Below are 120,616 nucleotides of genomic sequence, written 5' to 3' on the forward strand. Positions count from 1 at the left end.
TATGAGGAAAGAAGCATTACAAATGTGTATGTATTGACTCAAATTATATAATAAAGTTTAAAGATTTTTTAACTCACTAAAATTAAGTGTACGAACTAAAACATGATTTATTTTATATCTAAATCTTGTTGGTATTTTTAAACTTTTAGATGGTTCAATTTTGGTCCTTTTAACTTCAAAATGTTCTATTGCTATTGAATTATAATAAAATCTCTTGAGTTTTATATTCTTATGAGAAATTTTAAGTCATATCCATCTCCATATATTACTTTGGTACTTTTCTAATTTTAAAAAATATTATGACAAATCAGATATTTGATCGAATACATACAACCTAAACCAAAATATAATTCAAGTTCACATAGTGTCGTATAAGATTTTCATCAAATATCCACAGAAATTAAACGACAAACAAGAATGTACGTAACATAATTTTAACAACACTCGTCCACCAAAATCAAACCAATACACAAAAGTTACAAGGATCAAAATTTCAAAACACTTCCAAAATCCATCATAATTTCCACAATCACCATTTGATCTTTAAGACTCTGAAAATGGAAATCCATCGACTCACACTCCAATTCTAATGTGCTCCTTCCATATTAAGCACTAAACTAAGGGCCAAAACAAACCAATATATCTAAACCCTACACAAGAGATCAGAGAGCTCAGCCAGAAATTAGAGACACCAAAATGCGGCGGTGCTCCGAGCCCTGGATGTTGGTCGCGGTGGTGGTCGTAACCTTTGCTGCCGTGCTCGGTCCGATGCTGTTAGTCACGGCGCATCATCAATCGACCGTGTCCGAGAGAATCACGTCCTTGCCGAGGCAGCCGATGGTGGCGAGTTTCGGGCAGTTCGGCGGGTATGTAACGGTGGATGAGAAGGAGGGGAGAGCTTTGTTTTATTACTTTGTTGAAGCAGAGTCTCAAGCTGCTTCCAAGCCCCTTGTTCTTTGGTTGAATGGAGGTATTTTGAGGACTCAGTTTTTGTTCTCCCTAAAACACATGCATAGTTTTGCATGGCAGTTATATTTTGATTTTTTTCCAAGTCTTTTTTCTTTATTTTTAAATTCAACACCTGATATCAAAGAGAGTCTCAGTCTAGTCAATCAACTAATCCACTCGTGGAGTTCCCGTGGTATAGTAGTAGTGTGGTAGTTTAGACTCCGCCCCTATCTCTTAAAGCTACGACATCCTACCGATCCTCGCATCGGCTCTGCTAGTTGGCTTTGCTATCAAGGCATAGCATTCTATGGACTCTTTCACCACGTCCAGAAATGGTATGCCAACACCTTTTCTCCTTAACCAACCAAAGTATGATGATGGCAATAACCGCGTTTGCCGTAAAAAGTCAACCGGTGTTCTCCGTACGCAGGTAACACCTTACTCCTCGTATTACCATGGTCTTTCGAGTAGGATATGTAATACGTTCGACGTCACACCAGACGTCCGACTTGAACTTCCCCAGCTCCAGGGGCACCTTCTCAGCGCGGGAAGGATTTAAACATTTTGATTTAAAATATATGTCTCGTGGTTAGAGTGGTAAGTTGACAGATTCTTTTAAAATTAAATTATACCTAATGACTTTGATTGTTGACACATTTGTGATATGAATGTGGTAAAGTTCATTCACGAAACGATGATGTGACATTTTATTTTCGAAGAAAAATAGTATATATTCTATTAGGAACCTCACATTACCTAACACATAATAATTTACTCGATCCAAAATTAATGGACTGATTAGAAATATTATTATACTACCAATATCGACTTCATTATATATCTACATACATACTTTTTAGTTATTATTTTTTAATGTTTGGTGACAATAATGATTAGATTGTTGATTTTTTTTTAATTTTAAAATATTAAGGAATAAATTAAAAGAATTGTCACAAATATTACTGTTGATTTTCTAATTTATTTGAATGTAATTAATTTTAGATACTTTGGCTGGATGTTCATCTGTTGGAGGTGGAGCTTTCATAGAACATGGGCCCTTTAAAGTTGATGGTGAAACTTTGGTCAAAAATGAATATAGTTGGAATACAGGTCATCTCTCCACTTCCTCTTCTTTTTTATTTTATTTAATATTACTCCCAATCATTTTAATTTTTTCTTTACCAATTGGTTAAATATTAATATATAATAATTTTCTAATCTTATTTACTCCATACATATAAAAATTAGGATTTATCTAATGAATTTCGTGGATCTAAACCTAACTCAAATAGTCAGATACTAATATCTCTCTTTACATGTTATAGATTTGAATTTCTTGTTCGCATTTATACTGTAATATCATTTTCAAAAAAAATGACGGATAAACATTAATATTATTGTGTATATATCGAATCTTCATCTTGTATTAGAAAAATGAAGAAAAGAATAACATTATTTGTTATGTCGGCTTGACATAACCTGAGTAGTTAAGCACCAATGTATGGATCGTAGATTCGAATAATTTTTCTTATATTTATATTATTGTGATTTTTTTAAAATCACACTACAAATCAAGGTACGACAATTATAAATTGCTCCAAGAAGTTGTGCAATAATTTAAAAACTGTTGGTAGAAGCTGAGTTGAGATTGATTTTTGTAAATGTGTTTCTATTGCAATTGTTAGGTGTCTATAACTATTGAGTTATGTTCTATGTTTGTGTTTCTATTGCAGTTTTGTTAACTTATTTTGCAACGATTTTATCGACCTCTAATATTTTGCAACAATTTGTATAACGACCATAAACTCTATACTTTTAAAATTTTTATCACGAAAAGTAGAGATGTATAATTTTTAGAAACGGAAAACTAAAATAAAATATTCAGACAGAAATATTAAAATTTTGTCATTTTTTTTCAGAAGCAAATATGTTATACGTAGAGTCACCTGCGGGAGTTGGCTTCTCTTACTCTACTAATAAATCATTCTACTTGAACATAAACGACGTCATTTCAGGTTTGTGATATGTCATTTTCGACTTTTATTTTTTATTTTAAAAATCATTTTTCGACTAAAATTCATGCTTAATTCATTAATAAACTTGAACTTCAATTTATGAATTTTATTTGATGTGGAATCGAATTGGGTTTTAATAGCTCGGGATAATCTCGTCTTTCTGCAACATTGGTTCGAGAAGTTTCCTCAATATAAAAAGAGAGCTTTCTATATTGTCGGAGAGGCTTATGCAGGTACTTTCAAACATGTTCGTTTAATGAGATAAATTTAAATAAATAAATAAATAATAGGTTTAAATACTATATATTCAATCTCTGTAATTTGCTTCATTTTGGTTTTTGTACTTCCAGATCTACTCAATTTGGTCCTATACTTTGAAAAAGTGATTATTTTGGTCACTTCATTTGTTAATCACAATTTTACATCGCACCCCATTGTGTTTAGATTTTGTGTTGAAATCTCACTGACAGTGGCCAAAATAGACGTTCTTATAAAAAATAAGAACTAAAATAGAGACAAAAGTTAAAAAATGAAGGGACGACGACCAAAATGGATGTTTTAAAAATATAGAGATCGAAATGAATTAGAGAAGTAATTTAACCAAAATATTATTATGTTATTTTCTAAGCTTGTGTGGCCTTGGTTTGCAATAGGAGGACACTATGTGCCACAACTTGCACAACTCATTGTTAGTTCAAAATTGAAGATCAACCTCAAGGGGATAGCTGTAAGTGTTCATTCAATATAGTCTTTATTTTTTTCTTTCATTTAAATTTAATGATTTTGAGCTTCTAAAATATATATATTATTATGTAAGCTTTTAAATTTGTTTATATTTTTTTTATTGAACTTTTAAATATCAATTTTAGTGCCTGAATTAAAAAACTCATATCATTATTATTTTTCAAATATATTATAACGGTATAAATCTGTACTTCTTTAACTTAAACTCAAATTTATTAAAACAGACTTATCAAAACAGTCAAAATATACCAAAAAAAAAAAAACCAATAATGAAAAGAAAGATGTATTTATACATAAATATTTGAGTTATATTCAACTTTGATTTATTGATAAGGGCCAAATTAATTTTGTTAAAAGCTAAAATAAAATTTGGCCTAAATATATAATTTAGTCTTTAATGTTTTAATTTTTATTTAAAATTCAGTCTTTTGATCTTTAAATGTTAAAATTGATTTATAATAATTAGACAAAAAAAATTAAAAGATAATTGTAAAAAATTTTGCAAAAATAACTTTCTTATTAATTTCTATGGACTCATTAAGTATCATCATACTTCCATAAAAAAAATATAATTGAAAAAATGTTAAAATATACGAAATTGAATTGAAAGAAACTAAATTATAAAACCGTCTCATTAAGCATTAGGTTTAAGATTATCTAATTCAACTAATTAAAAAAATATATTCGAGTTCTTAGGAAGAACGAAAAAGAAAAAAAAAAAAAAAAAGAAGAAATCGGAATTAACGTTTTGTTTGCAGATAGGGAATCCTCTTCTGGACATTCAGATCGACGCGAATGCCCTAGACGACTACTGGTGGTCTCACGGCGTAATCTCCGACGCCGGCTACAACCTTCTCACCGCCGTCTGCAACGCCTCTCGTCTCGTCACCGAAGGAATCACCAAATCCCTCTCTCCCGCCTGCATCTCCGTCGCCACTCACCTCTCCAAAGAGCTCTCTCCCGCCATCGATTACTTCAATGTCGCCGCCGGCGACGCCTGTCCCTCCGCCAACGCCTCACGCTCGGGCGATTTCGATCGCGATGATCCTCTGCGCTCCAGTTTGTACCAAGCCTTGTTCTTCGGCCTTCCGCAGTCGGACACTGACCGCAATTCCGGCCAGGTAATTTTCTATTGCGATTTAGGGCTTTTGCTGTTTCTTTGAGAGTGATTTGTAAATTTTTAGGGCTTTTGCGATTTTTAGGATTTTTGCTCTTTCTTCTGAGAGCGATTTGGAAAATTTCTTCCGTTTGATTCGGTTTTTAGGCAGGACGAGGAGATCGAGACGCGTGTGCAGGAGAATACGTAACGGAATACTTGAACAGACAGGATGTGCAGAAAGCGCTCCATGCGAAGCTGGTTGGATTTCCGAGATGGAGTCTCTGCAGATCGATGAAGTAATGCTGCAAAACTCTTCTTCTTTGTTCTTCTTTGATTTTTGATTCTGAGATCTCGACGAGTTCGATTTAATTTTCATTTTCTGATTCTTTCGTTAGAGAATGGAAATATGATCTGAGGAACAGATTGGTGCCTACTACTGATTTCGTTCGCGCGCTTGTGAAGTCGAAAATTCGAGTACTGGTGTACAGGTACCCTCGATTATTTTTAATATGAATCATTTTCAAACTTAAAAATTAAGACTTCATCCGATTTTAGTTTTTTATTTTTGAAAATTATGTTTGATTTTCAAGATCCTTTTACGATGATTTTTTTTTAATTTTTAAATTCTGGCTTAGATTTGAAAAAAAACAAAAAAAATTAGAAAAGATAGATAAATAGTACTTATAAGCATTAACTTTCTAAAAATAGAAAATAAAATACAAAATATTATCAAATGTGAGCTAGAAATGAAAGATTTGATTTGTTTATTGTTTAGAAATAAAAAGAAAAAAGTATAGAATTAAAAAAAATAGCATAAAAGGCATATGTATATTTATTAGGCTTAAAATTTTACAAAAATGACATAAATTACAAACTTATACCATTACATTGACCAACTAAAATCGATAACATTTAAAAAAGAAAAACAAAAAACAATGATATATTTATAAATATATATTTATTACACATGCCATTTAGTATAATGTTCCTGAAAATATTAAACGTGGCAGTGGAGATCAAGATTCAGCTTTACCATTTATTGGGAGTCGGAAACTGCTGGATTCATTGGCTAAGTCGTTGGATCTACACCCAACTGCGCCTTACAGAGCCTGGTTTGCTGATAAAAAGGTACTCGCTCACTCTCTCACCATATTACACTAAATTCTCATCCAATCCAACATTTTGTTTTTCAATTTTCTGTTTTCAGATAGTACTTTTCTTTTTAACCGTTGTGAGTTGGACTAGTGGTCAATAAGGATCAATAAAGATATTAAATGACTTGGAGAGAATATGTTCAAACCGTGGTGGCGTTGGTCACTTACTTAGATTTAAAATCCTACAAGTACTTAAGGGTCAGACACTAGATAAAAAGAATATGATTTCTTTTTTTATTTTCCATGCTTCTCAAAAATATTTATGAACTCTTCGTTGACAATAAAAATAAATCTTGATAATTACATTTTCTAGTTTTAAAAAATTTGATACTTGGATGTTAAAAATGTTTTTGAAAAGTAATGGTTAAATATTATGAGTTTCGTTTTTTAATTTTTCCTGTATTTTTTAAAATTATTAGATTTGTGAACTTTTAAGGTTTGTATCTATTTAGTCTCCATGCTTAAAAATGATTTTAATCGAACGGATTTTTTTGAATTAGGTCGGCGGGTGGACTCAAGAGTATGGTAATTTTCTATCTTTTGCCATAGTGAGAGGTGCTTCTCAAAGAACATCACAAACACAGCCCAAGAGATCTCTAATACTTTTAAAGTCATTTTTAGCTGCAAAATCACTGCCACAGTCCTGATCTCTGCTTCATCATTCCACTCTCAGTTGAAATCTATCCATCTTCTATTGTTCAGAAAACTGTATCAGGTTGGATATTTGGAGCTAATAAATGATCAGTTGCTTTCCTGGAGATGTCCATGAAGATTTTCATTTTGTCTTTGGTTTTTGGTTTGGAACTTGTGAAAGCTGAAAATTAAGATTGTTTCACAACTGATTTTTGATTTTGTGAAATGTTTTTAAAAGGAGAATTCAGTTTCTGATTCTTCAGAACGCCAATTACCACTTATACTCATTTTGACTATGATTTCTTTCTTTCTAAAACTTTTCTAAGCGATTTCATAACTTGAGAGAAAGACTTCTCTTACTTCCTATTTATAAGTTGTAGTTTATTTTGACGATTCCAATTTTTGGACTTTTCTAGCAAGTCTCGTTTCGGTGTTAATATTTTTTTGTTTGACCTTATATAAAATACTAATAAAATTGAGGTGGGCTTAGCTATTACCAACATCCACTAATTGTTGTTCCAAATATAGTCGTTAGTTCACATCTCTTCTAATTTGTCGATACGAGAAGCAAAAATTTTTTTTACGTGCTTAACTAGTATTTCTTTGGTTCCAATAGATCTCTCGATCCCATAAAGTGGAGATCATAATAGACATATATAAAAATTTTTCTTTCAAGCTTTTATAGTGAACTTTCTTTCCTCTTTCTAACTTATCTTCCTTCTTTCTAACTCTTCAAATTTCTTTCCCCACTGTCTATACATCTCTCTAAAGTTTCTCTTTCTATAACTTTTCTTTTATTCTCTCACTTATTTTTGTTTCTAACTCATTCTATCTAAAATTTTACTCTTAGCTCTAATATTTTATAAACATTAATACAATGAATAAATTTGAAAATTACACTGATTGAATAAAAGAAATTATATATAAATAGAAAAGCTACCAATAGGCCGTTCGTTTTGTATTTTAGTTTTTAGTTTTTCATTTTGAAAGCAAAATTACGGCCAAAAATATATTCGTAAATTACGTAATTGAATTTGAAAAAAAAAACAAAATAAACTTATTATTAAAAATAATTTAATATTTAAAAAATCCAAAAGCATGTCGTCTCTTTTTATTTAAAAAGAAAAATTAAAACATTTGTATGTCGTCCCTACGTCTCTAATTAAATCAATGCCACCCACCACTGCCCTTTGCTTTTGATACTGAGATATAAGATTAAGAAAAGAAACTATTAGAAATTATTAAAAAGATAAAAGAAAAATCAAGGTTACTGTAATCTGCATGCAGACTGCAGCAGCATGCTGTGTCTGCACGGTATTTATATATATTTTTATTAAAATATTAAACTTTTTTTTTAAAAATAAATCTTGGAAGACTGAAATTTTTATGAACTGACCGACGTCGATTTAGTTGATTTTAGGGGGTCGAATCGGTATTTTGAGGTGATTTGCTTACTCTTAGTAGACATGAAAATTGTATATAGTCTATTGGCCTTCATTCCCCAAATTCTTGTTGGAAATTCTATGATTTAATTGTGTATGATAAAAAAAATATGAAAAATTATTTCTTTGTTTTTGCTTATATTATTTTTCTATCTCTAATTTAATATTACTTTTGCTTTTGAAAAAGTTACCAAGGCCATGCGTCTCAAATTACGTCTCTAATTAAATTTATATTTGGTAACACAATTTTTAGTTATTAAATTCCTACAACCATAACTTATATCTCAAAATTTATTTACCTCTTTCCTTTCTTTAACATACATCTCTCTAATTAGATCTCTTTAACTTTTTTCTATATCCAACTTTTCACTCTCCAAAACTTAAATTTTAAGTAGAGCAAACTAGGGATTTGCATAAATGCTTATTGCTCCACTTTCAAAAGCAAGTTCAAAAGGCTCCCTAAACCACAACCAATTAAATGGAAAGAGCTCAAATAAAACTTTCATTTTGCTTAATTTTTATGTTTCTAACTTTGTTGTGATATGTTACTTATGCTTCATCTATAGTTGATTCATAGCATAGTTTTAACACTGGAAGATGAGAATTCTACAAAAGAAAAAAAAAAGATTCAGTAATTCCACATAAGATTTATTGATCTATAAACCACATGGAAAGAATCAAAGAACTCAAATACAATTTTATTTCATACAAACAGAGAATCAGAGTTCTTGAGAAATTAATTGGTAAGATTTTATTAAGAAAACACATGGAATCTAAGCCTCAATTATTAACAGCTTTACTTGTTTCACAATTTAAGTTTTAGATCTATATTTTAAAATTAGCTATCGAAATAAAATTAAAGCTAATCTAAAACTTACATTACAACACCAAATAACATCAATAATTCTATTATGTTCTACAAAAAGAGAGAAAAATAATCAAGCATCAGATGAGCCAAGAAGAGTGAGAAACAGTTTATTTTAAATAAAAGTTCTCTACTGAAAAACAGAAAAACCATGGCACTGCTGTATCTACTTGTAATTTTTCATGGCCTCACTAAGTTATATTACAGACCAGTATTATCCTGTTCTTTCTATCCAAATAAGTCTACTTGGCCAACTCTATCCATCCAGACATTAAGGAAACAATGTCTTGAAAGCTGAATCTAACATACTAAAAATCTGCTAAGCAGTACTCTACCCAGCTTCCAAACACATAGGAGAAACCTTATCTGGCTGAAGTAAATTTCGAGGTAGCCGAGAATTATACGATATCGAGCTTTTTCCAATTTTTGGTAGCATTACATAGGAAAAGCCTCAGTGTAGTCATTTAATTTTTCCATTGACATGGATGAACCTCGGCTGCAACACACTTTAGGTTGTTGGCAGGAGATGACATATGCTAAAACTTCTACAGAACCAAAAAATTCTACTAATTTACATGATAATACAAATTCTGAAATGGACTCTCAATTGACAAGTAGAGATGTGAGTGACTTGCTTATAAACCATTTAAAGCTATTAATCCTTTTAAGTGAACATTTGCCCCGAGTGAATTCTTCCAGGAACTTACTGCCTAGGGACGGGAGGTGGTGTCGACTGCTGGCTTTGTCCATAAAAACCTATACCTGGTGGCCGATAAAATCCTCCTGAAGTTGGCTGTGACTGCTGTGGCTGCTGCGGCTGTTGCTGAGGTGGCTGCGACGTCGGCCTAGTCAAACCCATTGCAATATGTGGAGGCAGAGGAGGCGGAGGTGGTAGAGAATATGCACCAAAACCATAAGGTAATACTCCCATTAATGCACCAGACTGCGGATATGGATTTACTGGAGTTGTGGAGGATAGAGATGGTGGTGCTGGTGGAGGTGGTGGAGTAAATGATGCTTGACTCGGGTTAGCCTGGGATACAGGTTGGACATTTGCTGATTGTGCAAGTGCCACACTTGTCAATTGTTGCTGTTGCATAGATGTAACAAACGATCCAATACTATCTGAGCTGTTTACATCAGAAATGGGCATTGGCTTCTCGAGTTTCTGTCGTTTTTCGGGAGAGAATATGGGTAGTGAAGCAAACCCAGATGATTTTAGGCTACCATTCATGGAAGCAGCTTCTTCTGCAACAAGGGATGAAAGAACAGAGGTAAGCATCTGTGCCGAAGATGTAGAAGCAGCCAATTTTGCAGCAACGGCAGCAGCAGCAGCTCTTTTGTTTTCCTCTTCACTGGTTTTAGGACCAGCAAAAGAAACCATAGCCTGGACAAGAGGGGACTGAGAAGAGATTGTGTTTGATTGAACTGAAGTTAACTTAGTATCAGCCACATGGGTCATTTCTGTCAGTAAATCAATGGTAGCAGCCAGAGGACCAGGAACCGGAGTCGTTAATCTCTTCCGAACATTACTTGCTAGCTCAATTTGAGATCGAGCAATCTGCAGATTCACAAGCAGTAAGTTGCAGGCTACATGAGCAAACTCAAATTACAAAATACCAAACTCTAGCTAATTGCCTTTTGGTCCTCAACATATGAGATATATTTAGTATGGGATGCCCATGTTAATGGCAGAGAACAATCGAGTTGATCTGTATCTAAAATAGGAATCTCATTCATAAACATAAAGAGAAAACGAAATCCAGTCGGGTGTGTTAACTAGATAATAAACAGGTTAATGCATCATGTTTAAACAATTAAAGAGAGACTTGGGACTATGAAGCAAAAATACTTTAGTTTGGGTGACATGTCCATGTCTAATAAGTACCCAACCTCTCAACACTTCGACACTTGTTGGGGCCATGTCTGAAACTTGTTAAGCACAAAAATGTGTCAAATATTTGTTCTACATTTAAAGTGTTCAAACTTTTAACTTTTCATTTATTTACTTTTAATTTTAAAATAAAAGTAAATAAATAAAAACACTTTACTGCAACGTCGACTCCAATCATGTTCCAACTCAAAACTTTCCAGCATCCAGCCTTGGTCGAATATGGCAGTGCACGAAATCTTAGTCAAAATAAAAAAACAAGATTTTTGCACGTGGTTTTGACAAAGAGAAACGTGGAAGATTCATCAAAAGTACTGGAAAACACATCATACGTTTATTTTGCTCTTTTGATGGAAGAAATAATTGGGGTCTAGATCGCAGACTCCCTAGAAGACCACCTAGGCTCCCACAGCCACCACAAATACAAAAATTATTTAGGAAAACAGACTGTGTAGATGACGACTTCATTTGGATACAAAAAGTAATGAATCGAAGAGGGAACTTTGTCGTGATCACAAAGGTCCAAAGCTTGAGGGGAAAAGAACCTGGTAATACACTCCGACAAAGGCTTCACAGGATGGGCCGCCTTCAAAGGAATGCTAATCGACTTCGTAAATGGGAAAACAAATTCTCCCAGGTTCGAGTCTTGGGTTGGGCACGGGTGTCCCTGGGTAAAGGGGAGCAAAGCTTTGACTCCAAGTTATAAAAATAAAAAATAAATAAATAAATGGAAAAACGAATAACCACACAATTCTAAAGGACTAGGGGCAAAGGAAAGGGACAGGGACCTATGCAGATATTGATAAAAACAAATGGGCCATCATCTCTCCCCCTCCTCTCCCAGAGTGCACAGAAAATGATGAAGAGGTTTAAATTGGTTAAAGACCATCGTGGAACTGGAACAAGGAGAGGTTTTCATAACAACAGGAAAGATTCTTGAGATTCTTCAAAAGCAACTTAAAATAAGAGTTCATCGTCAAATTCAACCCATTCCAACCAGATAAAGCCCAATTAAAATGCAATTCCAAAGGCGCGCTACTAGTGTCAATATGGGTTGGGTAACCTTTGGTCCCCTCACCCTTGAATTGGAATGCTAGAATGCTAAGAAACATGGAAGAATCAACATGGTCCCATCTTACCGGGGATGGGTGAGGCTTAGAAATATTCTCCTGCATATGGAGTTTGGCTATCTTTAAAACGATTGGAAATGCTTTTGGGGTTTTATGGATTATTCAAGCAACAACTCAAGGATTATAGAATGTGTGGAAGTTGAAAACAGAATTAAGGGGCATCGCTGTGGCTTTATTCCATCCCAGATTAGATTATTGGCAGGCACAACAACTCTGTGTAGCCCAGGTTTGTTCTGATCAAGACACAAACTTCATAATCGGAAAAGAAGCCACAGTCCATGGAAAGCTTCATGCTGGAAGCAGCTTTCATATTGTACAATGGACCTGACAGTTCAGCCTCAAACGCAGAAGATTATTAGAGGATTCAAGATGGATCAGTTTTTCCTACAGTAAATATCCTTTACCTGCCTCGAGATTATCATTACCCAACTGTGAGGAGGAATAAAGGGTGTCAGAAAAGTCAACCAAACTTGCATGAAAATGAAGGGGTTCCTTTGAACACTGTTAGCTCTCGAGCTCCACTCGTCCTCTTTGTTAATGACAGAAGCAGACACCAATACCCATGTTAAAAAAAAAAAAAAAAGCAGATATAACCTCTCCATCCACAAAATAATACTTACGACGAGGAAAGGCTTGTTACCCTTCATGAAGCAATAACCTTTGAAGCTTCAACACACCTTGAAGAATTAACGAAAACAAACCTCGACAAAGGACCAACTACAAACTTGAAAATGCAAGAAAGGGCCTCAATAATATCTAAAAAGTTCTTTGAAGCTTCCTAAATGTTATGCTCATCGTCAATGGTAGAAGAAATTCCTCTTGAAGAAGGATTAAAAATCCCCTACTTTGCTTGGCTCTTCGAAGAAACCATCAAGGTATTCTTTAAAATCTGAACAAGACAACCAAAACCCCATTCTCCAAGCTTGTTGAATGAATTAAAATCCTTCAAATGAGCGATACGCCGATACGCTTTCCTCCTTTGAACCAGAATGAAAATTGTGACAACAATCAGAAAGCAAACAGATTCTAGAATAGGTATGCAACAAGTATCTTCCCCACTCCAAAAAAATATGAATTTCAAAGAAGTTTTCTGAAACACGTGCCTTAAATTCCTTTAAAACAGCTCTTAACAACCCCACCTGCCTCGTTTTGAATGTCAAAATCCTTGACTGCATGATTCCCCTTGTTTGAAACATCTTCAACAGTAGACAAAACGAAAAGGCTCCATTAAGAACACCCCACCAGAATATCAGCAACCCAAGAAGCAATCTGATGTCCACAAAATTGAGACTTCAAATCATAAGCTAAAAACACCAAGATACTTAGCCCATCTCTTGAAGGACTTTGATCTCCCAATCCTCTTGTATTCTATGAATTGAACTTCATGAACAAAAGAGGAGAATTTTAATTTTTCAAAGCAATGCTTGGGAGATGGAGAGCTGTAAACCTTGAAGTCTTTCTTTCCATCGGGGATAACCTCCTCTTCTTGGAATAATGAACATAGGATTTCTTCGAAGAAATTTTCATTTAAAGATTCATTATTTTATTATTATCAATTTTTTTTATAAGAAACAGGAGATATATATTAGAGCCAAAAAAGAGGGGAACAACCTACGGGCGAGGGCCGAGGAGGACCTCCCCAAAAGAAAACTACCACATTACAGCTTGCCAACCTCGAGAAAGAGAAGCTAGGTTGTAATTACAAAAGAATCTCCTACAATCAAAGGCACCGAGATGCCGTAGTAATTTGTACATTTTTAAAAAATATCGAACGGTTGGGAAGTGTCATTGGAAACTCTTTGGTTTCTTTCGTTCCATATGCTCCATAAACAAGCTCTCCCAGCACAACTTCAAAGGACCCTCGCTCTCTCTTTTAGAGTGCCACCGTGAACATTTCAATCAGCCAGTCTTTGACCTTCCTAGGAAGACAACTCAAAATGCCACATTCTCTCATTATAAAAAGTTTCTCGTGGGTATTTAGGCTTCTGTAAGCTACACTCCAAAAAAAGAATTTATCTTTTTTGGACAGGAGAACTTCCATATCAAAGTAATGAGTGGGGACTTTAGCAAGGGAGTCACTTCTGTAAGCTTTAGAAACATAGATTTGGTGGTAAAACGTTTCTCCCCTCTCAGAGCCCATTCCACTTTGTCTTCACCCGCCTCCCATCTAAAGGAGTTTAGCATCTCCATCAATCACATCGAGCTGTCCACCTCTCTGTCGGAAAGACCTCTTCTTAGACCCAAACTCCAACTACATTGCTCGTTGTTCCAACATTCAGCCACTGTACAATCTTTCTTGGTTGTTATTCTAAATAAAAATGGAAATCTAGCTTCTAAAAGGAGTGTCTCCCAGCCATGAATCCTTCCAAAATTTAATTTTTTGCCCATTCTTCACCTTGAACGAGATAAAATTCAGAAAACCATTGCTCATCTTCGCAATTTCCATCCAAGGCCTCCCCTTTAGTAGCCCCTCTAGATGGTGGAGGCAGCCAACTATTTCCTTCTCTATTGTATATACTCGAAATAATGCGTTTCCACAAGGGGTTTTCTTCTTGGATGAATCTCCATAGTCATTTATGAAGCAAGGCAATATTTCTCTGCTTGTACGCTCCAATTCCCAACCCACCGTAAGCCTTGGTCAAGGAAGTACGCTCCCAACTTACTAGATGTCTTTGAGGATGTTGACCATAACCACTCCAAAAGAAGTTTCTGACAATTTTCTCCATTTTCAAGATCACTTTTTTAGGGGCCTTGAAAACAGAGAAGGCATACAAAGGTATACTATTAAAAACTGAAGGAGCCATAGTAAGCCAAACTCCCTTTGAGAGCATAAGATTTTTCCATTTTTCGAGTTTAACCCTGAACTTCTCAACAATGTTATCCCTAAAGGAAGCTTTTTTGAAATTTCCTCCAAAAGGCACACCAAATAATTAATAGGAAGAACCTCTGTTTTACAACCAAAAACTGAAGCTTGATGAAGAACAATCTCCTTTTCCACATCAATTCCCACCAAAGCCGTCTTCTCGAAATTGAGAGAAAAACCAGCTCCCATCATGAAGAGCTCTAGGAAAGTCCACCACCTTTCTAAGTTGTCATCACCCTCCTGACAAAAAATAATAGTATCATCAGCATACCGTAGGTGTGTGAGCGTAACCCCGTTGTGGCCTATCCTCGAGCTACTCAGAAATCTTTTTTCGCAACAAAAATGGATGGAACGACTTGGTGAATCCCCAATAATAGTGAAGAGGAAAGGGGAAAGGGGGTCTCCTCCCCTAATCCCCCTTCTCGCTTTAAATTTCCCCCGCGGTTTCCCATTGATAATAATGGAGAAATTGGTTGATGTAAGACAGCCTCTAATCCACATTCTCCCCCTATTGCCAAAGCCCTTGTTCTTCAATATCGCGTCGAGATAATCCCAATCAACCTTGTCATAAGCTTTTTCTAGATCAACCTTTAGCAAGAAGCCTCTCTTTCTCTTATCTTTCCATTCTCCAACAACCTCCGAAGCAACCATAATAGCATCAAGAATCTGTCTTCCCTCCATGAAAGCCGCCTGAGAGTCATCAATAATTAAAGGGGGGACCTTTTTAAGTCTATCAGCAAACACCTTTGAGATGATTTTATACAAGGAGGTAACCAAACTGATAGGTCTGTACTCACAAACTCTCTTAACCTTTAGTTTCTTTGGTATAAGGCATATATAGTTCTCGTTGGTCCTATTGTTTATAATTCCCTTTTCAAAAAAATCTTGGAACACCTCTACTATATTTGTCTCCAAGATGTTCCAAGTTTTTTTAAAAAATTCATTCGTCATACCATCGAGACTTGGAGATTTCAAATTTCCAAGACTCTGAATTGCTTTCCGAATCTCTTTTTCTTTAAAGGGTTCCTCCAACCATCTACTCCACTGCCCACTAAGGGGAGCCCAATGAATACCCTCCAAAGTGAATCTCGAGCCCTCCGTAGTAGCATACAACCTTTCAAAAAATTGTACAAATTTCTGCACTATATCCTCGACGGTAGTGAGCAAATTCCCATGTCGATCCTCTATCGATGAAATATAGTTTCTGTTCTTTCTTTCCGAAGCCCACTGATGGAAGAAGTGAGTATTTTCATCTCCTTGCAATAGCCATTGCTGTTTACATTTCTGAGACCATAACTTAAACTCCTTAAAAACCATCTCTGAAAGCTGAATTCTCAAAGCTCTTCTTTTGAGTTTTGTCGTTCAAGTCAGCATTTAGGTGACCCCTCTCCTCAACCTTGTCTATCTCATCAATTTGCTTATGGCACTGTTTTTTCTCACACTCCACTCTGCCAAAAACTTCTCTATTCCACTTGATAAACTGTCCCTTGAGAAATTTTAAATGTCCCATGAACGCATAACCTGGCCACCCCCTAGGAGAAACCTCCATCCACCACTGTTTAATATTTTCTACAAAATCTGGATGTTTCATCCACATGTTCTCAAATCGAAAAGGGGTTGGCCCCATTTGTGAGAACCAAAACTGAGTAAAAGGAGAAATGATCGAATGTAGGTCTAGAGAGCCTATTTAACAGAACATCTTTAAAGGCCATTTTCCACCCTTAAGGGATGAGGAATCTATCAATTTTGCTGGCACACGGGGAGTCCCTACACACGACCAAGTAAATTGGTCGTTCTTCATTGGAATATCTATCAGATCAAGCTCAGCAATTAATTCATTGAAGAACCTCATACTTTTAGTTATCCGGCCTCCTCCTAGCTTCTCCGAAGTCCATCTTGTAACATTAAAGTCACCTCCTAAACACCAGCAACCAGCACAAATTTATGAAAGAGCAACAATTTCACTCCAAAAGTTTTCTCTACCGTGAGGGGTAGCTGGGCCATACACACCTGAGATCCACCCCTTAAAAATGTTATTATAACAAAAATCAATAGTTACAGAGAACTCACTTACCAAGGAATCAGCCACTGTAATTTTGTTTTCTTTCCACATAATCAAAATTCCACCTGCCGTCCCCTCTACATCCAAAGAAGTCCACCCAATCCGACTAGAGCTCCACACCGATTTAATAAGCCTTCTGTCTATAAAGGGGAGTTTCGACTCCTGAATGATAACTAAATCCGAGTCATTTCTCTTGAAAACCTTTTTATCCAGGGCCCTTTTGGGGAGAGCACCGAGCCTCCAAATGTTCCAGGAAATAATCTTCATAAACAAACTTCATTCTCCTGGGTACTACCATCTTCTTCTAATTCAGCTTCCTTCTCCTATGTTATAAGGAGATTTGTAACTTCTCTAGACACTCTTTTAGTCTGTGAGTTCCCTTTGTAGGCCGAATTAACCTTTAAAGGAATGGGTCCTATGCACATATTATGTTTTTTAAAATACAGAACCTACTGCTTAGAGAGGAAAATGGCAATCTTCTACTTCCTCAGAATCGTTTCTAATTTCTTTTCTTCTTCCCCTTTTTGAGCCTTCCCTTACTTCCAAAATCTGTGGCTCTTCCATTTGCTGCACATCTAACGAAGGTGCCATAAGAGAGTCTGCCCCCACCTCTTTCCTGATCATTTCCATACCATTTTGCCTAATTTCTTCCTCTGGTTGCTCTGACACTTCCTCTTCTAGAAATACCTTATTTAATTCCTCTGAAAAGGCTGTCTCCAACGAAACTTTCCCTTCATTGCCTTCATCTACACCTCCATCCTCATAAAATGAGCTCGCCGGGCTATAGCAAGAAAAGTCAGAAGCTGCCTCAGTTTCCTTACCTTTTCCATCTAACCCATTTTCGAGATCCACAGCTGGGCTTCCATTTTCAGTTGTGCAGATGAGACCTTTTCTTGTAAGGATTCTGACCTCATTTTTTTTTTGTTAAAAGAGACACCCTTTCCTCTATTCTCACACCCTTGAACAGAGAAGGAGGAACTTTCAACTTTTGATTTGACTTTGGGTAACTTCTGGGTATTATATAATAATCTCTGGGCAATTCCAACCATGAACTCCGGCAACTTTGCCAATCAACAAATCTGGATCTTGAAGTGCTACAAAAATCGATCTTTGTCAATGAGTTTGACTTCAGCAGGAATAAAACCACAGTAGTTACCTTTTATCTTGATGACCACCTCAACACAATCAATAAGCATAGCATTTTTACTTGCGTATTCAATGAAGCCACCTAAACAGTCTCCCACTACTTTGAAGGTCGCTAGGCTCCATAAATGGAGAGGAATGTTCCTGATTTTGACCCATCCACCATAAGAAGGGACTACATTAATGCGACCATGTTTTTTAGCGTCCAATCTCTCCATTTTCAAAGTAAGAGGTCCAAAAGTGACCCAACCTTTATTCAGGGCTAGAAGTCTCGCCAGGTCACTTGATTTGCACTTTAAGAGGGCTTTGTTTGGTTGAAAAGCATTGGTGATAAATTTTTCTTCCATTTGTTTCTGTAGAATTTCTAGAATCCGACCCCAATCATCATGAAAATCTCGTCATGTCACTACTAAGGACCTTCCCAGTTTAAAGCTCTAGCTTCTCCCTCTTCACCTTTTTCTGTTGTCTCATCTCAACCTTTCCCGAGCTTTTATCAATCAAAGTCGGTTCTCTATCTCTAATAACCTCTGCATAAGATTTCACTTTCTTAACGTTTTGTATCTGCTTATCTTCATCTACCGGGTTCATAAAACTTATAAGCATCTCCCTAAAAGCCACCCAGCCTTTGAAATCTTCATCTTATGGAACAACTAGATTTCTTTTGCCTCCATTTACTTGCACTTTTGTTATCTCCATAAAACAACCTCTTCTATTTGAGATCTTTTGGAGCCAGATGAAGCCTCCATTGCAGTCCAACTTCCTAAAGAACTTTTGAGTTTGCAGAGCAAAGAGCAAGTCCTGAAAGTTATCCACAATCCACACAGCTACTACTTCTTCAACTGAGATGGAGAAGAATCTCTTACTACGTTTTTCCGCTATCTTGAGGAAGCGCCCTCTTTTCTCAGGGTCAAGACTGCACCCAAAGGTCTTATTTTCAATTCTGACTGGCCTACCCCTCGATCCCATTTCTGAGAATAGACGTTAGCATGGGTCTAAGCACTAGCATGATTAGAGGACAAGGATCGGGGAGATGGGGGAAGGTACCGAGGTTGGGGTGAGAGAGGAGCGAGAGCCATCCTTTTCCATTTAAAGATTCATTATCAACTTCAAAAATCTGATGTAAGCATCACCAGCCTTGATTAGAGAAAAAAAAAATTATTCTTCAAAATCTGAAGTTGATAATGAATCAAGGATGGTGATGATGCTTACATCAGATTTGAAGTATGAATCGATTCTGACATTTGAGGAAGATTGCTCATTGATGATTTTTTTTGATAAATTAATTTTCCCAAGAGATGAGCTCTTTTCTGTGACCAAAGTCAACTCTTCATTCAATTATAAGACCAAAGTCAACTCTTCATTCAATTATTTGGATGGATGGTACTGCTGTTGTAATAAATGATCTTCTACTAGGATTTTATTTGAAAATAAGTTCACAAATCAAGGAAACCCATGAGTTTCGTGCATCTCTCTTCCAGTAAGTCAGATTGGATTTTATCTTCTCAAAACTCTCTTGAAGATGGATCCACGCTTATAAAAGGCCCTTTTTTTTCTCATATAGTAGAAAGGATAAGCTTCTCAAAACTCTCTTGAAGGAGTTTATGATCTTTTACGCTTTTGGGCAGAGGAGAATCCTTTTCCAAATGAATTTCACCATGGGCACTAAATGACTTTTCACTTTCTTCATTTGAATTTGGATGGTTTGAGAATGCGGTGCTTCATGCATGTCTTGGACATTAAATTCTCTATTTTTAATCAATGGATCATTAGTTATATCTTCCTTCGAGAATGCCTCAATTTGAGAAGGCTCATGCATGTCATAAGCATTTAATTCTTTTTCATCTGCCAACATCTTCGAAAATTCCATCTTTTCATCCTCATTATGCTATTCTTTGATAAGTTCTCTTGGAACGTTGCCACCAGCAACATTAAATAAGTCTTACTATGTTTTTTCAAGCTTAGCAATATAAGAGACAATGTCAGATGTGCAGTCTATTATCTCTCAGCTACTGGGTTGACCGGTTTTAAAGCCCAAAGCCTCTTTTATTTGGGTCAATGCTATTAAAGCCCTGTATTGAAAAGTTGTGGTTTGAATGAAATCAAAGGATTTTTAGGGGAAGAGCAAATCTTTGACTGAATCCCCAGCTTAGCTAAGTTTAAAGCTTCTCATGGTGTTCTCTCTCGGATTTCTCTCCTAGTCTCATTTCCTCTAATTGGGGAGCCTTTATTTTTCCTTTCTAATTTGTTGTTATTACTTTTTGCTTGTTCTTGTCTTTTATTTTTCCTTGCCCTCTCTGGAGTTTGTATCTTTGAACATTTTTGTCATTTTTTATTAATGAATGAAAAGTTTGTTTCTTGTTAAAAAAAACATAAATAAATAGACAATGTTGAATGTAAGAGACTCTTCATCTTCAAATACTTACTGTTGTACTCGATGAATGTCAATCTTGTTGCTAATAGAACTTGTATCCAGAGTTACACCATGGGCTTTGCATGAGAAATTCTGGAAATAGGAAGACCTAGGACTTGTGGAGATTTGAACCAAAAAAACTTCCAAAAAAAAATTCCTTTTTCTAGAAATTGACGTGTCGCCGTGTTCCCGTCGTGTCATATCCATGTCGCGTGCCTATGCTTCCTAGGAAAGAAAAAACCATTTAAAGCTGTCTTAAAATTAAAGAAACCTTCAAAAATCAGAACATGTCCTTTCAAATTGTCAAGAACTTTAAGATTTCCCCAGAAACCTTAAAAATAAAAGCCTAATAAAAAAATATACCCAATAACCAAAATCCAGCCAAGTGGAAGTTGAAAAGCCATCTTCGAATGCTGATTTCCAATGGAAATTAGAGATGACCCTGCTAGCTTTTTTGGAACTGCCATAATCAGTGTCATTTTCCTTTTTCTAAATCTATTAAGGCTCGATCAAAACACCCCAAATGAAGATTTCTTTTTTTTATAATCTGAATCGATGTCGTGTGGCTTCGCCAGTTGGATATCTATAACTGGGGGTGTCGATGGCCACCGAACACTGTAATTGACGTTGCGGAAATCATCCCCGAATGGGGGGAAGCCCCGGTTATGCGTCCCGGGGGCTCAAACCGGGGAGGGGTATCCCCATTCGGCCACAAACCAATACGTCACTATGGTGCCAAATGAAGATTTCTAATGCACCCAACTATAAACTTTAATCTTCATCTTTAATGATGAACATTTGTATACAGTATCCCCTTACGTTTGTGGTATTCAAAAGGAAGCAAAAAGCCCTAATTATAAGCAAACACCAGCCTATTCGGGAGGGCTGGAAAACTGTCCTAACCTATCCAAGTAATACACAAAAATAAACGTACCCAAATCCCAAGGACCACAACTTTCTTGTAATCAAGCATTAATTGGCGCTCTTGATTTGATTTCATAAGCTACGAGACCACAATCTTTAAAAGAATTTAGAATATTTATGGTCATTTTGGTCTGAATTGAATCCAACTTGAAATCAAACTTGAAATCCAACTTGATGACTTGATGTTGACTACTGGTGCAGAAGAAATTTGGAGAGGGAAGAGGAGAGCATTTTCCTTCCTGAATCACCAACCACATGCACTTGAACCTACCCACGGAGTGGACCCCATTTAGTTCTTTGTTCTCCCTAGCACAGTGCTTCCACAACATGTTTTCAACCTTCTAAACCGTATTCACCCCTGACGACCAAAAACCCAGACCCAATTCACTCCATGCGTTCAAGTTCAATATGAAATCCATATTACATGACAATTAAATGCAGATCAAAGCTGAGATCAAAGCCCCATGTCCAAACATCTCTCAAAAGAGTCGATAGTTTCTTCCTCTGAGGGCCCAAAAGCATAGATCGGGTTCCTGAATCGTACAAGGGACGAGGGTTTGAAACTCCAAGGGGAATGAAAAATGAAGTGAGGATTTATGATCTGGCAAATCCTCATGAAACTGAGGATTGTGTGGGGAGAGATCTGAAATAAATTGATAGTTTGAGACTGTAGTCAGCTATGGAAAGCATGGGAAGAAGAGAACCGCACGTATGAGTTAACCTACTAATTGGAACTCTAACAATTAAAATTGGCAGTAACGAAATGGAGTACAATACAGTGCATAACCTTGTTGATATGGATATGATATGACATAACTTATGTCACATAAGAACACCTCCCCAAAAGATACTTTATAGAGACATAAAAGTTTGGACAAAAACATTCTAGTTTTCAGTTATATACTCCGGGAGAAATGGGAAAATGGAAAGAAATTAAAATAGTTGATAAGCATAACAATATTGGTCAATCTGTATTTATCTAAATGAGACAGAAACAGAGATACCAGTCTAGGCCAACTTAATCTATCATGAATCACTATTATCTAAATGATTACCATACGAAAATTCAAGGCCAAAAACCAGGTTTCTAAATTATCATGTCTTATATCAAACTTATAAAGAATGCCAAAATTAAATATGGCAACAGTATCATACACTTCAAACAAGTTTATTCAGTCTGATTTTTCCAGTTTATGTATTTTTCACAGTAAAAGTTTTATTGTGTTCACTAGTGCTTGAGGGTGTATATGTCCACCATGTGTCTGAAAGAAAGAATTATATAGGCCTGGTACTCTGATTTCAGCACCTACCAAAATTCAACGTTTCAGGGTATACAGCACATATCAGACCCAACTTCAAAACTATTCCAAGTCAACAGGTGATCCCAAACCCAAGCTCTTGCAACCAATTATAGTAAAGAAAATATATGAAGTGAGAGATATCTTACTTGCAACTGATTGCGAACTAGTTCCAGCTTTGATTCCTGTAATTTTTTACAAGGAATTCAACTTTACAATCAAGGTATTTCAACCATATAAAGGAGGCTCGCGATCTTGAGAAATTATATAAAGTAGAAATAAAAAGATGAAGGAAAGTTACTTGGTCCTGAAGTGCTTCTACAAGCAAGGAAACCAAAGAACCCCTAGTTGCCTCAACACTTTCGAGTTGCCCAATACATTGTTGAATTACACTTTCCTGCTCTTGGAGGTCATCCAACAATGCAGACCTTGGTTGAGTCCCTAGTTTGAAAGGAAAATACAAAGAGAAATTGTCTTACAATATTTTTTCAAGGAATAAGGTTTCATAACACAACCATACAAATATAGCAAGGAGAATTCTATATAATGAACAAAATAAGGCAGAGAATGGAATGATCACTGACTGCATTGCAAACTATTGAAAGGAAACTAGGCATTGAAGAATAAAATATTCATGCAATAAAATGGGGTTTGGCGTGACAAGGAAAGATGCCCCTTTGACTTGGCCAATGGTCCAACACTCAAGTTGGATTGAAGATTTGAATCATTCTTAGCTCGTTCACTAAGGCTACAAAGGTTGAATCTTTGCAATCCTTGCATGAAGGTATCCCCCACCTGGTTGATAGAATAGCTGGGTACATGACTCCACTATGAAGCCTTCCCTTAAAAAAGTGCCTATCCACTTCTACTCAGTTGATCCATATCTCAAATCTTTTTCTTAGGATTTCATATCTCTAAATTTGGTATATCAGTTGATCCATCGAAAATTGCAGCTATACAACAGTGACCAACCCCTACTAATATTAGAGATGTTCAATGCTTCTTAGGCTTAGCATCCTTTTACAGAAAGTTCATTCGCCACTTTAGCACTCTAGCTAGTCCTCTCACTTAATGTCTTAAGAAAGGGAAGTTTAAATGGGATACGGCACAAATCACAAGCTTCCAAAACCTTAAAGACAAACTCAGTACAACCCCTGTCTTAGGCCTCCCACATTTCACTCAACCATTTGAGGTGGCTGTGGATGCCTCCGAAATCGATACAGGAGCAGTGTTATCCCAAAGAAACCACCCAATAGAATATTTTAGTGAAAAACTCACACCTCCAAGACAAAAATGGTGCACTTATGAGCAAGAACTTTATGCCTTAATTCGAGTGTTAAAACAATGGGAACATTATCTCATCGGCAAAGAATTTATCCTATTCACCGATCATTTCTCACTAAAGTACATCCAGACACAAAAAACAATTAACCGAATGCATGCCCGTTGGATTGCCTTTATCCAAAAATTTGACTTTGTTATCAAACATAAACCAAGTACTTCCAATAAAGTAGCTGATGCACTTAGTAGAAAGGCTAGCCTACTAACTTTATTGTCTGGCCAGATTATAGCATTTGACCACCTGCCTACATCTTACCAACATGACATTGACTTCTCTCATATATGGTTAAAATGTCAGCAACATGTTAATTAAGATGATTACCACATTATGGATGGATTTTTATTCAAAGGCGATAGATTATGCATTCCACATCCTTCTCTAAGGGAAAGTTTGATCCAAGATTTACATTCGGGAGGTTTGGCGGGCCACTTTGGCAAAGACAAGACATTCGATCTTGTGGCTGCAAATTCGAAAGGATGTTCATAACTTTGTTAGCCGTTGTTTCACTTACCAAAAAGCCAAAGGATAGACTCAAAACTCAGGCCTATATACTCCCTTGCCAATACCAGAATCTATTTGGGAAAACCTTTCTATGGACTTCATACTTGGTCTCCCAAAGACACAACGAGGCTATGATTCAATCCTTGTAGGAGTCGACCAATTCAACAAAATGGCTCATTTCCTTCTTTGCAAGAAAACATCAGATGCCATCTATATTGCAAACTTGTTTTTCCGCGAGATAGTACGCTTACATGGTATCCCAAAAACTATTGTTTCAGATAGAGATGAAAAGTTCTTAAGCTATTTCTGGAAAACTCTATGGAAAAAATTCAATACCTGATCAAAATTCAGCACAATTAGCCACCCACAAACCGATGGGCAAACCGAAGTGACTAACAGAACTTTAGGGAACTTAATCCGCTGTCTAGGTAGAAATAAACCCAAGCAATGGGATCTCACACTCGCACAAGCTGAGTTCACGTATAACCACATGAAGAACCGGTCCACAGGGAAGTCCCCCTTTGATATAGTTTACACTAAATTGCCTAGACTAACGGTGGTTCTTACTAATCTCCCTACTACTGTTGATTTTAGTGCAGAAGCAGAACAAATGGTAGAACGGATCGTGGAATTGCATAAGGAAGTGGTGGACAACCTAAACCAAGCTACAGCACAATATAAAGCAGCAGTAGATAGTCATCGCCGCCACAAAACATTGATGTAGGCGATCTGGTTATGGTCCATTTGAAGAAAACCCAATTTCCGAAAGGGACTTCCAACAAATTACAAGACAAAAAAAAATGGACCGTTCGAAATCCTACAAAAATACGGGGACAACGCCTAGAGTTAACTTACCAGACTCTATGCGGATGCATCCCATGTTCAATGTAGCAGATATCTACGAATACAAGGCTCCAGATTCCTTTGTGTTAGCTTCTTAACTCGAGGTCGAGTTGTCCTTTTAGAGGGAGGGAATTTGATGTATTATCATTGAGGTCCTTCGTATTTCTTGGTCAGCTGGGTTATTCCTTCAAGTTGTTAGTTAGTTATATTAGTTAGAAGCTTTTAAATAGCAGCTATTATTTTAGTAGCCGTTATTAGCAGTTGGCCTTCCTCTTTATAAAAGGCCATCCATTCGTGTTAAAAGGCTGATTTTTTGGAATAATAAGATTTTCCTAATTGGTTTCACACCAGTAAGTCTTTTAGCTCACTCTTCCTTTTGTGCAGGTCATCTAAAATCTAGTCACTCAAGTCAAGAATTTGCCTTTCCCCTATTCACATCCCGTTGGGGCAAATCCAGACCACTCGATTTAATTGGCCTCCCCAAATTACATTTTAACCGTTAGCATCGTCTGTGGGGAATCAAATTTAGGTCATCCGCGCAACGGTGTGCACGGGAGGCCAGCCGAGGCATTTCGAATTGTTTGTTGACACGGACAAAGTCAAGAAAAACCTCTAAAATTATTTTAATGTTTGACCTTGGACATATAACAGATCTGAATCGAATCTCTTTAGAAAGAAGATCTTTTATTTGTCTCGTGGTAGCCTGCTCCAGTTCCCTTACAAAACTTTCATTATTTTTGGGGTTGCTAACTCAATGGTAGAGTACCCGACTATTCTATTTTTGACAATTGGAATGAAGCTACTCTTCCACGAAAAATTGAGACTCAAAGAAACTTGAAGGTGAAGAATTTATTGTTCTTTTGTCTATAATTAGTTTGGTGTCTTTAAATGTTGAAGAAGATTAAAGCTGCTGGAATATTGATTCCTAGTGTTTTCTCGGTAAAATCATCATCCAAACCTCAAGTTTCATATTTAAATTTAAATCATAACACATAAATAATTTCTATATAATAAAATAATAATAATAATAATAATAATAATAATGTATCCCAGCATGTCATCTCCTACAAATCGACATGTCGCTGTATCCATCTGGCATGTCCATATCTATGCTTCTCAGATGCCAAAGGTGGCTGGAGAGGGATAGAAGCAAGGGACTGCTATAAGCTACACGTAAGTGAATCTTTGAATGTTAGGGTTAGGATTTTGGAGTGGGTTGGGGACTAAAAAGAAGCTGACTATTGGGTTTTAATGAGATTGGATTCGGAATGCTAAATGGAAGTTGACTGGTTCGGCTTAATGAGATTAGACCGGAAGCTGGGGCTGACTGTTGGGCTGATAGTTAGGGTCAGGGAGAGCTTTCTAAAAATAATAATAATAATAATACACAGTTTGGTTCGGTTATTTTTTGATTTAACAAACTTTAAACTAAATTGAACCGCTATAATCAGTTCTAAAATAATTTGAAACCGAAAACCAAGTTCGGTTTGGTTTGGTTGGTTTTCTCGATTTTAATGCTCACTCAGTATCTACCTACACATGCCATAAATCATTGATATTTAGTGAGGCACATACACATGCATCTTGAAACACTGATATTTAATAAACAAATGCCTTGGTACAAATTATCGATATAATAATCATAACAAAAGAAAATTCCCTTTGGCACAGTATCCTTTGTAACAGAGTGATCCCAATAGAAGTAAAAATAATAAAATATAAATAAAAAAAAGGCCCGTCATGAAAATATTCTCATAGCAATAAAGTGGGAAAAAAACTTTTATCTTTCATAAATAAACGAGATCTTCGAACTAATCATTAGTATTCTTCAGTAGCACATCATTTACGAGTAAAAATAATTAACCTTTAAAGTATATGAGATCCCTTCAATAACATTCTCAATGAGAATACACATGATTTCCAAAAGCAGATAGGTTAAGTTTGCCAAGGATGCCGGGGCTTTGGATCTATCAAAAGTCTATATTGCATAACTAGCACTTCATACAATAGACCACTCTAATTAATCCAAGCTTGGGGTTACACTTAATACAATGTCTTGGTGTAAAGCATCTTCACTTTTTTACTCATATCGTATGGATACACTTTTGACCCATTGGAGAAGTTTCATGTAACTTCATTGGCTATTGGGGTTTTCTTTACCTCCCCTTCTTTTTTGTAATTTCATACATGAATGAAATTGTTTTCTATCAAAAATAAATAAATAAATAAATTAAGCCGAGCTTGGTTTACATGGCAATATCATCTTAGGCTAAATTTGCATGAGATGACTATAGTATATGAGTTTATACCTTGAGCTAAGGTAGCATTTAAATCTTCCTCAATTTGATTCAGATGATGAGTGGCAGAACTACAATTGTTCAGAGCAGTATCCTCATTCAGATGTTCATCAAGTACAGATTGAAACGCAGTAAGAATCTTTTCTGGAACACCTCCAACAGCCAGTTTCTAGAGTTAAGCAATAAAGACATATAGGTCATAAAACAAGAAATAAAATGGCAAACTGCAATAGTCAGCTGCTAACACAGCCAAGCTCTTACAATTCTCACAGAGTGGGCATCCCTCTTCACTATTTTTATAGGATTTGAACTCTTCCCATTGCTGCTCGGTAAAGGAGGTGGATTTTTACCAAGCATTTCGTCCTTAAGACTCTGACCCCGAGAACCAAAAACTTTTCTTTCCTCCCATATGTCAACCTTAACAAACCAACTCCCATTGAGGGAAACAAAAGGAGAAAAAAAATGAGTGAGTCAAATGAAACTCCATCTAAAGAAAACACTAGGGATACTGTCACAAGGAAAAAAAATGGAAAAATAAAAGAGGGAGGGGGGACTTGTGAATCCATCTTTTTCAATTGTAATCAACATTACAGGGCCAAGCACGCTCATGATTATGGATTTCAAACAATAATGTTTTTTAAAAAAAATGCATGAGGAGGTTAATTTAAAAGAAATGTCAATCAATTGGTGACACGTCCAAAGTCACAGTAATGTGCTACTAGTATTTAACAAATTAAATGGAAACAATCAATGCCAGGTCTATGAGGATGCAACAGTACTCCAGGTACACATGCATTCATATGTGCTAAGCTACGAAACACATGGCGTACTTTGACAATTGTAGTGTCACTAGTTATGTTACAAATAGAATAAGCAAAGTCGTTAATAATAACTTACAGTAATAAGAGAATGAGTACAAGACATGGCGAACGCTTATCCTAGAATATTAAGAGTGTGTTTGGTTGGTAGAATGAGTTCAAGACATGACTCTTTTAGCCGTTCCATCCACTTTTGCTGTGAGAAAAGATTCTGCAAGAGCTATTTTGTAGGACACCAAAAGGTAGAGTTCTCTCATCTCCAATTTTTGGATGATACTCTTGTCTTTTGTAAGAATGGAGAAGACAATCTTCATAAATGGTGGTTTTTCCTAAAGTTGTTTCTGAAGGGGGCTGGTCTTTCCTTAAATTTGGACAAAACTTCTCTTATTGGAATTTGGAATTAATATTGACAGCCAACAGGTGCTGTCCTTGGCTAGGAAATTGTGTTTTCATGCTGAATTTTGGCCAATCAAATATTTAGGTGTTCCTCTGAAAAATCACCGTAGGGTGTTTTTCTGGACTGCCTTGGTAGATAAATTTGCAGAGAAACTCGAGAAATGGAAGAACACCTTAATTTCGAAAGGGGGGAGATTGACTCTAGCACATTCTGTTTTAAATAGCTTGCCTGTGTATACGTTTTCATTTTTCATTCTTTTTTTTGGGGACCGGAACTGAACTTTTCATTAAATATATGAAAAAAAAAAAAGAAAAATGTTCAAGGATACAAACTTCGCAAAGGAAGTGGAGAGAAAAGAAAAAGTATCCACCAAGTAACAGAGAACCAAGGACAAAGACCACAAATAACAAACTATCAAACAACATCGAAAAGACAAAAGCCAAAGGAATAACAAAGAAACTCAGAACAGAGGCTTCAAAAAGAAGAAGCCCGGCTGAAAAAAACCCGAAAAAACACCAAGCTGCAGATTGAGAAGCTGAAGTGAACTCAACCACAAGAAACGAGCAAGAATCTCTTAAAAATGAAAAAACTTGGCTAAAGCCTCCACCTTCAAGCCATCGGAAACAACAAACACCAAAGGCCAAGCCTCTCATAAACCAAGATCAAATAAAGCTTGAGGACCATTGCACCAAACAAAAATCGACAGAACAAGCTCAAACGAAGCTCGAAACATCACCTCTTGAATATCTCGGGGGCTCTTCGAAAAAACCTTCCATCTAGGGCCATGGGAACTCTATGCAAATCTAATGAGCGTTAATAAAAAAGGTATCTGAAAAAAAAAGAACTTTAGAACAAGAAATCCAAATCTCTCCTAAATCAGAACAAAAGATCTTCAAAGATTTGGTAAAATTGGAAAGATTTGGTAAAATTGGAACTAAAGTGATTCCAACAACTTCAAAATAAGACAACCTTTTGATCTTCAGAGTATCCTTTTTGTCAAACAAACAATCTTCTTTGCCAGCCATATTCATTTTGATTTCGCAATCAAGAACATTTAAAGAGGGGGATGGGCCTTCCTTAAAGAGAAAATTAAAATCCTCTGCAAAAGAAAATTCCAAAAAATCCTCTTGGATAGAGCCTAATTTGGAAAAAAAAATGGGGAATTTTGACTACTTATGCTGGTTAAATCTTCCTCATCATCCGAAATTGTAAGACCCATGAATCTTTTCTTTTCCACATCATTGGTTGAGTTAATAATTCCAAGAATAAGGGAAGGCTGGTTTCGAAGAGATTCCTTTGCAGAAATCGAATTGCCATCCGAAGAAGCTGCAGATTGCATTCCGTAGCCTCTCTTTCTTCATTAAAGTCGATTTCCAAACTGGTTTTAAGGGATGACTGGGTTTGAAGGGGCATCTTTGGAGACTTTAATAACTTCTCATCCGAAGGGGATGCATTTGGCATTAGACTTTTCCAACTGATTCTTTTCTATTTCTTTATTAAAGACATTTTCCAAATTGGTTGTAACTCGGCCGGCTGTCTTTAAAGATTCAAATTCCAAAGGAAATTTCAAATTATATTTCCTTCTTCAATAGAAGAGAGGTAAAGGAGGAATAAAGTTTCTACGCGACAACTTATCAGGATCAAAAGTAGGGCTACATTCCCGCTGATTAGGGTTACAATCCGCCGCCACAATAACTCCTAAAGCTGCCGTTGGTTCTTCCAAGAACTTTTCCATAATTGCACTGTTTCCCTGCTCTCTTTATCAATAAAAAAGGCCTCATTCTCAAACAAAGACTCTTCATCTGCCAAAACACTTTGGTATCTTTGATTGTTTAAAAGATTCGAAGGTAGAAACCCACAAAAGTTGCTTCAACTTGAATCCAAGCTCCTAAGCAATCCAATAAATTAAGGGTTTTTGACGCAGTACTCTTCAAACGTCCAAGATGAGTTCCAATAGCCTTGAAACACTACTTGTTCCAGAATTCTAAAGTTATGTCACAAACTCTCACCCAGCCTCCATACCCTAGAATCACCTCCTTCTTGATGTGTTTGCTAAAGCACCACTCCTCAATTTTCACGTGAGAAGCCCCCAACTTACACCATTTCTCATTGACAAAGTATTTCTTCAGCATTCGACCATTCTCAAACCTTAACAAGGCTTTGTCTGCCATAAAAAAGTTAATATTTTTTTTTTTTGAACAAAATACGAACTTTTCATTGATGAAATGAAAAGGAACAATAATTGTTCAAGATACAAACTCTCGTTTGAGTGAAAAAGAAACATAAAAACAAAAATACAGAATCTAAACAACAAAATTAGAAGGCCAAATAAAGACATCCCAATTTTTTTTTTCTTGATATCCGTAAGTGTCCGGGCCAGTTTTCGCGGACCTCGACTAATCTCACGAGCAACCGCCTGACCCTAAAACATCTCAATTATTAACAATAAAAGAAAGGGAATAATGTGAGAATGGTTAATAAAGAGAACACCAATGAGATGCTTTGAGCTTGGCGGATGAGAGACAATCGAGCAAAGATCTTCTTTTGTTCTTAAAGATCCTCGAATTCCTTTCAAACCAGATTTTTGAGAGAAAACTCTTCACCACATTAATCCATAGAAGTCTTGCCATAGGTGACAAGTGTGAGACTCCACTTAACAATTGAGTCAAATTTGCTTCGGCCCTCAAATCAAAAACCCAACTGATCTTGAACAGATCAAAGAGAGAAAACCAGCCTTGATTGCCATAAGAGCAACGAAAGAACAAATGATCAATATCTTCCCCACTCGATCCACAAAGAACACAAAAAGAAGGAAGCAATGAAACTGTGGGAAGCTTCTTTTGAATCAAATCAGCAGTGTTTAACTTCCTTTGAAGCATAATCCAAGAAAAGATATTAACTTTCCTTGGACTTTTAGACTTCCATAATGCTATAAATAATTCCTTAGGCATCGAGGAGGCATTATACAATCTGCAAACTGAATTTACAGTAAACACCCGTGTAGGATCAATATTCCATTCTCTTTGGTCCTCCTCATTAGTAATCGAAAAGGAGCTAATCACCTGTAGGAGGCCAGCAAACTCATGTAGCTCATCTTCCTTCAAAGGTCTTCTCAGAATAATGTTCCATGAACCAGTAGCATTGTCCCAAAAATCAGCAACAGAGCCATGAGGTAATAAAGAAAGTTTGAACAATCTGGAAAAGCTTTCTTTTAAAGGACTATGAGTAGTCCAACGAGAATTCCAAAAGCAGACCCTACTGCCACAACCAACTTTGTAGGAGACAAAGTCCTCAACACTCCTCCACTGTGCAGAAATTTTTCTCCATGGACCACGGGAACCGCCAATTCTCCTTGAATTCGTAAAGCACCTGTGAGGCTCAACTCCATAAATGCTTGCCACCACTTGTCTCCAAATTGACATGGATTCACAACCAAAACGCCAGCCCCATTTGGCTAGAATAACATCATTCTTCCTTGAAATACCACCAATGCCCAGACCGTGGGTGGATATAGCAAATCTCAACTTAACCTTCTTCAAAAAAAACTCATTAATTTCAAGACAAGAAGTAGCCAAAATATCAAATTTTGGAAGGATCCTTGGCTGGGGTCCTCGCTTTCTTTGGAGCTTTTATATCCAGACCTGTTTAATTTAACAGTTAAAAAGGATGCCACAATTGCTCAATCCTAGAAGGAGGATCTTTGCACTTGGGACTTGGGCTTTAGAAGAGGAATTCTTGACAAAGAGTGGAATATTTGGGTGGGACTAGCGAACAAGCTTGATACTTTTCGTCCGCGTACAGGGGATGATTCGGTGGAGGGGACCCTTGAGAAGTCAAAAGCCTTCACTACAAGATTCATCTTCATAAAACTGACTCAAGGTCCACCAAAGCTACAAATCCCTTTATAAAGAACATTTGATCCTTCTACAGCCCAAAGAAAGTTAACTTTTTCTTTGGAGCCTTGCTCATAGAAGCATAAACATTCATGAAAGCTCCAAAGAAAAATTATTAATTAGACCATTTCCCCTTCAGTGTGCAGCCTATGTTTGAGGCATGAAGAAAGTTTAGACCATCTTTTCCTCCACTGTAATTAAGCGTACAGAAGCTGGGTATCTTTGGCGAACCAATTAGGTCTTTGTCCTTGAGAGAAAATAGATGGATGGCTCACAGAAGCTTTAAATGGCTGGTCTCTGAAGGATAAAGCTAGAATCGTGTGGGGGTGTGCAACAAGGGCTCTTTTGTGGAGTATTTGGAAGGAAAGAAACAAAAAAGTATTTAACAAAAACCCTTCTCCATTTCATTATTTTTACCGTAGTATACAACTTAATGCTTCGTTTCAATCACAGGAATTAATTTTGTAATTCTGGCTTACCTATGATTATCCAAGATTGGAAGGCTACTCTTCATTAGTCTTTTGTTGGGGAGGGGTTTAAATCCCTGGCCCTTGGTTGTAACTCTTTTGATTTTAATACATCCTCGTTTCTTATAAAAAAAAAGTTCCTTCTGGAGCCTCTTTTCCACATGATTCTTCTCTCTCTTTCTCTCACCCCTTCAGAAGTTTATATCCTTGAACTTCTCCTTTTCATATATCAACGAAAAAGTTGTTCCTTGTTAAAACAAAAAAAATTAATAATCCATAGAAGGATATTCGCTCATATTTACCGTGTGAGAGGAAGCAAAATAATGGGTTAATCTATGAGAAACACAGTTAAAAATATAATCTCTGAACCACCTACATTTTTTTTTAGATAAGAAACATATTTGTATTGATAAAAAAAAAAGAGAAACAAACTAGAGGCTGGGGTAGAGGGAACCCCACCAAACGAACTAAACAACCGCTTCCCAATTGTTCATAAAGACGGAAAGATTGTAGTTACAAAAGAATTTACTATAAGTGATGCACCACCGAGAGGTCGTGTGATGTACATTTCTACAAAAAAAACCAAAAGTAGTCGTCTTATCTTCAAACATGCGAGAATTCCTTTCCAGCCATAGACTCCATAGGAGAGCCCTTGAAGCACACTTCCAAATAAACTTAGCCGTTTTAGGAAGAGTCCACCCGTGAAGCACTTCAACCATCCAATCATCTATCATTTTTGGGAAGCAAATAGAAATTTCAAAGGTGTTTAAGAGGAGGAGACACCAGTTCTTTTCCGCAAAAGAACAATGCAGAAAAATGTGATCTATGTTCTCACTGTGATTCAAACAAAAGGTGTGATTCAAACAAAAGGAGCAGACCGAAGGGGATAACACCCAATTCTTGCACTTTTTCTGTAGATTCTCACGAGTATTAAGGCTTCTATGAGCAAGAGACCAAAGGAAGACTTTGATCTTTTTTGGGACCTTGAAGTTCCAAATTGCCAAGATGAGGGGTGATCTCATAGAAGGGCTACGATCCAACAGCTTCAAACGGGCCGAGCGAGTACTAGTAGAGAACTGACCATTTTTTCCAGGAGGCCATAAAACCCGATCCTCCCCCTCACCCAATCGCACCACATCTATAACTTGGATAAGATTTATCCAGTTTTCAAGCTCCCAATCAAAAAGACTTCTACGCAGACCTAAATCCCAATCGTTCTCATTTGCATTCCAACACTCCATGACTGTGGCTTCCTTTTTTGTAGAGAGATTGAAAATGTCAGGGAACCTCTTCTGGAGAGAGTCATTCCCAATCCAACTGTCCGACCAGAATTTAATACGATTCCCTTTCCTCGTCTTGAACTTAAGGAATTTGGAAAAAAACGAGTTGTTCTTGAAAATATCGAACCACGGTCTTCCTTTGGCACAACCTTTAGGAGGAAGGGTATTCCACCCGTGAGGTTCTTTACCGTAGATGCTAGCTATCACCTTCCTCCAAAGCAAAATATCGAACCACGGTCTTCCTTTGGCACAACCTTTAGGAGGAAGGGTATTCCACCCATGAGGTTCTTTACCGTAGGTACTAGCTATCACCTTCCTCCAAAGCGCATTGTCTTCTTGGGTGAATCTCCAAAGCCATTTAAGTAGTAAACTATTGTTCTTTTGTTGTAAAGCCCCTATACCAAGACCTCCATATTGCAACGGAAGAGTGGTCTTCCCCCAATTCACCAGGTGAGTAATAGAGCCATTATTGCTATTTCCTTTACAGAAGAAATCTCGAGACAGCTTCTCAATTTCCTTTATAACCTTCGTAGGAGCCTTTAAAACCGAGAAGTAGTATAGGGGAAGACTTGTGATCACCGATTGCGCAAGAGTGAGTCTACCTCCTTTTGAAATGAAGAGGTTCTTCCATTTGTCTATCTCTTGCATTATTTTATCAATCAGAGGATCCCAAAAAGTTTTTTTCTTATAATTGCCACCCAAAGGAATTCCCAGATACGAAAAAGGAAGCCTTTCCACTTTACAGCCAAACATTCTAGCTTTGTCTTGAAGAACATTTTCTTCTACATGAATTCCTATAATAGTTGTTTTCGAAAGATTCAAAGACAGCCCCAAAGCCCGTAGGAAAGTGTCTAAGATCATCCACCATTTTTCCAACATGCCTATCTCATTTGGACAGAAAATCATCGTATCATCGACGTATTGCAAGTGAGAGACTTCCACCTCCTCCTTACCAATGCCAAAGCCTTTGATCAACCTTCTTTGACTACAAAAATGGACCATTCTACTGAAAGAATCACCAACTAAGGTGAAAAGGAAGGGGGAGAGAGGGTCCCCTTGCCTCAACCCTCTTTTGGCAAGAATTTTACCCTGGGGCCGACCATTAATAAGAATAGAAAATTAGTGGAAGTTAAACAACCCATAATCCATTTTCTCCATCTGGACCCAAAGCCCTTCTGTTCCATGACTGCTTCCAAATAAAGCCAATCTACCTTGTCGTAAGCCTTCTCATAATCTAGCTTAAGAACAAAGCCTGACTTGTTTCTCACCTCCCAATCCCCAACTGCCTCTGAAGCAATAAGGATAGCATCAATTATTTGACGACCTTCGATGAAAGCAGACTGTGCATCGTGAATCATCATTGGTAAAACTTTCTTAAGTCTTTCCGCGAGCACTTTTGAGATGATCTTATACAAAGATGTTACCAAACTAATCGGTCTGTACTCACCAACCTTCATAGCCTTCTTCTTCTTAGGAATTAAACAAATATAAGTCTCATTTGTGCACCTGTTGATAACCCCATTTCTGAAAAAATCCTGGAACACCCCCAATAAATCTTGCTTGATAATGTTCCAGGACTTTTTGAAGAATTCATTTGAGAAGCCATCCGGCCCCGGGGACTTCAAATTTCCGAGGCTAAAAACAGCTTGCTGAATTTCCTCTATATCGAAGGGTCTCTCCAGCCAAGTTGTCCAACGATCTTCAAGGCCTTCCCATTGAACGTCTTCAATCAGAAAACCAGGTCCCGAGGAATCCCCATATAATCGCTCGTAGAACCCAACAATTTCCTGAACAATCTCGTTTTCAGAGGAAAGTACCTCCCCATTGTCTTTTTCTAACATGGAAATGATGGTTTTAGATTTCCTAGCCGAAGACCATCTATGAAAAAAATTAGAATTTTCGTCCCCCTCCTTGAGCCAATTTAGCTTACATTTTTGGCCCATTTCCTCTGCTCTCTGATGGACAAAATAAGGAAATTCTTTTTGTGCTCCTCTCTTTCAACCTTCTCTGTCTCAGAAAGAAGTCTAACTTCTTCAAGTTTGTCAAGCCCATCTATTCTTCGTTCACAGTCTCTAAGGTCGTTTTCAACAACCCCAAAAGTCTCTTTGTTCCACTTTCTCGGCCGAATCTTGATTTCTTTCAGCTTATTCATAAAAACATAGTCGGGCCACCCGAAAGTGGGGAGAGAATTCCACCAAGACTCAATGTTATCCTTGAAACAAGGATGATCCAACCACATATTTTCAAAGCGGAAATGGGAGGGACCCCATTTCTGGTTGCCTAAACGCAATAAGAGAGGGAAATGGTCCGAGGTTGTACAAGGGAGTCTGAGCAGTTCGACTTCCTTAAAATCTTCCACCCACCCCTTAGAAAGGAAGAATTTGTCAATACGAGTAGCCACTGGGTTAATTCTGCCATCAGACCATGTGTACAAGCCATTCTTCATGGGGACGTCAACTAGATTCAAATTATCTATCAACAAGTTAAAATTCCGCATACTCCTCGTCACTCTGCCTCCACTAGATTTATCTTCCAGCCGTCTAACCACGTTAAAATCGCCCCCCACACACCAGCAGTCCGCACAAAGACCATTTAGGTCCAAGATTTCTTGCCAAAAATCATCTCTAGCTTTGTAAGTTGAGGGCCCATAGACAACTGTAATCCAACCAACAAAGCTATTTTTGAAAATAACCCGAATAGAGACAGAGAACGTACCTAAAACCGTCTCTTCCACCTGAACTGAATTCTGGTTCCACATAATGATCACGCCCCCCGCCGATCCTTCTGCTTTCAGCTCGGACCAGCCAATGTGTCTCAAGCTCCAGATGGATTTCACTAAACTTCTGTCTATCGTATTGAGCTTCGTTTCTTGAAGAATCACCACGTCGGGGCTATTTTTGACTAAAAGGGACTTCACCAGCACTCTTTTGGAGGGAGCGCCGAGGCCTCTAACGTTCCAGGAGATAACTTTCATTCAGAAACCATCAGTCCCTCAGAATCATCTACTTCCTTTGCCTCTAATTCTCTCTCCATGGCCCTAAGAAGGTTCGTGATCTCTCTGGATTTTTTCTTGGTGGACACGCTACCTTTGGCAGAAATCGGTCTAATGCACATCTTACACTCCCATAGAGATCGAACCAACTTTCTAGAGAAAGGAAACTTGTCTGAAACTTCCTCATCATCCTCAGAAACTTCCTCCTCCGAGGCCTGAATAGACTGACCCGAACCATTCTGTTCTATAATTTTAAATGGCAACGGAGAGCTGCCCTCCCCTTCCTTTTCCATTGTCCTGTTCATTTCTACATCATCTACCCTTCCATTCTGATTTTCCTCTTCTTGAAAACAAACAAAGTAGCCCTCTGGGAAATTTTCTTGGGATTCAGCAAGAGGGGTTGCCTCCACAAAAGCTTCCTCTTCACTGCTTATGCTGAAAACAGACATGTCCAACCCATCTTCTTTCCGTTCAGCCTCCTTCTTTTGTCATTTCCTTTGCTTTGTAAAAGGTCCGTAGAATGGATTTTGCCATTTTTGTGAAAGAGGCCGGTTTGATTTCTTTTAGAAAAGGACACTGCCTTATCTTTTCCTTTTGCTCCTTTCAAATCGCCTTGGGAAGCGGGAAAAGTCTGATTGTTGGACTTTGTGCTATCTTTACACGGTACCACAATGTCCTTTTGTTTGTCTTCCTCCAAAGTGGGGCCCACTACCTCTTTATCCTTATTTTGAAAGGACATACTAGCTTCTGGATGCTGCAAAAAGGAACCTACTTCTAGGTGTTCCTCCGGCGGGAAAGGGTACCTTATAGTAACCACTGGGTAATGGCAACCATCTTCTATTCTCCAGCGGTCTGCGGCATTGAAATCTGGACTCTCAAAACCTTGGTAGAACGCCCTCGCTGCCTCCGGCAAAAAACCTCCATGAATGGCGACATCTTTTCCGGCGAGCCACTTACTTTCTTCATAAGGAACTACTTTGGCCTGAAAGCAATGAGGGCCGTCGACCAAGCTTTGGCCTGAACCACCTACATTAAACCTCTTCATTCCAAGATATTTCTCCTTTTCCAGACGCCATAATTCCAACTCTTTTTTTTTAGATTTTTATTGGATCTCAAAATGCTGAGCACAAATTGAACTCCATGAATATCATAAAACAAAGTCATTTTCTTTCCTAATTTCTCCAAATTATGTTTAACCCAAAGAATTGCAAGTTCTTGGATGACACAAGTTTTTCAATAATTGGTTCTTACCGATTCGGTTTTCCAAGACACTTTCCCTCCTATTTTTCAAGACGATGAAAAGACTTCTTGCTTCTCTTATTTAAAGATCGAGGGGCTTTTGGTTTTGAAGAAGTCTTATTTCTCTTACTTTTCAAGGGGACCCTCTGGGTGTTTGTGTTTAAGGATGATGCTGCCCCAATTGTCCTTAACGTACTCCTCAATACAATGTTTCCTCTCCACCCTTACTTCTTCTTCTTTGGGATTTTCTTCTATTGTTCAGTGGCTTGATCTTCTAAAGTTGGAGCTAGAATCAGCGCTGAATTCTATGTTTTTTTGGGAAGAGGTTCATTTGTGAAGAAAGTTGGAGCTACTTTCTGAATGGCAGTTGGAGTTCGATTCACTTTTTTGCGAAGTTCAGAATATTTCGACTTGTTTCTCCGATTATCGCACATGATGGTTGTTTGGTCTCTTGGGTCTCAATGCTCTTGAAGTTTTTGGCAGCTTTCTTCCCAGTTTGAAGGATCTGGCTAAGCCTTTTATTGCTTGTTTACCCTGTATTCTTGGTTTCCTCCGGTTGATTTTGCTTCTTTTTCTTTTGGCTACTTTCACTCCCATTGGGAGTTTGTTTCTTGAAACATTGTATTCATGTTCATTAATCCAATGAGAAATTTGTAAATTGTTCGAAAAAAGAAAGGAAAAATCCACAAGTTATCAAGTAGGAAGGGAATGGGATATCTTCAAATGTTCCAAGTAAAAAAATAATGCCCTCAATTGGATAAAGTTCTAGCTGAAGCTTCTTGTCTCAAAAAGGAAAACGATCCTCCCATTGACAGGTGAATAGAAGAAATCCATACAACCCAACAAATAACATTCTCCCTGAATTCTAAGATTAGAAGACTCACTTCAATAACGTGCAACCTTCTATACCTAAACTATAAGTAGCTTGTGAATTCAAAAAATATTTCATACCAAGGGATTCTCTTATGTCATATATGAATTTTGTAAATACAGAATCTCCCAAAGACAACACATACCAACTAAAATTTCCAATATAAACAGGTGTGACAAGATATATAATTTACTTAGAACGTCCACCAGCATAGGAAAGAGAAATAGAAATCAAACCCTGTGTAAACATCTAGTAAAACAAAATTTTCCTTCATCTCACATTAACAAGAATTTAAGATCGGAAATGGAAAGAAAAACGAAGGTTTACTTACTATGGTGAATAGAATCAAGAAAAATATAGGGAACCCACTAAATGATAAGTCTTTTTAATGACAATTTTTGGCATAAACCCTTCCCATTTTCCTTTCTTCTTTCATTCATAACTTTATTCACAATAAGATCAAAATTGAAGATTCTTCTATCCATTAGAACATTAAGAGTTCCTGTATTCTTCTTTTTTAATAAGAAACTAAACTTACAACAAGGGGAATGGGAGTACAAAAGGGGAGGGAAAAGCGACCACATATTATGCTTCAAACTGAAGTTGTAACCCCACATAATGAGAATCTATAAGATTACTCCTGAATAATATACAAGCTTTAGGAATTAGCATCAATTGAGCACCCCCCTCAGCACTCATGAAACACCATAATCAAAAGACTGCCAAGTAAAAATGAGGTTTTTGTTACCAATGCCACTAATAAGGCAGTTCAATTTTATAGAAGTCTTTAAAGAAATATTTATGATACAAACTTGTCAAGCTGAATGAATGGAATCCTTGCTCCCTCTTTTCGTTTTTCTTCTTTTTCTTTTTCCTTTTCTTTTTTTTTTCCTTTTTGGTAGGAGAGGGAAAGGCCACAAATGCAAAATGTTTTTTCTACTATTGAGCAACATGTTCCCAGGGTCAATTTAACATGCTTCCAGGAATAAGAACACAAAAAATAAAAATAATATTTATTGCCATCATTTTATTTACACAAGTATTAAGAGGACATACAAGTCTGGCAACTGCTTTCTTTCCACTATCATCCCCATGGTCATACACGTACTTGAGAGCCCCAGGAAGAACTTTCCAGAATTCATTCACAAATTCACTTCCCTTGCGCCTACTGTTTTGCAGAATATCATTTGCCAAATACAGAAAGGAAACACGCTGCTCTTTTTGAGAAGAATTGAACAATTTATCCCATGTTTCAACAATCTGCTTGGCCTTTTTCCGGTGGGAAATACACCATCTTGATAAAGCTGAGTTGATATCAAAGATAAACAGATTCATAACAATTGCACCCACCAATAGAAATTTCTTAAGAAAAAGTATAAATTTGAGGATAACATATTCTCCCAAGAGTCAAGAGTATAAGAAAGGCTCTTTAAATAGCATGTCCGAACAAAAAAAATCACAAATTAAAGGAAAAAGAGCTCCATCTAAACACGAAATATCACATCAACTTGTGAATTTATCTTCAAGGAAAAAGGGAAAGAAAATAATAAGGCAACGATTGTTCTCAATCAGATGCTCCCAAAAAAGAGCAAAGAAAATGTTTGAGCATGAGAGACTTTCCCCTTCTCCCTTCAAACCGTACCTGAATAAAACCAGACAAGGCAGAGGTACATTAGTCCTGGGGCACGTGCCCCCTGCCCTCGTTTCCTTTCTTCTAATTTTTTAAAGAAATTATTTTTTACTTTTTTAATTATTATAATTGTTTCGAAACAATTATATATATATATATATATATATATATATATACACATTGTGGAGGAAACAAAATCTTCCATTGATGTAATGAAAAGAAACCAGAGTAAAACAATACAAACTTGAAACAATTATATATAAAAACTCATTTCTCATCCAAATAAATAATTTATTTATTTTGGAACTATATTTCATTTCATGAATTTAAATTGTATCATAAAGTACGTAAGAATATGAAATAATAATAAATATATTTATTTAATTATCTAATTTGTAGATAATACTTATTAGTTTTTTTCCTTCATCTTCTATGCAGGCCTTCAATTTGGTATTTATGGTTGAATGTTGTTAAAGCTTTATAATCAAAGCTATGGTTTGAACAGAATTTGCAGTTATTTGAGGGCAAATAAAGGTCCTATGATGAGAGTTTCTCTTCAGCTAAGTTCAAGACCTCACATTCATGTGCTCTCTTGTTGATTCATTTCGCATTACTCCCCCTCTCTTACCAATGCTAATTGGGGAGTTTTTATTGACTCTTTTTAATTCTATTTTTACCTTTTTTGTCACTCTCTTGAGAGTTTGTTTCCTTGAACACTTGTATTATCTTTTCATTATTTCAATGAGAAGTTGTATCTTTTGTTCCAAAAAATAAAATAAAATAAATAAAATAGTTATAGTTTTTCCTTTAAATTTGGAATATTTTGTGTTTCTTGATACCAAATATAGATGGAAATTGAAAAAATATATGTTAAAAAAACTCCACATGTTGTTCCTATTCTTCAAGGGTTTTCATCTGATAAAACTGAATTCTTCAATGAAAATTCAGAGGGGAGACCAAAAGTTGTTCCTATTTTGGAAAACATTTCACCGAGTCATGGAAATGAACAAAGTAAAGAATCTCAACCTTTGGAAGGTGATAAGGCAACTAATAAGACAACTGACGCTTTGCTTGATAGCAGCCCAAAATTTAACCCTGATCTACTACCACCAAGGAATTTTAATCCTCCCCTTCCATTTGTTTATTCAAAGAGAAAGAAGCACGACTCACCGAGGTTGGTGATCGAAAGAGGAAGGGGTAATTCATCTCTTAGTCATGGTATCATTAATTCAACAAGTAAACAGTCAAATAAACACTTCAAGGATAACAATTGATGATGAAGATTTTAATGTTAGTGTCAGTAGTCAGGATTCAGCAGGACTTGGGAGGATGAAGCGATTGTTAATGAAGATTTACTAGAGGTTTCCCTTACAGAGGATTTTAAATTACTTTTTGCAGAAGATCAAGACACTTTACGCTCTGTTGGGAAAATAAATAATCCTCCTCGGGAACAACCTTTGATAGTTGAAAACGCTTCTTGCGCTTATAATCAAAGTCTTCTTAAATTTTTTGAAGATGTAGGTCTTACCCTAGTTCCAATCACTGATTAGATAGGCTTTATTTAAGGGCATCAGATTTTTTGTTCATTCTGCTTTGCAGCAAGTTTTGAGGGCTCAAATCTTTTGGTTCTCTGGTCTTTTCTTGGTGAAGGGAGATTTCAGTTTCTTTGCTTCTTCATTCTGGCGGTCAGTTTGTGTTACGTGGTTGTTCTGGTTTCCTTCTCAGCCGGCAGTCTTTTTAGTTTGACAAGCTTTGTTGTTGAAAGTTTTCTCTGCATATGTACTTTTAGCTTTTTGATATATCTTGAGCTTCAGATATCGTCTAATTTCTTGTATTTTGGTTCTTAGGTTTGGTCGCTTTTCTTCTTTCTTTTTCGCTTCGTTTGGAAGCTTGTATCCTTGAACTTTTTCTTCCTGTTCATATTATCAATGAAAAGTTTGTTTCTTGTTAAAAAAATAAAATAATAAAAAAAAACTCCACATGTTCCAAATTAAGATAACTTTCCTTTGCATATACATAATGGTTTAAATATAGTTTGTTAATCAAAATTACTTGATTTGAGTGTTACATCAATGCATTTAAAATTATATTTATATAAATTTGTATCACCCCACCGCAAAATTATGGATTTGCCTCTAAAACTAAATATAAGAAGACTTCAAAAGTATTCAACCAACATTAGTGTTGACCACCCTCTCCTCCTCCCTCACAGTACCATATCCCACCTCAACCCCTATGGCCACCACCCCCTCTAACGTGCCTCAACAGCCATTTACAAGAAGACCTTCACAATTGGTGTCAATGACCATTTCAGAGGTGGTAGGGCCAGAATCTCTGAAATTTGACGAAACTATATTTTCTTGTTGTCCTTAACATGGTGCTCCCTAACTTGAATGGTGGACACATTCAAGATCCTCCAAGAGTTTCCGTTGACCCACAAATTTTTTCAAATAACACAGAAATTATGACTATGTCATTTGGGTTGAGAAACTAAATGACAAATGAGGATATGCAAAGATCGACAAACAAGATCAATGGTGGAAAACCCGTCTTATGCTACCTTCTGGAACTGGCAAGGCTAGATAGACATCCTACCTTTCACTAATTAAGAGGTATCTAGATGCAGCGGAAAAGGAAAAGATGGCACAGATCAACAAGCGGGATACTAATGGTGGGAAAACCCCATCTTATGCTACCCTCTAGAAATGCCAAGCTGGATAGAATGCAAACTACAGGAATAAGTCATTTTGGCTTCCCAAAAGTTCACCAAACACAATCACTTATTCATATTCAAGGGAGGTAGACTCACCATTATCCAATTAGTTCTCTCTAATCTTCCAACATACTACCTATCCTTATTCCAAATCCCAAGTACGGCAACAAATCTTCTAGAGAAGCTTATTCAAAATTTCCTTGGGAAAGGCTCAAACAACAACGAAAAAGCTCATCATTGTCAAAAGGTACAATCCCCACTCCTATATGGAGCACTTGGCATCAATAATATCAAGTTGAGGAACAAAGCCTTGTTATCTAAATGGATATGAAGGTATCTTATGGAGAAAGACAAACTATGGACAATGTTTGTTATTGCTAAATATGGAAAATCAAAAGTGAATGCTTGGCCATCTACCAAAACCAAAAACCATAAGGAGAGCACTAGGATTAAGAGAGATCCATTTCCCTGCAAGAACACTAGGGAATTCTAAAGACCAATCTTCCACCTCACAAAAATAAGTTTGATACCATCCTAGAATTATACTCAAGAGAGGAACACATATTGACCACTAAACTCTGCCAATTAACTTCCAAGGCTTACATATTATTTAATGAGATTTTTAGCGAGAAACATAACTTGATTAAAAGAATGGAAAGGACAGGATGGGAAGTGTTCTTTTCTCCCTCATCTTAGGTTCTTCATTTTTTGTTAAGCCTTGAATATTCAAAAAAAAAATCCAGTCAAACTAACTAATCACGTTATATCTCTTCTCAATTTCTTCTGTTATTAAGTTTTTTGAAATATGGATAACAATAGTTGTGTTGCAAATAAGTCTTTTGCCAACCCCGATCAATGTCGAATGGATTCTTCAAGCTGGAAGAAAAGATAGGTAGTCGTCTTCATCAAATCTCTGCTCATAAGAAATAGCTCACAATTATTTTGAAGATACTTTAATTGATTTGATGCAATATCCATTCGAAGCTCACTTCTTTAAAACAAGCTAAGGGAGATTTTGGTATTTGCAGATTATTGAAAAAGTATAACCTGTATCTCAATTTCTTAGTCAAGTATGAAAGGTGGGGTTGTGTGCCTTCCTAGTGTCACCTCGCCTCACTGGAGTTGCGCCTAGCGCCCCTCGGAGGGCTTTTTAAAACACTACTTCCGTTGACAAGCTTAGAAGTTAACAAGCTCATCGGAAAGACCCCATCTTTACTCACACTCCACTCCCTTTCATCCCAACATTCAGCTTTAGTGACTCAATTTGGTGATGAAGACTAATCCACTCTCCAATTTCTCAATCCGTTAGGTTTCTTCTAGCTATTAACCTCAACGAGTTCGATATACCAGCCCACACCTGCTGCACCATTGCATCTTTGAAGCTCGCCACTCAATAAAGATCCTTGGATAGATCATGTAGAAAGGAGCGTCTATTGGCCAAGGATCTTTCCAAAATGGTATATTTTTTAATCATTACCTACCCTAGCTTGTACCATTTGTCAACCTTAGATCAAACTTTAGCAATACTGACCCGCAACTCTTTGAATATGTGAAGGGGGTTTGGGCATAGCAGTTAATGAACACAGATTTAGGCATATTTGCAAAGTCCATTAACCTCCTCGTTTGGCCTAAGTATTTGTGAACTACGGACTTCAAACGTAACTCCCCCCACAACTCCCTCCTTAATTCACGCATCTCTCTCCTTCCACGCTGTAGAGACTAAGGTTGGAGAGAATCCAATGTTCTGTATTCTCATTATTAAAGTCTATATATATAAACAAATATACAAGGTTGACCTCATCCTATAAGGAGAAGGTAAAGGACAAATTAATATTAATACAATAATATAAAATATACTAATATCTATACTCTAACACTACCCCTCAAGTTGGTGTATACCCAACTTGTTAGACAAATAATCTATTCGTGCTCCATTCAACTTGTGTTCTGTGATTTTTGATATCATTGGGATCACCTCAGAAGTTACGATTGATTTCTTCTCAGCCGTAACAAACAAACGAACTTATTGAAACAAAACGATAGAACCAGACCAAATCACCCGAACCAAACAAAACAGATGAATCAAATTGCTGGAACCAAACCGGATTAGGTGTTTCCCAGAAATCCTAAGTGCTACCCCACGAGAACCAGAGGGGCGAAGGCGACGGCGATTAGCGGCGAGACGAAACCCATGAACAACAATCGGAAAACAGCAGTGCTGGCGAATCAGCAAACGGCGGCGGCGACGATCGACGGCAGAGGCGGTGATCGACAGCGGTCGGCGGTGAGTTGTGTTGGATAGCAATGAACAAAACCCTAATGGGCATCAAAACCCTAATGGGCACAAAACCCTAATAGGCATCAAAACCCCAATGGGCATCAAAATTTTAGAAGAAACCTAGAAACCTAGAGCTCTGATACCATGTAGAGACTAAGGTTGGAGAGAATCCAATGTTCTGTATTCTCATTATTAAAGTCTATATATATAAACAAATATACAAGGTTGACCTAATCCTATAAGGAGAAGGTAAAGGACAAATTAATTTAATACAAGAATATAAAATATACTAATATCTATACTTTAACACACCGTTTTCTTTTCCCTTTCTTTCTCTCTCGCACTTCTTCTTCTTTGTCTCTCTTCCTCTCTTCATTCACGCTGGATTTTCTCTAAAGCCATGGTAGTGGCTCTCTCCATTGTTGATGGTATTATTGAAACACAGAGGTTCCATTTGAGTGGGATTGAAGAAGTCGGAAGGGAAATCCAGGGGATTCTTCATTTTTTACCTCACAATGGTAGAAATTCTGAAACCCTTTGAAGAATAATGGGAAAAGAGATAGAAGAGGTTTTTTTTCTTATGGGGAATGATTGGAAGAAAGAGATGGATTCATTTGGGAGGGTTTATTTTGGTAAATTGCATAAACCACCCCTGAAATATGGGTGTTATTGCAATTACACTCTTAAACTTTTAAATGTAAAAATTAACCTCTAGAATTTTGATAAGTGAAGAAATTAGACCCGTAAACAAATAAACCCTCCAGATAAAAAGATCCACTCAAATCCATTTCTCATCCCCCTCCATTAACTCTTACTCTTAGCATTCTCCCTCTTATCTTTTCAATTCCCCTTCTCCTCTTGGAAGATTTGCACAATACCTAGTTACAGAATCCCTCACAGCTAGCTTCTTCTCTCGCTCTGGTATTGCTTCACTCCCAACTAGCTTCTTTCGCTCTAATTCTGAGTCTGAACTTGAAGCACCACCTACCGCGAATGCGACCACCACAATCGGCCGCCAATGCTCCAATCCACAAAACCTGAAGTATGGGTTCGCAACAATGCCATCATCGACCCACTTTGACTCTACCAATCCTCCAACTGCCCCATCATCAACTCGAAGTTAAACAGCCGTCCCGATTCTAATTACCGATGGAAACCCCTTGATTGCAAAATCTCAACGTCAGAAATCCTTGGAAACCTCTCAATTGCGTCCTTAATAAAATTGAATTGAACCTCGTAAATTTTCAATCTTCAACAGAGAGAGGAGGGAATGTTGATTGAATTATCTAATTTTTTTTAGCATTGAAACCCCTCAACCACCTCATTTTTTTTAAGTTGAAGGGTTTATTTTTAAAATAGTAAAAATTTATGGGTGCAATTTTATAACTAATAAAAAGTCTGAGGGTTTAATTTTTACTATTAGAGGTTTAGGGGTTTAACTTTTTCATTTAAAAGTTCAGGGGTGTCATTGCAACAACACTCGTACTTGAGGGGTGGTTTGTGCAATTTAGCCCATTTATTTTTTACTGTGAAGACCCATAAAAAATAGCTTGGAGAATATCAATTGGACAAATTGGAGGAATATAAATTTAACAAATCTTGGAGCTATGCACCAGAAAGAACACCGCTAATCCAAGTTTGAGCAACAGAGAAGAAGATGATGAAGAAGAGATTAGAAGTAGATATGGAAATGTTGAAAAAATTAAAATAAGGAATAAAAATCTTTTTTTTTAATAGAACAGAACTCATAAGAAAACAATCATAGAAGCCATGGAAAAAAAAATTGTAAAAAAAGATTAGATAATGTATTGGTGCTTCAACCTTTTTGATTTTGGTTCCTGGTTTTCTTTTTCTTTTTTTTTATATAAAAATTGATTAAATTTTTTTCTCAGTGTAACGTTTTTATTATTATGCATACAAATCATTATGTCTAACTTAATCAAGATAGCTATTTAAATAAAATTTTGAAATATTCATAAAATAATATAATTTAAAATCTTAGAATTTACGGGACAATTTTTTTTCTTATGTTAAAGTTTCAAAAAATCATTGAAATCTAACTTCAATTTGTACTATACATTAAAACTGTAATGAAAAGAAGAAGAAAAAAACTCATCTTACATAACTCAGATTTAACAACTCTTTGCCCCAAACACAGATTTCAAAACTCCAGCTTAAATAACTCTACACTCCAAACACAGACTACTCCCCAGATTAAACAACTCCAAGTTTAATAACTCCGCTCCTTGCCCCCAACACCCCAAAGTGGTTTTTGAAAAAGGAATCCAATCTTTATTGGACAACTTGTATTTGCAAGCTATTAGAGATCTTTTAAGAGCATCTTTTCCTGTTATGAAGCGCCAACCCCACTTTGTTATGAGGGTTGTGTACTTAGCAAGGAGCCCCCTATTCCAACACCTCTCATGTTATTGGGCAAAGAGGTAGCACTCCATCTAATGAGATTAGGCCTCCTTCCTATTTTCTCCCTATAGAAGAGAAGTCCCTGAGCATTTTTTCAAACCTCTTTATAATTTGATTATGATATTTGAAGAGGGATAAGTAATACAAAGGAATATTAAAAAGAACAACATCAGCAACATCAACCAAAGTCAACCTTCCTCCTCTAAATATGGGCAAATTCTCTATGACGAGCCCAAGAAATTCCAAATATCTCAAAGAACCGACCCCAAATGTTCTGGAAAACTGGCACTGCCATAAAATATGATCAAGGTCCTCGGAATTCCGCTTACAAAGAACGCACCAATGCGACCCCAAGTAAGAAGAAGAGCTTTTGAATACGATCCATGGTGTTGACCTTCCCAAGTAAGACCTGCCAATGAAAATTTTAATCTTCTTCGGGATCTTCACTTTCCACAGTGAGGTAAACACATGGGCCGCAGGGAGAAATAGCTTAACATAATAGTTTAAAGAAGGAACTAGAAAGAATTCTCCTTTACCTCCACTTTCCAAGAAAGAATTCTTCAGGCTTTTGTGGAAAACAACCCTTCACAACAACCCAAACGACTTCCTCAACATTCTACTGGCTGGTCATCCTTTTAAAAATGAGGGAGCTACTCTATGGGTTCAAATTATCAGGGCTTTTCTTTAAATGTTTATGGTTGGAAAGGAACAATTGGATCTTCAAAGCCTCTTCTCTCCCTTTTGAGACCTTTTTTGATAGAGTTATTGTTTTACTTTTAGCTCTAGGGTGGTGTAAATATTTCTACTCTCCTTTCAACAGTTACAATCTAACTAAATGACATAGCCTCTAATTGGAGGGTTTTTTGTAACTTGCCCTTGTGGACTTTTGTATATTTCATATCATCAATGAAATGATCTTTTCTTACCCAAAAAATAATAAAAATAATGCATCCAAGGTGACTGATAAATGTAAAAGATTAAAAGAAAGGAATGCAAATCAAAACAATAGCAAGAAAAGAAATGAATAAAACCCAATGCTTTTATTGAAGGAAGTGCCAATGAAATGATCTTTTCTATGAACCAGAGTGCTTTTATTGAAGGAAGACAGATCCTTGATCCGGTGTTAATTGCAAATGAACTTGTAAATTTCTATAAAGTCAAGAAGAAGAGTGGTTGGATGTTAAAACTTGACTTAGAAAAAGCCTTTGATAGAGTGGATTGGGATTTTCTTGGTGCTGTCCTGCAAAAGAAAGGGTTTGGAGAGAAATGGATTAGCTGGATTAATGGTTGCATCAGAGGGACAAAATTTTCAGTATTCATCAATGGCCGACCGAGAGGAAGAATCTCAGCTTCTAGAGGTTTAAGGCAAGGAGACCCTCTCTCTCCTTTCCTTTTTCTCTTAATCAGTGATGTGCTTAGTAGTTTGTTGGATCGCCTACATGAAAAGGGTATTTTTGAAGGTTTTATTGTCGGCAAAAATCATGTTCATGTTTCTCATCTACAGTTTGCAGATGATACTTTGTTGTTTTGTAAGGATGATGATGATATGTTGGAGATTCTTTTCGATACTATTAAGGCATTTGAATGGTTGTCTGGCCTAAAAATAAATTGGGATAAATCATCATTATGTGGAATTAATATTGATACCCAAAAAGTAGCGTTGTTTGCTGCAAAGTGGAATTGTAAAATTGAACATCTGCCCATTATGTACTTGGGGCTTCCTTTAGGTGGAAATCCAAAGCTTGAAGCCTTTTGGTTCCCTATTAAGGACAAGATCCTAAAGAAACTCGATAGATGGAAGCGATATCAATTATCTAGAGGAGGTAGACTGACTTTGTGCCAAGCGGTGTTGGGTAGCATCCCTTTGTATTACTTATCGCTTTTTCAAATGCCTGGACATATCAGCAAGCAATTTGAAAAGTATATCAGAAAATTTTTTTGGGGAGATGGTTCAAATGGGTCTTTAAAGCATTTGGCTCGATGGGATTTAGCTTCTCGCCCTAGTGCAAATGGTGGCTTGGGCATTGGTATGTTATTGAATAAGAACCATGCTCTTCTTGCGAAATGGGGTTGGAGGTTTAGTTTGGAAACTTCTGCGCTATGGCGCCGGGTTGTGGCCAGCATTTATGAAACAGATTGTTTTGATTGGAACACTCTGGAAAAGAAGAATTTGGGGTGTCGTTGCCCTTGGAACAACATTCAAAAACAGTGGAAAAAGGTACAGAAATTCTCTTTATTATCAGTAAAAAATGGCAAACGTACTTTGTTTTGGCATCACTTGTGGTTGGGCGAGTCTTTTTTAAAGGACAAGTTTCCACTTATGTTTCGGGTTTCCTCGAACCCCTACCTTTCGATTCATGAAGCTTGGGATTCAACCACCTCCTCTTGGAGGATTGAAGTTAGAAGGTCGCTAAAAGATGGAGAATTTGCTGAATATATTGAATTATTGGACAATCTGAATTTGGTTTTGTTAAATGATGATGAAGACAAACTTTCTTGGAATCTGAATAAAAATGGGACTTTTTCTGTCAGCTCCTTATGTAACTCTAAGGCTCCCTTTGCTGCATTACCACGAGATTTTTGCTCAAAGATTTGGAATTCTGGTAGCCCCAAGAAGGTTAATGTCCTTACATTGATTCTTATGTTTGGCAAGGTCAATACAGCTGAAATTATGCAGAAAAAGATACCATATATGTTTCTCCAGCCATCTGCTTGTGTTTTTTGTGTAAACTCAAGCGAAAATCAGCTGCACACTTTCTTTTTCTGCCCATTTGCAGCAACCTGTTGGTCTGCCTTTCTTGGTATCTTCAATCTACCTTGGGTTATGGACAAGTCAGTCTCGAACTTGGTTTTTCAGTTGCTGTTTGGTCTACACATGAATCCTAAAGCTACATTACTTTGGGTCAACGGTCTTAAAGCCCTTATTTATGAATTATGGTTCGAGCGCAATCAAAGGACCTTCGAAGGGTTAAAAAGGCATCCGTTGGAATGTTTTCACATTGCCAAATTCAAAGCTTCTCAATGGTGTGCTCTTTCCAATCTTTTTGTCAATTACTCACCTAGCATGATTGATTCTAATTGGGATGCTTTTAGCTCTCCTTTGTAATTTTATTTATTTTCTTTCAACTTTATGTTTTATCTTTCTCACTCCTTTGGAGTTTGTATCCTTGAACATTTTATGTTCCTTTTCATTTATCAATGAAAAGTTCGTTTCCTGTTCAAAAAAAAATCAAAAAAAAAAAAAAACCCAATGGTTATAAATTCTTTTAAATGCATCCTTTGTGAGAGAACATTACAAAGACAACTACCTCGAGAGCAACACAACATTTTTTGGGTTGACATCCAAATATAAGAATATGTTCAAGATGACCGATAATAAAAAGAATTAATGGTGTAGACTAAAGATCAAAATCTGATTAATGAATGAATTGCCTCTCAAAGATACAAGGGCCTCTTATTTATAGGAAGAAGGCCATGGTAAAAGGATAGTAATCCAACAGTAAAAGCCTAACTGCCCCAAATAACTAAACTAAACTAACTTAAGTAGAGTTAGTTACATCAATTTCCCTCCTCCTTAAAAATGAACTCGTCCTCGAGTTAATGTGCTAAGCTAAAAGCATAATGGTAGATATCGGATACATTGAAGATTGGGTTGATGTTATATTCTTGGGGTAGCTTGATTTTGTATGCATTTGGACCATATTTCTTCAAAACTTCAAATGGTCCGAATTTCTTCTTCAGTAGTTTATGAGCAGATCCAGTAGGCAAGCGACCTTTAGTTAAATGGATCATAACAAGGTCGCCTTCTTTGAATTCTTGAATCCGTCTCTTAGCATCAGCAGCCTTCTTATACTTAGTGTTGGCGGCTTCATTGTGGTCATGCACTTCTTTATGTAGTTGAGTAATTCTTTCCGCCATCTGAGCAGCCTCCAAACTAAAATCAATGGTAAAAGGAATATTAGCTAAGTCCACAGTCAATCTAGGTAATTTTGTAAAAACAACCTCAAAGGGAGACTTCCCTGTGGTCCTATTATGCATGTGGTTGAAAGCAAACTCAGCTTAGGCAAGAGTCAAATCCCACTGTTTAGGTTCATCACTACAAAGACAGCGTATAAGATTGCCAAGGGTTCAGTTGGTGACTTCGTTTTGTCCATCTGTTTGGGGATGATTGGTTGTACTGTATTTAAGAGAAGTATCAAATTTACGCCATAGTCTGCACCAAAAATGGCTTAGGAACTTGACGTCTCTATCTGAAACAATAGATTTAGGAATGCCATGGAGACGGACAATCTCTTGAAAGAAGAGGTTTGCCACATATACAGCATCCGACTGTTTTTTTCAAGCCAAGAAGTGTGCCATTTTGCTAAATCAGTCCACGACAACCATAACCGAATCAAATCCTCGCTGTGTGCAGGGAAGCCCTAAAACAAAATCCATAGATAGATCTTCCCAAATAGATTCGAGTGTAGGAAGAGGAATATATAATCCGATGTTTTGTTTTGTGCCTTTACTTGTCTGACATATGAAACATTTGGAAACATAGCTGAACACATCCTTTCTCAATTGTGGCCAACAGAAACATGAGGCCACAAGGTTGAGTGCTTTATCTCGACCAAAGTGTCCAACCAACCCACCCGCATGTAGGTCTTTAATGAGAGCCTCCCTTAAGGATGTATGTGGAATGCATAATTGGTCACCTTTAAAAAGGTAGCCATTAAGTATATGAAAGTCTCCAGTATTTGTGTGATCTTGACATTGATTCCAAACTGTATCAAAGTCTGGATCATTCAAGTGTTATGGAGGTCTGAAAATGCTGTAATTTCCCTTTGTAAAAGGGTTAACAATGTGCCTTTGCGGCTGAGGGCATCGACTGCCTTATTTAAGGTCTCATTCTAGTGTTTAATCACAAAATCGAATCTTTGGAGGAATGATAGCCACCGAGCATGCATTCGGCTTACTGTTTTTTGAGTATGAAGGAATTTCAGGGAAAAGTGGTCGGTGAACCGTATGAATTCTTGACTTAATAGGTAATGCTCCCATTGTTTGAGAGCCCTTACAAGAGCATAAAGTTCCTGCTCGTATGTACTCCAATATTGGTGAGAAGAGCTGAGTTTCTCGCAAAAATACTCTATTGGATGCTGATTTTGTGATAGAACAGCTCCAATGTGAATACCCGAGGCATCCACTGCTACCTAAAGGGTTGTGTAAAGTCAGGGAGCTTAAGAACTGGACTCTGAGTACGTTTATCTTTTAAGGTAAAAAAACTGTTAGTTTGTTCTTTTTCCCAATGGAAGTTACCTTTCTTTAGACAATCAGTAAGGGGACTTGCTATAGAACTAAAGTCCTTGATAAATTTCCTATAAAAAGATGCTATTCCAAGAAAACATTGTATTCCTTTGATAGAGTTTGGTTGTGGCCATTCAGATATTTATTTTGGATGGGTCCATTTGAAGCCCATCATGCCTTATGATGAATCCTAAAAAGGAGATTTCTGTAACTAGGAAAATGCATTTTTTAAGATTAATTACATGTTTGTGAGTGTGTAAGGCTGTGAATAATGTTTCACAGTGAGATAAGTGGTCTTCCCTAGTTTTACTATAAACCAAAATGTCATCAAAATAAACGACAATAAACTTATGTAAGAAAGGGAATAGAACCTGATGCATAAGCCTCATGAATGTGCTAGGAGCGTTTGAGAGACCAAAAGGCATGACTAACCATTCGAATAATCTTGCGAATTGCTTTCCAAGGCCCTTTTCCTGTCGGGAGAAGGGCCTTGGAAAGCAATTCGCAAGATGGCTTACAAAATTCAGAATGGTTGCTCTACCCCTTTATGGACGGCTCCTTGGTTGGTCAATGAACCTCTGGAACATCACACACCCTTTCTCTTTGCCTTATCTACGAAAAAGGATGCATTTGTTCGGGATCTTTGGTGTGTGGACAACAATTGCTGGAATTTGAGGTTGACAAGAAACCTAAAAGATGCTGAAATTATTGAATGGGCAGCCCTCTCTCACAAGCTTTCTTCGGTTCAACTATCCAATGAGACGGACATTTTAACTTGGAAATTAGAACCAAATGGCATCTACACCACTCGCTCCCTTATTAAAGATCTTACACAGCCATGCTCTCCAAAAGGTTTGTACGAAGGCATATGGAGGGACTCATATCCTAAAAAGGTGAAATTCTTCCTCTGGGAACTTAGCCACCGTGCTATCAACACCGGTGATAAACTACAAAGAAGACTGCCTTATATGTCTCTCTCCCCCCATTGGTGTGTGATGTGTCATTCAAACTTGGAGACCCAACAGCACCTCTTCGTCTCCTGCCGCTTTGCAACCAAATTCTGGAACCTCATCCTTAGCACTTTTGGTTGGTACATTGCTCTGCCAACGGATCCCCCTCACCTCATTGAAACTACTCTTAGCGGACATCCATTTAGAAAAGAGAGAGCTCTTCTTTGGCATAATTTTATACGGGCTTTCCTTTGGGTCACTTGGAGAGAGCGCAACCAACGCATCTTCAGCGACAAAACTCTCCCTTTCGAAAAATTTTTTGAAGCTATAGTCCTCACCGTCATTACTTGGTGTAAATCCTCCCCTATGTTTCACAACTATAGCTACACTTCCCTTTTAGCCAATTGGAAGTGCTTCATGTAATCCTCCTTTGAGGCTTTTGTAATTTCATATATCAATGAAATTGTTTCTTTCACAAAAAAAACCATTCGAATAATCCTTCATTGGTTTTGAAAGCAGTCTTCCATTCATCTCCCGGTCTTATTCGGATTTGATGATAGCCGCTACGAAGATCGACCTTAGAGAAAATATTGGCGCCACCCAATTGGTCCAGGAGATCATTGATTCTAGGGTAGGGAACCTGTATTTCACAATGATTTTATTGATAGCTCTACTATCCACACATTCTCCAAGACCCATCTTTTGGGTGTTAAAAGTGCTGGGACAGCACATGGACTGAGGCTAGGTTGAATATGGCCTTTGGAGAGTAATTTTGTTATTTGATCATGTAAGATTTTATATTCTTTAGGACTCATACGATAATGTGGGAGGTTAGGTAAAGTGGCTCCGGGTATAAGATCAATATGATGTTGGATATTGCGTAGTGGTGGTAATGAATCATGAGGTTTTAGGACTGTAGGGAATTTAGCAAGGAGTGTGTGAATTTCAGGGGGAATATCAGTATGTGTCAGGTCATCCGCAGCATCAAAACTTTTGATAACAAGGCCTTAAATGGGTCTGTGTGTTGTAGCACAAGTTGCTTAGTGCTGCACAAGTGAAATATATTTCCTTTATCCATGTCCTTGACCGATGTATGGTTTGACAATGGTAAAAGAACCACTGTTTTGCCCATCCAAGTGAATTCGTATATATTTTCACGACCTTTGTGAATAGTTTGAGTGTCAAATTGCCATGGGCGTCCCAATAGTACGTGACAAACATCCATGTCAAGAACGTCACATGTTATTTGATCTTTATAGCTATTCCCAATGGAGAGGAGAATAGTACATATTGTATTCACAAGGACTTCACCCCCTTTACGGATCCAACTTACCTCGTAAGGTGTAGGATTAGGGGATACTTGAAGATTTAGGGTTGTGACCAACTTACTTGATACCACATTTTCAGATGATGTTACACACCTTTCCGTTGACAGTGCATCTTGTCTGAGAGTGTCTTTGTTGAGCCGGTTGAGTTTTAGGAGTAAGGAGAATGTGTTCCAAGACACAAGAAACTTGCTCAGCATCATCGGGTTCTAGATAGATGATTTCTTGTTCATCTTCTTGGTCACAAGAATCACCAAGATCGTGAGAATCTTCCAAAAAAATTGATTGTTTTCCGTTGGGGACACACATTTGATAAGTGTCCTACTTGACCACATCGAAAGCATTTCCCCAATGTTGGCCTACTTTAAGCATTGGTTGTTCTTTTAACCGTATTCTCTGATGGTTTGGATTCATCAGAAATTTTACCTTTGGAGATAGGTGTAGTACCGGGTACGGCTTTATCTAGGAAAGGAGTACCCTTTTTGGAAGAGCTAGCCTGATTATCGATGGTAGATCGTCGTTGGTATTGGAACTCGAATCTATTAGCTTGCTGTTCCTCGACGGTGATGACAGTGGCTATGGCCTCATCAAGATACCCAATGGGCTGGAGTTGAAGCTTTTCTTTAATATCCGCCCGAAGGCCACTAACAAAGCGAGCTACTTGGTATTGATCAGACTCACCAAGGTTGGTTCTTGCCCCCAAACGATGGAATTCCTCGGTATACTCAGCAATAGAACGTGTCCCTTGCTTACAATTTTGATATTGGGTGTATAAGATCTGTTCAAAATTAATAGGGAGGAATCTAGCTCTCATTAGTTTTTTTCATTTTTTCCCATGTATGAATAGGAGCCTTACCAAAGCAGTGTCGGTTGGTTTCCAATTGCTCCCACCAAGCTGAAGCACCACCCTTTAGCTTGAGAGCTACAAGTTTTACTTTGTTGTAGTCGGGCGTTGCCATATACTCGAAAAAACTTTCTACGTTCTTGATCCATTCAAGAAAGCCTTTGATGTCTATTTTCCCATCGAAATAGGGCATATCCACCTTCATCTTGTAGTCACTTTGTTCGCAATGGTGATGTTGATTGCAGTAATTCGGTCGCTGGCCATGTCTCCACTACGGATAATCCTCTTCATCACTGGAAGAGTCTATTGGAAAATCGTGTCACTGAGGAAATCTACTATAGCGACGGTGATTGGGATGATGCCGCTGCCAATCTTGGAATTTTTTAGGAGGAAACTGAGGTTCTTGAGGTCCTCTTGGTGTCCTGTCATGAAAATCTTGATCGGGAGTGAGAGGGATATCAGGTTGTCTCCCTGGAATAGGGTGGGGGTTCTTGAATAGGGAGGGGATCTTGGAGTAATCTTGGAGCTGGAGGATACGTATTACGGCCAATTGTAATTCCCTGCTCCTGTACTTCCTTCCCATTCTTCTTTCTTGGTTGTTCATGTTGTAGTTGGAGGTTATCGATTTTATCCACCAACACATTCAAAATGTTACGAATCTCAACTACATTCCGCTGCAGATTTTCCACAGCTCCTTCACCCATCAATAAGCGAGTGGTTGACGATCGTGGAGAGAGGACGGCAGTAGCTTCCGTCTCTTTTTCAACGAGTGAAGAATCTCCTCCTAGAGAAGTGTTCCTCTTTCCCGCCATACGGTAAAAGGATAGTAATTCAACAGTAAAAGCCTAACTGCCCGAAATAACTAAACTAAACTAACTTAAGTAGAGTTAGTTGCATCAATTAACCTAATGGAAATGAAAACAATAACAAGAAATAGAAGAGAGATTTTCTCCTTAATTATAGATTAAATTTGGTTGGAAAAAACAAGAAGTATGATCATGATGATGCAAGAGTCCGTAAAAGAAAACAAGCATTAGTGATGACATGGATTGCAGTAGAATTGTTAGCAAGTTCAGAAGGCCAGATAGCAATTATAATCAATACACAATGAGTAACTTGTTAATCCTAATTCTAACCCAATTAAGGCTCGTGAGAAAAAAGCAGAATTAAGTAATCAACTATTTCCAAACAAATAATAAAGAGAAAAGAGATGTTGTGGTTCAATTTATTTTCATTGGATGTGCAAGGTAATATGCCTTTCTTTTTCACTTTCTAAACTTTCATGTAAAGCAATTTGGATTTTTTTTGTTTCATATAAGAAACAATAAGTAAATTTGGTCTTAAACTTGTACCTTTATTTGATATTAACACGAGGATAGAGTGTCTATTTTAAAAAGGGAGGAACAACAAACCTTTTTTTGATGAACATGAAGGTTCATTGATGTTTAGTATTTTTGCTTTTTATAAGAAACTGAAAATATATTGATCAAAGAAACATACAAAAAGAAGGTTCATTGATATTTAGTGAGTGGGTAGATATGATGAACCTTCAAAAGTAATGCATCATTTGAATTGACATGATGTTTTTTTAAGTACATTGATGTCCCTTTTTTTAGATAAATTACTAATTCCATCCTTATACTTTGAACATTGTGTCTACTTAGATTCTTAATTTTAAAAAGTTTCAATTATGCCTCTAAATTTTGAATTATGATTATCTTTGATTTTTTACCCCTACTGTTAACACCAATTGATGTAAGTGGCACATCATTTCTTGCAATGTAGATGTATGTAATGTGCTCTTTCAAGCAATCGGACGAGTTTAGGAAATTGAATGAATAGGTAATTGCTCACCTGAACCATAATGGTTGAGAGTTTGGACACAAATGAACTGTGAAAGGTAAGGAGGACCTGAGCACTGGTTTGCTCAAGGTTTGGAGCCTATGCTTAAACCTGATCTGAAGGGGGTTTGAAGCATTGGAGCATCGTAAAAGTTAAGTTGGAACCTACTCTGAGTGTCGATGCCGACTTGTTAGGATTTTACCAAGCTATCCTCTAAGGTCTTGTGTTCAAACTCTGAGTTAAAAACAACATAAAATCCTTGTTGTCTCCCAGAGCAAGCCTTGAGTAGGTGAAGCCTCCTCGGGATTAGAGGGAGTGGACCATAGCATAGTCCAAAGAGTGGAACCCGATACCTCAATTACCAAAAGAAAAAAAACTAAATTTTGTTTGTTTGAATATCATAAGTGGCACAAATACAAATTCTTCAACTATTCCCCCCACCCAAAAAAAATATGTTAAGAATCAAGACAAACGTTTAAGCAAAGTGCCTACAAACAAGAAGTTCTAATATACGTAATTAGAAAATGACAAGATCCATGACTAGAAACACCAGAAACATACAGCTAAAAAACATACTAAAAATTTTCTCTGGACGTAAAGAGCAGATGTGTTATAGAACGGGCAATGCAGCAACAGGCCAAAAAACCATAATAACAAGAGAAAGGATACACTCAATGCTCTGCTGAGAATTATTGAGCTTGGATAACTTGTCGGCCAATAGCTGTGCTTCAAAACCCTCGTTGTTCATCCCGTAACAAGAATATTGTTACATTACCCTGCAGAAAAGTTCGAAAAAACTTGCAGTTCGTCGTAGCTATGTAAGCTCTAAAAATACTAAGTACACGAATTGTAGACAAAAACAAATTTTCAATGAAGTAGTCTTCAAAAAATTATCTCCCAATATTAGTAGGCATAACTATCATTGTCAGACGACAAAATAATTTTACGAAACACCCAGTTTGGGAATTTACGGCATATGAACATTAGGGTTCCACATCCCAATCAGTTATTCCACGTCGCTAATGTAAAGGGTGGATCTAGATTTCCACAAAAACCCATAAGAAATTTCGAGTACCTGGCATACATTAATTCAAGAACTCCACTCTTTGTGATTGTCTTTCCCGAATATCACCTCGGGGAGGGCAAATTACAGCATTGGAGAAGAAGATTGCTGGCTCGTTGCAGATTCTTCCAGGTCTTCGTGTTCCTTCGAAACGATGAGAGGATGACAAAACAGAAGAAAATCAAAGAAAAAGAAAGGAAAGAAACTGAAACCAAGAAGGGGAGGGAGAAGTCGTGGGTTTTTCAGAGTCGACAGGGGATTTCCCTAATTCACAAGCAAAAAGATAGCTCAGAAGGGTGATAAGTGGAGGAAGCTGAAAAAAAAAAAATTGGTTTGAAGAGTTCGTCAAAATTCGAGAAAAAATGTTGACCAAAAATGGAAAATAAAAATCTCGAGTAGAAGTATTGGGGGGAATGCTCTAAATTATAGGGTTTGGGAATTGGGTTATTTTAATTTTCGTTTTAAGATTTTGAATTTCCTCTTTGTGTGAATTACACTTTTTTAATCAAATTTTATTATTATTTTCCAAAAAATTTGAATATTTATTTCTCTTTTTTATAATGGTACGATGGATCAATAATGTGATAAAATACTCTAACCTAATCTATATTTAATTTATAATAAACCTATCATCTACTCATAAAATAAAAAGATCTACTCATTTTATATGATCTAACATGATGTTTCTAACTCGAAATGGTTTGTTTATGGAAAATACTATCCTATAATATTTCATTACAAGATCGAACTGGTTTTTTTAACGAATAACTTTGTAAAGATATAAATATTTATTTAGTTGCTTGAATTGGTAACAACATAAATAAGTTGTGCATATAAGTAGAGAGCATAATCATCATGGGATAGTCTAGTGGTCAATAATGACGAATCTAAATAGCAAAGGACTTAGACATGGTGGCCACCTACTTACGATTTGATATCCTATGAGTTACCTGCGCGCAAGCTGGTCTGAACACATGGATATCAAAAAAATTGTTGTGTTTGAATAAGCATGTTAATATAATTGGTGAAATGATCAAATAACCACTTGTAACGCCCCGAGCCCAAGATTCGGAACCCGGATTTGGCACCTCTCTGCCCTGGCATTCCCCTGCATCCCCTGTGACCCGACCGCGTCACCGTCTAGTTCTGAGCTACTTAGAAAAGCGTAGACTATCCCTACAGACCAGTCCTTTCAGCATTCTTTGTCCTTACTCACATGCTTCCTAGTAAAGCAACTAGGAGGTCACCTCGATTGAGTTACCGAAAAGGGAGGTGCACCTTGTAGTATAGGTAGTAACTATTATTTCTTTTGAGTTTTTTTAACCATACTTTTCTATGGTATTAGGATCCCTCTCATTCGGATGTGGTATCGGTTCATTCTAGTCGGGCGTTACACCACTCTATTGATGTAAGATTACATTAATATAAATGTTATATACACAAAACACTAAGAATCTTGGTTATTTTTTTAACAAAATGCATTTGACATGTGTCAAATAAACTATTGGTCTTGTCGTCCTAGTTACGATCAAACAAATTTGTTTAATACAGCATGTGTGAATGAGTATTTTAACTCACAACTTTTTGTTATAAATAACTATCTTAATAAGGTGTCCGTAGCTCAAATTGACAGTTGTTATCAAATTAATTAACCGATTCGAGCTATTTAATTGTGTATACGGGTCGAGTTTCTCTTCCATTATCAATTATTCTTCCTCATCTTTATTTTGTTTGGTCGTTTGTGTCTTGTAAGTTGCAAAAAGACTTTGCCTTCAAGTTACCTTTGATGGAGGGTTGTCTATCATTAAACTAACTGGATATTGTTGACGTGAAAGTTCCTCCTTTTTTTGTTCCGTTTGGTTGTTTGTGAGGCAAAAAGACCTTGCCTTCAAGCTATTTTTTATGGAGCTTTGTCTCTCCATTTCCTCGAGTCGTAAAGTTAATTAGTAATATTGTTGATGAGTCAATGAAAGCCGTTAAATTATGTTTTTAAATACATTAAAGCACATGCTCAAAGCCAAGTTTGTTCCAAATATGTTATTGAATTTGTTGTCTATCGTGTTTCGTGAAGTGGTTTTCCACGAAAAACCACAAAAATTCTCCAAAGAGTTGGTAAGAATATATCCAATATTTTGAATTCACGTCTAGATCCAAAATATTATTTATTGTTTAGTTTATGTTTTAGGCTCAAATATAGTTTGAACATGTATGAATGACTTAAGTTTGAGTGAGAAATATACATGAAAAGTTTAAGATGGTAAAAAACCACTGAATTAACTTCAAATATATAGACATTATGACTTACCTGATCATGTTCATTCTCTGCACCATAACTTATGAATGGGAAAAACCGTTACTCATAATTTACATCTATATATTTTTACGTTGATTTATGCCTATGACAAATGCTTCAACAAAAAGACACAACTTTGCTCCAACCATAGTTCATAAGGCAAATCTTCTTGCTCCTACTACGATTATCTTGAAAAAATAAACTTGAGATATTTATTTTCTTTTGATTGTTGTACTAAGCTAGACGAAGTTGATCTTTCAAAGTCCTAAATAGCCTCTCACAAATCACAACTATTTCTCCTATGCTTTCCACGTATTTTCTTTACACACACTTTTCATTTTATTTTAGTAGCATTTCAATATCAAATAGTTCAATTTCGCATGGAGTGAGAAGTTGATAGGGTAATTGAATACAATGAATTTAAACTTGTTAAATCTAAATTTATGAATGCATCTTTTTTATTAATCTTCGATATGGTCCTACGTCTTCTAAATATTTGTTGTCAGATTTTAGAGATGTAACTAATGTCTTGATTTTTGTCCAGTATAACAAATGTGGGAGTTGAAATCTGAACATTTGAACTTAAATAGAATGTATAAAATTATCATTCTTAGTCGTTGAGTTATGTCAATGTTAACAATATTTAGGCTTTTTTCTTTTAAGAAAATTATCTAGACTAGTTGAACTATGCTCACATTGATAATTTAATACTTTAATTTAAGACTTGTACATATATTATACATTCATGAAAATATTTTATATCTATTACATGTATTCATAAAAATATTTTGATTACAAAAAACATTAATACACTTTTTTATGGACAATTTCTCCATTTAAATTGGCAATTTTTGAATATTTGAAATTTTTAAGTGACTTGATTCCTATCGGGATTTAATCATTCATTATTTGTTGTCTGATTGATATACCAACAATTTAACCATGCCCAAGTTGAGTATATATAGAACTCTTTTATTGCTTCATCACGATATTTTCTTCCAACTATCTATCGTTTAATATTACTTTTTTGAATTCAATATAATGTGGTACTCAAGTATTATTCCCATTATAATTAAACAATAATTACACAAAACATTAAATAAAATAAATAAATAAATATTTATGTTATATTATTTCTCTCTTGTGATTAAGAATTTCCACTTTGTTCCTACCTTGGTATCACTAATTTGACTATTAAGATACTCCAACCTCATTCATATGGCACAATTATAACTCAAAGATAAAGGCATTTATTGTAGTTAAAAAAACTTCTTCATGTCATGAATTTGATCATTAGAATCTTCAATTTTTTTTAGTATAACATGTGAGGTGATCAAACTTACAACCTCTTGGTTGGAGATATATATCAATTACCGCTGAGCTATTATCGCTTTGACTTAGAATCTTCAAATTGGTTGTACATTAGTGCTCAACGTATATATGAGAAAACATATCACTTATAATTACTAGAGGTTGAGCTCAAACCTCCACAACAAATAACACCCCTCTTTTGGCCAATCGCTCTTAAAAGAGAAAAGTAGAAAATGGATAAGAGAGTATGAATTGTAGGTTGTGTTGGTGTGTTTTGAGAGTATAGAAAGAGAGGTATTTATAGGAAATGTAGAAGTAGTAACTTAACATAAAATTAAGTAAATAAATCCTTAACATCTCTTCAAATAAATAGCAAATGAGTTTGCATATATAATTTGATAAAACCCTCCAAGTTGAAACTCTTAAATTAAATATAAAAATAAAACGCATATTTAATTAAATATTAAAATGTGACAACACTAAGCTATGCTCGACAACTATTCTTTATCTTTAAAGGTTTTACATTAGTAACACACGAAAAATTTAAATCAAGTTGGATAGCAAAATATTAAAGAACATGTCCTAATTAAAATAAACTCTAGACTAGAAAATATATTTAAATCATTCATATTTACGGTAAATAAATCATATGGGTGCAAATTAGTCGGTTGATATCGGTTTGACCACAAAACCGACACCAATCACCGACATTTGGTTTTGATTAGTTAGAAACATATTGTTTTTAGATTTTTACAAATCGAGTGACCGTTCATGAATTCATTCGGTCAATTTTCTATAGAAGTCGGAGGTTGAACATATTAAAGAACCAGATATTTTTCGTGGAAAGAATTGAAGTAAAGAGGGAGGGAAGGGCCAACCCGAGCATAATTCAAATGGTTAAGGCACCTATCTTTGACAAAATGGTCATGAGTTCGAATCTCCACCTCCACATGTTGTACTAAAAAAAAAGAATAAAAAGTGTCAATTAATTTTTTTTATAATCCAAATTAGATGGTCGATTGGTTTACGTTGGTATTAGGTATTAGGACAGTCGATTTGACTAGTTGATGGCACCCTTAATGAAGCTCTTGTATGTTTTTTGGGAAATTTTTGGATTGATTAATTGTACCATGTTGAAATAGTTGTGAAAAGGGGGGAAAAAGACAGGTGGAATTGGTTTTGGGCCATAGCCCATTAAGGCATAAGCCAGAATTAGATTATTAAAAGTTCCCACATCGGCCAAGTCGTGAAAGTGGGACACCAATTGGAAGTATAAAAGCATAACTTCTTGCAATGGTAAAGCCACGGAGCCGGGCATTGAGCACAGAGCGAACTATTCTTTCGCCTCTTTTATGAGAAATCCTACAAATTTAGTCTAAGCTTTTTTCTTTTAGGTTTTGTTTTTGCAAAGTTCGCTTAGTTTGAACTTTTAGGGCTCATTGTTTTGAAAAAGCTGTTCTACGTAGATATGATATGTTGGTGTAGGTGAGTGAGGATGTTCATCTAATAAAAATAAAGGAATCGGGATCATTCCTGAAAATAAAGTTTAAGAAATGTAAATAAACAAAGATTTAGATGAAAATAAAGTTTAAGAAATGTAAATAAACAAAGATTTAGATGAAAATAAAGTTTAAGAAATGTAAATAAGGAAGATAAATTTTAAAGAAATAAATAAAAAAAATTTAGAAAAAAATTAGTGAAACAAAAGTTAAAAGAGAAATTTTAACGAAACAAAGTAAAGTAAAGTCGAGAGCAAAATATATGTTAAAGAAAAAAAGGAAATTAGAAAGAAAGAGAAAAATTATTATGGAAAAAATTTAGAGATAACAACAATATTCAAAATATAATTTTTAGAGAAAATAAATGAATACATAGATAAATACAAGTTACAGTTAAAGAAAATTGAATGAAAAAAGAAGATATAATTTTCAGAGGAAAAAATAGATTAGGAAGAAAAAGAAAAGTTATAAAAGTCCAAATTTTATAGAGAAAATAGTTCGAAAAAGATATTAACTTTTAGAAAGAGAGAAATGAAATTGATACGTTAGAAAAAAATAAAAAATAAAAATACATAGAGATGAAAATTTTGGAGTATGAGACAAATAATAATAAATATTTAAAATATGAAAATTTTAGGGGGAGAAAAATATATTTTGCAAAGAAATTTAAAAATAAAAAATTATTAAAGTGAGAAAGAAATTTTTTAGAAATAAATATGAGAAAGAAAACAAAAATTTAGAGGATTAGAAAAAGAAATATATGAATTTGAAAAACCAAAACTTGTTTTTAAAAACTACTTTTTATTTTATTTTACGTATGATTTCAAAATGGTTTTTGAAAATTAAAAAATAAAAAATTCATTTTGAAAAATAAAAAATAAAAAATTGAATTGATTATCAAATAAACCTTTTTTTAAAAAATTGAAAACAAAAAACTAAAAACGAAAGCATCGTTTGATAACCAATTCGTTTTTTATTTTTAGTTTTTGATTTTTTAAAAACAGGGTAGTTGATAACTAATTCAATTTTCAATTTTTTTGTTTTTTAAAAATTATTTTAAAATTTTATGTAAATTTCAAAATATATATACAGTAAACAGGTTTTTGTTTTTCAAATTCTGATTTTTCTCCTAATACTCAACCTTTTTTTTTCTTTCTCATATTTATTTCTAAAAAATTTATTTATCACTCTAAATTTTTTTTATTTCTAAATTTGTCACTACAAACTTTATTTTTTTCTCTAAAATTTTCATATTTTGAATATTTATTATTACCTATCTCTCCAAATTTTTATGTTTTTTTATTTTTTTATTTTTGTTAACAAATTAGTCCCTCTAAAAATTTATGTTTTTCATAATTTTTTTCTCTCTAAAACTTCTTCTTTTGTAACTTTTATTTTTCTTCATAATCTATTTTTCTTTCTAAAAATTATATTTTATTTTCTCATTCAATTTTTTTCACCGTAACTTTTATTCATCTCTATATTTATTTATTTTCTCTAAAAATTATATTTTGAATCTTGTTTTTATCTCTAAATTTGTTTTCACTATAATTTTTCTATTTCTTTATGATTTTTTTTTTCTTTAACGTATCTTTTTCTCTCGACTTTACTTTTTTTCTCTAAAATTTTTCTCTTTTTATCTTTAACTATTTTTTTTAACTCTTTTTATTTATCTTTCTAAAATTTTTCTTCAAAGAGTTTATTTACATATCATGTCTCTATATTAGGGGATGACAAAAATTTCGGTAGGGTGTCCAGGCCAAAAAATAGGAAATGTATGTCTTGACCCCCTCCCCGTCCTCGATTCCATTTTTTAAATAATTAATATAAATGTATTACATTTTTTTATTCTTAAATTCAAAAAATAATTAAAAACAATTATAAAACTCATAATTTTTCTCGAGAACATCTCTCATACCCAAAAAGGAGGTGGTGACAGAGATTAAAAATTTTGACGAGCACGAGAATAGGGAAGATCATCTTCACTCACTTACAGCCACACCATTGTCATCTCTACCCTACATAAAATTTTATCTCTCTAATATGTATTTTTAATTTTCTAATTTTTTAAAAACTAAAAACTAAAAATGGTTACCAAACATATTTTGGTTTTCTGTCTTTTAAAAACAAGAAACAAAAAATGGTTATCAAACATAGGTTTTTGTTTTTTAAAAACATAAAACAAAAAACAAAAAACAAAAATGGTTATCAAACGGGCTTAGCAACTAGAATAAATTGAATTTTATAATTTTAAAGAATAATAATTAGGGTAAAAAAGAAATAATCTTAGGTATTGATTGGATATCATTTATCTTTTTTTTTTTAAATAAAAGTTATAATCTAGTATAACACTCATTCATAATAATATGGATGTATCTAGGGGAATGAAGTGACTTTACCTTTCCTAATAAAATGATAATATAATTCTTATGGTAGACAACGTATTTAGTCCGACTCATTTTTAATTTTATTAAGTTTAATTTTTGTTTTTTTAATAATCATAACATAAGTTTTAATATAATCACTTTAGTTAAAAATAACATAAAATTTTAGTGTAAAGTTTTAATTAAATTAAATATTAAAAGTAGATTATGTTTTAAAAAATGTTTATTATTTTTATTATTTTATTATTACTTATTAAGTTTTATTTTAATTCTTTTGATTTAAACTATCGTAAGTTTATTATTAGTTTTAATATAAAGTTTAATTAAATTTAAAATTAGATTTGTTTAAAGAATTTTGTTTTATTGATAAAATTAAATTAAAAATAGTAAAAGATTTATTTCAAACAAACTTGTTGATTTTAACGATTTTGATTTTTTTCTTCGTCAAACTCTAATAACGTGTCATTTTTATATATTCTCTCTAGTTTTATTTTACTCACTCCACATCATCGTTGCCTTCCATGGTATTTAAGAGAAGGCTCTACATAGAGAGGGAGACAGATTAGAAAAGCACAGAGGGAGCAAAAACATAGAGAAAACGTGTGAAAGCACAGTCTTTTTTTTTTCTCTTCGTTTCTCCACTCCATCTCATTTTCTCTCTAGAAATCAACCACCACTACCCTCATTCGTCTTCCTCCATTTCACTCTCAATCTCCATCCACCTCAGTTATTAAATCTACGTTTTCCCTTACATTGGTAAGTCAGGTGAGTCAAATGGTTTTTGTGTGTTTATATTTAATTGTGATTTCTGTCACCTTTTTTTTCCCATGTATCCCAATTATTTGGGATTATTTTTCACTGTTTTTCATTGCTGAAAGTGATTTTGAAGTGTTTATGAGTTGTATTTTGTTAAATATTAAAGATTTTGAAGTCGATTTATGAGCGGTTTTCTTTTGGGATTTAGTAGATCTTTGAAGACTTCAGAAGCTTTTGCTTTTGAAAAATTGCAGTAGATTTTGAGGTTTTTTTATTTAAAAATTGGTTATTCTTTTTTTAATTAAAAGTGTAGATTTTGAACTTTCTTTTATTGTTTATTTTTTGGGTTTTCAAATTTGGTAATCAAAATAAAAGGTTGTTTTTTATTACCAATTAAAGTTTTAAAAAGAAAATAAGTCTTTTAAATTAAGTTTTTAGAATAAGTTTTAGAATTTTTTTTAATAAAGTACTGAAATTTTATTTTAAGTAAATAAAAAATAAGTTTAATTTTTTACCATTGTTTTTATATTTTTATTTTCTCTTTATTTTATTTTATATTTTTACCATTGTTTTTATTAAATAATTATTTTAAATAAAAGTTTTTTTCTTTTTAAATAAAAGTTTTTTTCGTTTATTTTTTTAAACAAAATAAAAAAAATAGTATTATAAAAAAAAAATTTAAATTGCATCCTAAGGTCTTGGTAGAGTGGTAAGAGCTTAGAATATCAAAAACTAAAATTTTTTTAATGGTATTCGTGCCACTCATACCTATTAATTCAAATCTTATAACAAGATGTGAATTAATATAATATGAGACATTTCAATCAAAACACAAAAATATTATTTTCCTTGGACCAAATAAAATAATAGGATAAATTATGATAAAATGTGGTACCGTTTTTGAACGGGTGTCGTAGGGTGCTAACACCTTCCCTACGCTCAGTCGACTCCGAACCAAAAATCTGTTTTTCCAGACCAAGTTTTTAAAATAGGTGACCAATCAGTGATTGGTGGCGACTCCAAACCCTTATCTCGAAAGAGACCTTTCAGGGGATGATGTCGGCCACTCCACGTCGCGATGTCGCACCTATTAAACAACTTCGCACATCTTATATTTAAATAAAGGCAAAAATGACTTGCTAATTTGAACTTAGCTAATTAAGGCATATATATCGACCAAAAATTTGTGGATTTCCACTCTTACCCACATGTTGCTCAAAGAAAGTAGTAAAAATTACATCTTGGGTGTGGGAAAAATATAAAAATAAAAGAAAAGATTCGGTCATTTGTGGGTTGTTGAATAAATCAAATTCTCACCATTTCTCTCGAGTATAATCATTGTCAAAATAAGCAATATGAATACAATTCATGGGTAATTGACACATACTCCTTTCCTTAAGTCGAAGGTTCTAATCTCATACTTCAAATTTATTGTATTAAAAAAAATTATTGCAAAAATAAAGGCTACTTGGAAACATAGATTGATTTACATGTCTCTGATACAAAATGTCACTTTACAAGTTTGTCTATTATATTTATGAGAGAATTTGTAATAACGGATTTTTGAATACTTTTACTATACTAGTGTATCATCACGTGCAAATGTATGTAATATTCTTTTTATTTAATTTTTCATTAATAAAAATATCACTATTTATTGAAAAAATATATCAAAAGTAAAAAACTTAAAAGAAATGTTTATAAATGAATATAATTATATAACTCAATTAATGTTCATAAATGAATATAATTATATAACTCAATTTTTGTTGCTGAAATAATGTTGGAAGAAAAATCTACTTTATATTTTAGATTTTTTTTAATTTATACTAAATTAAAGTTCTATAGTTAGTTATAATTAAAAATAAAATATTTCAACAAAGTGAAATGATTTTTCACATCCAAGTTTTTAAATTCTATATATTTATTAGGTGCATTTAAATTTTCATTTATTCAAAATTTGATTTCCCAACCATTATATTTTACTTAATAAAAATATGATTGATTTTTTTTCCTAATTAATTTTTAGCATTAAGAATTTATCCCTTTTTTCTTTAAAACAATAGATACTCATAAATTTATATCTATAATTTCATTTTACTTATTATATTTGGGTATTCAATAAATAAATATAATAATTACTATTTTCAAGACCCTAACAAATCCTACAGGTTAGGGTTTTTTTTTTCTCTCCTCTCCGAAGACGAGTTTTTCCAAAGGAGAGCGGAAAAAAGTGGGGAGAGGGGTGGCTAGTGGCCTACTCCCCTCCTCTTCTTCTCCTCCCAGTTAAGGGGGTGCGTTTTCTCCCAATCCTCTCGTTGAGTTTTTTCGGAGGGTTTTCCTTTCTGCCTTGTTTCAGTTTTTTCGTAGTTTTTTTCAAGTAGTAAGTAGCATGGATCAAGATATTTCGGGGACTTCTATTGCTGTTGTGAATGCAGTTTTCAGGGAGGATCCTTCTTTCCCGCTAGTTTCTATTATGGCGGATAGTGGTTGGATGTTGGGGATCTCCCATTGGATGCCAATAGTGCTGTTGCGGCAGACAAAATCAAATCCAACATCGTTATGTATGATCCATGACATCATCATCAGGACGTTTTTTGAAGAGTTACCATGCACAAAATTGGAGAGGATTACCGCCTGTAATTTCTTGGGATGACTCTTCATCTTCGTTGCATTCTAGTTCAGAAAACTTACATGGTTTCGGGACAAGGATGACGAATCAAAAGGTGGGCGACGATGGAGGTGCGACAGTGATCAGCTCGAAGACCGTTTTGGGAACTGTGGAGGTTATCAATCTTAATTGTCTTGAAATTCCTTATCAGCATGATTTCAGGAATTTGCTTAATACTTCCTTACCTGTCATGGTGGAGGATAATGCAATTTTTGATGTAATTATTTCTCTCCAAATTAAATTCTAAATAGAGGTGTCATAATTGTCAATATCCTTCAATTAATTGAAGAATATCTCCAAAACCATTAAATGAGATTGTGGATGTTGTGGCGTTGGAGAAAATGTTTGGTGGGCTAGAATTTGTTCATATTCTTAGTTCTTTGAACAGTCAATCTGTTTTATTGTCTAAGTGTAATGATCGTTTCTATGTCCTTTGGAATAATTGTTTTCTTTTATGGCTTCTGTTTGTGGTGCGTTGTCACCCCTCTTCTAATTGAAACCCTTAGTGATACGATTTATTTTTAATGCAATGTTTCTTTGATAAAATAAAAGTTACTATAATAAAAATTATTATATTATAATATTCTATAATATTTATTTTTAATCCACTTTTAATTTGTTATATTAATTTTAATGAGTTATAATGAATTTACCATTGTGAATCGAAATATACTTTAGAGTTTTAATTTAACAGATTTATAAATCAATGCACATAATATTTCCAAACAAAATATTCCTATACATAATAAAATATCAGTTTTTAGCTACTTTTAATTTAACAATTACTAAAAATATGCTATTTCCTTTTAATCAAACTCAAAAAATAAAAATAAAAGCATTATTATTTAATGTTAGTAGGAGATAATTTTTCTTTTAATATACAAATAGGAGAGAAAGTTGATTGAATAATCCATATTACGTAGAATAAAAAATCATAACAATACTAATTGTAAAATAATTTATAACGGAATGATTTAATATCTTAATTTCTCAGAAATTGCCCACATTTGATTGAGGTTTGAGATTAAATTGTAAGATTCAATGACTTCTACTTATAAACAACATTATCTTGCAACTCTTATAAATAGAGACGCTCAATGTGCTACGCAATTGTGCACCATGATGCTACAAAATCTATATGTATAAAATTTAAAAGAAATGATCAAAAAATGAATTAAGGAAGAGAGCTAAATTATGGTGGGAAGAAGAAGGGATGAACTCATGTATATATCTATGTAGATGATGGATATAAGTTGAAAAACTTTTGAGATTCCAATACCTTTTGAATTTCATTAATTTCAATTAAAGTAAAATCATAAATTGTTAGGAGTAAATATATGTAACTTTTCATATTCATAACTTTTATGTTTTTATTAATTAAAGTTATAAAAAATAAGAGATGACATTCTTAGTAAATAAAAAATCGATAAGTAGGTAGAACAGTCAAAAAATATTTTTCCAAGATGCTCATTTTTAATATAGTATAAATATTATAATATTATAAGAAAACATATTTTCACAAAAATGAGGTTTTAGTACAAAAAGTAGGGGTAGGATTTCTTAAAAAAAAATGTGGGGTGAAATTTGAACAAACCATCTTTTACTTTTGGTTGGAAATATGTATTTAAGTTAGTCTCGAGTTGGCAAATTTAGTTCAAAGCCGAACAAGGATTCAACCATCAATATAGCAATGGTTCTTTGAACATGGAAGATTCAATTAGCAACATAAATATAAAATCCACCCATCAATGACATCTACTCATCTATCCACAAGTGTTCAACTTAAAAAAAAAAAAAAACAAGAGAAAAAAAAAACGTCTAGAGCCATTCCTAAACATAATTTTTTCCCTGTAAAAAAAAATCATAATTTTTATTTTTATTTTTTCAAATCAATTGTAATTATCTTCACGCCACAAAATAAATAAGAACCAAAGTAGAATGGAAGAAGAAAAACATTGACTGTGTCAACCATGGTGGGGGTAGGTAAGGATTCATGGTTGGTGAAAATTGGGGTTTCGGTCTTCAAATCGAAAGAACCGATTCTGACCACCGGAAATCGAACGCGTTGGGGAAGAAATCACAGAACTAAAACGAAGAAATGGAGTTCTACTGGAAAGCGATGGAACAGATCAGTTGGTACACCGGACTATCGCCGATGGCGTTCTTCACCATACTGGCTTCCATGATCTTCGTATTTCAAATGGTTTCCTCCATGTTTGTTTCTCCAGAAGAGTTCAGCAAGCCCCCCACTGTTCCGATCTCTTCGTCGAACCCGGCCAATTCGAATTTGTTTGTTAACGATGCGGTCGCAGACGCCTCGCAAGCTGTCCAAGTAGGGCGATTGACGGAGCAGCAGTTGAGGGCTTATGATGGATCGGATCCGAACAAGCCCCTTCTTATGGCTATCAAGGGTCAGATCTACGATGTATCTTCCGGCAGGTACTTGTTCTTTTCTCCGGAACGAACTCTGTTCTGTCTCTAGGGTTTATTTAAAACTTGCTCAAAGTTGAATCGGAACCGTTGCTTACTTTCATGAATTGCAGCTTTGAATTTGAAAGTTCTTAATTTTGGAAATTAATGCTTCTAGTTCTAGATGGAAAATTGCTTCTGTAAGCGTTAATTTTATCGTCTACTCATCAATCTCATGATCGGAGTTTAAGAACTGCAGAAAAGTAAAGACAACTGATTATGAATATGCGTTTGAATTTCCTGAACATGTCAGCTTTATTGTCTACTTTACGTCCAAGTTTCACTGATAATGCGTCAACAAAATACAAAATCGTAAGAATTTTTGCTAAGATATTTAAGAAGGTGAATTCTTTTGTAAAAGTGAGGTTAAGAAGGAAAGTTAGGCAGTGTGGGACTGGGTGCTGAAGTTGTTGCAGAAAGGAAGATTTAGAAATGTTAAGCTTCTTAAAGGGATGTTTGGCTCACCATTTCAATAAATTTGGGTTTATGAAGCCTGAGATTTAGAAATCTGAATTTTTATGCAAAGTAATAAGTTACAAAAATCTGGAATTATTTGTAAAATTTAGCAGAGATAACATAGAGTTTATGTAAAGGCGTTACGAGATGAGCAAACTCATAGCTTGAGATAAGCAAACTCACATCCAAAATATGAATTTTGTTTTCTAATATCGAGTGCAATTAGTGAGCCAAACACTCCCTTTGTAGCTCATACTTTTCATTGGTTAGTTGTTCTACTCTATATGAGCACATTGAGTGTCTTCTTTTTCCAATAGCGGGTGTCCAGGCCAAGAGAGTCTAACTTCATGGGTAGGTAACCACTATGATTCGAGTCGAGGGCCTGCCCACGGTGGCTAGTATAATTTTGTTTTGTCGGATGTAGTATATGATATTAAAGATGTATTTGGGAGTGTTTTTAGGATGACCAAAAACACTTCTCCCTCGAAATCCTCATCGTGGTTTGGGAGTACTGTAAAAGTGTTTTTGGAAAAAGTCAAGAAGAGTAAATAAAGGTGCTTTGTGAGGAAGCACATATGTAGTGTTTTTAGCCTAAAAGCTTGACTTAGAGACACTTCAAGAATACTCCTCATATTATAAAGACAACACCAAAGTGATTTGTTGTAAAGCTTTTATCAAAATACTTATTATTAAACTTTTACTACTTTGGTAAGACGACATTGATTTTTGGTTGGTCTGATGGTCAGGATGTTTTATGGTCCCGGTTCACCGTACGCCATGTTCACCGGGAAGGACGCCAGCAGAGCTTTGGCTCTCTTATCTTTCAGACCTGAAGACATTAATGGTAATATCGAAGGTCTGAGTGAAGAAGAACTTGTAATCTTGCAGGACTGGGAATATAAATTCATGGAAAAGTATATAAAAGTTGGGGAGCTTGTTCCAGAGGAGGGATTGAATGAGCATTCTGAAAATGAACACCCAAAGGTCGAAACTGGTCAGGAAGAACACATCGAAGCCCAATAAGAGACATCGTCATCGGCACCATCTTCACTCTTCATCTTTCGTTGGGCAGATGTTGGGAAGCTGCTGTTGAACATGCAAGTCCCTTGTTCCTTCTGATTTTGTGAAGATATGGTCTTCTCTAAAAGTACATACCAGGAAATTTGAGTAAAAGTGATCAATCTGAATGAAGCTAGAGATTCTGCCAGCGGCTAGATTTTTGCCTGATATGTAATATGTATTGTATATTATTTTGACCAATGTGGTTCAGCTCAAGTTTATCATGTAAGTAACAAGGCAATAACTTTTTCCTTGCAATTATATTCTTAAACAAACAACGATGAATAAATAGAGATTTTATGGAAGACAACGTTGGAATACTCTAAAAGAGAGTAGTAGATATGGAGGGTCACGCTTCTTCGAGAACGGGTTTTCCCTCAATTTGAAAGCAGGTCCAACTCTAAAGTAGATCGCCGATTGAAGAGCCTGGTCAATCAGTACTTCTATTGACGAGCAAGTATGATATTGGATTCTCACTTAATCAAGTTATATGTATACACTATTGATGAGCATGTATATATATATATTCTAACTCAACACTTGTGTTGTGTTTCAAACTACTATTGATGAGCATGTATATATATATATATTCTAACTCAACACTTGTGTTGTGTTTCAACCTATATAGTTTGAAGTTAAATCAACTACAATTCAGTATTAATTGACCTATATCTCTAATCAAGAGGGTGTAAATTCGATCTTTCATACCACATGTTTGTACTAAATAAAAATAACATCTATATAGTTTGAATATGTATTCATATTAACGCATAGTATTTATATTGAAAGTCATGTTATTAATTTGTTAAATCAAAATAAAAGTAAATACTAAAATGATTAGTTTTTTTTTTAAGTTGATGGATCAAATTAGACCTTTTAAAAATTTAGAGATCAAAATAGAATAAACGTGAAAGTTAATGGATTAAAATTAGTTTAATAACGAAAAATAAGATAATCTTTATACTTCCAAGACCACCACAAGATTAAAGAAAAAATCTAAAGAAAAACATTTTAAATCACACCCAATTTTCTTTTTATTCCAAACAAAATAAAAAGTATTCTTTTTTTTTCTTTTCTAAATTTTCAAATAATGTATCTAAAATAATTTCTCATGTCTTTTACATCAAAATTAAAAAGAAGAAAACAAAATAACTATAGATAAGAAATTTAAAAATAGTGTAAATAACCCAACGCCAGATTTCTCGCCATGTACTCTTTCCCTTCAGCTGCAAAATAAGAATTAGTTGCCGACTCCGGCGACATAAATCCCGAGATCGTTTTCCGATCCCATACCCATTCCTTCTAAATCTACTCCGCCGCGCCGTTCCGGTGAAGAAGACGATCAAAGACACGCTAGGAATCCATCTGCTACCTTGCTCCACAGGTTCGTACGCGCTGTCAATTATCTCGCTGCAAATTTTTATGTTCACTCTTTATGAATTATGCTTTCCGAACGATATCCTGAATTCCGAAACCCTAATGGAAGTGCTTAGTGTAATGTTACCTTACTTTGAAGGTTTGGTAGCGACTTTTTAGCGTCTCTTGTTTCAGTAATCGTATTTCTTGTTGAGCTCCTGAATCTCTTTAGCTACTCTTTTTTCCCCCAATTTGTTCCTAAGTATGCTTATGCTGCGTGAACTTTTACATCTTCTTTAATTTGACAATTTGATTTTAATTGAGACATTTTTTTTCTCCATTTAAGTTGCTCAAAATAAACTAGCATTCATAGCAACGAATGAAATGTGAAAAATGATTATTGGTTAAATTATAAGTTTAGTCCATTAACACTTGGGATCGTGTATAATCCCTGACATATTTGATATTTCCAAAAAATTCATGGGTTTATTAGTTACAATATGATATTTTGAAAAATTCATAGATTTATTAGATACAAAATTGAGAGATTTATTAGACACTTCTTAGAGTTTAAGGATTTATTAAACATAATTCGAGGACTAAACTTGTAATGTAACCACAATTTTTAAAACTTTAAACAAAATGTGAAAGATGAGTTAATAGATGAAGGTGCAAAATGTAAAAGATATGTTAAAGTGAGGGCACCAAAATAAAGGTTTTACGAATTGCATTTTCATGATCATCAGTAAAGCTGCAGGTTTGAAAAACCATTGGAGGAAAGACGTTATTTATCAGCTAAAGATGGTTGGCCGAAGTAGTTACGTCCCTCCTGCATATGTTCCAATAGGACAGTCTGATTCAGAAGCAGGAATTATATCCAGCAATGAGGGCCATGCTGCACCTATTGAATCTAAGGATGGATTGACACAATGGTCATCTGGAATCTGTGCATGCTTCGATGATACGCAGAGCTGTACGCTACTTTCTGCCTTCTGAGCTTGATTTATGCCAAGGAAATTATGAAGGTGCATCTTGAGTGTGGAAAGAAAATGCCTCATTACTTTGCATGTGTTCTTATAGCAAAATGTTGAATAATTCCATTCAACGTAGGCTAGTAGGGAATCTTTCATACCCTGTTGTGAAATATAAGCTTGCTCTATCATTTACTTTTTTGAGTTTTTTAAGAACTTTGTTAGAAACTATGTTGTTGTGAACCAACTTCTTTGAAGCCAAAGCACTGGATTTTGCACTATGATTAGGTTTACTAAAGGAAATCTGATCAGCCCAACATGTTGGGAGCTTAAAGAACTTTGAATTCAGTTAAAAAGGGGTTAAGAAATCCTTAATATCTACCTTCTTTGGGGGTTACATATTCCTTTAGTTGTATAGCTATTACATGTTTTATGATTAATTAGAGTTCCTTTAATAATTGAGAAGTGCGCATAAAGATTCACTGATTGTATTTAAAATAAATCAGGACACTTGACCAAATTTTATTGAGTTGGTTGAAAGGAACTTTATTATTATTGAAAATAATGTGATTTGAGTTGAAGAGTATTGCATTTCTATTGGTCCATCTCTAGCATGTTAAATGGGGAGCTCACTGCAAAATTTTCTGGGTGCAGGTTTTATTGGCCTTTTTTGTCCATGCTTTCTGTTTGGAAAGAATGCAGAGGTTTTGGGTTCTCGAACAATGTTTGGGTCATGCGCAACTCATTTCATTTTGTGGGCACTTACGAATGCAGTCTGCTGCTTATTGACTGATGGAGTTTTGTGGAATGTACCTGGATGCTTTGTTGCATGTTATGCTTGTGGCTACCGCAAGGAACTCCGGTCGAAGTACAATTTGCCAGTATAATATCTTACTCAGTACTTTTTCATGGCTTATTATCATTATGTTTCTACTATCTATCTGTTCATGGTTTTGCAAGCATAAGTTATTTACACTTATATATATCATGTGCAGCATTTAGGTTGATGTTATGTATTGATTCATTCTCCAGAATCTAGAAATTGACATCTTGTCGTGTCATATCTGTGTTCACGTCCCCTGTCTAGTGTCTATATTCGTGCTTCTTAGCTGCTGATATATGCCTTCAACCTTGCCTAAGAGAAGTCAAAATATTAAGCAGCCTTTTTCTTTAGGTTTATCTCTGCTCAAGGCAGAGAATTGGCTCTCGTGCCATTATCCCTGCCATATAATGTAGGCCAGATCGCTACGTGCCCATTTGATAACATTCATGTTTCTTCATTTTTAATAAGACTAGCAACCTGACAGTCCTAAGCAACCTGGATGGCTTCAACATCCAAGAATTCAGTATGATAAAACAATATTTTTATTTATGTTTTAGAACAAATTAGTCGTTGAGTTAACTTAGCGATTACTATGTTCCCATGAACCACACCTTTTAACTTACTGAAACGTGATGCAGGAAGCACCTTGTGGAGACTTCGTTACTCACTTCTTCTGCCATTTATGTGCTATCTGTCAAGAATATAGGGAGATCCGTGAAAGAGCTGGTGGATCTGGTTCCCATGATTTGAATCTGGCTGTTGTTACCCCACCAACAACTCAGACGATGGAACCTAACCAGGAAAAATAGTTTGGCCATTGCTGGTGCTACCGAGTAATACCGGTAATTTATCAGACTGCTCGCTTAGCACAGAGTTCCTTCTTTCCCTCTTATTCTTATGGGATTTATTCCTTCTATCTCCCTCTCCCTTTTTGTTGTGATTGGAGTAGACTTTCCTCTTTTTCAATTTTCATACAGGAAGTAGGTAGAAAGGGAGACAATATTCCTGTTGTTTCAATTTCTCCTGAACAGTTAAAGCTTCTTTAAATTAAAACCCTCTGGCCATCTTTTGTCTAGTTTAATGGTATTGTGTCTGTTGATATAATTACTGTCAGTTATAGTGTTAGAGAATCAGTTCTAATAGTGTTTGATTAATTTATGTTTTTGAAACAATTTTTTAGCATGGATACAAGAGTTGTTATAATGTTTGGTAAATTGGTATTTAATTATGTAGATTTTACTTCTTGTTGATGTTGAAGAACATGGAAAAACAAGGGTTATGATGTTGGTCTTTAAATTCATTATTTATAAATATGGTTGATCTTTCGTTTTGGAGGAGGGTCAAAGTCAAAAGCAAACGGTAATATTTTCAGATATGTGTTTGGTAGCAGATTTGGTAATTGAATCTCGATTTAAAAATATATTGGTAAACTAGAAGTAGTTATAAAATTTTTTAATCTAAACTTATATTAATTAATTAATTAATTAACATTTTTTATAAATTTTGTATAATTATTATTTTACAAGGTTATATAATTTAGAATACATTATATTTTACATGTTTTAATTTTAACAAACATAAACATAAAATGAGTTTATAATATGAAGTAATATATTTATCAAAATTTTTATCATTTTTAATGTAATTCTGTATTTTAAAATTTTAAAATTTTGAATTTGAAAATGCAGAAATAGTTTTAAACAAATAATCAAAACAAAAAAATAGAATGCGAGTTTATCGGCAAATTAAGTTCTTTTATTTATAATTCTCATTTCCATTTTTTTTTCCAAAACTTAAATAAAAGCATTATTTCATAATTTTCAATCTTTAAAATACATAATAATTATAACATAAAAATTATAATTTAATGTAAAGTGTTTACTTTATTTAATTTAAAATTTTAGATAACAAAAGTCGTAACCAAACATGTTTTTATTTCGTCTTTCAATAGAAAAGGAAAAATATAAAACAAGAAATAATTATTAAATGTAGTTTTGTTTTTGTCTAATTGAAAAACGAAAAATAAAAAGGGAAAAAAGAACGGAAACGTTATCGAATGAACTCCTTCCTAATTTCCATGATATCACTTATGAAAGGAAGAAAAGCGAAAAAGGATATATTAGAGGGACAGAGGGACAATCGAATCAATGTTCATTTTAAAATGGAATGGATTTTATTAAAAGCTAACTACCCATGTTAAAAATCTTTAGGCTTTAAATCTTTCAAATGGTTCAAATGATCTAAAAGATTGTAATTAAGGTATCGTTTAATAACTATTTTAGTTTTTAATTTTATGTTTTTGAAAATTTTATTTATTTGCTTATGATTTATTTATGTTTTCATCCCGGTGAACTGTTAGCAAAATTTAAAAAACAAAAGCAATTTTTGAAAATTATTCTTTTTAGTTTTCAAAATTTTGCTTAGATAACAGAAAATAAAATGAGGCTTTTTAAGTGTTAAAAGTTTGATTAAAAAAAATATTTGGTTTCTATACTTTCATTAAAATAACAATTTAGTCCCTGAATTTTAATTTGTAACGATTTAGTCCCTATACTTTCAAATTGGTAACAATTTAATCCTTGAATTTTAATATGTAACAATTTAGTCACTGTAATTTAATGTTGGTAACGATTTAGTCTTTATGGTGAAATTTCTTTGTTAAATTTCTTATATATATAGATGAATAAACTATAGAGGGACCAACCATGTTTATAAATTATAAAGATTAAATTGTTATATTATAAAATTTGACACTTAATTTTAATAAAATTTTTTACGATAGGGACTAAATTGTTACAAATTTTAAACTACAAAGACTAAATCGTTACAAGCTAAAGTTCATGGACTAAATTGTTACTTTAGTAGAAGTACATGGACTAAATCGTTACAAACTAAAGTTCAAGGACTAAATTGTTACTTTAGTGAAAATACAGGGACCAAACGTGTTTTTTAACCTTAAACTTTCTAAAAGTTCCGGTCAAAAGGCTTAACCACGAGAGAGTAAAAATGCACCGGAAGATATATGATTTTAAAAGTTTCAATTTATATCTATAATTTGAGTTTAGTTTTAATGTGATCACTATACTTTTACAAGTTTCGATTTGATCTCCATGGTTTGACTAACGTTAAACCTCAAAAATTATCTTTATTGTTACAAATAGTTACCATATTAAATACATAGTATATTATTCTTTTATTTATGTGGTAATGAGTTCGTGTTTTCTTTTTAACTTAGCTTTGTTAGCTTATTATATAATAGTTATTATATTATAGTTCAAGGCTAAGTGAAAAATTGGAAAAAAAAAATAGTCGGCTTTCAAGAAGATAAAAAACGATTTCTTTACGATTTGTGAGGTTGAACCAAATCATAGAGACTAATTAAAGTTAAAAAAAGAAATTATAGAGACTAAATTGAAACTAAGTTCAAATGGTAGGAACTAAATTGAAATTTTTTTAATTATAAGAACAAAAAATTAACGCTAGGTGCAAATATTACGGATCATATTGGTACTAGACCTAGGTTAAAATACTATTTTGGTCCATCTACTTTCAATTTTGGTTCATTACAATTCATAAACTTCAAATAATTCATTTCAATCCATCCTACTTTCACCTTTGGTCTATTTTAGTACATTCAAAGTGTTGTTTTGGTTATATTACTTTTAAAAAGTAACCATTTTGGTCGGTCCATATTCATTAAATTTTAACATAAATTCTACACATGACATAAACATTTTAATATAAAATCATGATTACATCTCAAGAAATACATTGAATATGTTGTCGTGTTGAAACTTGAAATTATGATAGAATAAAATGAGATTAAAATAAAAATTAAAGAACCAAATTGATCCCTTTTTAAGAATACAGAAATCAAACAAACATTTTGAAAGTACCTCAACTAAAATTATAAGTATCAAAATAAATATTTTGAAAGTGTATAAATAAAAAATAAATCAAAATTGAGAGTACGGGCCAACAACCATAATATTTTAACCCTAAACCTAAACGAGAGGAAGTTCGTGCCCATGTGTCATGTTGGTGGCCACGTGGGTGGGTCTCGTAGTGATATATAATTCTAAATTCTTGAACATATTTTAATATTATATCTTTTTCTGTTTTTTTCTGGAGGATACAATATTTTTTTCCCCCGCAAAAGGTGGATACGATATTATATGTTTCTTCACTTAACGGTAGTCCATTAATTTTGAACAATTATTGGCTCTCAAAAAAAAAAAAATATATATATATATTAACAATTATTGAATCGGAACACAATAAACTTATTTTAGACTGTTCTCAAAAATCAATTAGATTAGATGGAGCATCTACAAAAAAAAAACGTTAAATATATTATTTGGTCTTTGAAATATAATAACTAAAAAAAATTAATCAGAATTTCCAATTTAAAAAACTTCAATAACATCGTCTAAATTAAATAACAAGATTGGATACTCATATTTTATATATTTATCTTATATTTTATTAATTATTATGTTTAAATATTTGAAAATTTAATTACATGACATATTTAAAATATTCAAAAAATAATAATTTTAAAGTAGAATTTTAGAGGTAATGTAGACTTCACATGGAGAAATCAACCGATGGAGTGTAGACATATTTGTTGGCGGGAGGTTCCAAATAAAAAATTATGAATTTTGAGATATTTTATAAATAAGGAGATGTATCAAATTGAGAAATATGATATAAATTTCTCAAATTGATTAAAATAGGATTTCCCAGTAAATTAAGGATTGATAATTCCTCCGCCAAGGAGGATAAAATTAATCTCTATAAAAATAAAATCTTCTTGGAAAATCGATCATCTCACACCAGACAAAAATCTCTCATCTTCAAAGTTAAAGTATTATTCCTCTACCATAAGCGGCTAGGATTCGGTTCTTCCAATTCAAGGGTAATTGAAGTCCAACTGCTTGGAAGACTCAGGTTAGATATAGATTTTTTTATTTATTTATTTTCAAGTATTATTTGTTTCTTGTTTTTGTTGTTTATGAACAATTGATTTTAATTAAATGGACGACTTAATTCATATTATTGTTCTATTGCTACCCATGAATTTGCCATATGTAATTATCGATTGAATTAAGTAGTATGGAGTTAGCTTGTGTATGTATTTATGGTTTTTCCATGATAAATACTCTGTATAATAGACTCGGAAATAAAGAAACAAAATTAATTAATGTGTAGATATCTCAAATTAATTGGTTTCGATTTAGTTCTCGTTGTTTTTAATGATATTATTTGATGGATGAAACCCTATCGTGACTAGTTGATTAATTAATAAGATTTAATTTTGATACTTGATCTAAGTCGATTAAATTAGAAGAATTAGAATTTACCACTGCTGTTCCAAATAGGTAGACTAAGATCTTGAATTGGTAAATTGATTTTTGTGTAAAGCCTTTGATTAAGATTGCAATGAGATAAAACGTTTGGATGAGAAGTTTGGTTCAATCTTTAGTTTTCAAAATTTAAAACATCATTTTATTAAGCTTTGAGAAATTATTAATTTAATCGGTTTCATTTGAATTCGACATGGTCTCAAGATTTAGTAAAATCAATAATTATTAATTATTTTGGAGGGCCTTGACAACCCTTACCAACGTGACATTTACAAATATCATTTTATACACGAATGGTTACTAAATTTCAGTTTATACTCCAATAATTTTATATTAAATATCCATCACACTTATACTTAATTTGAAAATAAAATAATAAAAGTTAACATGAACTCTTTGCTCCTATCTAGAAGTTTGAAATTATAGGATTTTTAATTTTGATTTAACAAGTTTTTATTCAATACCATTAATCTAACTATTTAGATATTGATATGACTTAAATCTAAGCATAGTTAAGTTATATTTTTTATACCAAAAAATAGAGCTTTGAATTCGCATCTAAACTAAAAAAGATGACGTAGACGAAAAAATTACGAAATACTTTATACATAAAATATCACATCACCATTTAGTTACCACGTAACAAAATTCTCTCAAAATTCAAATATTGAAATTATAATTGAACTAAAATTAAAATATTTTACTGTTAAAAAAAAATATTCTTCATAAAACACTTATAAATTCCCATAATTTCATGCATTCATTTTATTTCTATCATTTCAAAAGGATAAAAATGGAAATTAATTATGTACCAAACAAAACCTTAATCATCCAGTCTCTTCTTAGAAGTGTTCATATAATTTAGTTTAAAGAAAGTTTTAATTCAAAGATTCAGAAAATACTTGAGAGAGAGAATTCGAGAACTGAAACGGTTGAATTGACAACAATATAGCGAGAAACTTGTGGAAAAAGTTTCAGAGAATCGAGATACGGTGTTCCAATGGCGCCATACAGAGGTAGGTGAAGGTGAAATCAACTTTATTTGTACTTTTATGGGGCTCACAGGTATGAACATGGCAAACAATATGTATATATATGTATAGATGAAGTGGCGGATGGATTCAACAGCCACTTGTCGTGCAGTGTTTTGCATTTTGAGAGAGAGAGAGAGAATGATCGTTTCGGAAATCGGAACCTAGAAATCTAATAGCAATGGTTTTGATTAGGGAGTTTTCTTTCACGAGGAGCTCCAGGGAAATGGAGTATTTACATTTTTAAACTCGAGAGTTGGCTCATTTTCTTATGTCGTTTTCATCACTCGCGCATCTCTCTTATTTGGTTAGCGCTCTTCTTCGTCGTCGTCTTCTTTCGTTAGGAAGAAATGAACCATTTATTCGACTGTTTCAGCGCGACATGATTGTTAGTTGTATCTGGCGTAAATCTTTAATTTCATATGGAGTCTGGCGATGTTGAATGATTCTGCATTATGTATATATATATTGCAATGTGTGTCCATTTGCTTTGTATTTCCATCTGTTTTTGTCCCCTGCTTGATCTTGTTGTAGGAAGGCGGAAAAAGTTTTAATGTTAGGAAAAATGCGAGTGTTTATTTTATTTGCTCCCCATCACTACTGTTCAGTTCAATCTCTTTCACATATATTTTTGGTGCAACCCTGTTCTGCATTTCTTTTTATATAAGAACTCTGAAATCTCTCGGCTAACTGGGGCTTGAAAATATTCAGAACAATAAAAAACTGAGTCTCTTTATATTATCTTTTGTCCTTCTTGTGTTATTCTGATGATTATATTTCACTCACTCTCTCTCTCTCTCTCTCAAACTCTCTTTTGCTCAGATTGAAGTCATATACTAGTCGGAAGCAAATGGGACTATTTCAAACCTCAAATCCCATTTGCCCAAGAAACCAGCATTGTTCGGAATGGGCAGAAAAGAATATGAAATACTGCCTTTGCAGTGCGAAGGATGGAGTTTCGCTCACTCTGGGAATAATTAGTGTTGTCAGTTGGGGTGTAGCTGAGATACCCCAAATCGTTACGAACTACAGGGAAAAATCTTCCGAGGGTCTGTCTGTTGCTTTCTTGCTAACATGGATATTGGGGTATTTCCTCTTTTCCTTCTCTTTGATTTTTGGCTTGCTTTGGTTACTTTTACATTTCAGTAATGTAGCGTCCTTAAATGAATTGATAGTACTTCTGAAAGTGAAGACTCCCAATTTGAATAACATATCTTATCTTAGTGTATTTTTCATTGGAATCTTGTTTGATTTTAGCGTGATTGGCTGTTACCAAATAGAAGTTGTATCTAGTGTATAGAACTGTGATTTTTGTTATTCTTGCTGCCTATGATGCTGTTGAAAACCGCTTGTTACACTTGAGCGGAAGTCTTATTAAAACCATTTTACCTTTTGGTTATAAAACAAAAGGTTTACTGTGTATGTGTGTGGTTTTTCTTTTTTGATAATTGGCGTGTATTGGGCTCCACTCCGTATATCTATGCTTATGGCCTTTCTCTTCCAATTATGGGGAGGCTTGGAGACAAAAAATAGTTTTGAAGTTTTATAGACTGGAACTTATTGAACTCACGACTTTGGAGAGTATGTTCAAACATCCATGCCTTTGACACCCGTTGTGATCTATTTTTGAACTCCATTTCCATATAACTCCCTCCTGAAGGATTTCAAGAATCTTAAATTTCTCTTTCTAGGACTTTGTAATTTCTGCAAAATTTGAGGACGGTTTCAAGAATCAAGTTTCTCTTTTCTCATTAAACTTCACAGCTTTTACATAAATAACTATACATCTGAGTTGTCATACTGGTTGATTGGATAGATTTACTAATTCTGACTTGAGCTCATGTCCAATGGCACTCTTAAGCCAATGGAATCCCCTCCTTCCCTCCTCCCTGCACCCAGAAATAAGTGGTGACTATTTTATCTGCTTGGAGTGTTATAGTTTAGAACTTGGTGAACTCTTTTTAAAGTTTATTTATTTAGTGATTCCGATTGTATGATTACATACCTACAAAAAGATTGTTGGATTGCTTCAACTGTGATATGGAATATTAGCGAGATCTTTGAGGATGAATTTACGAATATAAGCCGGTAAATGGCCAATCAACATGACATGATATGAGGTTTGAGTTGTTTTTTCTTGAATTGAATGACACTATTACATATTACTCTGCTAATTTACTTTTACTTTTAAAGTTGCCAAGGCAGAAAGCAGAGTTTAGTCATTTCTACATTAAGAATTCCTTCCTTCCTATTTGCCAGTGGAATTTTAGACTATTTACAATTTTCTTTTTGCAGAGATTTTTTCAATGTCTTTGGCTGCATACTCGAACCAGCAACAGTAAGTGGTTCTCTTAAATCTTAAAAGTTAAAAAATGAAATACAACTTTTCATTGGCAAATTCCAACAAGATAAGTCCATATTACTATATATGTAATCGTATATGCAAGCAAATAAAGTAAACCACATTTCTCATGGTTATCAAGCCAAAGTTAAATGTGTTCCTTGGCATGTTTGCATAACTCGATGAAGTTATGTGGCTTGCACTCAACCAAGTTGTAATAGCTAGCTGAAGCTGTGAATAAGGATCATTTCTTATAGCTTTTTCCTATTCTTTAAACAAGCTTTTTTGAGAGATTTATTTTGTTAAGTTTTCCTACAAGTTTACTTTTTTAAACCTTCTCTGATTTCTTATGCAGCTTCCAACTCAATACTACATGGCATTGGTACGTTCTAAGGTTTTGAAATAATTTTCCAACTCTTTTTTCATCCAAGTATTGTATACCTCATTTTTTCTCCTGAATGGTGGGTATCATTATCATGCTGGTATACAGTTGTATACGATCACCACAGGGATTCTGGCTGCACAGACCATATACTATGGCCATATATATCCTCAGCTGAAGTATCGTCGAAGGCAGTGCAAGGTTATATATTCTCTTTCCTGTTTATCACTTGTTGCTTGTCTACACATACATATAAATTATTATGCATGTCTTTATTATTTTTTTTTTATAAGAAACAATTTCACTGATGATATGAAATTACAAAAGAATGGGGTAAATATTTATTTATTATGTGGTAAAGAATGGGGTAAATATTTTGTATTTCCATCTCAGTGTCTGATGTCTGAACATTGAAATGTGATGATATTTTAATTAAGTGTTTTTAGTTCTCCTTTAGGCTGTAGTGTACTATGTTACTAAATAATCGTCAAAAACTATTAGGCGCAGCATAGTTAAAGCTCTTTCTATGAAGACGAATTTTATTTGTTTACCATACTGCTATTTGTGAATCTACTGCATGTCTTAGGTTCTTATTCATAGTAGTGATGCCCATGCACAGACTGATGCACGTGATAGAGCCCAACAAAGCTATGGCAGTGTTAATGTGAAGCACAATGATGATGACAAGGGCAACAAGTTAAATGCTTCAGTAAGAGAGAGTGTTTCCACCAGTCCTATTCCTCTTCCAATGCTTCCGCGAAATAATTCCATGGGAAGAGAGCTATACTACATGTAAATATTCTCTCTTTTTGATTCTCTAGCTTCCTGCTTTAGACCTTTATCACGACCAAAATTGCAATTATATGATATTAATGTTTGTAAATAATCAGGTCAGCGAGATCTCTATCAAGGAGTCATACTCCGGCAGCAGGGTCTTTCTTAACACAAAGAATGACTCCTAATTCTTCTTTTGGTCAGAACCCTATGCAAGAGCCCCTGCTTGATGGAAATCAACCATCACCACCTTCAACACCTCCCAATGTCAAGAGCATGCTATGTCTGGTAAGCTTTATACGTCTTAGCCCAAGTGTCCATCACATATACTTACAGGTAATTATAGTTTTAATTTTCATCATCAGGTCTCCGTGTTGACTTTCCTCGGCACACTCAATCTCCATCAATCTGCAGAAAACAGATTTCACAGCATATCTGACCATCCAAATAAAGGATTTGTCATACCAGTAGGAAGAAAGCTCTTACAGGTAGCCCAAAATGAACTTAGTTTTCTACGTGTGTTGATTGGACCCAGCAGATAATTTTAGGGACCAGGAGTTTGCATAAAAACTACTATATAACCAATTCAACGGTCAAGAAGCTGATCTTCATATTTTCCTTTTTGTATACCTTACTAGTATGAGGGAGCTACATTTATGATATGCATTTCATATTCTACTTTTGCATCCGTTTGCAAGGAAGTTAAGGCAATTCTGAATATTTGATATTTTAGTGGAGGTATAAAATCATTGACTGCTGTTGAAATTCCAGGTTGCTGGTGAGCTGTTGCAAAACAATGGTAACGAAGGAAGCAGTGGAATTGGAACTTACCTTGGTTGGGCAATGGCAGTGATATACATGGGTGGACGACTTCCTCAAATTTTCTTGAATGTGAGATTTGCTTTTCCAAGCACGAGTCATTCTATTGATGGAGAACTTACGGTCCTAGAAATTTCTTCTCATAAATAGTGTGGTCATAGAGACAGTTGACTTTATATAAATCCTAGTCTATACATGGCTCTGTTTGCAGTTTGCACCAGAAAATTAAAAAGTTGCATATATGCCACCTTTTGGTGTGAGATTTGAATATTTAATCCCTAACCTATTTTTCTCAATTTTTAATTAGCATGCATATGGTTTATTATTATTATTATTATTATTATTTTTGGTCCAAATAATAAGAATTGAATCTATATGGTTATATAAGGTATTGACTCTTGGTTGTTGGTTAACTTTTGCAGATAAGAAGGGGCCATGTTGAGGTGAAGATAATTATTGTGCAATTAGTTTATATTTGCTTCATCCTTTACAAATTTAAATGAGTTGAATTCATTTAGAGGATGGTTGATAATGCAGCAGCATGGGAGTTGAATTCATTAAAACTTTTCAATTAATTTGCAGGGTCTTAGTCCATTAATGTTCATATTTGCTTTAATTGGAAACTCCACTTATGTAGCAAGGTGAGTATGGCCCATCCTTATGTTTTCTGCCTCCTAGCTTATATTTATCCAAAGTTTCTTTGAGAATCATATAGTTTGTGAACTGGAATCATAATTATGGCCTATTTTCTATTTTGTGGAGATATTGGAATTGATTCATAACAATGTGTTCGTATTTTATATTATCAATTTTTTTGTAGTATACTTGTAAGCAGTACAAGTTGGTCAAAAATCAGACCGAATCTCCCGTGGCTTGTGGATGCATGTGGATGTGTGTTTCTCGACACTTTTGTATCCTCATTATCAATACACGACACATTCTTGGAAGATATACCGTATTTTAGAAATTGTTTTTGCATTTCTTGAACAGGCCGAACCTTGTCAACACTTCTCTTTTATGACCTTCAGTTGTTTGACTCTACAAATTTTTGCTATCAGAAAAACTAGTAACCTTAACTTCTTCAGATACTAATACAATTCATCTATTTCAACTCCCGGATACATCGAGATGAAGATGATAAGCTTGTGCCTCCCACCAGTGAAGCTTAGGATTCCCTGACAAGGAAATGATATTATTGCTAAGATATGGTATGGCCTCACTCTTTCTTGGCCACATTGATTTTGTTCAAGTACATACATCTTATTTGGTGCATTTATTTTTCAAATGTAAGATACTAACAATAACAATACGAAGTAGAGAAGTATGAAATATAAATATTAATAACAACTAACAAGAACTTGAAAAGGATGAATGGAAGTCCATTATGTTTGCATATACCCTCTGCTGATCTCTGTTTCTCGACGTGAATTTTTTCTGCCACGAGCCCTTTCGACAAACAGTAACTTCTTCCTGCTCAAAATTTAGTAGAACGGAAGTGAGGCTGACTCCATCTTTTAACACACAAACACATAGATTGAGATATTGCTAAATGGAAAATTCACAAAGCCAATATCTAGTTGAATGATAGCTTGGTAGAAGGATTATAGTTAGAATGATTACTTTATGTGAAATCAACTGTTTGCCAAAAAGGTTTTTTTCTTTTCTTTTCTTTTTTTTTTGAGAGATCGATGTTGTATAATGGAAATTTTGCATCATCTAGACCAGGAACTGAAAATGAAAGACATATTTTTCCTTCTTGTTTATATATTGTTCTATGCTAGTAGTTTCTACAGTTCATTTTTGAACCAGGGTTTTGAATTATTTGTCAAATATGTTTGGATGATCACTGGCAATGGTTATGTTGTAGGTAATTCGTCTACGGCCCCAGTTGAAGCTCCAATGCACGTGAAAATTGATTAGTTTTCATGGCCTCCTCTGCGCAATTACACGTAAGCTGGCCCGAGCACATTAAGAGAGAGCTATACTAGTTCTTAACTTTGTCGTTCTAATAGTCACAGTTTGGAACATACAAACATCTTCTTTCACACATTTTATTTTGGTAGAATTTTTTTCTTGATTACTCAAAGTTTATCAGTTTATGTCTTTTCCAAACTTAACATCACAAATTTGAACTCTTCTTAAAGCTTGATGGAAAACATTTAATCAGTACACAACCAAATATCAAAATATTTTTTGTACTAATTAATTTTCCTCTTAAAACTGCTTGCAACTAAAGTTTAAATTTGACTAAAATTTTGCTTAAGACTAAAGTATTTTTTCTAGAAACATTTATTTCTCTACTTACCATTAATCTATATATAGAATTACAAAAGACTTTCACCTGATAATTCTTTTAAATATTTTTATAGTTCTCAAAATTACCTTTTGATTATGTAACAAATACCATTGAAATTTTTGAAAAAGTATTTTCTAATTAGCTAAAAATATTTAAAATAAGTTCAGAGCGAATACAAAATAATTGATGCCTCAAGTCAGAATGTTGTGTTGATGCCTGTTCTTTTTGCAATTAAACCGTCGTCTACTGCAACGCAAGCTTCTATAGAGAAGCCTAAAGAATGAGTATTATTTAGATTAATATATTGTTAGGTCAATCAATCAAAATGTCATGAAAAACAATGATATATTTTTGTCTTTTTTATGACTTGGGTGGGAGCTTTTGCTCCCCTATACGTAGGGGCAACCATGTTCGGCCCAAGGCATGATCCTGGAAACATGAAAAACAATGATATAGCAAGTTTTTCCATAAATCTAAATCTAAAAAATATTGGTTGAAAAGATATTTTTCGATACGTTCAAGGTTGCTCATTAGAACATAATTTAATTACTTGAGGTAACTATAATCTTCTTAAAGGTCTAAAAGAATTGGCTCAAAGTTCGATCTAAGATATCAAAGGACAAAAGAATAAGTTTATCTTGTAAAGAACCTCTTTATGACATTTTTTCTAATTATATGAAAAATTTTAAGGCTTAATAATTTATTATTTATAAAGGGTTACCAACTATTACTTGTAATTGTTAAGTTACATATATCACTTGAAAAGAAAACTAGTTTTTACCTATCAAATTAACCAAGTATATCAATTTTCACCCTAAAGTTTCCATTTACTAGAGAAAATGAAGAGATTTTTATTTTTTCTAAGATTTTTTGCCACCAATTAGCTTTTTATAGATGAATTGGGCTTGGGAACAAGAGATTAAAGACCTTGGACAAGAAGTAAATAATAGACATCTGTTATAAAATTGAGCAACAAAATTAAATATTTAAAGTTACGAAATTAGAAACAAAACAGAACACAACTAAGTAGAAAAGATGATGTGAAGAAAGAGATTGAATTTTGCTTGATTTATTTATTTCTTATTTATTTTACACCTCTCCATTGCTTTCCCTGGATGGACTTTTATAGAAATTGTGTGCAACAATGTGTGTTGGAATGCATGGGTAACAAATATGTGTGTGGATAGGCAACACATTTCAATGTGTAGGTATGGACACCAAGTTTTGGACTTTGGTCAATGGGCATCTAATTAAATTAGTTTTATAATACTCCCCTTAAATGCTTATGATATATGCCCGTTAAAACCTTACTAACAAAAAATCTAATGGGAAAAAATTCTAGTAAAGGAAAAAGAGTACATATTTCATATAATTTAAAAAAAAAACAAAAAAATAAGACAACATATTTTCTCCCCCTCATAGAAACATCAGTTGAGATTTCTGAGTCGCGGCATTCCAATGTTGTGTACCAATTTTTCAAATGTTGCTGTAGAAAATGCTTTTGTAAATAAGTATGCCAGATTATCTTCTAAAAAAATTTGTTGTGTGGTGACGTCGTTATTTTCTTCCAGATCATGAGTGTAGAAAAACTTTGGTGAAATATGCTTTGTTTTATCCATTTTCATATATCATCATTTGATTTGAGCTATACATGCTGTGTTGTCTTCGTATAATATCGTTGGAAGATGTTGACTAGAAGAGAAGCCACATGTTCCACGAATGTGCTGAGTCATTGCTAACTTGGTGAAGATATTGTTTTGATTCAAAATGATTTAGTCTAAAAATAATTCCGGTAAGCTGTGACTACTTTAATTGAAGCCTAAAGGATGGATTCTCACAAGAGACCTTACCTCACAATCCAAACACTTAGAACCACTCATGCAAAGTAGAAGACGTACGATTTTTCATCATTTATTGAGACAACTTATCAATGAAAACTTAGATAAGAAACATCTCGTGCAAGACACAAATTCAGTTCTCTTACTGTACTACATTTACTTTAGTAATATGTTTTCCACTTAAGTAATTTATTCTTTTTTATAAACCTAGGAATGAAAGAGGAACCCTCAAGAACTCTATAGAGTATAAAGTGGGGAGAACATAAAGAGATTCTGACTTGAATTTTTTTTAGATGAATTGCCAATAGAATAAAAGATGAGCAAAGAACACAAAATATTTACAATTGGGAAGAAATTGTGGAGAATTCAACTTGAATTTTTCCTTGATTTTCTTTACTTGGATCTATTTCACGTGTTCTTCCTTATATTTTCATGTACCACCAACTGCCTTTATTTATATGCCATTTTGAAATTGGGCAATACTCTATGGAGTGCTTGTTACTAGGGTTGGGATACAATATCACTCTTATTTTCTTAAAATTCGTGCTAGCATCATAAGAAAGTTTATAACAATCGAACATAATTAGCATATTCTAACAAATGATGAATCCATTATCATGTTTACTTCATATCATTACCGCATCTAAATTTGTACAAAATAAGCATGTCATTAACATATAACCAGATAATATAATTACTATCAGCTCCAAACAACTTTGGAAAAACATAAAGTATTTTAGGAGTTTATTTAATACTACAAAGAGAATTTTAAAGCTTGCGTACCTTATTCTCTTGGCCAGTATTAACAAAACTTTCAGGTTGTCATAAACATCTCATTTTCTAAATCACCATTACGAGATGTTATTTCTTACATCCAATTGATGTATAAACTTGTCACGAATAGCTACAGACGTGATCAGAGATCTAGTAGCTATTTTAGTTACATGAGAATATATATCGATACATGTTTTGTCTATATCCCACAATTTCTATGAATTTTTATTGAACTCAGTCCCTATAATTCTTTAAAAATTCATTTACACCTAATTGGTTCATTTCCTTTAAGTAAGTCTATCAAGTCCATCTCATCTATAATTAGCTATATATACATATTAAACATCTATTTTATTGAATTTTTGAACCAAAGGTGGTTAACGAAATTTAATTTCACATAATCATACTCATGACATCTCAAATTAATTATTCTATCAATAATTTAATTTAATTTCACATAATCATGTCAATAATTTTTCTACACTTTACTAAATAATTTAAATAGCAACATCACATGGTTAGTTAACATCATATGCACATAAGTAATTAATCAATCATATAAATTCACTATTTTCACCTTCCATGGTACTCATAGTTATATAATAATATAACTTCAAAAGGAAATAAATTTAGCCACAAGCATGCCCTATATAATGTACAATGTATTTCTTTTTGAGATCATATACATGCTCACAATAAAATATTCATTATGAATAATTTTATATATTTAATCAAAATAAGACTATATATTCAACTACAGTCAAGCAAAATCTCAAACCACCACTAAGAGGATCTTAGTCCATCCTCAGTTTTTACGAGGAGTACATATACTTCAATTTTACATAACACATCTCCTACTTCCAACAAGAATAAGGAAATTATATTTAAAATTCATATCAATAAAATAATTTTCAATCTAATGAAAATTCAATCTCAATAACCACACTAATTTAATATATGAGATTAAACTTAAATTAAGATACTATATTACCTTATTTTCTTTTTCACAATTTTAAGCTACATCTCAAAACAACTTAAGATAATAGAGAAACAACTCATTTTAGCTCAGATTTTGATAATGATACGAATTGAAAATTGCTAAATCCTCCTATGATACATAAAATTTTTAAAACCTTTAAACTCAAAAAATAGAAAGAAATAATCTCACAATTGTACCTATATATTTGTCAAATAAACTTCCCAAACTATTTGGGACAAAATTCAACCAAATTAGAACAACTAATTGATGACCAAGTCAAATAACTTGCCAACAACGATTATTATAGAGCCCATGATAGGTAAAAGAAAATATATTGAATATAATAGATTAATTGATAATTAAACATATATTAAATATTAAACACTCCAAAATTTACCTTCTTCTTCGCTATTGCTATATAATTTTCTCCTTTCAAATTATTTTCAATGGTCTCCCTCACAATTGTGGTTCTTGCACACAATCCATCATCGACAATAATGTCAAAGAATTATTTTTCTTCAAGTGTGCCCTACCAATCAACAATTCTGAAACTTAAAAAATAGAGAAATTAATAACCTCAAAGGAACAATATCACGTAACTAAACTACAAAACATATTAAAAGATACGGTATAAATCATAATTTAATGTGTGGTCTGTCCATATAAGATACATTTCTAAAATAAATGACCCTAGTAATATCATGAAGACATTATCTCTCTATCTTTCTTTCTTTTATTTCTCTTTCTTTTTCCAAAGAAGAACCCTTCTCATCTTTTCCTTTTCCTTTTCCTATTTTTCTTTTTATCTTTCCTCCGGCCGCCCAAAGGAACCCATCTTCTCCCTTCCTCTTCTTGATTTTTTTTTCCTTCTGGTCGCCAATATTCCCCACCACCATCCACCCTCTCTTTCCGGCGACTACCTCCGATGACCACGGAGAGAGCGGCACGACGGTAGTGACCCACGGCCAGAGTAGATCGTTGGTCTGCGTCACGTTTCTGGTGACTCGATCCGGCGTCTCGATCTGCAGATCTAGCGTTCTGCAGCAGCGGTCGTTTGATCCACTACGAGCGGCAGTTGAACTACAGTCAATTTGCTCGTGGCAGCACAGATCTGCGAAGGCATAGCAGGTGAAAACAAGAATGAGCAGATTCGAGCATCTGACGGTCGACGGCACAAAGCGGGTGAACAACTCCGAACACATCAACTCAATCCACGAATACCCGAACCACGATCAGATCCGCTTCGTCCAAATCTGCGACGACTCGAACCAAATTTGGAGCGTTCTCCCCACGAACAACCACTTTCACGGGAAATTGGGATTTTTGGTCCATTCTTGAATTGAATTTGGATTTTTGACCCATCTCAAAAAATTCTTATTTGTGACCCTTCCATTGATAATTTGACCCTTAAAAAGTTTAAATATTGATTTTACTCACAATTCCCTCCCCGATTGAATTAAAGAATGAGTAAAAAAATCTATCTTTTTAATTTGAAGAATCTATAACGAATTGGAAAAAAAAATCTCAACTTTCATAATTTCAAGAATCAATTACGAACCTAATATGGAAAAAAATCTTGAAATTACATAATGAAATAATTAAATATTTAATAATAAAAAATGAATTTTCTATAATCTCACCCTCATATTTCATAAATGTCTGAATTTAATTTAAAAATAAAGTCAAAATTTCATCGATCTCATGCCAAGATAATTACGTAAATGTCAAGATAATTAGCAAAAAAAAAAACCTAAAATTACATGAAGCCCGACTCGAGATATCCTAATCCTAGCCCGAGATAGCACAATCCCATATCGGGATTGCATGATCCGAGACTTGAATTGCATTTTAATGCTATCTTAGGTTGGGATAATGCAATCTACGTACAAGATTATGCAATTCAGGTTCAGGATTATGCTATCCCGATTGGGCCAAAGCGAGAACCAAGAGATTGTGAGTTCGATTCCCAAACTCCACATATTATAATAAAAAAGAAAAAAAAAGCTAATTCTGCCACTTTTTTTCCCTCGTTGTTTTCTGATATCCACCAGTTCAAGTTTAAATGTCCATGTCTCAATTTTATAAAAATATTGGTAAAATGTCGTTGTCGATGGATATTCCTATAAAAGTTAGAGAAATTAAAAAACCGTAAAACATATTTAAATTAATAAATAAATATTTTTCTATTTCTAAATAACTTGAAAATAATTAATATTAATATCAGGTATATATTAATGATATTTTGTATCATGAATGCCACACGGCAGCACACGAAACTCCTAACCCCATTGTCCCAAAAAAATCACACCAAAACGAAGAAGAAATGGCTCCAAATTCACGAGCTTCTGCAGTCAATCGCCAATGGCTTCCCTTTCATCGCTGTACGTTTCCTCCTCCTCCTCATCCCCTCTTCCACCTCACCGCAATTTGAACTCCTTTTTCCGCCATGGAAGCAATCTCCCAAACCCTACAAGAAGCAGCAGCAGCAGCACCAGACGAAGCAGATCCACAATCTCGCTCTCCTTCCGTACCTCCTACCGATTCTCTGTCGATCACGAAGACGAAGACGAGGAGGAGGATCAGATCGCTAGAGATTCCTGCTTCGACGAAGCGGTCGATCTCTTCAATCGAGGGGCATATTACGATTGCCACGACGTGCTCGAGATTCTGTGGAACGGAGCCGAAGACCCTACCAGAACCCTAATCCATGGCATTCTTCAGTGCGCCGTGGGGCTTCATCACCTCTTCAATCGGGTTGGTGAATCGAGTATTTTCGCGTGTTTGATTTTGTGGAATGGAGTGAGTTCTGATTGTGAAATTGCGAATTGATTTGGCTCAGAACCATAAAGGGGCGATGATGGAGCTGGGAGAGGGGCTGTGTAAGCTACGGAAGATGGAGTTTAGAAGTGGCCCTTTCTTTACTTTTGAGAGGGAGATTTCTGCAGTTCTGGACTTCGTTTACCAGACCCAGATTGAATTAGCTGCTTGTAAGTACTTTTTTCCCACTTTTTGAAAGTCAAATTCATTCAAGACACAGATACTATTCAACTCTGTTAGGTAGTGCCTATTTAGTCTTTAGACTTCTTTCAAAAAGTTGTTGATATCATTGAACTTTGACAACGATTATGAACATGAGCTGGGTAGCTATTCTCTTAGTCTGTTCTTTAAATAGGATTTCTTTGCTCGATGGATAAGCATTTGTGTTGTTATCAATGGAGCATTCTTCCTAAACATGTGAAAAAGTGAAGGGGGTTTGAAAAAATAGATTTGAAACCATAGTGGCTAGTTAAGCCATTAAGATTTCTTAAGAGTGTCTTAACAACAAGTGTTGTGAAGTCAAGTCCTTGGTGTGGTAATATGCAAAGATGTGCACAACAGTGTGTTTCAGATTGCAGCTCGAACTCGGCCTCCGGACCGACCTGAACGCTTGGGCGGACCTGCACAAAAAGGTGAGCACTCCGACAATCAAGTCAGTATAGGTCGGATTCCCAGTTTAGTTCGATGCCAAAAATCATCGTACCTGATCGGGGAGTGAGGTCCTCTACTTATGGGTGGTAGTCCCGCTAATCTCGCGACGGTTACATTCGGTAATCTCGGGACCGTCGGTTACACCCGGTAATCTCGGGACCGACGGTTACGCCCGATAATCACGCCGCGGACAGTTGCTCACATCGGCCCTATCGAGCTCCCCGGTAGGTCAGACCTGGGCCAGGTTCACCTCGGCCCTCATACTTAGCATTTGTCGATGTTAGTGGGGGCCATCTCGGCTATTCGAGCTGGGCATGACTCATGAGCCATCTTGGAGCACCAATAGGGGTCCTCCATGTGTCCAGGGTATTCCCTTCCCCAAACATTGGCCCCCTCTCTGTCTGGTCCGATCTCGACCTGGCAGAGAAGTTCATTCGACTTGCTTTGGATACGTGGCGACTTCCTATTCGTGGGAAAATACAACCGTCGCGGAAGATTTATCGTCGGAATATTCAAATATTCCGACGCTTCGGATCTCAGGGAGGATCCTAGCCGCTCGTTGATTACACGTGTACGGTGGGGAAATTCTTCTGACGGGCTATAAATGCCCCCAATCCTTCAGATCATACCTTACGTTCCCTGAATTCTTGGAGTTCGATCTGAAGGCAGCTCGAACCCTTGGTAGGTCGGTCTCTTCCCTCTCTCTTTCGAACGTAGTTGCCATGTCGTCCTCTTTTAGCAGCAACTTAGGATCCGATTTAGCTCGTAGGTTAGAGTCCGAGCTCGAGGAGATAGAAAACTTTAGATTCTCCGATGACGGGGAGGATAATGACGCCTCCACTTCAGGTCAGGGTTTGGAATACCCTTCTAGGATACCTGAGCACCACCTCGGGTCCCTTCGTAGGGGGTTCGCTATCCCTGAAAACATCCTCCTCAGGCTTCCGGAGGAGGGGGAGAGAGCTGACAATCCTCCAGAGGGATGGGTCACTCTCTACTTCAAAATGTTTGAGTACGGCCTCAGACTTCCCCTTCACCCTTTTGTCCAAGAATTTCTCTTCCGGATTGGATTGGCTCCGGCTCAAGTGGCCCCCAATGGGTGGGGTGTCATTTTCGCTTTGGCCATCCTTTTTTGGCTACGAGCTCGGGATAGTGAGGAGGCCGAGCTGTTGGATGTAGACCAGCTCCTCGCGTGCTTCGAAGCGAAAATGATAGCTAAGAAGCCTGGTCGGTTCTATATGTGCGCAAGGAAAGGCGCATGCGATATAGTTAAGGGGCCGACCTCCATCAAGGGATGGGTGAGGAAGTGGTTCTACGCTTCCGGGGAATGACTCGCAAAGGACGAGTCAGGTCGTTCCTTCTTTGACGTCCCCACTAGGTTTGGGAACCTAGGTACGGAGTAGTTCTTGCTTTTCGTAATTTTCTTCTGTCATTCAGGTCTAACTCGGATTTTGTCTTCGTGCAGTTTCAATCCGACCAGTCCCCGAGCTTATGCGAGCCTCCTTCGACACGCTGAAATACTACAAGGAGCGCTTTTCGAGGGGTAGGAAGGTCGGAACCCTGGTGACCGACGAGCTGCTGCTTGAATCCGGGCTGCTAGATTATAACCCTGCAGTTCGTCTCATTGAATCCTCAAGGCCGAACTCTGAACTTGGTATGCCGAGCTTGCCTCACCCCTTTTTCCTCTAACCTTGTGATGACCCCTATTTTTATTTTGCAGCCATGGTTTGCGGGTTTGCAAGCAGCGTGAAGCGCAAGTCCAAGGGCCGAGCCCATGCTCTTGAGGCCGTCCAGAGTTCGAAACCTACCACCCCTGCCGTGGCAGGGCCTGCCTCGGAAGATCCGGCCCCAGTGGTCGAGCTGGAGTCTTCTGGGGGTCCCTCGAGGGAGAAGCGCCCCAGGGATCAGACCGAGGCGGTGGACGCCCCGCCTTTGGGCGAGGAGGTGAGGGAGGAAGCCCCTCTGAAGCAAAGAAGGAAGAAAAAGAAGGCGATCTCCCCCTCGGAGGTCGGAGCTTGCAGGGTCTTACCTGCAAGTTTCGCAGATCGGGTGGACGACCCTGCGGCCAGGATGGGCGGGATGTCCGACGTGACGGCACGGTTCAGAGTTGAGCCGTCAAGTTCCGGGGTGAGGGACCAGGTGTCCTGCATCTCAGCTGCAAGTTTGGACCGCTGCCTAAGGAGAGCGTCCAAATTTGTGAGCGACCCTGGGTCCGTTCTGCAGAGGACCATCGACTACGCCGCCGAGGTAAGACTAGTGTCCCCATTTTTGCTTAATTTCGCCCAACAGGTAATTCAGTCTAACTTTTTCCTTGTATCGTTTCTCAGGCGTTCGTTGCTTCCATTCAATCGGCTCTGGCTGTAAAAGCCGAGCTGGATGGGAGGGAAGTTCTGGCAGCGAGGGAGAAAGAGGAGTTCTCTGCTGCCTTGGAGGCTGCTTCCTCCACCATGAAGGATGAGCTGCTGAAGGCAATGTCACCTTGCGCCTCTTACCTTTGAGATCGCGCCTTGAGTTAAAATAGTTGTAAGTTTGAGTTTGAATCTCTTAATGTTCAATACATTGCACCAACTCTGGATTTTTAACATTTCACCCTTAACTTAAAAAAGGTTAAAAGGCTAAAATCCTAAGTCCGTAGCTATTCTTCATATCGTTCCTCGTACCCCCAAGTTCGGAGGCTTGATCATTTTGAACTTTTCACATCGCCCCTTTGCCTTGAAGGTTTGAATTTTAAGTTCGTCAGTGGTTTTGGCATTGCACCTCGTACCCTTAGGCTTCGGAGGATTGAATTTGAACCAACTGCTGGAATGTGATCGCGTGGGAGTCCGTGGCCCCCATATAATTTCTGGGCGAACTCGGAAGCATGAAATTAAATCATCACATTTATTCCGATCATAATTCTTTTGGAACAGTCGTTACAGATTCATTGAAAATCCTTTTGGCATTTCAAGGATAATAACGCTTCAGGTGCTCCGCGTTCCACGGGTGCGCGAGGACATCTCCTTTCAGATCGGCCAATATGTACGTCCCAGGTCGGACTATGCCCTTGATCTCAAATGGGCCCCCCCAGGCCGGATCAAGGGCACCCACATGCGTTTGGACCCTCCTTAAGACCAGATGTCCGACCTGAAAGGCCCGAGGTCGAACGCGGACATTGTAATGTCTGGCCATTCTGCCCTGATATTCCGCCAGGCGTAGCTGGGCCATTGCTCTTCTTTCTTCCAACAAGTCGAGGTTGAGGAGCAGCTCATCCTCATTTGTCGTAGGCTCGTAATGCTCTACTCTGTCAGATGGCATGCCGATCTCAACCGGGACTACAGCTTTGGAGCCGAAGGCCAGGGAGAACGGGGTCTCACCCGTCGACTCTTGTTGGGTGGTCCGGTACGACCATAGAACCTCTGGTAGCTCCTCGGCCCACCTGCCTTTCTTGGAGTCCAGTCTAAGTTTGATGCCTCGCTTGATGATCTTGTTGACTGCCTCCACCTGCCCATTTGCTTGCGGATGTGCGGGGGACGAGCTAAGATGACTTATGCCAAGTTTGCTGCAAAATTCTTTGAACTTGGCGTTGTCAAATTGCTTCCCATTGTTTGTTACTATGGCCTGCGGTATACCAAAGCGACATGATATTCGTCCATACGAAGGACGTGACCCTGGATTCCGTTATGTGGGAGAGCGTTTCGGCCTCGGCCCACTTGGTGAAGTAATCCACAGCAACCACAGCGAACTTGGTCTGGCCCTTGCCCAAAGGGAAATGACCAATGATATCTACCCCCACTGCGCGAATGGCCACGTGGCCGAGATGGGGGTGAGCAGCTCGGGAGGTTGGTGGATTATGGTTCCGTAGCGTTGGCAATTGGCTGAGGGTCGGCCAATAGTATCCTTGTCGGACCACTTTGGCTGACAGTGACCGGGCGCCTGAGTGATTGCCGCACACTCCTTCGTGGATCTCTCTGAGGACGTACAGGCCCTCTTCAGGGGTTAGGGGTCTCAATAGAGGCAGGGAAAAGCCACGTCGGTACAATGCCTCATCTCGGACCACGAACCGAGCTGCCCGCCTTGCCAACTTTCTGCGCTCCTTGGGGTCTTGTGGTGAGTTGCCCCTAATGAAGTCCGCGATCGGGTCCATCCATGAGGATTCTGGAGCGCCGATCTCCATCAGATCTGGCTCTAAGATCGAGGGATTATCGAGGATCTCGACGGGGACCGACCTGGCCAGGTCGGTCTCGTACGTCGATTCTAACTTGGCCAAGGCGTCAGCATTAGAATTTTCTGCTCGCGGAATCCGGCTTACTTCGTAAGTTCGAAATTGGGCGAGGTGCGATCTGACCTTGCCCAAATACTTCTCCATTCGGGTGTCTTTGGCTTGGTACTCGTCCTTGATCTGGCTCACAACCAGCTGGGAGTCACTGAAGACCTTAACACAAGAGCCCCCCAATGCTCGAGCGATTCGCAGGCCGGCAATAAATGCTTCATACTCAGCCTCGTTGTTAGAAGTCCGGGAGCCGAACCGCAAGGCATACTCAAATCGCTCGCCCCCTGGTCCGAGCAAGAGGACCCCGGCTCCGCACCCCTTCTCATTGGAGGATCCGTCGACATAGACTGTCCAAGGTAGGTCGGACTCGCTCAGCTCGGAAGGTGGTGTGAGCTCGGCTATGAAATCTGCCGCTGCTTGTCCTTTCAACGCAGTTCTGGGTTCGAACTGGATGTCGTACTCACTTAGCTCTATTGCCCACTTCATTAGGCGTCCAGAAGCTTCCGGCTTATGGAAGATGCTTTTTAGGGGCAAGTTAGTGAGCACCACCACCGTATGGGCTTGGAAGTATGGTATGAGTCGTCGGGCCGAGGTGACCAAAGCGAGAGCCAACTTCTCCATCTGAGGGTACCTAGTCTCGGCTTCGGTCATAGCCTTGCTTGTGTAGTAGACCGGGTTTTGCCGCGCTTCCTCTTGCCTGATTAGGACCGAGCTGACGGCACTGTCAGACACTACTAAGTACAATTGGAGCTTGTCCCCCGGCATGGGCTTGGCGAGCAAAGGTGCCGAACAGAGGTAGCTCTTCAATTGCTGAAACGCTTGATCGCACTCCGCTGTCCATTCAAACGGCCCTTTCTTTCGTAGGATTTTGAAGAAAGGAAGGCACTTATCTGTCGCTCTTGAAACAAACCGGCTCAGGGCCGCAACCCTGCCATTGAGACACTGAAGCTGCCTCAGCGTCTTCGGTGCCTCCATCTCGGTCACGGCTTTAATCTTTTCGGGGTTGGCCTCGATTCCCCGGTTATTCACCATGAAGCCGAGGAATTTTCCCGAGGAGACTCCAAAGGCACACTTAGCAGGGTTGAGCTTCATTTGATATGCCCTCAGAACCTCGAAGGCTTCGGCCAGGTCGGAGAGATGCGACTTAGACTGCTTGCTCTTGACAAGCATGTCGTCCACATACACTTCCATATTCTGGCCGATCTGCTTGGCGAACATTTTGTTCACCATTCTCTGGTAGGTCGCTCCTGCGTTCTTTAACCCGAAGGGCATGACCTTGTAGCAGTACAGACCTTGGTCTGTTATGAAAGCAGTATGACCTTCATCTGGGACATGCATCTTGATTTGGTTGTACCCAGAGTAGGCGTCCATGAAGGCGAGCAGTTCGTGCCCGGCTGTGGCGTCCACGAGCTGATCAATCCTCGGCAGTGGGAAGCAATCTTTCGGGCATGCCTTATTCAAGTTCGTAAAATCTACGCACATTCTCCACTTGCCGTTAGATTTTTTAACTAATACAACATTGGAGAGCCACTCGGGATACGAAATTTCTCTTATGTATTCAGCTTTCAAAAGTTTGTTAACTTCCTCAACAATTACATCACTCCTCGACTTGTTTATAGGTCTTCTCTTTTGTTTCACAGGTCGGAATGATGGATCTATGCTGAGGCGATGCGTCATAATTCGCGGGTCAATGCCAGACATGTCCTCATGGGACCACGCAAAGACGTCCGAGTTGGATCTGAGGAAGTGGATTAGCTCCCCTCTGTCGGTGGCCCCCAGCTTGGTTCCTATGCTTACCTGCTTCTCGGGACTAAGCAGAGGAACAAGCTCGAGCTCCTCAGTGGGTGCGACAAACTCCTTCCTCGGCAGGTCGGCCTCGAACTCGAGCGGCCCATCCCTGCCGGCGAGAGTTTCGAGGGCGCAGACCGATGAGCCTTTGAGTGCGGAGGCATAACACTCCCTCGAAGCGGCCTGTTCTCCTCGGACCGTGCCCACGCCATTGGGGGTGGGATACTTCAAAACTTGATGAAGTGTTGAGGGAATGGCCCGAAATGAGTGGATGATGGGTCTCCCAAAGATGGCGTTATAGGCCGATCTACCGTCAATTACCACGAACTCGGCCATTTGAGTGACCCGAGTTTGGGCCTGCCCCAGCGTGACCGGCAAGTCGATGCAACCCTCTGGGATGACCGATTCTCCAGAGAACCCAACCAGCGGTGTCGGGCTCCTCTTCAATTGCGACCTCGTCCATCCCAAGGCGAGGTAGGTCGGTAAAGACATGATGTTAGCAGATGCGCCCCCGTCTACCAGCACTCTCCTGACCACCACATGATCCATCAAGGGAGCAATCACAAGTGCATCATTGTGGGGCAGGTGGACCTCCTCCAAGTCTGCACCGTCGAAGGTGATTGGGCAGGTCGGCCCCTGCCCCCCTGATGATGCACACCTCGCGCCTGGCTGCACGGGCTAACTCCTTTCTTTTATGTCCGGACTGACCCCCGCTTGGCCCTCCAAAAATGGTATTGATGACCGCAGGTCGGTCGGTGCGTCGGGGTGGCGTCCTTGAACGCTTTTGCTCTTCCTTTTTCTCTGTTGAGCTGGTCCCGGGCTTTCCCACAAACTTCTTGAAGTAGCCGTCTTGAATTAGATCCTCAATTTGGCGCTTCAACTCCCAGCAGTCCGACGTGTTGTGGCCGTGCTCCCGATGGAAGCGGCAATACTTGTCCTTGCTGCGGCTCTCCGGGGCTCCCCAAAGTTTCTCAGGACGCTTGAGTAGTTTTTCCATTCCAGACTCCTCGATGTTCGTTAGGATCTCGGAAATTGGAATCGTGGTCGGGGTGAAGCGCTCGTAAGGTCGGCTCCTGGTAGGTCCGCGCTCCGCCTTTCGATACTCAGCTTGGCCGCTGGAAAAGGATCCCTTGTCCTTGGACTTGGGATCTGCCCTTTCTACATCTTTTCCACTTCTGCCCCGGTCGATCTTTCGCTCCGGTCGGCCGGTTTTGGTTCGGAGGAGCTCCTGTCCATCGATGACTTTCTTCGCCTTCTGAAGCACCTCGGCGAAGGTGGCTGGGGCCTCCTCTCCAAGTTTCACTGTGAGGGCTTCGTCGGCTAGACCAGTGAGGAAATAGCACATGGCCGAGTCATCGGAGCAGTGTGCAACCTTCAACTGCTCCTCCTGGAATCTGGTGACATACTCCCGCAGCGTCTCACCCTCCTTCTGCCTGATGGTGGCGAGATGGGTCGCTGTCTTTTTGTCATAGTGCCGAGAAGAGAACTGGGCGAGGAACTCCCTTCTCAACTGAGAGTAGGTCGAGATCGACCTGACTGGCAGTCTCCGATACCACAATCGCGCGCTGCCAGTAAGCGCGATCTGAAAGACGCGGCATTTGATTGCATCTGATGCCGCTTGGAAGTCCATGAGGCCTTCAAAGACCTCAACATAGTCCTTGGGGTCCTTCGTCCCATCATAAGGCTTCACGGTAGGAGCTTTGAACTTCGGAGGGATTGGTGCTTCCAAAACGTCCGAGGTGAAAGACGATTCTCCCAAGTCGCCATCGTTCAGTGAATCGTCTTTCTGCTCACATTTGGCCTTTAAGGCCTCCACCTGAGCATCGAGCTCCCCCTTCAGCTGGTCGAACTCCTCCCTTGTGATTATCCCTGCGGGATTGTGAGAGGATTCAACCTGCTGGTTGGAGCTCCTGTGTGAGCGGGATGGTGACTGCCCTTTTTGGAGAGACGAGCCTCTCTTTCTGTTGAGATGCTCACGGAGGTCTCCCCCCTGGCGAGTGTACCCCTCGCTCTCGTTGTCTTCGGGACGTTCCTCCTCGGCTGGGCCGAGGTGGGAACCCCTTTGCTCGCGTACGTCCACGCGCGTCACTCGATTTTCAGATCGGGACCCTGCGCCTGCAGCTAGCATCATTTCGTTATACATTTCCTCCATGGAGCGCATTTGTGTGCGCATTGCCTCCATCTCTCTCTTGAGCGCATCAAAGTTCTCGCTTATTGGAGCCGGAGCTGGATCCCGGGCGCCCTTCTTAGAGGTCCCACCTCGGCCACGGGTGGCCTTGGACGTCCTCGGGTGCGCAGGCGGTAGGGCAGGCGCGGTGATCCGCGCCGACCTGCGGAGGGGTTCCGTTGCTAGGCCGTCGTGACCTTGCCCCTCTACCGCTGCTGCTCCGACCTCCCTCTGGTGGGCATCGCTGGCAGCTAGAGTCCTTCGGTCTGTCGTATTGGTCGAGTTCGCTGGTTGAACCATGTTCGCTCGCGTGTTGGTTTAAAAGAATTGGGATGACTTAGATTGTCGTTCCCACAGACAGCGCCAAATGTTTATGTAAAGATGTGCACAACAGTGTGTTCCAGATTGCAGCTCGAACTCGGCCTCCGGACCGACCTGAACGCTTGGGCGGACCTGCACAAAAAGGTGAGCACTCCGACGATCAAGTCAGTATAGGTCGGATTCCCAGTTTAGTTCGAGGCCAGAAATCATTGTACCTGATCGGGGAGTGAGGTCCTCTACTTATGGGTGGTAGTCCCGCTAATCTCGCGACGGTTACATTCGGTAATCTCGGGACCGTCGATTACACCCGGTAATCTCGGGACCGACGGTTACGCCCGATAATCACGCTGCGGACAGTTGCTCACATCGGCCCCTACCGAGCTCCCCGGTAGGTCAGACCTGGGCCAGGTTCACCTCGGCCCTCATACTTAGCATTTGTCGATGTTAGTGGCGGCCATCTCGGCTATCCGAGCTGGGCATGACTCATGAGCCATCTTGGAGCACCAATAGAGGTCCTCCACGTGTCCAGGGTATTCCCTTCCCCAAACAGTGTGGTAAGATGTTCGGACATCCACAAATATTAAAAAAAAAAAAGAAAGAAAGAAAAAGAAAAACTTCGAATTATGATTCTACTTCATTGTTGATTCTATTTACTAAATAATGATTTGAATTACCTATTGGACAAATGTTGTTGGTTTGGAAGTGAAAGACTGCAGAGTGACAAATGCAACATGTCCTCTTTTTAGTTAAATCCTTTTTATAGACCTTACTGCCTTGTTTAACTGTCTACTTTTTTCTGCCATCTATCCGTCTTATATGCCAAATCAACCAATATTCATTTAATAAACATGTTAGGTTAACGATGTTTAAGTATAGTCTAGATAAAATCGATATAACTATCAAAGTTTAAAGATTAAATTAGTAATTTAACTAGGATTGAAAAATAAATTCGAAAAATTGACCAAACAGACGTTGGTCGGTCACTTTAGACACACATTCGATTGGGATTGGTTTTTAAAATAAAAAACTGACTCGTTGGTTGATCGGTCGTGTGGTCGGAAACTGCCATTCCGAGTCCCAACCAGCCGATTATTAAATTAAAAAAAATGCTCCTCTTCCCAGTCACATTTCGTGAATGAGTGTCCACTCTCCCTCCCTCCTTTTCCTTCCACTCCTCTTCCTTCTTCTCCTTCACTCATTTCTTCTTCCATTTTTATTTCTCCCTTTTTCCTCTCATCTCAAGCTTTGCTGTGGGGCCACGCAGTGGCATCTCTTCCTCCAACGTTCACCAAAAATAGATCGAAATAGTTTCCGAAATCGAATGGTCAGTTTTTGGTGTCAAGTTCTGGCACAAAACTTGATCCCCCCCCCCCCCCCCCCCCCCCCCCCCCCCCCCAATTTAACTATTGTTAGAAATATCAAGTAGCAAAGAGATTAGTCTATTAATTCCCCATGTTTGTGAAGAAATAAAATAATCGGTTCTGATCTGAAACAGGTGATGAGACTGTGTGTGTTACAATGGAGCGTTCAGAGAGATCATATGAACTGCTTGGAGGGTATGGTGCAGGACAGAAGCTGTATGATTTAGAGAGAGAAGCTGATGGAAGCATGTGCATTCTCTTCTCTCCTCAAACTTCTCAAACTCATCCACTAAGGGTAAGGCTTCCCACTCTTGCTGCTACCAAACAGCACCTTCTAGCCCTTGACTACCACTGATTCATATTCTTGCTCATCTTCTTTTACATACATATAATTGAGAAACACCTCACTTGTATTCAAACTGATAGCATAGGTGGTAATTATCTTGAAATTTTTAATGTTTATGATATCATTTGTAGTGTTTTGTTTATGAGAAATCCATCTTTATTGAGATAAGAATGAATGAAAGAGAACAAAAGAACAAGCTAGAGAGCTAAAAAAACCAGCCCAAAACAGCCCACAACTAAGGGAGTTGGAACAACTAACTATGCAAAAGAAGGCCCAGTCTCAAATAATGAAACCTAACGAATAATTGTAAGAGTTGTTGAAGACCGTCCAAGAGACAATTTTATTAAGTTAACTTTTAAGTTACAAAGTTTTGATGATGAAGTTTTGATGCTTTTGTTGATTTAGTTACTCGGGTTCTAATAAGTTCTAATTAGTCCTCCAACTTTGAATTATGACGTTGGAGTTGGAGAAAGCTTCAACTAGTCATATCTAAAACTTTGGACGACCACCTATTTTTATTGATAACCTAAATTCTGTTCTTTAACAAATTAATTTTTTATTACATAGTAGTGTATTGAGAGAGTTTTTATGAATCAAATCTTAAATAAAGTAAAAATTATCATAAGACTTTTGCTTTAAGATTCACAATGATAGGTATAATATGTTGAAATTTTAGTATAGAAAATATATAGAATAAGAGAAAAGAAGAATGAGTAGGACGAGCAAATTTTAATGTCCTAACACCCTATACTATATGTAGTCTACAAAGTTTGCAATAGCCTACAAAGTTTGTCTTGCAAGATGCAACAACCGATTTGTAACAAAAGTCTATCGATATTTTTATATGTTTACTAGTGACGAATTGATATTTTTCATAATCGATAAATTTACTAAAAATATAAGTAATATTGACATAATATTAATAATAAGAATTTTAACTTATTTAGAATCAGGAAAGGCTTCTTTGTCAACTTTTATATATATATATATATATATAATTTTTTTAAAATATCGATTATTCTTATTAAGAAAATATATATATATATATATATATATATTTTAGTACGAGTTTATTTCAATTGTTGGATATAATATTAATTAAATATGAGGAACCATTCGCGTGGCACTAGATAAGCCATAACGTATGAATTCCCAAGAACTCCATCTCCTTCCGCACAACCTCAATTCCTGCAAATCCATAACTCAACTGAAACAAATCCATGCCGTCGCCATTAAAGCAGCTTCTTCCTCTCTCCAAAAGCAATTCTTCTATCCCAAACTCATTTCCCTCTCTTCCGCTTCTTCCTCCTCCCGCGACCTCTTCTACATCCGCTCCATCGTTCTCAACCACTCGGACGATGCGCAATTCTGCCTCAGTCTCTGCAACGCCATCATCCGCGGCATTACTGCGAACTCCAATGACAGGGCTAGCATTTCTACCCAGCCCATGGCCATGGAATTCCTGCGAGAAATGCTTCTGGTCGGCCTCGAACCGGATGAGTTCACACTGCCGTATGTTCTCAAGGCGTTGGCTCGGATTCGGGGGATGAGAGAAGGCCAGCAGATTCACGCTCGTTCGATCAAGACCGGGCTGCTGCGATTCAATGTGTATGTGAATAACACGCTGATGAGATTGTATTCCGTCTGTGGACTTATCGACGCTGTCCAGAAGCTGTTCGACGGAAGTCCTCACCGCGACTTGGTGTCTTGGGCCACGCTCATTCAAGCATTTACTCAGGCCGGGCTCCACAGGAGAGCGATTGGAGCATTTCTGAAGATGTGTGATCTAAACCTAAGGGCTGATGGGCGGATTTTGGTGGTTGTTCTCTCTGCGTGCTCCAACTTAGGAGACCTGAATTTGGGTCGAAAGGTACATTCCTATATCCGCCATTACATTGACATGAATGCAGATGTATTTCTCGGTAATGCCCTGATTGATATGTACTTGAAGTGCAATGATTCAAACTCTGCTTATGAAGTGTTCAATGAAATGCCTGTGAGAAATGTTGTTACATGGAATGCCGTGATCTCGGGATTGGCTTACCAAGGCCGGTATAGGGAAGCTCTGGACGTGTTTCGTGGCATGCAAAGCGCAGGGTTAAAGCCGGACGAGGTGACCTTAGTGGGGGTTTTGAACTCTTGCGCAAACCTTGGAGTCCTTGAGTTAGGTAAGTGGGTTCATGAATACATGCGTAGAAATAATATTTTGGCTGATAAATTTGTTGGGAACGCACTTCTGGATATGTATGGAAAGTGTGGAAGAATAGACGAAGCTTTTAGGGTGTTTCAGGGCATGAAAAGGAGGGATGTATATTCATACACATCCATGATTGTTGGGTTGGCCTTACATGGCAAAGCAAACTCTGCATTTCGTATCTTCTCCGAGATGTCAAGAGTTGGTATTGAGCCGAACGAGGTGACATTTTTAGGTCTTCTTATGGCTTGCAGCCATGGTGGATTGGTTGCAGAGGGCAAGAAGTACCTTTTTGACATGTCAAATACATATAATCTTAGACCTCAAGCAGAGCATTATGGGTGCATGATTGACCTTCTTGGTCGTGCAGGGTTAGTGAAGGAGGCAGAAGAGATTATCCTCAGAATGCAAATCAGCCCAGATACCTTTGCTTGGGGAGCTCTTTTAGGGGCTTGCAGGATTCATGGAAATGTTGACCTCGGCGAAGGTGTCATGCAAAAACTGATGGATTTAGATCGTAATGAAGATGGTGCTTTTATTCTTATGACGAATTTGTATTCTTCTGTTCATAGATGGAAAGATGCATTGGAATTAAGAAAGATGATGAAAAGTAAGAAGATGAGAAAGACTCCTGGATGTAGTTTGATTGAAGTTGATGGTGTAGTTCATGAGTTTCGTAAGGGTGACAAGTCACATCCAAAAAGCAGGGTTATATACAAAGTATTGGAAAGAATTGCTAGTCACCTAAAGAGCCATGGGATTGGGGAACATGGTACATTTTTCTTATAGACTTAAATTACTTTGTCGATCGCAGGGGATGAAGGAATTGCTCGGCCAACTTGGCGTCGTTTTATTCCAAGCTTCAACAACATTTTGGCCTATGAATGGAAAGCAGGTAAACGTCTAACGAGTAAGTTCCCACCTTGGCTTTCTTGTGTAATTGCCAGTATTTGCTATGTATTGATTATGCAGGGCGGAGTCAAACACAAAGGAGGGGCAATTGCGCCTTAATTTGTATGAGCTTTATGCGCACACATGTATATGATAAGTATATAAATCTTAAATTCGAAGTTCTTTTAACTTTGATAAAAGATGTGTGTAAACTGTAAGAGGTGAAATTAAAATTAAAACTTTTTCAAATAATAGAAACTAGATTGAAAAACACCAAACATTGAGGACTATATATTTAGCCAAAGATAAAATGACAAAACATTTACTTAGTGTCTGGACCATCTTGCGCGCACCTCGACTAATCTCACGGGACAACTGTTTGACTCTACTACATTTGGTTACCTAGATAACTTGTAAGATATTAAATCCTAGGTAGGTGGTCACCATAATTTGAACTTATTCCCTCTAAGTCGTTTGTTATTTATATTGGTCCTTATTGACTACTAGGCCACATCATGATGGTTCTAAGCGGGTATTGCAACTAAAGGAGGCAAACTCTTAAAGAGTATAACATGTTTGTCTCTCCCCTTTCATTTTCCATCAGTTTTATAGCTTTGGAAAATTTTCAAATTTTATTACTTGATTTTAAATTTTCAAATTGAGAAGAACTTTAAGACCTAGATAAATGTTCCAATTTTTACTTTATGTTGACATCTATATGAAAAATTGTAAGAAAAAAAATATTTCATATTCATTTAATGGATTACTAACAAAGGTCTTATATGGAATGGATGAAATTTTAGAGAAATAAGATGAATGGGGCTAGGTTTTTTTTTGGTTGAAATTTGTGAGTATTGAAAGCGTTATTCCATTGTCGATCTCATGCATCAATTTTCTATGACATATTTTGGCCTAATTTTCGTTAAATCTAGTGAGTTTTGAAAGATTCTTACTTTGTCAATTTTTTAAAGTTGAAATAAGAAAATAAATGTTACATAAGTCTAATAGATGACAAAAACTACAACATTTATATTAGTCTAAGATTCAATTAAATGAGATTTAAAATTTAAGGCAAGAATTAACTGAACTTATCAAGTTTAAGAGTAAGAATTGAATTTTTTTCCTATTGTTTCTTGATCTAGTACTCAACAAATTTGTAGTTTGAGGCTCATAAATTTTCTAAGAATAGTACTCTTCTATTACAGTTTATTATTAATGATGTGCTTAATATTCTCATCTCTGATAAAACTCCTCCAATGTGCTTTGATGTTGAGTAGGAAGCTATTCACTTACTCTATCTTGTGCATGTTTAAATTGTTCGAAACAAATATTGAGAAATATTGAAGAAATGTTGACAATGTCGAAGAAATGTTGAGAAATTTTTTCATTCTCTCGATCTCCCAACATATACGGTATACCTTTTAATTATATAGTTAGTTTTTAAAGTAAAATGCACAGAATTTTGTGCATGCTTTTACAAAGTATTGTTTTAGATTTGTAATATTTATCTGGACATACAATTTTAATATTATGAAATTATTATTTTTCTTTTTACCATCATTCATTTGATATCTTTCTTATTTATGTAACCAATATTATTTAGGTTTATAAATATGGTTAGTAAAAATGATGAATTATATCACAATTAGACTATAATTAAAGTATCACAGATTGATTTTAAATAAAATTTGTCAATTTCCATATTTTCCATGATTTTTTACGAAAATTTCCGTCAACATTGATATTTTTCATATGAAGTATTACTTATATTTTAAGATAGATAATGATTAAAATAAAAGGTCAGTTATAACTTGTCTTCCTTTTTTTTTCTTTCTTTTTTTTTAGTAAACCAATAATTTGTTGCCCAAATATAACCATAATTTTGATGGTTGCCTTCTCCAGGTAATTAAATTTGCCTTCCACTAATAGTGTGTCCTTCTAACTAAGATAAACATATAAATGGAAAAAATAGAATTTGTTCGACCTTAAAACCAATTAAAAAAGAAAAGAGGATTTAAAACGTCTGACCAAAATTCAGTTTAGCTGGTCAAAAAATTACTTATATCTCTAAAGATCAGAAGTTAGAATTCCTCGCACCCTGTTGAATTCAAGTAGGAATTCAAAAAGAAAGAAAAATTGATTTGAGTGATCATATAGTCAAATTAATAATCTTCATTGCTCAATCAATTACATCAAAATTACTATTCTTCATACTAAATAATTAAAAGTAAAAACGTTAATTGGTTAGTTTGGTTATTTCGAATCTTTAAAAAACTTAAGGAATTACCTTTAAAATGAAGAAAGATATCTCAGAATAATTTAGAACACAAAGCAAAAATAGAATTTCCTTCGTTCCTTGGACATAAAGAGATGGAAAAGAATTGTTGTCTATTCTATTCTTCATAATGAAGGGAAAGAATATACATTTACCTAAGCGTTGAGTTTTGAAGCTGTTTTGCTCCATGAAAATGCAACGTATCCATGGCGTAGCTAGCAGGTGCATATATAAACTATCTTCATTCTTTTTACTATTTCAAACTCAACAAATCGCGAGAAACAGAAACGACGATTTACAAAAGAATATGGCTCATTTCATCTACAGTCGGGCCGAAAATATCTTGAACAAGCTAAAAGATTGCCCAATCGACCTAAGAAGAATGGAGTATACCATGTTGAGCCTAAAAGCAATTCTTTTGGATGCTGAAGAGAAGCAAGAACAGAATCATGGTCTACGTAATTGGCTAAAGGAGCTTCAAGATGTATTTTACCAAACTGAGGACTCCATCGATGAACTCAAATGGGAACAAGAGGGCATTGGAAGAAAGGTACGTGCCCGTTTCTCGTGCTCTGATAAAACTGCTGCACATAAAAAAACTAATCCGACTAGTAAGATGAAGAAACTATGCGACCATTTGGATGAAATCGCATCCAAAATGTATGAATTTCATCTCACAGAAGAGCATACTTCTTCCATAAGAATGGAGACAGCACACTCCTTCCTTAGTGCTACAGAAGTTTCAACAAGACACATGAGACCAAGTTGGCAATTGTTTTACCCCTTGACTGATGCTCCAAACTCGTATTGTAACAGCCGATATGTTGAGCTTCTGAATGATTTCATACATTCTAAGCAACAGTTCTTCCACATAGTTGGAGAGGCAGGTATAGGCAAGAGCACACTTGCCAAATTCTTTTACAGCCATCATGACGTATGCAGTAGTTTTACTTCAAGATCCTGGGTTTGTGTGAAAGACGGCTATAATACAAAGAGATTGCTGAAAGAGGTATACAGTTTTCAAGATGATAAAGAAGTTCGTGATGACTTTACTAAGAAACAATTGCTGTTAAAGGTTCAACGATTTCTGAGAGGGCAAACTTTTCTGGTTGTTTTTCAAGACCTTTCAAGCAAGAACTTAGAAGATGATCGTTCCATGTTAAAAAATTTATTGGAATTGGGAAACTATGGCAGCAAAATCATAGTGACCACACAGAATGAGGAAATTGCAGATGATTTAAAACTGAAAAAAGTCTACAAGACAAAGAAACTCTCAGAGCAAAATCAGGTGAACACTATTATACATCAAGCAATTAACATAGTTGAGGGGCTGTCAGAGCAAAATCAGGTGAACACTATAGAACATCAAGCAATTATCATAGTTGAGGGGCTGTCAGAGCAAAATTCATTTTCTTTATTCAAAGATTATGCTTTTAGAGACACCAAGGAAGCACAAAATCTAGAACTCATAGCAAAGCAAATTGTGGAGAAATGTAAAAGATTTCCTTTGGCAATAAAGTGTGTGGGGAGCCTGCTATCCTCAAAAAATAGAATAGCTGAGTGGAATGAAGTCAACAACAAGCTATGTGCACAAGAAGAAGAGGATGGCAGTATTTTACCTATACTCAGAGTATGCTATAATCTAATGCCCTCTTACCTGAAACCTTGCTTTCTTCTTTATTCTCAATTACCCGACGATCGCATATTGTCCTCAAATGATGTGATTCAGTTGTGGATGGCACATGGACTCCTTCATTCACCTAAAGAGAATAGCTTATCTTTGGAAAATACAGGTGAGAAGTACTTCATGGAACTATGGTCAAGATGTTTCGTTCAAGAAATGGAGGAACATGGTCTTGGCTGCTGGTTTAAACTTCACCCTCTCATTCGAAAACTCGCACATGTACTTACACGAGAACAAACCGAGGGCTTGGTAGGCACCAAACCAGACACAGAAATAAGATCTATAGCCTTCCGAGTAAGAGATAAGGTGAAACCTAGTGTATTCCTAGCCAACAAATGCATCTCAATGTTCAAATGCTTAAGACTACTGTATTTAGGCAATGCAGATCTACAGGAAATTCCAAATGCTATAGGAACATTGAAGTACCTGAGATACCTGGACTTGCAGGGGAATGAGAGAATCAAGCAGCTGCCGAATTCAATCTGTAAACTGCAAAGCTTGCAGACCTTGATACTCGATTCTTGTTCATCACTTGTAGAATTGCCCAATGATATAGCGAATTTGATCAGCCTCAGATACCTGTGGGTAACATCAAACAAACTCCGTTTGCACAAAAATGGAGTTGGGACCATGACTTCTCTGCGATTTCTCGCCATTGGAGGGTGCGATAACCTACAAATCCTGTTCGAACGGCCGGATTGCCTCGCGGGCCTTGAAACCCTAATGATCTACAATTGTAATGCTCTGAAATCGTTGCCAAACGAGATGAGGTATCTGAAGTCGCTACAGAATCTGGTGATCTGGGGTTGCAAACAGCTGAAACTGACCTTAAAGGAAGTGGAATTCAAGCTCCAAAGATTCACAATCAGAGAGCTCCCAAAAGTGGAGGAATTGCCCCAATGGCTGCAGGGATCGAGCGAAACTCTGAGATTCCTGCAAATAATCAATTGCCCCATAATAATGAACGTCAACATATTCGAAACGTATAAATCAGTGGAAAAAGTGATAATTTTTGGAGCTGTAAAGTTCGAAACGATTGCAACTACGCAAGAAATTGGGTACTTCTACCAGTATGTGAATTTGGTACTGCCCGGAGAGGCAGTCAATCTCGAAATGCGTAGAAGAAATTACTATTGATGTAATTCCATTTGATGTATAATCTTCATCGCTTCCGTTCAATTATGTCGCAATCCGGAAGTGTAACCCCTCATGATTCCATTTCGTGTTCTGTTTGATGCTAATATTTGAAGCTGGAGATGATTATGGAGAAATCGACAGAAATTACATGAAATAGTTTCCTATTCAAATGATGGATTCTTTTCTTTAATAATGATTCCTTTAAACTTGCTTCCCTGGTTGCATCCGACCATAGTATCAGAGTATTAAGAGAACAAAAAATCCTGAACGTGAATACATTTTCATCACTGATCGACTTTGATCGTTAGCCCTTTTTTTTTATTGGGTTATTATTTGGATACTGGATGGCTCGAACCTAGATCTTGGATTCAGCCCATCAGAAAAAGCAACACCCAAATATCTTGCCACCGTGCCAATACCCACAAGCCAAATCTATTTTGTTAACTCAATTGTTTACAGCAGTATACAAGCATTAATATTTATTAGGCATTTACAATAGAGAAGTTATTACCTTAGTTCGTTACAACTCTAATATACTAAAAACTAATCTTTTAAAGAATGGTAATTCAAAAAAATTGCATTCAGCCCATCAGAAAAGGCCGATTACACAAAGTATCAAAAAGAGGGACAATGAGCACATATAGTATTAAAAGCTAATCTTTTAGTTGCATTATTTGTTAAATTTACCCCTACTTAATGGTCCTACAAGCCCATGAGCCCACTAATTATTGTATTTGCCCAACAAGCAAAATAGAGAGAAAATGAAAGTTAATCTTATATTAATAAATGAAAGTTAATTAATTGATTTTGATATGTAGATCCATGAAGATTCACTAGCTAACTCATACAAAAAAATTTATTTGATAGATCAATCATGTTGAGAGAGAAATAAATGTGTGAAATGTTCAAATTTATATTTCATCTATTATTATTATTATTATTTATTAGAATAGATAACATTAGATTTTAAAATATTGTATTTTATAATAATGTATATTGGATACATAAATTATATATTAGATATATCAATAAAATATTAATTTAAGAATTTGAGTATGATTCAAAAAATTAATACTTTAATATGTAAGATATATTAAAAGATAAAATTAGGAATTTTAATAGGATTCAAATTGAGTCTTCGTAATCTCTCTAATAAGACCTTTGAGTTAAACGTAATTAATTTGATCGATTAATATTTTTTTAAGAAAAACTCTAACTTTCTAAGTTGAAAAATAAAGAAAGTCTTCCTAGTTGTTTTAATGAGGTTTCCACAGGCCTTCCATCTTGGAGTCATATAGTTAGGAAAATCTACACCCCTTGTTGTTTGGACACATTAATCTAAATATTGATAAAATAACTAGACAACAAAGTCTAGCTTCTCTAAAATATATTATCTATCCTTGTCCCCAAAATATATATATATATATATATATATATATATATATAGAAAAAGAAGATTTAGGTTAATTATAACTCTTTTATCTTTATAGCTTGTATTTGTTTGCTTCAATAGTTTCATAATTTTAAAAGTTTCGATAAGGTCTAGCCTTCCAAAAAGTTACGAATGAGATTTTTCCAAATAATGAAATTGATTTTCGTAAGTGTTGCAAGCAGTTCTTTTAGTTTTAAGTTCTTCATCCATTTCTTCCGGGTCTAAAGTAATCTATATATTTTTCTTAGTATAATGCAAATATGGTAGGGATATTTGTACCTCAAATTTCAAAAGAAAATGAGTAGATGTCATTTATTATTGAACGGTCTCAAAAAATAGTATCAAATATTTGAATAAAACATTGGAATTTCATGAAAGATCCAATGAATTAATGCCAAAAACATTCCACAAAGTTTTCTGAAACACACAAGCTACAAAATCAACTTAAATCAACAATTTTACCTTAGATTTAAAATGAATTTATTGAATTTAACAAACTAATTGAATGGAAAAAAGAGAAGAAAAAAAAACAAGAGAACATGTAAAAATTGAAACTACACCAAACTTGTTCACACAATTATTAGAGAGATACACAAACAATATGAATCAATAGGAAGAAAAAGAGAGAAAAAAAATTGGAGAGACAAGATAAGAAATAAAAAGATGATGTGTTTTTTGTTTGAAGGGTAGTGGAGAAAAATCCCCCATCGCCATCAGAAGAGAGAGTGCTCCCAAATCAGGCAGCAAAAGCAAGAGATTGGCGAGCCGAATTAGACCTAGCAAGTGGTGGCTTCTTCCCTAGTGGTGGCCTACTCCCCACATGCACTTTCTTCTCTCCTCCCGTTATGAACTTCACCGGCTGTGGGCCCACACTCACCGCTTTCTCCGACCGACAGCTCAGCAACCCGCTTCCCGATGACGATCTCCTTCGGTTGTTGTTGTTTTTCTCTGTTGGGAGCTCATCGGCTTCTGACATGTTGGCAATGCTTGCTTTGTCGAAGCCCTCCGCCGTCGTCACGCTCCAGTCGATGCTTGCCTCGCTCGGCTCGTACCACTCGGCGGATGGAATCATTGGCTCGTCGAGGCTGCGGTGAGTCAGTCTTCTTGCTTCTAGTTCCATCGAGTCTCGTCGGTGGAACATGGCTGCAGCGGGGTATGTGGCTGCCGTGCTGGCAGTTTGAGTGGAGAAGCTTTCGATTTCGAAGAGGTCTGAGCTGGCGTCGCTCGCCACGTCGTCGATGTCGATGGTGGCGGCAGTGGCACCGGAGGCTACGGCGCTGGCTAGAATCCGTGATTTGAGACTGGTGCCACCGTCGTCTCGGGCGGAGCTAGGTCTGAAGACTTCGAGAGAATCCCGAGGGGGGTCTTGGATTAAAGAAGCATTTACGGCTCTAATTGGGAATTCTCCATTGTTGTTTTTCAGGATTGGGAAGGTGAAGCCAGTGGAGGCTATTACACGTTGCGTTGTAGTCTGTCCTTGAAGAAGCAAATTTGGAGGAAAACGCCTTTGAGTGCTCCAAACGACGTCGTTCTGATCTGATTGTTGTAGAACCATTGTGTTTTCCCCAACTATTGCGATGGTGGTATTCACCGGATCCGACAGAGATTCTGGCGGAGATGGCTGAGGCGGGTTGTTGTTGATATAATTATTAGGAGGGCTTGTTTTCAGGTGATCTGATGATACTATTACTTTCAATTCCTGAACTTGAACCGACTTCTTCCCACTGCACGGGCATTTAGAGCTTCGAAAAATCCATCTCGCCGCTGCAGACGACGCCGACAACGGCCTTCGTGTTTTCTTCTCAAGATCATGATCGGAATCGCCCCGCAAGACCGACACCGAAATCGCTCCAGGAGGGTTGGACAACAACCCCGTCTGGCTATTCCAACTAGCCTCTGAGGAAGCCGTAGGCGTCGCGGAGTGGAAAGATCGAGCATGGTAGCTCCGATGACGGTACCCATCAACCGGAGCAGAAGTCGAAGTAGGAGAGAATTTAGAAACCACAGTAGGAGACACTGGATGCGTAACTCCACACGCCCAAGAGGACTTGGATCTAGATTCCGAATCCTGGTCAGAATCTCGAACCTCACATAGATGATCCTCGGAAATCGAAGTCGAGTCGAGGCTCGTCACGGGAGAAACTTTGTTGATACAATTGGAGGAAACTTCATTGAAATACTTCTTGGCGTCAAAAATACTGAGCTCAGAAGAATCATCAAGAACAGTGCAACGAGCAAGAAAATGGTGGTGGTGGTGATGATCAGAGGGAGGAATGAAGTAATTATTGTTGTTGTTGCAGCCGATGACTGTTTTCTGAGATAAGCCTCCATTAATAAAGCTCATCTTAGAAGTTGCTCTAATTCTTTCCATCAAACCTGAGAGAAAGCAACCTCAACCATTACAAATATTTATAAATACATATATTGGTATGGTATGGGGCAATTATATGAGATAGAGAGAGAGAAGAAGATGACGTAAGGGAGGGTTAAAACTTAGGGCTTTTTTTCATCTAAATTTTGCTACTTAGGGCTTTATTAATTGTGGGACATTTTTCAAGATTCCATTCACTTTAACATTCACAAACTCCAAATCTTTTAAAAGATTTTTTTACATAAAACACCCATTAACAACATTCTCTCTTCCCACGTACCACGTACTATAATGCAACTAGGAGTTACGAACGCTATCATGTCAGATAGCTAGTAGCATGAACATATACATTACTTTGAACAAGATATAAAATA

The 120,616-nt window shown here is 36.3% G+C and overlaps 9 protein-coding genes across 17 annotated transcripts; 7 read left to right on the forward strand and 2 right to left on the reverse strand.

The window, feature by feature from the left end:
• The first annotated feature begins 622 nt into the window (after positions 1–622).
• LOC111019830 (serine carboxypeptidase-like 45) lies at positions 623–6,718 on the forward strand. 2 transcript variants are annotated; one of them, XM_022296323.2, is made up of 10 exons: positions 623–970; positions 1,951–2,058; positions 2,868–2,963; positions 3,104–3,196; positions 3,617–3,690; positions 4,466–4,828; positions 4,972–5,102; positions 5,202–5,294; positions 5,817–5,934; positions 6,461–6,718. In XM_022296323.2, exons 1-10 carry the CDS (start codon positions 697–699, stop codon positions 6,605–6,607), a joined length of 1,497 nt encoding a protein of 498 aa, XP_022152015.1. In that variant the 5' UTR covers positions 623–696; the 3' UTR covers positions 6,608–6,718. The 2 variants fall into 2 exon arrangements, with proteins under 2 accessions (XP_022152015.1, XP_087980793.1); XM_088124667.1 differs by lacking the exons at positions 2,868–2,963; positions 3,104–3,196 and having other exon boundaries at positions 625–970.
• Positions 6,719–8,997: 2,279 nt separating this feature from the next.
• On the reverse strand, positions 8,998–60,299 carry LOC111019832 (uncharacterized). 2 transcript variants are annotated; one of them, XM_022296326.2, is made up of 8 exons: positions 59,935–60,299; positions 59,520–59,626; positions 40,618–40,865; positions 27,866–28,021; positions 27,617–27,773; positions 22,923–23,062; positions 22,771–22,806; positions 8,998–10,461 (listed from the first exon to the last, which is right to left on the reverse strand). In XM_022296326.2, exons 2-8 carry the CDS (start codon positions 59,596–59,598, stop codon positions 9,604–9,606), a joined length of 1,674 nt encoding a protein of 557 aa, XP_022152018.1. In that variant the 5' UTR covers positions 59,599–59,626; positions 59,935–60,299; the 3' UTR covers positions 8,998–9,603. The 2 variants fall into 2 exon arrangements, with proteins under 2 accessions (XP_022152018.1, XP_022152017.1); XM_022296325.2 differs by having other exon boundaries at positions 59,926–60,298.
• Positions 60,300–72,768: 12,469 nt separating this feature from the next.
• Positions 72,769–75,121, forward strand: LOC111019874 (membrane steroid-binding protein 2). Its single transcript, XM_022296378.2, has 2 exons — positions 72,769–73,266; positions 74,499–75,121. The coding sequence occupies exons 1-2, from the start codon at positions 72,926–72,928 to the stop codon at positions 74,773–74,775; spliced, it is 618 nt and encodes a 205-aa protein (XP_022152070.1). The 5' UTR covers positions 72,769–72,925; the 3' UTR covers positions 74,776–75,121.
• Positions 75,122–75,987: 866 nt separating this feature from the next.
• Positions 75,988–79,036, forward strand: LOC111019824 (PLAC8 family protein). Of its 3 annotated transcripts, none has more exons than XM_022296308.2 (4): positions 75,988–76,195; positions 76,914–77,140; positions 77,793–78,019; positions 78,600–79,036. In XM_022296308.2, exons 2-4 carry the CDS (start codon positions 76,969–76,971, stop codon positions 78,768–78,770), a joined length of 570 nt encoding a protein of 189 aa, XP_022152000.1. In that variant the 5' UTR covers positions 75,988–76,195; positions 76,914–76,968; the 3' UTR covers positions 78,771–79,036. The 3 variants fall into 3 exon arrangements, with proteins under 3 accessions (XP_022152000.1, XP_022152001.1, XP_022152003.1); XM_022296309.2 differs by having other exon boundaries at positions 76,925–77,140; XM_022296311.2 differs by lacking the exon at positions 75,988–76,195 and having other exon boundaries at positions 76,984–77,192.
• A 5,168-nt stretch (positions 79,037–84,204) lies between these two features.
• On the forward strand, positions 84,205–90,754 carry LOC111019873 (PQ-loop repeat family protein / transmembrane family protein). 3 transcript variants are annotated; one of them, XM_022296376.2, is made up of 14 exons: positions 84,205–84,343; positions 85,181–85,444; positions 86,654–86,696; positions 87,055–87,081; positions 87,190–87,282; positions 87,668–87,873; positions 87,972–88,143; positions 88,221–88,343; positions 88,627–88,746; positions 89,097–89,117; positions 89,257–89,315; positions 89,495–89,585; positions 89,760–89,882; positions 90,542–90,754. In XM_022296376.2, exons 2-13 carry the CDS (start codon positions 85,209–85,211, stop codon positions 89,841–89,843), a joined length of 1,275 nt encoding a protein of 424 aa, XP_022152068.1. In that variant the 5' UTR covers positions 84,205–84,343; positions 85,181–85,208; the 3' UTR covers positions 89,844–89,882; positions 90,542–90,754. The 3 variants fall into 3 exon arrangements, with proteins under 3 accessions (XP_022152068.1, XP_022152067.1, XP_022152069.1); XM_022296375.2 differs by lacking the exon at positions 84,205–84,343 and adding an exon at positions 84,460–84,665; XM_022296377.2 differs by lacking the exon at positions 84,205–84,343 and adding an exon at positions 84,462–84,665 and having other exon boundaries at positions 87,701–87,873.
• A 6,051-nt stretch (positions 90,755–96,805) lies between these two features.
• LOC111019851 (DUF309 domain protein) lies at positions 96,806–108,394 on the forward strand. Of its 3 annotated transcripts, XM_088124556.1 has the most exons (6): positions 96,806–97,315; positions 97,401–97,548; positions 99,492–99,680; positions 99,747–100,273; positions 100,354–100,549; positions 108,047–108,186. In XM_088124556.1, the coding sequence occupies exons 1-5, from the start codon at positions 96,923–96,925 to the stop codon at positions 100,522–100,524; spliced, it is 1,428 nt and encodes a 475-aa protein (XP_087980682.1). In that variant the 5' UTR covers positions 96,806–96,922; the 3' UTR covers positions 100,525–100,549; positions 108,047–108,186. The 3 variants fall into 3 exon arrangements, with proteins under 3 accessions (XP_087980682.1, XP_087980683.1, XP_087980684.1); XM_088124557.1 differs by lacking the exons at positions 99,747–100,273; positions 100,354–100,549 and having other exon boundaries at positions 96,811–97,315; positions 108,047–108,394; XM_088124558.1 differs by lacking the exons at positions 99,492–99,680; positions 99,747–100,273; positions 100,354–100,549 and having other exon boundaries at positions 96,815–97,315; positions 108,047–108,394.
• Positions 108,395–108,543: 149 nt separating this feature from the next.
• LOC111021570 (pentatricopeptide repeat-containing protein At1g08070, chloroplastic) lies at positions 108,544–112,897 on the forward strand. The gene has a single exon (XM_022298588.2). It carries the CDS (start codon positions 109,403–109,405, stop codon positions 111,239–111,241), a length of 1,839 nt encoding a protein of 612 aa, XP_022154280.1. The 5' UTR covers positions 108,544–109,402; the 3' UTR covers positions 111,242–112,897.
• Positions 112,898–113,208: 311 nt separating this feature from the next.
• LOC111021565 (putative disease resistance protein RGA1) lies at positions 113,209–116,439 on the forward strand. Its single transcript, XM_088124437.1, has one exon. It carries the CDS (start codon positions 113,806–113,808, stop codon positions 116,437–116,439), a length of 2,634 nt encoding a protein of 877 aa, XP_087980563.1. The 5' UTR covers positions 113,209–113,805.
• A 1,972-nt stretch (positions 116,440–118,411) lies between these two features.
• PKS4 (phytochrome kinase substrate 4) lies at positions 118,412–120,319 on the reverse strand. Its single transcript, XM_088123652.1, has one exon. It carries the CDS (start codon positions 120,240–120,242, stop codon positions 118,608–118,610), a length of 1,635 nt encoding a protein of 544 aa, XP_087979778.1. The 5' UTR covers positions 120,243–120,319; the 3' UTR covers positions 118,412–118,607.
• Between the last annotated feature and the right edge of the window lie 297 nt (positions 120,320–120,616).

Source organism: Momordica charantia (genome assembly GCF_013281855.1).
Source record: "Momordica charantia cultivar OHB3-1 chromosome 5 unlocalized genomic scaffold, Mcharantia_2.0 BLBB01000005.1, whole genome shotgun sequence".
Taxonomy (NCBI): domain Eukaryota; kingdom Viridiplantae; phylum Streptophyta; class Magnoliopsida; order Cucurbitales; family Cucurbitaceae; genus Momordica; species Momordica charantia.

Bases quoted from the DNA above. Each gene is read 5' to 3' on its own strand.
- LOC111019830 (XM_022296323.2), top strand. From the start codon at position 697: ATGCGGCGGTGCTCCGAGCCCTGGATGTTGGTCGCGGTGGTGGTCGTA. The intron at 3,691-4,465 runs GTAAGTGTTCAT...TTTTGTTTGCAG, and splicing joins TCAACCTCAAGGGGATAGCT to ATAGGGAATCCTCTTCTGGA. The intron at 5,295-5,816 runs GTACCCTCGATT...TAAACGTGGCAG, and splicing joins ATTCGAGTACTGGTGTACAG to TGGAGATCAAGATTCAGCTT.
- LOC111019832 (XM_022296326.2), bottom strand. From the start codon at position 59,598: ATGAACAACGAGGGTTTTGAAGCACAGCTATTGGCCGACAAGTTATCC. The intron at 40,866-59,519 runs GTATCCTTTCTC...ATATCAACTCAG, and splicing joins TTCTCAGCAGAGCATTGAGT to CTTTATCAAGATGGTGTATT. The intron at 27,774-27,865 runs GTAAGAGCTTGG...GCTTAACTCTAG, and splicing joins ATGCCCACTCTGTGAGAATT to AAACTGGCTGTTGGAGGTGT.
- LOC111019874 (XM_022296378.2), top strand. From the start codon at position 72,926: ATGGAGTTCTACTGGAAAGCGATGGAACAGATCAGTTGGTACACCGGA. The intron at 73,267-74,498 runs GTACTTGTTCTT...TCTGATGGTCAG, and splicing joins TACGATGTATCTTCCGGCAG to GATGTTTTATGGTCCCGGTT.
- LOC111019824 (XM_022296308.2), top strand. From the start codon at position 76,969: ATGGTTGGCCGAAGTAGTTACGTCCCTCCTGCATATGTTCCAATAGGA. The intron at 77,141-77,792 runs GTACGCTACTTT...TTCTGGGTGCAG, and splicing joins CTTCGATGATACGCAGAGCT to GTTTTATTGGCCTTTTTTGT. The intron at 78,020-78,599 runs GTATAATATCTT...AACGTGATGCAG, and splicing joins GGTCGAAGTACAATTTGCCA to GAAGCACCTTGTGGAGACTT.
- LOC111019873 (XM_022296376.2), top strand. From the start codon at position 85,209: ATGGGACTATTTCAAACCTCAAATCCCATTTGCCCAAGAAACCAGCAT. The intron at 88,344-88,626 runs GTAGCCCAAAAT...TTGAAATTCCAG, and splicing joins TAGGAAGAAAGCTCTTACAG to GTTGCTGGTGAGCTGTTGCA. The intron at 89,118-89,256 runs GTGAAGATAATT...ATTAATTTGCAG, and splicing joins TAAGAAGGGGCCATGTTGAG to GGTCTTAGTCCATTAATGTT.
- LOC111019851 (XM_088124556.1), top strand. From the start codon at position 96,923: ATGGCTTCCCTTTCATCGCTGTACGTTTCCTCCTCCTCCTCATCCCCT. The intron at 97,316-97,400 runs GTTGGTGAATCG...GATTTGGCTCAG, and splicing joins TTCATCACCTCTTCAATCGG to AACCATAAAGGGGCGATGAT. The intron at 100,274-100,353 runs GTAAGACTAGTG...ATCGTTTCTCAG, and splicing joins CCATCGACTACGCCGCCGAG to GCGTTCGTTGCTTCCATTCA.
- LOC111021570 (XM_022298588.2), top strand. From the start codon at position 109,403: ATGAATTCCCAAGAACTCCATCTCCTTCCGCACAACCTCAATTCCTGC.
- LOC111021565 (XM_088124437.1), top strand. From the start codon at position 113,806: ATGAAAATGCAACGTATCCATGGCGTAGCTAGCAGGTGCATATATAAA.
- PKS4 (XM_088123652.1), bottom strand. From the start codon at position 120,242: ATGGAAAGAATTAGAGCAACTTCTAAGATGAGCTTTATTAATGGAGGC.